Source organism: Arachis ipaensis, chromosome B4, assembly GCF_059453495.1.
Source record: "Arachis ipaensis isolate K30076 ecotype BB chromosome B4, ASM5945349v1, whole genome shotgun sequence".
NCBI lineage: Eukaryota > Viridiplantae > Streptophyta > Magnoliopsida > Fabales > Fabaceae > Arachis > Arachis ipaensis.
Window position 1 is genome coordinate 77,321,728 of NC_142439.1, and position 144,179 is coordinate 77,465,906.

General features: G+C 35.6%; 3 protein-coding genes, 1 non-coding gene and 1 pseudogene across 6 annotated transcripts; 2 read left to right on the top strand and 3 right to left on the bottom strand.

The window, feature by feature from the left end:
- Positions 1-14,916: 14,916 nt before the first annotated feature.
- LOC148568025 (uncharacterized) lies at positions 14,917-64,628 on the top strand (annotated as a pseudogene).
- LOC148568026 (small nucleolar RNA R71) lies at positions 30,184-30,291 on the bottom strand. The gene has a single exon (XR_015881874.1). It is a non-coding gene; the product is annotated as a small nucleolar RNA R71 (small nucleolar RNA).
- A 5,315-nt stretch (positions 64,629-69,943) lies between the features above and the next one.
- Positions 69,944-102,604, top strand: LOC107639378 (1-aminocyclopropane-1-carboxylate oxidase homolog 1). Of its 3 annotated transcripts, XR_015881028.1 has the most exons (4): positions 69,947-70,735; positions 72,244-72,565; positions 102,020-102,406; positions 102,563-102,604. XR_015881028.1 is itself a non-coding variant. In XM_016342851.3 (3 exons), exons 1-3 carry the CDS (start codon positions 70,200-70,202, stop codon positions 74,841-74,843), a joined length of 912 nt encoding a protein of 303 aa, XP_016198337.1. In that variant the 5' UTR covers positions 69,944-70,199; the 3' UTR covers positions 74,844-75,191. The 3 variants fall into 3 exon arrangements, 2 of the variants coding, with proteins under 2 accessions (XP_016198337.1, XP_016198336.1); XM_016342851.3 differs by lacking the exons at positions 102,020-102,406; positions 102,563-102,604 and adding an exon at positions 74,790-75,191 and having other exon boundaries at positions 69,944-70,735; XM_016342850.3 differs by having other exon boundaries at positions 102,020-102,597.
- Positions 102,605-104,186: 1,582 nt separating this feature from the next.
- Positions 104,187-105,915, bottom strand: LOC107611467 (uncharacterized). Its single transcript, XM_088484651.1, has 4 exons — positions 105,760-105,915; positions 105,564-105,656; positions 105,345-105,446; positions 104,187-104,564 (listed from the first exon to the last, which is right to left on the bottom strand). Exons 1-4 carry the CDS (start codon positions 105,913-105,915, stop codon positions 104,187-104,189), a joined length of 729 nt encoding a protein of 242 aa, XP_088340777.1.
- A 4,019-nt stretch (positions 105,916-109,934) lies between these two features.
- Positions 109,935-111,569, bottom strand: LOC107611468 (uncharacterized). The gene is made up of 4 exons (XM_088483170.1): positions 111,360-111,569; positions 111,170-111,271; positions 110,952-111,045; positions 109,935-110,188 (listed from the first exon to the last, which is right to left on the bottom strand). The coding sequence occupies exons 1-4, from the start codon at positions 111,516-111,518 to the stop codon at positions 109,935-109,937; spliced, it is 609 nt and encodes a 202-aa protein (XP_088339296.1). The 5' UTR covers positions 111,519-111,569.
- Positions 111,570-144,179: the final 32,610 nt, after the last annotated feature.

The following is a 144,179-nucleotide window of genomic DNA, read 5'->3' on the forward strand; positions in this document are numbered from 1 at the left end:
AGTTTCTAACAGAGAACTGAAAAGAATCCTGGAACGGACTGTAAGTACCCGTAGAAAGGATTGGGCACGAAGCTTGGATGATGCTCTGTGGGCTTACAGAACAGCATTCAAGACTCCTATAGGGACCTCTCCGTACTAACTTGTGTATGGTAAGGCTTGTCACCTGCCAGTGGAACTGGAACATAAGGCCTACTGGGCAACCAGATTCCTAAACTTTGATGCCAAACTAGCTGGAGAAAAGAGATTGCTCCAGCTGAATGAGCTAGAGGAATTCAGATTCACTGCTTTCAAAAATGCCAAGCTTTATAAAGAGAAATCGAAAAGATGGCATGACAGAAAGCTATCTTCTAGAATCTTTGAACCAGGACAAAAGGTTCTGTTGTTTAACTCTAGGCTCAGGCTATTCCCCGGGAAACTGAAGTCCCGGTGGAGGGGACCATATGTGATTACAAGTGTATCACCATATGGTTATATGGAGCTTCAAGACATTGACTCGGATAGGAAGTTCATTGTTAATGGACAGAGAATCAAACATTATCTTGAAGGCAATGTTGAGCAAGAATGCTCAAGGCTGAGGCTAGATTAAAAAGCTCAACAAGGTCCAGCTAAAGACAATAAAGAAGCGCTTGCTGGGAGGCAACCCAGCCATGGGCATCACTTCCTCTAAGCATTTTGCCCTATTCTTGATTTTATTTGTTTATATAAAGTTCATTGATACTAGGGTAAAAAGTCAATTGCATAAGTTTACAGGGTTACTGAAGGATTCAGCACACAAAACAGAGAAAAAGAGCTCACTGGCAAGAAAACGCCAGTAAGGATAGCTACCTGGGCGTTAAACGCCAGAAAGAAGCATCTTCTGGGCGTTGAACGCCAGAAAGAAGCTCCTTCTGGGCGTTTAACGCCAGATTTACAGCGTCCTGGGCATTCAAAAAAATGCCCAGTGACAAAGGAGTTCCTGGCGTTCAACGCCAGAAAGAAGCAGCAGCTGGGCGTTGAACGCCCAGGAGAAGCAGCAATTGGGCGTTAAACGCCCAAAACATGCAGCGTTTGGGCGTTTAACGCCAGGATGGTGGGGAGGAGGTAAATTCGTTTTTTACTTCATATTTTTCATTTTAATCTTAATTTTCATGTTTCAATTCATGATTTCTTGCATAAACATGTTACAAACCCTAATTTCTAAGAACCCTAATTTCTAAAAACCCTACTTTAAAAATATCAAATGTATCTTAATCCATAAGCACAAATTCTTTTTGTCAAAATTTTCCAAAACAAATCTATCTCTTTTCCTTCTAAAATCTTTTCAACTCATCAATATCTTTTTCAAATCTCCACATTATCTTTTTCAAAATCCAAATCTATCTTTTTCAAATATCTTTCATATCTTTTCAATTTTAAATCACATCTTTTCATATCATATTTTTTTTAAAATCATATCTTCTATCTTATCTTTTTAATATTTTCAAAAATCCCACCCCCTCCCTTTTTAAAACCACATTTGGCCCCTTCCCTCTCATCCACCATTCAACACAAGCTCTCCTTCTCCTCATCTCCTTTCCTTTCTTTTCCTTGAGGACAAGCAAACCTCTAAGTTTGGTGTGTTTATCCGTGATTACTAAACCATACCCACTAAGATCATGGCTCCTAAAGGAAAACAACCCACTCCAAGAGGCAAGAAAGAGAGCATTCCAAAACCACTTTGGAATCAAGGGAGGTTCTTAACCAAAGAACATTCAGACCATTACTACAAAATAATGGGTCTAAGATCAGTGATCCCGAAAGTCAAGTTCGATCTGAAAGAAGATGAATATCCGGAGATCCAAGAGCAGATTCGAAACAGGAACTGGGAAGTCCTAGCTAATCCTGAAATGAAAGTGGGAAGGAATATGGTTCAGGAATTCTACGCTAATCTGTGGCAAACAGACAGGCAGAGAATATCTGGAACTGCCCTCTATGACTATCGAACCTTGGTCAGAGGAAAGATTGTTCACATCCACCCGGACAAAATCAGGGAGATCTTTAGGCTACCTCAGTTGAAAGATGACCCAGACTCCTTCAATAGGAGAATGATGAGAACAAACAAGGGCCTGGATAAGATTCTAGAGGATATATGCATCCCTGGAGCCAGGTGGACCACCAGCAGCAAGGGTGTCCCAAATCAACTCAAGAGAGAAGATCCCAAACCAGTCGCCAGAGGTTGGCTGGACTTCATTGGGCATTCTATATTGCCCACAAGCAACCATTCTGAAGTCACTGTTAAAAGAGCAGTGATGATCCATTGCATTATGTTGGGAAAAGAAGTAGAAGTTCATCAACTGATCCCATCTGAATTTTACATACTTGCTAACAAGAACTCCAAGGATGCCAGATTGGCTTATCCAAGCCTAATCTCTATGCTCTGCAAAGATGCTGGAGTAAGGATGGGAATAATGGAATACATCTCAGTAGAGCAACTAATCACTAAAACCACAATGGAAAAACAACAAATGCAGGATGACCCCATCAAGAAGAGCGCGCAAGAATTCCTCCCGGAAGTCCCTCAATTTGAATATTGGGAACAGCTTGAAGCATCTGTTACCAAGTTGCAAGAATCTATGGACCAAATAAAGGAAGAACAGCAAAATCAAAACAGTATGCTCTGCAAACTGCTCAGGGAACAAGAAGAGCAAGGGCGTGACTTAAAAGAACTGAAGCATCAAAAGTTATCTCTTGTAGGACCAAGCACTCCACAGACTAGAGGAACATCCACATCCCAAACTCAAGGTTGTTGAGCCCTAATCTTAGCCTTAACTCTGTGATAATTGTTCTTATTTGAGTTTTACCTTATTAGTAATAATAGTAATTAGTAGTTATTTTATCTCCAATTAAGCTATAATTTATTTTTCTCATCATCATTAAACATGAATAAAATAGAAGATTTTCTTTAGGATAAGGAGGCAATATTTTTCGAGTTTTTAATACAAGAAATTCTGATTAATTACATGTGGTGGCAATGGTTTCTGCCTTCTGAATAAATGCCTGAACAGAGCATATGTCTTTGGAATTTGATGTTCTTGAATGTTAAATATGTTGGCTCTTGAAAGAATAATGAACATGAGACTTGTTATTGATAATCTGAAAAATCATAAATGTTTATCCGTGATCACTAGACCATACCCACTAAGATCATGGCTCCTAAAGAAAAACAACCCACTCCAAGAGGCAAGAAAGAGAGCATTCCAAAACCACTTTGGAATCAAGGGAGGTTCTTAACCAAAGAACATTCAGACCATTACTACAAAATAATGGGTCTAAGATCAGTGATCCCGGAAGTCAAGTTCGATCTGAAAGAAGATGAATATCCGGAGATCCAAGAGCAGATTCGAAACAGGAACTGGAAAGTCCTAGCTAATCCTGAAACGAAAGTGGGAAGGAATATGGTTCAGGAATTCTACACTAATCTGTGGCAAACAGACAGGCAGAGAATATCTGGAACTGCCCTCTATGACTATCGAACTTTGGTCAGAGGAAAGATTGTTCACATCCACCCTGACAAAATCAGGGAGATCTTTAGGCTACCTCAGCTGAAAGATGACCAAGACTCCTTCAATAGGAGAATGATGAGAACAAACAAGGGCCTGGATAAGATTCTAGAGGATATATGCATCCCTGGAGCCAGGTGGACCACCAGCAGCAAGGGTGTCCCAAATCAACTCAAGAGAGAAGATCTCAAACCAGTCGCCAGAGGTTGGCTGGACTTCATTGGGCGTTCTATATTGCCCACAAGCAACCGTTCTGAAGTCACTGTTAAAAGAGCAGTGATGATCCATTGCATTATGTTGGGAAAAGAAGTAGAAGTTCATCAACTGATCCCATCTGAATTTTACATACTTGCTAACAAGAACTCCAAGGATGCCAGGTTGGCTTATCCAAGCCTAATCTCTATGCTCTGCAAAGATGCTGGAGTAAGGATGGGAATAACGGAATACATCTCAGTGGAGCAACCAATCACTAAAACCACAATGGAAAAACAACAAATGCAGGATGACCCCATCAAGAAGAGGGCGCAAGAATTCCTCCCGGAAGTCCCTCAATTTGAATATTGGGAACAACTTGAAGCATCTGTTACCAAGTTGCAAGAATCTATGGACCAAATAAAGGAAGAACAGCAAAATCAAAACAGTATGCTCTGCAAACTGCTAGGGAACAAGAAGAGCAAGGGCGTGACTTAAAGGAACTGAAGCGTCAGAAGTTATCTCTTGAAGGACCAAGCACTCCACAGACTAGAGGAACATCCACATCCCAAACTCAAGGTTGTTGAGCCCTAATCTTAGCCTTAACTCTGTGATAATTGTTCTTATTTGAGTTTTACCTTATTAGTAATAATAGTAATTAGTAGTTATTTTATCTCCAATTAAGCTATAATTTATTTTTCTCATCATCATTAAACATGACTAAAATAGAAGATTTTCTTTAGGATAAGGAGGCAATATTTTTCGAGTTTTTAATACAAGAAATTCTGATTAATTACATGTGGTGGCAATGCTTTCTGCCTTCTGAATGAATGCCTGAACAAAGCATATATCTTTGGAATTTGATGTTCTTGAATGTTAAATATGTTGGCTCTTGAAAGAATAATGAACATGAGACCTGTTATTAATAATCTAATAAATCATAAAAATGATTCTTGAAGCAAGAAAAAGCAGTGAATACAAAGCTTGCAAAAAAGAAAGCAAGTAAAAAAAGCCAATAACCCTTAAAACCAAAAGGCAAGGGTAATAAAAAGGATGCAAGGCTTCGAGCATCAGTGGATAGGAGGGCCTAAGGGAATCAAATCCTGGTCTAAGCGGCTAAACCAAGCTGTCCCTAACCATGTGCTTGTGGCGTGAAGGTGTCAAGTGAAAACTTGAGACTGAGCGGTTAAAGTCAAGGTCCAAAGCAAAAGGAAGAGTGTGCTTAAGAACCCTGGACACCTCTAATTGGGGACTTTAGCAAAGCTGAGTCACAATCTGAAAAGGTTCACCCAATTATGTGTCTGTGGCATTTATGTATCCGGTGGTAATACTGGAAAACAAAGTGCTTAGGGCCACGACCAAGACTCATAAAAGTAGCTTAGGAGAATCAATAACACTATCTGAATTCTAAGTTCCTATAGATGCCAATCATTCTGAGCTTCAATGGATAAAGTGAGATGCCAAAACTGTTCGGAAGCAAAAAGCTACTAGTCCTACTCATTTAATTAGAATCTGAGCTTCACTCAAAAACTATGGGATATTATTGCTTCTTGACTTATTTGTATTCTATTTTATTTGTCTAGTTGCTTGGGGACAAGCAACAGTTTAAGTTTGGTGTTGTGATGAGCATATATTTTATATGCTTTTTGGGGTTAATTTCATATAGTTTTTAGTATGTTTTAGTTAGTTTTTAGTTTTTTTTCATTAGTTTCTAGGCAAAATTTATATTTCTAGACTTTACTATGAGTTTGTGTGTTTTTTTGTAATTTCAGGTATTTTCTGGCTGAAATTGAGGGAGCTGAGCAAAAATCTGATTCAGGCTGAAAAAGGACTGCTGATGCTGTTAGATCCTGACCTCTCTGCACTCGGAATGGAATTTCTGGAGCTACAGGAGTCCGATTGACGTGCTTCCAATTGCGTTGGAAAGTAGACATCCAGGGCTTTCCAGCAATTTATAATAGTCCATACTCTGCTCAAGGATAGATGACGTAAACTGGCATTCAACGCCATTTCCATGTTGCAGTCTGGCGTCCAGCGCCAGAAACAAGTTACAAGTTGGAGTTCAACGCCAGAAACAGGTTACAACCTGGCGTTGAACGCCCAAAACAGCCCAGGCACGTGAGAGGCTTTAGTCTCAGCCCCAGCACACACCAAGTGGGCCCCAGAAGTGGATTTCTGCACTATCTATCATAGTTTACTCATTTTCTGTAAACCTAGGTTACTAGTTTAGTATTTAAACAACTTTTAGAGATTTATTTTGTATCTCATGACATTTTAGATCTGAACTTTATAATCTCTGACGGCATGAGTCTCTAAACTCCATTGTTGGGGGTGAGGAGCTCTGCTGTGTTTTGATGAATTAATGCAACTATTTCTGTTTTCCATTCAAACATGCGTGTTCCTATATAAGATATTCATTCGCGCTTAATTATAGAAAAGGTGATGATCCATGACACTCATCACCTTCCTCAATCCATGAATATGTGTTTGACAACCACCTCCGTTCTATATCAGATTGAATGAGTACCTCTTAGATTCCTTAATCAGAATCTCCGTGGTATACGCTAGAATCCATTGGCAGCATCCTTGAGAATCTGTAAAGTCTAAACCTTGTCTGTGGTATTCCGAGTAGGATTCTGGGATTGGATGACTGTGACGAGCTTCAAACTCACGAGTGTTGGGCGTAGTGACAGACGTAAAAGGATAGTAAATCCTATTCCGGTATGATCGAGAACCTATAGATGATTAGCCGTGCGGTGACAGCGCACCTGGACCATTTTCACTGAGAGGAAGGATGGTAGCCATTGACAACGGTGATCCACCAACACACAGCTTGACATAGGAGGGACATGCGTGCGTGAAGAAGAAGATAGGGAGAAGGCAGAGATTCAAAAGATAAAGCATCTCTAAAACTCCAACATATTCTCATTTACTGCATAACAAGTAACCTTTAATTCATGCTCTCTTGTTCATTTGCAAGTCAATTGATAACCACAAATTGATATCCTGACTAAGAGTTGCAAGATAACCATAGCTTGCTTCAAACCAACAATCTCCGTGGGATCGACCCTTACTCACGTAAGGTATTACTTGGACGACCCAGTGCACTTGCTGGTTAGTTGTGCGGAATTACATAGTGTGAAGTAATTTTCGTGCACCAATGATTCCTTCTTTCCTGTTCCATATCACTAGCATAATTGGGATCATCCTGTCTTGGATTGATGGATGTCGGTGCTCTCCCATGGAGGGTGGTGATGGGATGAAAAGATCATTATGTTGTTGAAAAGGAAGTGCACTAGAGCTTGAGGGTTGAATATTGGAGGTAGAAGGTTGATTCATGCGGGATATAAGATTTTGGAGTGTAGAGGTGAGACCAATGATGTTAGAGATGAGTGTATTGTTATCCAATGGAGGTTGGGGTGGATCTATGTATGGTTCATTTGGTTCATAGGATGGTTGGTATGGTGATTGTGGGTTAGGGTCATATGGAGGTAAATGGTGTAAAGGGGCTTGTGAGTTTGGTGGTTCAAAGGTATGTTGGGGAGGTGGTTCATAAGCTTATGATGGGGGTCCATCATATCTATCATCTTGGTATGCACCTCGGAATGGTTTTTGACCATAGTGATTTGGTGGATGTTGGTTGTCACGGAAGAGTCCACCATAACTATTGTCTTGGTATGCAGAATGGTCTTTGTCTGTGGTACTGTGGAAGTTGTTGTTGCCGGAAGGGTTGATCAGATCCTCGTGGCTCCTTCCATCTCTGATTGTTTTGACTTTGATGCATGTTCCTGTTATAATTTCCATTCCTTGCAATAGCATTGGAACCAAACTCAAAGCGAGAGGGGTGAGAACTCATAATAGTAAATAAAAATCAAAAACGAAAATAAAAACAAATTTTAAATTAAAAGGTTATTGAGATTTAAATTTTGAATTTTGAAAATTAAATTTTGAAATTTTGAATTTTGAATTTTGAATTTTGAATTTTGAATTTTGAATTTTGAATTTTGAATTTTAAATTTTGAAATTTGAAATTTAAATATTGAATTTTGAAATTTGATTTTTGGAATAAGATAAGATAAGATTTTTGAAAAAGATATGATTTTTTTGAAAAAGATTTGAATTTTAAATTTTTAAATTTGAATTTTGAAAATTGAAATTTAAAATTTTGAAATTTGAAATTTGAAATTTGAGTTTTAAATTTTGAATTTTTGAATTTAATGAGGAAAGAAAAAAACAATAAAATGACACCAAACTTAAAATTTTTAGATCAAAACGAAGAAAACAACTAAGAACAACTTGAAGGTCAAGATGAACATGAAGAACAACTTGAGGATCAAGATGAATACCAAGAACAATTTTTATTTTTTTGAAAAATTTTTAATAACTAAATAAAAACCAATAACCTCTTAATTTATGAAAAAGCAAAAATAAAAATAAATAAACAAGCAAAAAGTAAATATTTACAATAACCAATAATAAGGCACACGTTTGCAATTCTCCGGCAACGGCGCCATTTTGAAGAACTGAAGATTGATGGTTTAGAAGTTATAGTAAACTCTCGTTGCAAGTATAGTTACTAAACCAAGCAATCAACCTTTCTTACAAAAGTTTTGGTTGTCACAAGTAACAAACCCCTTTAAAATTTGATAACCGAGTATTTAAACCTCGGGTCGTCTTCTCAAGGAATTGCAGGGAGGTGTTCTTATTATTGGTTATGAGTCTTGTAAATTGGGGGTTTTGAAAGTAAGGAAGAAGAATGTTAAATAATAAGAAAAATAAAATAGTAATAATAAAATAAACTCTTGGCAAGGTATTAGAACTGGAAGTCCTATCCTTATCAATTGTGATGAGAATTGGATTTTAATCCCACTTTGTTAACCTCTAACTATGAAGGTAAATCAAGTGGATTAATTAGCTTAATCCTCAGGTCCTAGTCAATTCCTATGGAAAGACTAGAGTTATTGGAGCAACTCCCAATTTCAACCACTGCTTTATTTGACATCTCAAGTGTTACCAATTACTTAACCCAAGCCAAAAGGGAGAAAATATCTAAATTAAATTAAAAGCATCAATATAAATAAAGCAAAGCAATCTTAAATCTGAAATACCTCAAATAATATTAATTAAGAAAATCATAACATGAATGTAGCATAAGCCAAATTGAAAAGATAAATAATAATTAAAAGTATATAATAAAAGTAAAAAATAAATAAGAGGAACATTGAACCTGTGATGAAGAAGAAATAATCCTAAATCCTAAAACTAAATCCTAAGAGAGAGGATAGAGCCTCTCTCTCTAAAAACTACATCTAAAACTTAAAACTGTGTGTTGTGAGCTTGTTGTTATGAATGAATAGATTCCCCCACTTTATAGCCTCTAATCTGTGTTTTCTGGGCCGCAAACTGGGTCGAAAACAGCCCAGGAATCGCTGGAGAAGAAATCTGCCACGCTGATTTTCGCCACTGCGACGCGTCCGCGTGGAGCACGCGTTCGCGTCGCCTAGCGTCAGAACAACTATGGCATATTATATATCAAATCGAAGCCCCAGACGTTAGCTTTCCAACACAACTGGAACCGCATCGATTAGACCTCTGTAGCTAAAGTTATAGCCGTTTGAGTGCGAAGAGGTCAGGTTGGACAGCTTAGCAATTTCTCCAACTTCTTGTATTCCTTCCACTTTTGCATGCTTCCTTTCCATCCTCTGAGCCATTCCTGCCCTGTAATCTCTAAAATCACTTAACACACATATCAAGTCATCTAATGGTAATAAGAGAGGATTAAACATAGGGAACTTAAGGTCAAAGAAGCATGTTTTCAATCAAAGCACATAATTAGGAAGGCAAATGTAAAACCATGCAAATAGTATGAATAAGTGGGTAAAGAGTTGATAAAAACCACTCAATTGAGCACAAGATAAACCATAAAATAGTGGTTTATCAAAGTTCAACCACAAAAAAAGCACCAAAGGACGCAGGCGCTGCAGAAAACGTCCTTCCTATTCCATTTCCACAAATTGCAAGGAAGTCCAGGAAGCAGATGGAACTTGACCCCAAAATGGTAGAGATATTCAAAAAGGTTGAGGTAACTGTTCCCCTTTTTTATGTTATTCAGCAGGTACCTAAATACGCAAAATTTCTAAAAGATTTATGCATACATAAAGACAAAATTAATGAATTAGAAACTATTCCTTTAGGTAGCTCTATATCTGCTTTAATGGGAGGTATACCTGAAAAGTGTAGTGATCCAGGTCCATGTATGGTTAATTGTACTATTGGTGGTGTGATATTTTCTGACTGCATGTGTGATTTAGGAGCATGTGTTAGTATAATGCCTTTGTCTATATATGATACTTTGAGGCTCCCTCCCTTAAAAAGGTCGGCAGCTCGTTTTGCGTTAGCAGATAAAAGCATTATTACAGTGGTTGGAGTTGCTGAAGATGTATTAATGAGCATTAAGGGACTCACATTTCCTATTGACTTCTATATTCTGGAAATGCCCCCTAATGACTCAGGACGACCATCATCAATCCTGCTTGGAAGACCATTCCTGAAGACTTCAAAGTTCAAGCTGGACGCATTTTCCGAAACTTATTCCTTTGAAATAGATGGAAGAATAGTGAAACTCAGTTTAAATGGAGCTATGAAACACCCTCCGGATGACCTTTCTATCTCCCAGTGTGACATCATAGATGAAACCGTGGCTGAAGTTCACCAGGAGGAGTTAGAAGAGAAGTACACAGGACAAGGTCCAAGTGTGGGGACACTCTTGGAGGACAATGAGGACAATGAGGGCCCCTCCCTCCACACCTTAAGTATGCTTACCTTGAGGACAAGCAGAGATTTCCAGTTATCATTGCAAGGGAACTCACTTCCCAACAAGAAGAACAGCTACTCAATGTGCTGAGGAAACACAAGAAAGCAATTGGATGGAGCCTGACGGATATAGTAGGCATCAGCCCTCAAGTTTGTGAACACAGAATATTCCTGGAAGAGGGAGAAAAGCTTGTCCGTCAACCTCAGAGAAGACTGAATCTCACCATCTTAGAAGTTATCAAGAAAGAAGTGACCAGGCTACTTGAAGCAGATATCATTTACCCCATCTCGGATAGCGAATGGGTCAGTCCAGTACAAGTGGTGCCCAAGAAGTCTGGAATCACAATAGTAAGAAATGAGCATGGAGAGCTTCTGACAACTAGAGTGCAGAATTCTTGGAGAGTTTGCATTGACTATAAGCGTCTTAACCAAGCCACTCGCAAGGATCATTACCCCTTGCCGTTCATTGATTAGATGCTTGATCGCCTGTCAGGTAAATCCCATTATTGCTTTTTAGATGGTTATACAGGCTATTTTCAAATTCATCTAGCTCCTGAAGATCAGGAAAAGACTACTTTTACATGTCCTTTTGGGACTTATGCTTATAAGAGAATACCCTTTGTGCAATGCACCAGCTACTTTCCAAAGGTGCATGATGAGTCTTTTCTCTGACCTTATTGAGAACTGTATGGAGGTCTTTATGGATGATTTTAGCATTTATGGTGATTCATTTAGCCTTTGCTTGGATAGTTTATCTATAGTATTAGATAGATGTGTCAGTACGAACCTTGTATTGAATTTTGAAAAATGTCACTTTATGGTAAAACAAGGGATTGTACTTAGACATGTTGTATCTAATACTGGCATTTCTGTAGATCCAACAAAGGTGGATGTTATTTCTAGTTTACCTTACCCCTCCTCTGTGAGGGAAGTCCGTTCGTTCCTTGGCCATGCAGGTTTTTACCAGAGATTCATTAAGGACTTCAGTAAGGTAGCACTACCCTTATCCAGACTACTGCAGAAAGATATTGAGTTCGAGTTCAGTGAGGATTGCAAACAAGCGTTTGATAAGCTGAAGACTGCCCTGACTCAAGCTCCAATTGTGAGAGGACCTGACTGGAGCCAGCCATTTGAAATCATGTGCGATGCTTCCAACCATGCAGTAGGAGCAACGCTGGCTCAGCGTGAAGGTAAGGATCCTTTTGTAATTGCTTATGCGTCTAAGACTTTAGACACTGCTCAGTCTAACTACACTACTACTGAGAAAGAGATTCTTGCTATTATTTTTGCTCTAGATAAATTCTGAGCCTATGTACTTGGTACTAAAGTAGTAGTGTACTCAGACCATGCAACTCTAAAGTATTTATTAGCTAAAAAGGAGTCCAAGCCAAGGCTTATACGTTGGATGCTACTACAAGAATCTGATTTAGAAATTAAGGATAGGAGTGGTAACCTGAATCTAGTGGCAGACCACTTGAGTCGCCTTGAGCACATTAAGGATACCGCCACTCCTATAAATGATAATTTCCCATTTGATGACTTACAAGCAGTATCTGAAGTAATCCCTTGGTATACACCTATAGCTAATTATCTAGTTAGCCGCACCTTTCCTCCAAACTTTACTAAGCATCAAAGAGACAAGCTGAAAAGCGAGTCCAAATATTATATATGGGATGACCCCTATCTATGGAGATGTGTCACTGACCAGGTAATTAGACGGTGTATGCCTCAATCAGAATTCCAGTCCATTTTAGAGGCCTGTCACTCATCTGAGAGTGGAGGACATTTTGGCCCTCAAAGAACAGCTAGAAAAATTTTAGACTGTGGATTCTGGGGCCTACTCTTTTTAAAGACGCTGCTGAATTTTGTAAATCTTGTTCCCCATGCCAAAGGTTTGGTAATATATCCAAGAGGGATGAGATGCCTCAACAGACTATGCTTTTTTGTGAAATTTTTTATGTTCGGGGCATTGACTTCATGGGTCCATTCCCAAATTCTAATGGTTATTTTTATATATTGTTAGCTGTAGATTATATTTCTAAGTGGGTAGAAGCAATTCCTACCCGCACTGATGATGCTAACATTGTTGTTTTCTTTGTGAGAAACCACATTATCTGTCGCTTTGGATCACCACGAGCAATCGTGAGCGATCAAGGCACCCATTTCTGTAACAGGAGACTAATAGGATTACTGAAGAAGCATGGGATAGTTCATAAAGTGGCAACAGCCTACCATCCCCAGACTAATGGGCAAGCTGAGGTATCTAACAGAGAGATAAAGAGTATATTGCAGAAGATAGTCAAACCTAATAGAAGAGACTGGAGCACCAGGCTACAAGATGCACTCTGGGCATACAAAACTACATACAAGACACTCATTGGGATGAGTCCCTTCCGCTTAGTTTATGGAAAGGCCTGTCACCTCTCAGTAGAGGTAGAGCACAAAGTCTTTTGGGCAGTAAAGGATGCAATATGGAATTTGAGAAGGCCGGAACTGAGAAAAAGTTGTAACTGCAAGAATTAGAGAGCCTACACCTAGAAGCTTATGAGAGCACAAGACTGTACAAGGAAAAGATGAAGGTTGTGCATGATAAGCACATCAAGAGGAGAGAGTTCCAACCTGGGGACTTTGTCCTCCTTTATAACTCTAGACTTAGACTCATGCCAGGCAAGTTAAGATCAAGATGGGAAGGTCCATATAGAGTGGAGAAGGTTGATCCATACGGAGTTTTCCACTTGAGTCATCCTTCAAGCTCTGAATTAATCAAAGTTAATGGACATCGCTTGAAGCTATATCATGGTGCGAAGATGAAACCCAGGGAGCTAGAGATCTTCCTCTTGGAGGATCCACCCACAGCAGAACACTGAGCTAGTGGAGCGTCCAACTTAAGGACGTTAAAGCAAAGTGCTGGGTGGGAGACAACCCACCATGGTATGATCGTTCCTTTCTTTATTCTTAGTTTTCTTTTTTTCAATAACTCTTCTCTTTATTAGCACATTTAGTTTGCATCTGCGTTTGCATATTTTTATTTAAAAAAAAAAGGGAGAGCACGCAACGCGACAGCGTCGCCAACGCATCCGCGTCGCAGGTGGCTCAGAAAGAATAAGAAATCGAACAGAAAGTCACGCGAGAGTGTGGCTGGAGGCGTGCCTTTGGCATAAATCGCCCCACGCGACCGCATCGCTGAAGCGTCCGCGTCATGTGGGAGAATTGCCTTTCAGGCGTCCGCGTCACCCACGCGGACGCGTGACCTGAAAATCGACGTACAAAAGGGTGCATGGCCGAAAGTTGTGGTAGGTGGTGCTGGATTGGCGCTGGACGCACAGTCCCTACCACGCGAACGCATGCCCCACGCGTCTGCGTCATCCCCCAATGTTGGCCACCCATGCGATCGCGTCAACCACGTGACCGCGTCACCCTGGAATTTGGCAATAATGAGTTTTGAACAGAGAGTTGTGCGAGCGCGAGGCTGCCCTCGCGCCAGTACCAAAAACGAGTCACGCGTCCACGTGACCCACGTGACCGCGTCGACTCTTCTAAGCGCCATCCGCGCGAACACGTACCCCACACGTCCACGTCGCTTGCACCGCACAGCTTAACCTAATCTGCCAAAATATCTTATCTTTCTCTTCCCCAAATCCTACTTTTTTCTTTTCCCTCCTTATTTCTTCCTTCTTCCTTCTTTCTCACTCTCTACCTTTTCTCTTTCTCACCACCATTATCAAGGTTTTTCTTTTCTTCTCCCCTCCTTACTTTTCTATTCTTGTTTTTATGTTATCTTTTTCTTTTCTCTTTCCTTGCATTATCCATGTTTTCTTTTTCTTTATTTTTCTTTTAATTGGTGTTGGAAATTTTTTGGGTCACTATTCTTTCCTATGATTTGCTTGTGAATTATTCAGGAACTTTTTGACAATTATATATTACTTTTTAAAAGGGTTGCTTGCATGTTCAATTTATTAGTTTCATTAGCTTATTTATCATGCATGCTATGTGTTTGTGAAAACGCCCGTATGGCATTGTGCACTATTTTTAGTTTCTTTTATCCTACTACTCTAAATGCTTGCTTTTCACAAAACCTTTTTTTATATTTTATTAATTTAATATAATTATTGTTACAAACAGGTTATTAGTTTGAAAGGCTTGGTAATCTAACATGGACATTGAATGCTTGATCTATGTTATTCATGCCTTTGCCTGCATGCCAATAAACACCTTGCATTTAATTGTCATCATATGCACTGGCTATTTTCCGTTGATTAACTTTTCACATGTAGTCATGACCATGTGTTAACATCATTCATCTTTTAATGGGCATTACTTACCACCTTTCCTGCCCTCTTCCTTGCTCCAAACCTTGACATCTTAACAAACTTTCTCTTTTCTTTCTTTTAGGATGGCCACCAAGAAAGGCAAGGAGAAAGCTACTCCCAAACCACCAGCAAGAAGAGGAACAAAGAGAGCATTAGTGGCAGAACCATCTTCGACTGCAGTTAAGCCCTCAACAAAAAGAATCAAGAGGATTATAAAGGTTTATGAAAAGGAGAAAGCCTTCCCAACAAAGGACACTGCGCGATTTTCTAATCGCTTCTGTGAGCAGATGTTCCCCATCCTGGCAGAAAGGAGTTACAACAACGAATACCTTCTTATCCTCCCAACCCGTATTGCTAGATTTGTTGAGTCGCAAATCGAACAAAGACAATGGAATTTCCTACGGAGATAGCCACGGCAGGTTAATCTTTCTTGGGTAGTCGAGTTCTACTCCAATTTCCACCTGCCAACCCTGTAATCTGTCTATGTCCGTCAGAAGCAAGTCCCCATTACAGAAGAGGCCATCCAACGAGCTTTAGATCTTCCCCCTACTCCAGAAGGACTGGACGCATTTCAAGAAGCCGCACTCAAGCGCCAGATGTACCAATTTGAATGGGACGCTGTTCTCAGAATTATCGCCCTAACTGGCAGCAGATGGATCTACGGATACTATCGTTCCCGTCCTAAGGGAATATTGGCTTCCGCACTTACCTTGGAGGCTCGCGTATGGGCACAGATTATGTCCCATTACGTCTTTCCGAGCACTTACGAGTCCTCCTTCACTGCAGACATGGCCGTTCTACTATGGTGCATCCTTACAGATCAACCTCTAAACCTACCAAGACACATCCGGAATGCTATGGGACACGTACAAATCGTGGGCAACTTACCTTTTCCCGCCTTGGTCTCAGATCTTGTCTCAGCAGCCGGAGTCTCCTACAGAGATGGGGACACCAAAGCCATGCTTCCACGGGATGATCAGTATGTCCCTAACGGGAAATATATCAGACCTCCAGCAGCCACTACAAGCCAGCCTACTGAACTGGCTGAAGACATTCCTCCTTCAACACCACAAGCACCTACAACCAATCAACTGCTCTATCAGATACTTGAAAGGTTGGATCGGCAGGAACACAAAGAAAAGCTAAGAGAGCGCCGTAACAAGTGCCGATTCACATACCTCAAGGAGCTACTTAAGCGAAAATACAGAGACTCAGACACCCCAGACTCCACTTCCTTTACCAGCACAGGGAGCCATGATGGTCCCGACTGTGGAGATACTGCTACCAGCCCACCCTTGTTCCTGACAGATGGCACCGAGGACGGTACAAAGCCTTAAGTGTGGGGAGGTCGGTCAGTATCTGACTTCCAGAGGTAAATTCTCTTCCCTAACACCAATAAAATAGGATATTTAGTTAGTTTTTCTTTTGTAGAATAGGATAGATTGCATGCATGTTCTACTTGATTGAAAAGACAATAAGTTTCTTCTAAGACCCTATTTTTAGAACAAATTTCACTAATTTTAATCAAAACTTTTGTGTTAAATTTGCTTGAAGTTGTATTTGGAACATGGTTTTTGAGCTAAAGAACACACAACCTGTGAGATTTGAGCCTTCATACATGGTTACATTATTTAACCATAATTATTTTATTCTTGTGTGTTTACTTCTCTATGATTGTACTTTATATTTTGTTTCATCCTATATGTCCAATGTTTAATATATTTACATGCTTGCATATGATTGAGGCCATTATTTGTTTAGCTCACTTATCCCAAATAAGCCTACCCTTTCAATTACCTTTGTTAGCCACTTTGAGCCTTTAAATCCCATTTGTTCTGTATTTCACCACATCACTAACCTTAAGCAGAAAAACAATTATATATCCCAATTGAATCTTTGGTTAGCTTAAGATAAAATTGTGTGTCAATTAAGTATGGAAAAATTGTGGGAACAAAAGATAATAAGGGAATGTGTCATGATAATATAATGGGAATTTGGGTGCCTACTCATGTAAAACTATAAAAATTAAAAATCTATGTGCATTGATAAACTATGTTTATATTTATGTTCAAAAAAATCCAAAAAAATATTCAATAATCAAATAAGGGGACAAAATTACCCCAAAATTAAGTTAAGAATTCAAAGATCAATGCATGTATGATAAAATTAAAATAAAAGTCGATACATGAGTAAGGAATGTGAAAAGAAAATTTTGGGTAGCTAAGTGTGAAATTTAAGCTATAAAGAATATATATATGTGTGTTAGGTGAAAGCTTGGGTTAATTAAAGATTCAATATATAAGCTTACTTAGCCATATATGTACCCTTACCCATACCTTGGCCCCATTACAACCTTGAAAAGACCTCATGATGTTTGCATTGGTATATTAATTGTTGTTGATTGGTTAGGTGAAGAACAAAAATTAGAAAGCATGATTAGAGAAGGATAGAGTAATTACCATATACACTAGAGAGATTAGAGCATACATACATCATCAGTGAGGGTTCAATGCTTAAGTTCTATGTTCCCTGCTTTCATGAGCTACCTTCTTGCATTTTTATCTGTTCTTACTATATAAGAATTGAATTAGTGGAATTTGATTTGTGATTGTCTTGAAGAGCTTATTACTTTTGACCCAGTGGACAAGAATCATATAGTTGCATTCACATATATAGGTTGCATTGCATTGCATGAGTTTTACATGTTCCTACTCATTTATTTTATCTCCTTCAACTAAGCATGAAGACATGCTAATGACAAAGTGTGGGGAGGTTGATAAACCACTATTTTATGGTTTATATTGTGTTTAGTTGTGCGGTTTTATCAAATCTTTACCCACTTATTCATGTGATTAGCATGCATTTATAATTCCTTCCTAAAAATACTTCATGGTTGAAAACTTGCTTCCTAAAGACTTTTAATTTTGTATTTTAATTCTCCTTTATTCCATTCGATGCCATGATCTGTGTGTTAAGTGTTTCAGGCTTTATAGGGCATAAATGACTTGGAGATTAGAAAGGAAGCTTGCAAAAATGAAAGGAACACAAGGAATTGAGGAGATGACCAGCGAGAAGTGACGCGGACGCATGGCACACACGACCGCGCGACATAGAGGAAATTGCAGTGACGCAGACGCATGGCTCACGCGATCGCGTGGATTGGAAACTGCACAAGTGACGCGAAAACGTGGACGACGCGCACGCGTGGCAAGGCAAAACGCTGGATGACGTGAACGCCTGGATGACGCGATCGCATGACGTGCGCGATCTACAGAATCTGCAGAATTCGCTGGGGGCGATTTTGGGCCCTGTTTTGACCTAATTTTCGGCCCAGAAAAGCATATTAGAGCCAGGGAACATGCAGAGACCAAAAACAAAACATTCATTCCGCATAATTTTAGTTTTAGATCTGATTTTACTCCTCCTCTAAGTTTTCTCTCTACACATTCATAGTTTTTAGGATTTTGATTTTATTGCTTTTTGGACTGGGATATTGAGAAGAGTTATTACCTCCGTCAAGACTTCGTCATTCTAGTTTGTTTCCTTACCTGTCATTTACTCTTCCATGTCCTTTATTTACTCAGAGTTACTCTTGGATTATTTCTAGAATTTATTTATACAAGAACTATTTTTATTTTTAATTGATCCTTTTGATTATTATTTATCATGTCTTTCAATATTTCCCTTTCTTATTTCATGGATTTTACAATCATAATGAGCGAGTAGTTCCATAACTTGATTGGGAGTTGATTGACAGGAGGACCTTGAGTTGGATGCTCAGGAGTAAAATTATAGTTGGGTTTCGCGTTGGGTCGCCCTCTAATCACTGACACTAGTCCTTCCCAAGGGAGAGAATTAGAACTTGTGAATAGAAATTGACTTCCAACTTGCTTAACTTTCCTTTACCTGGTAAAGGATAACTGAGCAGGCAACCTTTAATTATCAATTTTATCTTGAGAGAACTCCATCAAGGATAGGGCTTCCAACTAATCTACTCCCGGTCAAGGTTTTTATTTAAATTACATAAATTCTCTGATTTAATTTCCTGTTTATCAACTCAAACCATTTTTAGAAAATATCTGATTAATAAAATAGCACATCTTCCTGCAACTCGTTGGGAGACGACCTGGGATTCATACTCCCAGTATTTTAATTTTAATTTTGTGACAACCCCTTCTAAATTGATAAGCGGATTTTCGGTTGGTTAAGAACTGTACTTGCAACGTATCTCTTATAATAATTTCTTAACTCGCCAATTTCCGCCACGTCAGGCCCTCATCTCCATTAATGCTCAAAGCCTTAGATCCTTTTTACCCTTTGCCTTTTAGTTTAAAGGGTTCTTGGCTTTTTCTGCTTTCTTTTTCTATTCCTTTTTTTTTCGCAAGCTTCGTGTTTTTCACTGCTTTTTCTTGCTTCAAGAATCAATTTTATAATTTTTCATATTATTAATAACATTTCTCTTTTTTCATCATTTTTTCAAGAGCCAACAATTTTAACATTCATAAACTTCACTATCAAAAATATGCACTGCTCAAGCATTCATTCAGAAAACAAAAAGTATTGCCACCATATCTAAGTAAATAAGACTACTCTTAAAATTAACTCAATTTCTCATGTGATACATCACTTCTATATTTTTTATTTGAATTCAAGCTCAGTGAGTAATACATGAGACATCTTTTCAGAATTAAAGCAATTAAGAGAAAACTAAACTAGACCGAGGATTCTAACTAATAAAGGCTCATGCAACAAACAAAGCAAAATAGCAGAAAACCGGAACATAATATTGTAAAAGCGGGAAGGAATATAGAATGAAAGGAACTCAACCACCTTAGTTATCCTAGCAGTCATTTTATTCTTCAGGTTGTGCTCCTTCGTGAAGATGATTCGCCTCCCTTTTGGTGCCATAAAAATAAACAAAAAATTCATAAGTGAAGCGTCAACACCAAACTTAAAAGTTTGCTTGTCCTCAAGCAAAGAAGAACTGAAAACAAAAACAAATAGTAAGATGAAAGAAGAATAAAATGATAAAAGAACAAAAGAGAATTAGGATTAAGAGAGAGAGAAAGAAAATTAAAACTGGGCGGCGAACTAGTGTAATTGTTTGGCGCAGGCGACGCGTACGTGTACGGTACGCGTACGCGTGGGTCGCGAAATTTTCTTAATGACGCGTGAGCGTCAGGCACGCGTCCGCGTGTGATAAACCCATATTTTATGATATATTTTGTGCCTAATTTAAGTGATTTATTCAATCCTTCACTCACTTATTCATGTTAATTGTATGGTTTTACTTTCCCTTCCTTATTATGTGATGTATGTGAAAAACATGTTTCCTATGCTTTAAAAGTAATTATTTTAATTACCCTTTATTTCCATTCGATGCCGTGATTCGTGTGTTGAGTAGTTTCAGATCTTCTAAGGCAGGAATGACTTAAAGGATGGAAAGGAAACTTACAAAAATGGAAGGAAAGCATAAAACGGAGTTTTTGGAGAAACTGGCAGTGACGCGATCGCATGGACGACGCGGCCACATGCCAGCGCGAAATGGCAGTGACGCAACCACGTGATAAGGAAAACTCCAGATGACGCGACCGCGTGACCCGCGCGGACGCGTGATAAAGGCCACGCACCAGAAATTATAGAAAATACTCCAAGCGATTTCTGAAGCACTTTTTGGCCCAAATCCAAGTCCAGAAGGCACAGATCAGAGGTTATGAAGTGGGGGAATGCATCCATTCAGGGAGAGTCTCCAATTAGTTACTTTTCATGATTTAGATGTAGTTTTTAGGGAGAGGTTCTCTCCTCTCTCTTTTAGGATTTAGAATTAGGATTTCTTTTGCTTTCAGGATTATCTCTTTTTATCAGGTTCAATATTCCTTTTTACTTATTTTCTCAATTTAATTTATAAATTCTTCTATGTTACAGATTATTCTTTGAATTAATGTTATTTGAGGTATTCCAGTTTATGATTGCTTTCTTTTATTTATATTACTGTTGCTTCCAATCTGAAGATATTTTTATTCAAGTAGATTTACTTTTCCCCTTTTGATCTTGGTTAAGAAATCAGTAACTCAGGAGTTATCAAACTCAACATGATTGATAATTGTTATCTTTGCTAATTGAATTGAACTTCAATAATCCCAATCTTTCCTTAGGGATTAACTAGGATTTGAAGATCAAACTAATTAGTCACTTGACCTTTCTTTGCTTTAAGTAAAGGCTAACTAAGTGGAATTAAGATTCAATCTTCATCATCATTGATAAAGATAACTAGGATAGGACTTCTAATTTCTCATACCTTGCCAAAAGTTTATTTTACAGTTATTTATTTATTTTACCTGCCATTTAAATTACTTGTTCCTCGTCTTCAAAACCCCAATTTACAATCTTCATAACCAATAATAAGAACATACTTCCCTGCAGTTCCTTGAGAAGATGACCCGAGGTTTAAATACTTCGGTTATCAATTTTTAAGGGGTTTGTTACTTGTGACAACCAAAACGTTTGTAAGAAAGGTTGATTGCTTGGTTTAGTAACTATACTTGCAACGAGAGTTTACTATAACTTCTAAACCATTAATCTTCAGTTCTTTCAAAATGGCGCCGTTGCCGGGGAACTACAATCGTGTGTCTTATTACTGGTTATTGTAAATATTTTTCTTTTACTTGTTTATTTGTCTTTATTTTCTCCTTTTATTTCCATTAGCTATTATGAATTCTCACCCCTCTCTCTTTGAGTTTGGTTCTAATATTGTTGAAAGGAGTGAAAGTTATAACAGGAACATGCATCAAGGTCAGAGCAATCAAAGATGGATGGAGCCAAGAGGATCTGATCAACCCTTTAGGCAACAACACCCTCCAAGATATCACGGACAAAGACCATTCTACAATGCATATCAAGCCAATAGACATGGTGGACAATCTTGTAGTTACCAACAAGCCCCACCCTATGCTTATAGGCCATCCTCTCAATATAACTTCGAACCACCCCACTCATAAGCTTCTTTTCACCATTCAGCACCATTTGATCCTCATTTACCCCAATTCCAATCTAATTACTCCCAAACACCACCACTTCCCCATGTACCACGTCCAATTCCATCACCCCGAGAATCAGAGGTTTGCCTCAAGGAAACAGTAGATCAACTTCAAACAACCCTTCATCAACTGGAGCAAGCAGTAAGTCAATTATCTTCTAGAAGTTTGAACATTCAAGGACCTCCCACAGCCCCATGTGGACAATCTAATGAAGAGCGTAGTATAAAGGAGATACTCGAAACTCCAGTGGGCAGAACAGGGCATGACTTCATACTAGAACAAGTAGAGGAAGCTGTCATTGTAAAAGAAGAAGAGTTGGTTGAAGACTTAGGAGAAGCTGAACTTCCATGGAAATCCAGAATTGTGGAAAATTCTGTCAAGGACGTTACAATTAATGCTAAGGAGGATAGTGTACAACTCCCAAAGCAAGTCTTTTATGAAGAACTAAACGGAATAATCCAAGAAGCAAGTTTCCTTGATAATGATAATCTCAAGTCAAGTTCTCCTAGTAATGAACTTGTATCCGCAAGTGAATTCTCTGAGATCGAAGAATCTTCCCCAAGTGAATACGAAGATGATGCGGAGGTAGATTTCTCTCAACCTCCGGTTTATGACTTAAGTGACGAGGAAGACATAGAAGGCTGTGATCAGGACATGGATGCATTTGAAGAAGTCTGCAAGGAAGTAAAGAAATTCACAGAAGAGCACAAGGGAGTAGAACTTACAGAACCACTGGAAACACCTATCCCAAGGCCATTACCACCCAATACAAGCTTCAAGTGGGTATAATCCTTAACCTTTGGCTTTATTTTTCCACTTGAATATAGGTTGCTTGAAACAGATGGCCAGCTTAGAGCTCTCTGCGGCTTTAAGAGTAAGAAGGAAATGGCTCGTACTCAGAGTTGGTGCACAAGGTTCAATAAGGTTCCACGCTTCAACTCGAAGTGCACGGATTGGCATCATGATCAATCAAATGGATCTCAGAAAACGTTTGGTCACCATGGTGAGAATCTACTTTCTAAACTGCACGGATGGAAAAATATAGATCAAGACGGAGGCGGATTTAAAAGCAAAGTTTGGGATCCTGGAGTCTGTTCTGACATTCAGCACACTGGAAGCCTGAGAATCTGTTTGAAGCTGTTCAGAAGCTTTACGTGCCTTGTTTGGGATCCCAGAGGCCACTGGAATTACAAACATTGGTGGAGATTCCTGGATAAGTTCAAGCACAAGCCACCATAACAAAGGACTCCCCAATTGTCCAACTTAAGGACTTTAACTAAAAGTGCTAGGTAGGAGACAACCCACCATGGTATGGTCATTCCTTTTTCAGTTTTATTTCGTGTTATTTATTTCTATTTCCTTTTCAATTGAACCTGAATATTATTCACTCGCATTGCATACTGCATAATTGCATACCTACATAATAATAAAAAAAAGAGAGAAAGGGCGTGCGACGCGACCGCATCACTCATGCGATCGCGTCAGTTGCGAAAAACACTTCCCATGCGTCCGCGTCATTCACGCGGCTGCGTGACCTGGAAATCGGCGTAAGGATCCAACGCCCAGAAAGTTGGGCTGGAATCGTGCGGCTGTTGCGCGTTTCGCACAAAATGACCCACGCGGTCGCGTCCCTGACGTGATCGCGTCACTTGCACAACACCCATTCCATGCGAAAGTGTGAGCGATGCGATCGCGTCGCGAGGATTGCACAACACCCCAAAGGAGACAGAGAGTTGCGCTGAAACGACGCTGGAATTGTGCGTTTAGCACAATTTTCAACGACGCGGTCGCATGCCTCACGCGACGGCGTCATTCATTCTTTTACCCATTCCATGCGATCGCATCACTCACGCGATTGCGTCATCCCCCATTCAACCCTAGCCACGCGACCGCGTGCTCCACGCGATCGCGTGGATTCAAATTTATTAACCCCCTGTGACGCGAACCCTACCCCATCGCCCACCCCCCCCCCAACCCCTTTCTTCTTCCTCTTCTCTGCAACCCTTGCTGCTCCTCCACCACCCGCGCCACCCTACGCCACCACACCACCATCAACCACCCAGACCCCACCGCAACGCCACCCCCTTCTCCTTTCTCCCTCTTTCTTCTTCTTCTCTCCTCTTCTTCCCCCCACCACTACTGCCCCCCTCCGCGACCACCACCCCCACCGTGCCGCCGTCACCGCCGCACCCACCACCCACCCACCCACGCCCCCTTCCCTTCCCCTCCCCCTTAACCCCTACCCCCATTAACCTACCCGAAAACCCCCTACCTCCGAACAACCACTACCGTGCCAACCACCCTCAATCGCTGCGTCAGTCGCCACCACCACCATCCCCCAGCCATCTCTCTGCCCCACTTCCATTCATACGCCTACCAGGTTCCGCCGAACGCCACTCTTCTTTCAATTCATAGCTAATTATATATTTTTTTTGTTTATGCTCATCATTAGGCTAGTTAGATATGCATGTTGTAGTGGATTCTAGGTGGTTAGGTAGCCTAGGATGTGGTTAGTGGATTTAGGCCTGATTAATTGCGCTGTTCATGCTACTTGCTTTATAATTTTTGCAATTCTGCTGTTGCTGTGATATTAGTATTGTTCATATGTTGTTCTTACTGTTCATGCTGCTATTACGAATGTTTTTTCTTGTTCAAACCTAATTGCAGTTTGTTTTATTTTATATGAACTATTCTGTTGCTGTTCATTTTCCGGGAACATCAAATTTTAGCCAGAATGCTGCCCAATTTTCTATAAACTGTTTTATTTCCATTCATGTCTTGGTTTTGACACTTTGAACTCTGCTTTACTCTGCTTCTACCAAACCAATTCATGAATACCAGGGCAAGCTTTCTTATTCTTTTTAATTTCCTGGTTCATAATATGCATTTTTGCTGTTTAGATTCTAATTTTTGCTATTTCTATATCTATCTGAATCATCATCAACCTGATTTCCTTGTTTGGATATGAGTTAATTGTAGCTTCTAATTGTGAATGCTTGTTACTTAGAAAATGATCATGATGCCACTTACTCTGACTTTCTTTTTCCTACCTCACTGATTTCAAACTTCCTTACCTCTTTTTCATTCCTAACCTACTTACTTTTCAAAACATCTCTTCTGGTTTTTCACTATTCTCTTTAACCTTCTGACTAAGGCATGATGATAATTTTTCCTAATTAACATGAATTCTAATACATTTTGGATTGTGAATTTTTCTTCTCGGACTTTTAACTCCTATACAATCCTTAATGCACATTTACTTAACTCATTTTCATCATTCTACTGCTCCTTTGCGATTATGTGCTTCTTTTGTTATTTGCCTACTTGTTTTTCTGTTTTTATTATATCCTTGATTTCTGTTTTTCAGGATGTCTAACACCCAAAAAAAAGGAAAAGGAAAGGCAACAACTGGCAAACGAAAAAGAGGAGAATCCTCTATGTCCATCCTGGACATCATGCATGATGACTCCTGGCGGGAGAAACACTTCACCCCGCAGGAGAAGGCTGACCAGCTACTCCCTGCTACTGATCCCATCAAGTTTGCAAACAAATAATGTGAGTTAAAGTATCCGGTGTTTGCAACCTCCAGGAACGTGTACCTGGAGCGGACTCTGAAAATTCCGGAAGAACTCCAGCAATACACCTCTGATCAGATCAAACAAAGAGGCTGGTTCTTCCTGGAGCGAAACCTGACTGAGGTCATTGCATCTTGGGTAAGAGAGTTTTACTGCAATTACTTCAAAAATTCCCTAGATGCAGTGACCCTAAGAGGGAAGCAGATACTGGTCACTGAAGAGGCCATTGAGGATATTCTGAAGCTTCTGCCTAAATCTAATCAGCCAGATGGTTATCAAAAGGCTGAGGAGGACATGCGCTTCATGAAATTTGACTGGGATGCCGTCAAGGCAAGGATAGCCCTTGACCCGACTGTTCCATGGGTCATGGGTCAGAACACCACCATGCCTAAGGGAATCAAGCGGATTTACTTAAATGATGAGGCTCGGCTATGGCATCAGATCCTGAGCAACTTTGTTATGCCGAGTACCCATGAGACGGAGCTACCTGCCGCTATGATCACCCTCATATGGTGTGTGATGGAGGGTAAGGACCTGTACCTGCCACACTGATGAGCGGATAATTTATACGCTTTTTGGCATTGTTTTTAGTATATTTTTAGTAGGACCTAGTTAATTTTAGGGATGTTTTATTGGTTTTTATGTTAAATTCACATTTTTGGACTTTACTATGAGTTTGTATGTTTTTCTGTGATTTCAGGTATTTTTTGGCTGAAATTGAGGGACTTGAGCAAAAATCAGATTCAGAGGTTGAAGAAGGACTGCTGATGCTGTTGGATTCTGACCTCCCTGCACTCAAAGTGGATTTTCTGGAGCTACAGAACTCAAAATGGCGCGCTTCTAATTGCGTTGGAAATTAGACATCCAGGGCTTTCCAGCAATATATAATAGTCCATACTTTGGCCGAGTTTAGATGACGTAAAAGGGCGTTGAACGCCAGTTCTATGCTGCTGTCTGGAGTTAAACGCCAGAAACACGTCACAAGCCAGAGTTGAATGCCAGAAATACGTTACAAACTAGCGTTCAACTCCAAGAATGACCTCTGCACGTGTAACATTCAAGCTCAGCCCAAGCACACACCAAGTGGGCCCCGGAAGTGAATTTATGCATCAATTACTTACTTCTGTAAACCCTAGTAGCTAGTTTATTATAAATAGGACTTTTTACTACTGTATTAGACATCTTCGAATCATCTGATGATCATATTTTGATCTATAGACCTCCATGGGAGGCTGGCCACTCGGCCATGCTTACCCTGTATTCACTTATGTATTTTTCAACGGTAGAGTTTCTGCACTCCATATATTAAGGTGTGGAGCTCTGCTGTTCCTCAAGGATTAATGCAAAGTACTACTGTTTTTCTATTCAATTCAACTTATTCCGCTTCTAAGATATTCATTCGCACTTCAACCTGAATGTGATGAACGTGACAATCATCATCATTCCCCCACGAACGCGTGCCTGACAACCACTTCCGTTCCACCTTAGCTTGAATGAGTATCTCTTGGATCTCTTAATCAGAATCTTCGTGGTATAAGCTAGATTGATGGCGGCATTCATGAGAGTCCGGAAAGTCTAAACCTTTTCTGTGGTATTCCGAGTAGGACTCTAGGATTGAATAACTGTGACGAACTTCAAACTCGCGAGTACTGGGCGTAGTGACAGACGCAAAAGGAGGGTGAATCCTATTCCAGTATGATCGAGAACCTCAGATGATTAGCCGTGCTGTGACAGAGCATTTGGACCATTTTCACAAGAGGATGGGATGCAGCCATTGACAAGGGTGATGCCTCCAGACGATTAGCCATGCAGTGACAGCGCATCGGACCATTTTCCAGAGAGGATAAAAAGTAGCCATTGACAACGGTGATGTCCTTACATAAAGCCAGCCATGGAAATGAGTAGGATTGATTGGATGAAGACAGCAGAAAAGCAGAGGTTCAGAGGAACGAAAGCATCTCTATGCGCTTATCTGAAATTCTCACCAATGAATTACATAAGTGTTTCTATCCTTATTTTCTATCTATTTATTATTTATGTTCGAAAACTCCATAACTATTTTATATCCGCCTGACTGAGATTTACAAGGTGACCATAGCTTGCTTCATACCAACAATCTCCGTGGGATCGACCCTTACTCATGTAAGGTTTATTACTTGGACGACCCAGTGCACTTGCTGGTTAGTTGTATCGAAGTTGTGAATGAAAAACGATTTAGTAAGACGTGCGTACAGAGTTTCTGGCGCCGTTGCCTGAGATCACAATTTCGTGCACCAAGTTTTTGGCGCCATTGCCGGGGATTGTTCGAGTTTGGACAACTGACGGTTCATCTTGTTGGTCAGATTAGGTAATTTTCTTTTTGTTTTATTTTCAAAAATTTTTCAAAAATCTTTCAGAAATTTTTATTTTGTTTTCGAAAAAAAAATATATATTTTCAAAAAAAAAATTTTTCAAAAATCTTTCAAAAATTCCTCATCTGTTTTCGAAAATTATTCTAAATTTTTAAGAATGAATTCTAGAGTTTCATGAAAAATGTTGGAGCCTGGTTGGCTATAAAGCCATGTCTAATTCTTTTGGATATGGGCTTCCAACCATCAGCATAGAGGCAAGTTAATTGGAATGTCAGCTGTGGCATGTCTGAGTTACATACTAAAGCTTGGCTGGCTATTAAGCCATGCCTAACCCTCAGATTGGAGCTTTAGAATAAGAATACAAGATTCCTAGAATTCATATTAAAAATTTTGGAATCCTTATTTTTCTTTTTTTACACTAATTTTTGAAAAATATAAAATAAAAATACAAAAAAATTAGAAAATTATAAAAATCAAAAATATTTTGTGTTTCTTGTTTGAGTCATGTGTCATGTTATAAGTTTGGTGTCAATTGCATGTTCATCTTGCATTTTTCGAAAAATTCATGCATTCATGGTGTTCTTCATGATCTTCAAGTTGTTCTTGGTAAGTCTTCTTGTTTGATCTTGATGTTTTCTTATTTTGCATCTTTTCTTGTTTTTCATATGCATTCTTGCATCCATAGAGTCTAAGCATCAAAGATTTCTAAGTTTGGTGTCTTGCATGTTTTCTTTGCATATAAAATTTTCAAAAATATGTTCTTGATGTTCATCATGATCTTCAAAGTGTTCTTGGTGTTCATCTTGACATTCATAGCATTCTTGCATGCATTCATTGCTTTGATCTAAAAATTTTCATGCATTGCATCATTCTCATGTTTTTCTTTCTCATCATTAAAAATTCAAAAATCAAAAAAAATATCTTCTCCTTTTTCTTCTCATAAATTCGAAAATTTGAGTTGACTTTTTCAAAACTTTTTAAAATTTAGTTGTTTCTTATGAATCAAATCAAATTTTCAATTTAAAAATCTTATCTTTTTCAAAATCTTTTTCAAAAATTAAATCTTTTTCACTTTTCTTATTTATTTTCAAAAATTTTTAAAATATTTTTCAAAAATCTTTTTCTTATCTTTATCTCCTAATTTTCGAAAATAACATCATCAATTAATATTTTGATTCAAAAATTTCAAGTTTGTTACTTACTTGTTAAGAAAGATTCAAACTTTAAGTTCTAAAATCATATTTTGTGATTTCTTGTGAATCAAGTCATTAATTGTGATTTTAAAAATAAAATTTTTTTCAAAACTAATTTCAATCATATCTTTTCAAAAATATCTTTTTATCTTATCTTTTTCAAAATCATATCTTTTTCAAAAATTTGATTTTAAAATATCTTCTCTAACTTCTTATCTTCTTATCTTTTCAAAATTGATTTTGAAATTTGTTTCAACTAACTAACTAACTTTTTGTTTGTTCCTTATCTTTTTCAAAACTACCTAACTAACCCTCTCTCTCTAATTTTTGAAAATATCTCCCTCTTTTTCAAAAATTCTTTTTAATTAACTAATTATTTTAATTTTATTCCTAATTTTCGAAAATTACTAACCTTTTTCAAAAACTATTTTCGAAAATCACTAACTCTTTTTTTCAAAAATTATTTTCGAAAATCCTCTTCCTCTCTCATCTCCTTCTATTTATTTATTCATCTACTAACACTTCATCTCACCAAAAATCCGAACCCTCTCTCTCTGAGTTCAGATTTCCTATTCTTTTTTTCTTCTACTCACACAGGGACCTCTATACTGTGGTAAAAAGGATCCCTATTATTATTGTTTTTCTGTCCCTCTTTTTCATATGAGCAGGAGCAAGGACAAGAATATTCTTGTTGAAGCAGATCCAGAACCTGAAAGGACTCTGAAGAGAAAACTAAGAGAAGCTAAATTACAACAGACCAGCAAGCACCTTTTAGAAATTTTCGAACAAGAAGAGGAGATGGCAGCCGAAAATAATAATAATGCAAGGAGGATGCTTGGTGACTTTACTGCACCTAATTCCAATTTATATGGAAGAAGCATCTCCATTCCTGCCATTGGAGCAAACAATTTTGAGCTGAAACCTCAATTAGTTTCTCTGATGCAGCAGAACTGCAAGTTTCATGGACTTCCATCTGAAGATCGTTTTCAGTTCTTAACTGAATTCTTGCAGATATGTGATACTGTTAAGACTAATGGAGTAGATCCTGAAGTCTACAGGCTCATGCTTTTCCCTTTTGCTGTGAGAGACAGAGCTAGAATATGGTTGGACTCTCAACCTAAGGATAGCCTGAACTCTTGGGATAAGCTGGTCAAGGCTTTCTTAGCCAAGTTCTTTCCTCCTCAAAAGCTGAGTAAGCTTAGAGTGGATGTTCAGACCTTCAGATAGAAAGAAGGTGAATCCCTCTATGAAGCTTGGGAGAGATACAAAGAACTGACCAAAAAGTGTCCTTCTGACATGCTTTCAGAATGGACCATCCTGGATATATTCTATGATGGTCTGTCTGAATTAGCTAAAATGTCATTGGATACCTCTGCAGGTGGATCCATTCACTTAAAGAAAACACCTGCAGAAGCTCAAGAACTCATTGACATGGTTGCTAATAACCAGTTCATGTACACTTCTGAGAGGAATCCTGTGAGTAATGGGACGCCTATGAAGAAGGGAGTTCTTGAAATTGATACTCTGAATGCCATATTGGCTCAGAATAAAATATTGACTCAGCAAGTCAATATGATTTCTCAGAGTCTGAATGGAATGCAAGCTGTATCCAACAGTACTCAAGAGGCATCTTCTGAAGAAGAAGCTTATGATCTTGAAAACCCTGCAATAGCAGAGGTGAATTACATGGGTGAACCTTATGGAAACACCTATAACCCCTCATGGAGAAATCACCCAAATCTCTCATGGAAGGATCAGCAAAAGCCTCAACAAGGCTTTAATAATGGTGGAAGAAATAGGTTTAACAATAGTAAACCTTTACCATCATCCACTCAGCAACAGACAGAGAACTCTAAACAAAATACCTCTAATTTAGCAAACTTAGTCTCTGATCTATCTAAGGCCACTGTAAGTTTCATGAATGAAACAAGGTCCTCCATTAGAAATTTGGAGGCACAAGTGGGCCAGCTGAGTAAAAGGATCACTGAAATCCCTCCTAGTACTCGCCCAAGCAATACAGAAGAAAATCCAAAAGGAGAGTGCAAGGCTATTGACATAGTCAACACGGCCGAACCTGGAGAGGAAGGGGAGGACGTAAATCCCAGTGAGGAAGACCTCCTGGGACGTCCAGTGATCAATAAGGAGTTTTCCCTTGAGGAACCAAAGGAATCTGTGACTCATCTAGAGACCATAGAGATTCCATTGAACCTCCTTATGCCCTTCATGAGCTCTGACGAGTATTCATCTTCTGAAGAGAATGAGGATGTTACTGAAGAGCAAGTTACCAAGTACCTTGGTGCAATCATGAAGCTGAATGCCAAATTATTTGGTATTGAGACTTGGGAAGATGAACCTCCCTTGTTCACCAATGAACTAAGTGATCTGGATCAACTGACATTGCCTCAGAAGAAACAGGATCCTGAAAAGTTCGTAGTACCTTGTACCATAGGCAACATGATCTTTGAAAAGGCTCTATGTGACCTTGGTTCAGGGATAAACCTCATGCCCCTCTCTGTAATAGAGAAACTGGGAATCTTTGGGGTGCAAGCTACTAAAATCTCATTAGAGATGGCAGACAATTCAAGAAAACAGGCGTATGGACAAGTAGAGGACGTGTTAGTAAAGGTTGAAGGCCTTTACATCCCTACTGATTTCATAGTCCTAGATACTGGGAAGGATGAGGATGAATCCATCATCCTTGGAAGACCCTTCCTAGCCACAGCAAGAGCTGTGATTGATGTTGACAGAGGTGAACTAGTCCTTCAATTGAATGAGGACTCCCTTGTGTTTAAAACTCGAGGTCATCCTTCTGTAAACATGGAGAGGAAGCATAAAAAGCTTCTCTCAAAACAGAGTCAACCAGAGCCCCCACAGTCAAACTCTAAGTTTGGTGTTGGGAAGTCACAACCAAACTCTAAGTTTGGTGTTGAACTCCCATATCCAAACTCTAAGTTTGGTGTTGGGAAGTCTCAACAATGCTCTGAACATCTGTGAGACTCCATGAGAGCCTACTGTCAAGCTATTAACATTAAAGAAGCGCTTGTTGGGAGGCAACCCAATTTTTATTTATCTAATTTTATTGTTCTTTCATGTTTTATTAGGTTCATGATCATGTGGAGTCACAAAATAAATATAAAAATTGAAAACAGAATCAAAAATAGCAGAAGAAAAAATCACACCCTGGAGGAGGATCTCACTGGCGTTTAAACGCCAGTAAGAAGCATCTGGCTGGCGCTCAACGCCAGAACAGAGCATGGTTCTGGCGCTGAATGCCCAAAATGGGCAGCATCTGGACGTTTGAACGCCAGAATTGCACCCTGGAGAAGAGCTGGCGCTGAACGCCCAGAACAAGCATGGTTCTGGCGTTCAACGCCAGAAATGGGCAACAAATGGGTGTTCAACGCCCAGAACAAGCACCAATATGGCGCTGAACGCCCAGAGTTGTGTGCAAGGGCATTTTGCATGCCCAATTTGGTGCAAGGTTGTAAATCCTTGAACACCTCAAGATCTGTGGACCCCACAGGATCACCTCAGGATCTGTGGACCCCGCAGGATCCCCACCTACCTCACCCTCTCTCTCTCCATTCATGGTCATCCCTTCTGTTTTCCATTTACCACTCACATCCATACACCCCACCTACCTTCAAAATTCAAAATCTCTTTCCCACCCAATCCCACCCATATGGCCGAATACACCCCTCCCCCCTCTCCTCCATATTTTCTTCTTCTTCTTTATCTATTCTTTCTTCTCTTGCTCGAGGACGAGCAATATTCTATGTTTGGTGTGGTAAAAGCATAAGCTTTTTGTTTTTCCATTACCATTGATGGCACCCAAAACCGGAGAATCCTCTAGAAAAAGGAAAGGGAAGACAAAAGCTTCCACCTCCGAGTCATGGGAGATGGAAAGATTCATCTCCAAAGCCCATCACTAAGAAAAGGATGGAGCAAGCAAGAGAGCCCATTCATGGATCTCAAGAGACGCATGAAGCTCATCACCATGAGATCCCAGAGATGCCTCAAATGCATCTTCCTCCACAAAACTATTGGGAGCAAATCAACACCTCCCTAGGAGAATTAAGTTCCAACATGGGACAATTAAGGGTGGAACATCAAGAGCACTCCATCATCCTTCATGAAATAAGAGAAGATCAAAAAGCAATGAGGGAGGAGCAACAGAGACAAGGAAGAGACATAGAAGAGCTCAAGGACATCATTGGTTCCTCAAGAAGGAAATGCCACCATCACTAAGGTGGACTCATTCCTTGTTCTTATTTTCTGTTTTTCGTTTTCTTAATGTTAAGTGCTTATCCATGTTTGTGTCTTATTACATGATCATTAGTAGTTAGTAACTATGTCTTAAAGTTATGAATGTCCTATGAATCCATCACCTCTCTTAAATTAAAAATGTTTTAATTCAAAAGAACAAGAAGTACATGAGTTTCGAATTTATCCTTGAACTTAGTTTAATTATATTGATGTGGTGACAATGCTTCTTGTTTTCTGAATGAATGCTTGAACAGTGCATATGTATTTTGAAGTTGTTGTTTAAGAATGTTAAATATGTTGGCTCTTGAAAGAATGATGACAAGGAGACATGTTATTTGATAATCTGAAAAATCATAAAAATGATTCTTGAAGCAAGAAAAAGTAGCAAAGAACAAAGCTTGCAGAAAAAAAAAGAAAAAAAAAATAGCGAAAAAAAAAGAGAGCAAAAGCAAGCAGAAAAAGCCAAAAGCTCTTAAAACCAAAAGGCAAGAGAAAAAAGCCAATAGCCCTTAAAACCAAAGGGCAAGGGTAAATAAAAAGGATCCCAAGGCTTTGAGCATCAGTGGATAGGAGGGCCTAAAGGAATAAAATTCTAGCCTAAGCGGCTAAACCAAGCTGTCCCTAACCATGTTCTTGTGGCGTGAAGGTGTCAAGTGAAAACTTGAGACTGAGCGGTTAAAGTCAAGGTCCAAAGCAAAAAAGGAGTGTGCTTAAGAACCCTGGACACCTCTAATTGGGGACTTTAGCAAAGCTGAGTCACAATCTGAAAAGGTTCACCCAGTTATGTGTATGTGGCATTTATGTATCCGGTGGTAATACTGGAAAACAAAGTGCTTAGGGCCACGGCCAAGACTCATAAAATAGCTGTGTTCAAGAATCATCATACTGAATTAGGAGAATCAATAACACTATCTGAACTCTGAGTTCCTATAGATGCCAATCATTATGAACTTCAATGGATAAAGTGAGATGCCAAAACTATTCAAGAGGCAAAAAGCTACAAGTCCCGCTCATCTGATTGGAGCTATAGTTCATTAATAATTTGGAATTTATAGTATATTCTCTTCTTTTTATCCTATTTGATTCTCAGTTGCTTGGGGACAAGCAACAATTTAAGTTTGGTGTTGTGATGAGCGGATAATTTATACGCTTTTTGGCATTGTTTTTAGTATGTTTTTAGTAGGATCTAGTTACTTTTAGGGATGTTTTTATTGGTTTTTATGTTAAATTCACATTTCTGGACTTTACTATGAGTTTTTATGTTTTTCTGTGATTTCAGGTATTTTCTGGCTAAAATTGAGGGACTTGAGCAAAAATCAGATTCAGAGGTTGAAGAAGGATTGCTGATGCTGTTGGATTCTGACCTCCCTGCACTCAAAGTGGATTTTCTGGAACTACAAAACTCAAAATGGCGCGCTTCCAATCGCGTTGGAAAGTAGACATCCAGGGCTTTCCAGAAATATATAATAGTCCATACTTTGGCCGAGTTTAGATGACGTAAAAGGGCGTTGAACGCCAGTTCTACACTGCTGTCTGGAGTTAAACGCCAGAAACACGTCACAAGCCAAAGTAGAATGCCAGAAATACATTACAAACTGGCGTTCAACTCCAAGAATGACCTCTGAATGTGTAACATTGAAGCTCAGCCCAAGCACACACCAAGTGGGCCCCGGAAGTGGATTTATGCATCAATTACTTACTTCTGTAAACCCTAGTAGCTAGTTTATTATAAATAGGACTTTTTACTACCGTATTAGACATCTTCGGATCATCTGATGATCATATTTTGATCTATAGACCTCCATGGGAGGCTGGCCACTCGGCGATGCTTACCCTGTATTCACTTATGTATTTTTCAACGGTAGAGTTTCTGCACTCCATAGATTAAGGTGTGGAGCTCTGCTGTTCCTCAAGGATTAATGCAAAGTACTACTATTTTTTTTATTCAATTCAACTTATTCCGCTTCTAAGATATTCATTCGCACTTCAACCTGAATGTGATGAATGTGACAATCATCATCATTCCCCCACGAACGCGTGCCTGACAACCACTTCTGTTCCACCTTAGCTTGAATGAGTATTTCTTGGATCTCTTAATCAGAATCTTCGTGGTATAAGCTAGATTAATGGTGGCATTCATCAGAGTCCAAAAAGTCTAAACCTTGTCTGTGGTATTCCGAGTAGGACTCTGGGATTGAATGACTATGACGAACTTCAAACTCGTGAGTGCTGGGCATAGTGACAGACGCAAAAGGAGGGTGAATCCTATTCTAATATGATAGAAAACCTCAGATGATTAGCCGTGCTGTGAAAGAGCATTTGGACCATTTTCACAAGAGGATGGGATGCAGCCATTGACAAGGGTGATGCCTCCAGACGATTAGCCATGCAGTGACAGTGCATCAGACCATTTTCCAGAGAGGATAAAAAGTAGCCATTGACAACGGTGATGTCCTTACATAAAGCCAGCCATGGAAATGAGTAGGATTGATTGGATGAAGACAGCAGGAAAGCAGAGGTTCAGAGGAATGAAAGTATATCTATGCGTTTATCTGAAATTCTCACCAATGAATTACATAAGTGTTTCTATCCTTATTTTCTATCTATTTATTATTTATGTTCGAAAACTCCATAACTATTTTATATCCGCCTGACTGAGATTTACAAGGTGACCATAGCTTGCTTCATACTAACAATCTTCGTGGGATCGACCATTACTCACGTAAGGTTTATTACTTGGACGACCCAGTGCACTTGCTGGTTAGTTGTATCGAAGTTGTGAATGAAAAACGATTTAGTAAGACGTGCGTACAGAGTTTCTGGTGCCTTTGCCTGAGATCACAATTTCGTGCACCACACGCTTCATCCGGTACTACATGACCACGGTCCACGTCCGAGGCACTCTCCCCTTCCCATATCTGATTACACAGCTAGGCCATCGAGCTGACGTGCCTTGGGAGGATGCTGATGAGAAGCCACCTGCTGCAGAATGCAAGAAGATTATCCCAAACAGCAGGAACTTTCTGGCTTTGGGCTTCAGACCTCCATTCCTCACAGCCCCTGGTGAGACAGCCACACCGTCTGCTGGCCCCTCTTCCTCTACAGCTACCCCAGCTACCCCTACTACCACCACTGCACCTCCACCTGCCTCAGAGCTGGTTTATCACCTAGTACACCGCCTGTTTCATCAGCTAGACCAGATGGAGCGCCGCAACCGGCGCCGATATGAGAGATCTGAGCGTCGCAGTAAGCGACGCTATGAGAACCTGAAGCTGATGATCCGTTCTGGCAGCGACATCCTCTCCGAGTCTGACACACCATCAGAGCCATATGAGGAGGAGACAGATGATCACGAGGCGGAGACCCATCCACAGAGAGAGGCTGCGCTGGCAAGCACGGAGCAGGCTGCATCACAGCAGGAGGCCCCGCCTCAGATTCAGGCTGCAGACCCAGAGATCCCTATTCAGTCAGCACCTCCTCTGCAACAGGCAGATCCTCAGACCCCCACCACAGAGACTCCGGCTGCCCATTTTTCCAGTGATGACACCCCTTCACACCCTGCTTAAGTGAGCATCAGGGACGATGCTTCATTTTAAGTGTGGGGAGGTCGCCATCTTTGGCGTATTTTTTTGGTGAACCACTACAGACTCTTTTACTTTATTTTGCTACTTTTCTGTATTTTTCTTTTTATCTTTTATTTTCTCAGTATTTATACATTGCTATTTTCATATATTTTTACTATATTTCTGCATGTTGCACTTTAGTTCATATTTTAGCCATTTAGTTTAGTTGCAATTCTAACTTATTAGTTATAGAAAATATGGATTAATTAGTATAGTTTACCCTTTTTAGCATAAGATAACTTAGTTTAAATTGAAAATATAAAAAGGAAGTAAACTAGAGACTTTAACATAATAAAAACAATCCACACACCTTGTATATAGCATTACATGTTAGTTAGTTAACAATATTTCATCAAGGAGAAACACCAAAACTTTAAAGCCACCTTAAGATTTACATTGAGAATAATGGGAACTCTTAATTTTTACTTGCATGACATATATAACTGATATATGATTTTTGAGTTGGAGAACACACAGCCTGTAAGTTTTGAGCTTAATTGTATGGTTACATTCACACCATAATTTTTATTCCTGTGTGTTCCGCCCTTCTTTTTTATTCTGGTGTTCTTTACTTTGTTTTAATCTATATGTCCGATTATAGAATATAGATACATACCAAGAAAGTGATTGAGGCCATTGTTTGATTCTAGCTCACTTATCCCAAATTAACCTACCTTTTACATCACCCTTGTTAGCCCCCTTGAGCCTTTAAATCCCCTCTTATTCTATAAACCACAATACTAGCCTTTAGCAGAAAAATAAAATAAAAATCCCAAGTTGAATCCTTGGTTAGCTTAAGATAGAAAGTGTGTATTGTTTAAGTGTGGGAAATCTATTGGGAACATGGATGATAAAAACAAAGGGTAGAAAGTTAAAAAGAATAAAATAATTCAAAATAAAAATTTTGGGAAGCATCCTCATGTGAAATCAAAATAATTGAATTACCATGTGCATTAAAAAAAATTTATTTGAATAAAGGGGATACAAAAGAATTCTCCAAATACAAAATAAAGCATGCACATGGGACAAAATTAAAATTAATGCATGAGCATGTAACATCAAAAGTGGGAAAAGTTGGGTGAATAGGTAAAGAAATTCTTGCTTTACAGAGTATGTATGTTAGGTGAGATCTTAGACTAATCAAGGATTCACTTATTAGCTCACTTAGCCTTATACATATACCCTTACCTTTACCTTGGCCCCATTACAACCTTAATTAAAGACCTCATGATTTTTGTATGCCTATATTCTATAATTGTTGATTGGTTAGATGAAGAACAAAGTTATGGAAAGTAAGGATAAAAAGAAGAATAGAGTGATTAACCCAATAAACAGTGAGTGACTAGAGAGTAAACACAAAATTCAGTGAGGATTCAATAGCTCATCAACATATATCTCTGCTTAAATTGCTAATTGTCTTGCAAGTTTGTAAAATATTTTTCTTTCCCATCTCAATTGTAAAAGTGCTTTATCATTATCTAAGGTTTGGCTATGCATATATGATTCCTTGAGAATGTAAATTAATTTAACTACATGTAAGCTTTATATACAAGTGAATAAAATTTAGAATTGCATGATTCATTTAGGTAGTTGCATTTAGAATAGACTGCATTGCATGAGATTCCACCACTTCAACCTTACCATACTCTTTATCTTGGATTTAGCATGAGGATATGCTATTGTTTAAGTGTGGGGAGGTTGATAAACCCATATTTTATGATATATTTTGTGCCTAATTTAAGTGATTTATTCAATCCTTCACTCACTTATTCATGTTAATTGCATGGTTTTACTTTTCCTTCCTTATTATGTGATGTATGTGAATAACATGTTTTCTATGCTTTAAAAGTAATTATTTTAATTACCCTTTATTTCCATTCGATGCCGTGATTCGTGTGTTGAGTAGTTTCAGATCTTCTAAGGCAGGAATGACTTAAAGGATGGAAAGGAAACATACAAAAATGGAAGAAAAGCATAAAATGGAGTTTTTGGAGAAACTGGCAGTGACGCGATCGCATGGACGACACGGCCGCATGCCAGCGCGAAATGGCAGTGACGCGACCGCCTGATTGACGCGGACGCATGACTGAAGCGACCGCGTGATAAGGAAAACTCTAGATGACGCGACCGCGTGACCCACGCGGACGCGTGACAAAGGCCATGCACCAGAAATTACAGAAAATGCTCCCAGCGATTTCTGAAGCCCTTTTTGGCCCAAATCCAAGTCTAGAAGGCACAGATCAGAGGTTATGAAGTGGGGGAATGCATCCATTCAGGGAGAGTCTCCAATTAGTTACTTTTCATGATTTAGATGTAGTTTTTAGGGAGAGGTTCTCTCCTCTCTCTTTTAGGATTTAGAATTAGGATTTCTTTTGCTTTCAGGATTATCTCTTTTTATCAGGTTCAATATTCTTTTTTACTTATTTTCTCAATTTAATTTATGAATTCTTCTATGTTACAGATTATTCTTTGAATTAATGTTACTTGAGGTATTCCAGTTTATGATTGCTTTCTTTTATTTATATTACTGTTGCTTCCAATCTGAAGACATTTTTATTCAAGTAGATTTACTTTTCCCCTTTTAATCTTGGTTAAGAAATCAGTAACTCAGGAGTTATCAAACTCAACATGATTGATAATTGTTATCTTTTCTAATTGAATTGAACTTCAATAATCCCAATCTTTCCTTAGGGATTAACTAAGATTTGAAGATCAAACTAATTAGTCACTTGACCTTTCTTTACTTTAAGTAAAGGCTAACTAAGTGGAATTAAGATTCAGTCTTCATCATCATTGATAAGGATAACTAGGATAAGACTTCTAATTTCTCATACCTTGCCAAAAGTTTATTTTACAGTTATTTATTTATTTTACCTGCCATTTAAATTACTTGTTCCTCATCTTCAAAACCCCAATTTACAATCTTCATAACCAATAATATGAACATTCTTCCCTGCAGTTCCTTGAGAAGACGAACCGAGGTTTAAATACTTCGGTTATCAATTTTTAAGGGGTTTGTTACTTGTGACAACCAAAACGTTTATAAGAAAGGTTGATTGCTTGGTTTAGTAACTATACTTGCAACGAGAGTTTACTATAACTTCTAAACTATCAATCTTCAGTTCTTCAGCGTGCCCTTGGTTTTGTGCGATTCACGCGAAGCCAGCCACGCGCACGCGTAACTCTCCGTTCGCGTGGCTTTGGGACCAATATTTTCATACGACGCGTGCGCGTCCTTCACGCGCACGCGTCAAGGACGTGTACGCGTGAGTAAATTTATGCCTTTAGCACGCTTCCAGCCCCAAGGCAGCACAACTCTCTACCCAAACACTCCTTTACGTCAATTTTGCAGGTCACGTGTACGCGTCGATGAAGCACACGCGTGGAGTGCCAAAATAACGAATGACGCATACGCGTGGGCTTATTTGTGCGAAAGGCATCATTCTTGCGCCACTCCCGTGCAACTCTCTGTTCAAATTTATTTTTCACACACACCCATCTGACGCGTACGCGTCAGCGACGCTTGCGCGTCGTGTGCTTCTTCTTTTTTTTTCTAATTGTCCGGCTCCTATTCTAAGATAGCTGCATGATCAGAAAAATAGTAAAAACTTAGTAAAAATCAAATAAGTAAGAAAAATACTACTTATAAAAATAAAACAAAATAAAGCTAAGAATGAAAAGAAATGATCATGCCATGGTGGGTTGTCTCCCACCTAGCACTTTTAGTTAAAGTCCTTAAGTTGGACATGTGGTGAGCTCCTTATCATGGTGGCTTGTGCTTGTACTGATCTAGGAATCTCCACCAATGTTTGTAAATCCAATGGCCACCGGGATTCCAAACTAGGCGCATAACTCCTTCGAGCACGTTGAAGCAAGTGACAAGGCCCCAAGAGTGTTGATTGTGAGAATGAATTCCAGGGTCTCAAACCTTGCTTTTACACCCGTCTTCTTGTGGATCACCATTGTTCCCACCGGGTGGAAAACAATCTGAATTCTCACAGAGAGATCCAAACAACCTTCTAGACCCATTCAATTGAGCTCTACACCAATCCTTGCACTTCAATTTGGAGCATGCAACCATATTGAACCTTGCTTGACAACTCTTACCACTAACCATCTTCTTCTTACTCTTAATACCACAAAGAGCTCTAAGTTGACCATTCGTCTCCAGTAGCCCATATTCAAGTGGGAAAGTAAAGGTTAAGGATAGGAATTTTACCCTCTTGAATGTTATATTGGATGGTAATGGCCTTGGGAGAGGTCTTGCAAGCTCCACTCCCTTGTGTTCTTCTTTGAATTCTACCACCTCTTTGCAAGCTTCCTCAATTTCAACCTCTTCTTCTTGGTAGCTTTCTTCTAATTCAATCTCTTTCTTATTGCTTACCAAGGGCATGGGAGGTTGTGCATCTTCCTCTTCTTCCATGTGTGAGGATGGAAAGTTCTCTAATTCACTGGAGTATGAACTCTTTTGATTGATTTCCTCACTTTCTTCTATAGGATCTTGTATTATATCTCTTGGAAAGGAATTTGCTTACTCCTCTTCTTGTGGCTTGATAATTGACTGCATATGTTTCTCTATATTTTTGACACTCGTCTTTATATCATGTAAGAATTCTTTCATGAGAAGCTCAAGATCTGATGGTATTTGAGAAGAATAAGGAGGAGGTGATGGTTCTTGATAAGTGCAAAAAGAGGATGGTTCTTGGTATGGATAGGGAGATAGTGACTCTTGATATGGGTAGAAAGATGATGGTTCATGATACGGATAGAGAGGTGGTGGTTCTTGATATGAATATGGAGATGGGGGTTCTTGATAGTTGGAACATGAAGCACTGAAGTTTCTTTGGTTTTGACCTTGTCAACCAAAATTTGGGTAGTTTTCTCATTCATAATGATATGAATCACTACTCGGGTGTGAGTAGTAACCCATATGATCTCTCTCCATTATTTTTCCTTAGCACAAAACACCAAAAAGGATTAAACGCACCATGTGGTAAACAGGAAAGTAAAGAAGAAAGAACATAATTCTAAAAATTAAAATAAGAAAAATTAAAATAAAACTAACTAGGAAACACCAAACTTAATTTCAGAAATTAAAAAAAATATTAATACTAATTTAATTATATATATTTTTTTATTTTTTATTTTTTTTATTTTTTAATTTTTTAATTTTTTAATTTTTTAATTTTTTATTTTTTTTAAAACTAAATAATAAAAGAAAAGAAAAAGAAAACGAAACAGGGGAGGGGTACTAACGAAAAAGAAAGAAAAGTAAAGGAAAAAAAAGACGTAAAGAAAGAAAAAAAGAAATGAAAAATAAAATAAAAACAAATAAAGAAAAAAAAAGGGGGAAAGGAGTTATGAACGAAAAGGAAATAAATAAAAAGAAAAAAAAGATTAAAAATTAATAATATTAAAAAAACAATTTAAGGAAAAATTATCTAATCTAAGCAATCAAACAACGAGTAGTTGTCAATCACAATCAATCCCTGGCAACGGCGTCAAAAACTTGGTGCGGAATTTAGAACCACAAACTAACCGGCAAGTACACCGGGTCGTACCAAGTAATACCTTACGTGAGTAAGAATCGATCCCATGAGGATTGATGGATCAAGCAACAATGATTGATTGATCGATTGGCTTAGTTAGACAAATAGAAAAGAGTGTTTGAATATTCAAAGAGCATTAAACAATCGTGTAGAAATTAAAATAGTAAAGTAAATGGGTTGGGAATAAAATATGGAGAAGCAGTTAAGGTTTCAGAGTTATCTATTTTTCCATATTAACTTTTCTTACTAACTATTTTAATTATGTAGGATTTAATTTATGGCAAACTATATGTGACTAGACCTTAATTCCTTAGACCTTTCTAGTCTCCTCTAAAATTCATTAACTGCCAATTTCTTGGTCAATTAATTCCAATTAGAAGCTACATGATCAAATTCCAGTTTATGTGCCACAAAAATTCTAATTACCCAAAAATAAAAGGATTATATGTCACGTATCCCGTTAAATCCAGATAATTAAAATTTAGGAGAATACGTTTTCAAGCTGTTGTTCAAGTAAAGAGCTTTTCCAAGTTATACAAGAACTCAAATAGAAAGAGGGTCATACTTCCGTTCCACCCAAATTCATAAGATAAAGAGCGAAAACAATTCTTAAATTATAAATCCAGATATGAATTAAAATAGAAAAAGCAATAAAATTAATCCATACAAATAGACAGAGCTCCTAACCTTAACAATGGAGGATTAGTTGCTCATGGTTCAGAGTAGAAAGTTATGGAATACGGAATGTAAATTTTTATAGAATTGGAAGTCTATCGGAACCTCCTAAAGGAAGGATAGTTTCTCCCTTTTATAACTAATCCTAATAAATTTAAAATCTAATTTTTAAAATTAAAATAATATCTTTTCCTAAAATTCGATTTGAATTTAAATCAGAATTAACTAAATAATCCAGTCTTCAATTGATGGGTGGGGACCACTTGTTTTGTCCATTCTACAGCTTCTAATCTGTGTTTTCTAGGCTGGAAACTGGGTCAAAATAGCCCAGAAATTGCCCCCAGTATTTTTCTGCGTTTTCTGCACGTGGCGCATGTCACACGTACACGTCAATCACGCATACGCGTCAATGTTCTTCTTCGCGTGTCAAGCGTACGCGTCGTTGAGCAAATCTTCAAATCACGCGTATGCGTTAGTCATGCGCTGCCATCTTCTTTGATTCTTGTGCTGCAGAAATTCTATCAAATCCCGCCGAATGCTACCTAAAATAAACAAAATTACAAAGACTCAAAGTAGCATCCATATTGGCTAAAAGATAATTAATTCTTTATTAAACTCAACAATTTAGATGCAAATTCACTAGGAAAAGATAGGAAAGATGCTCACGCATCAACGACCGCAGCCATACGACGTTTGATCTGAAGCGGAGGAGATTAATGACCGTGGGCATACGGTGTTGATCACATACAGCCTGCCGTAGAAGAAATCATTCACAAGCAAAGGAGACAGTAATACCAAAGTTAATTCAAAAAATACAAAGCAACTCCAATCCTTAACCATCTTCTTATTACTGATTCCATTTAAATTCACAAAGTATTTTATACACTTTTCATTATTCCTTTTAATGCAATTAAACCTCAATCCACCAACTCATCTATCCACCTGACTAAGACCTGCAAGATAACCATAGCCTGCTTCAAGCCACAATCATCGTGGGATCAACCCTGACTCGCTTAGGTATTACTTGGATGACCCAGTGCACTTGCTGGTACAGCTGTACAAAGTGTGGGGATTCGTGCACAAAAAAGCAATGTCACAATTACAAAAGAAATATGCACTTTAGTCATTCTAATGTGCTTGAAATACTTTAAAGAAAACTTGTTGGTTTAGACAAACAAACAAGTAATAAAGACGCAAGAAAGCATTCAAGCAATTGTGAAATGAATATTGAGTGGACATTGGTTGATGTGTACGGAAACTTAATGAACAAAAGAAACTATGGGAATCACACATCAATCAATGACACACTTTGAAGTTTGTTTGCATTACCCAATTGACATAGAGTGATAGGTGCTATACAACTTAGAAAGAGAGATATAAGGTGAGATTAATCACATAGCAAGCATGGTCCACAAAGCTTAATGGTGCACGAATTGTGAATCACACTTTTCACAACTCGTACCACTAACCAGCAAGTGCACTGGGTCGTCCAAGTAATACCTTACGTGAGTAAGGGTCGAATCCCACGGAGATTGTTGGCTTGAAGCAATCTATGGTTATCTTGCAATTCTTAGTCAGGAAGTCAATTATGTTTATCAGTTGAATTGCGAATAAACAAGAGAGCATGGGTTAAAGATTACTTGTTATGCAGTAATGGGGAATATGTTGGAGTTTTGGAGATGCTTTGTCTTCTGAATCTCTGCTTTCCTCTGTCCTCTGATTCACGCACGCACGTCCTTCTATGGCAAGCTGTCTGTTGGGGCATCACCGTTGTCAATGGTTACATCCCCTCCTCTTGTGAAAATGGTCCAAATGCTCTGTCACAGCACGGCTAATCATCTGAGGTTCCCGATCATGCTGGAATAGGATTCACCCTCCTTTTGCGTCTGTCACTACTCCCAGCACTCGCGAGTTTGAAGCTCGTCACAGTCATTCAATCCCTGAATCCTACTCGGGATACTACAGACAAGGTTTAGACTTTCCGGATTCTCATGAATGCCGCCATCAATCTAGCTTATACCACGGAGATTCTGATTAAGGAATCTAAGAGATATTCATTCAATCTGATGTAGAACGGAGGTGATTGTCAGACACACGTTTGTAGATTGAGAAAGGTGATGAGTGTCACTGATCATCACCTCCTCCATAGTTAGGCGCGAATGGATATCTTAGATAGGAACACGCATGTTTGAATAGAAAACAGAAATACTTGCATTAATTCATTGAGACACAGCAGAGCTCCTCACCCCCAACAATGGAGTTTAGAGACTCATGCCATCAAAGAGTATAAAGTTTAGATCTAAAAATGTCATGAGATACAAAATAAGTCTCTAAAAGTTGTTTAAATACTAAACTAGTAGCCTAGGTTTACAAAAAAAATGAGTAAACTATGATGGGTGGTGCAGAGATCCACTTCTGGGGCCCACTTGGTGTGTGCTGGGGCTGAGACTTAAACAATTCACGTGCATAAGGCTGTTTTGGGCATTCAACGCCAGGTTTGGATCCATTTCTGGCGTTGAACTCCAACTTTTAATCCTTTTCTGGCGCTGGACGCCGGAATTGGGCAGAGAACTGGTGTTGAACGCCAGTTTACGTCGTCTATCCTTGAGCAAAGTATGGACTATTATATATTGCTGGAAAGCCCTGGATGTCTACTTTCCAACGCAATTGAAAGCGCGCCATTTTGAGTTCTGTAGCTCCAGAAAATCCACTTTGAGTGCAGAGAGGTCAGAATCCAACAACATCAGCAGTCCTTTTTCAGCCTGAATCAGATTTTTGCTCAACTCCCTCAATTTCAGCCAGAAAAATACCTGAAATTACAAAAAAGTACACAACTCATAGTAAATTCAGAAATATGAATTTTTCCTAAAAACTAATGGAAATAAACTAAAAACTAACTAGAATATACTAAAAACTCTATGAAATTAACCCCAAAAAGCGTATAAAATATCCGCTCATCACAACACCAAACTTAAACTGTTACTTGTCTTCAAGCAACTAGACAAATAAAATAGAAGACTAATAGGTTGAGAAGCAATAATATCTCAGAGTTTTGACTGAAGCTCAGATTCTAATTAGATGAGCGGGACTAGTAGCTTTTTGCTTCCGAACAGTTTTGGCATCTCACTTTATCCATTGAAGCTCAGAGTGATTGGCATCTATAGGAACTTAAAATTCAGATAGTGTTATTGATTCTCCTATTTCATTATGATGATTCTTGAACACAGCTATTTCATGAGTCTTGGTCGTGGCCCTAAGCACTTTGTTTTCCAGTATTACCACCGGATACATAAATGCCACAGACACATAATTGGGTGAACCTTTTAGATTGTGACTCAGCTTTGCTAAAGTCCCCAATTAGAGGTGTCCAGAGTTCTTAAGCACACTCTTCTTTCTGCTTTGGACCTTGACTTTAACCGCTCAATCTCAAGTTTTCACTTGACACCTTCACGCCACAAGCACATGGTTAGGGACAGCTTGGTTTAGCCGCTTAGACCAGGATTCTATTCCCTTAGGCCCTCCTATCCACTGATGCTTAAAGCCTTGGGATCCTTTTTATTACCCTTGCCTTTTGGTTTTAAGGGTTATTGGCTTTTTTATATTTTTTTTTTGCTGCTTTTTCTTGCTTCAAGAATCATTTTTATGATTTTTCAGATTATCAATAACATGTCTCATGTTCATCATTCTTTCAAGAGCCAACATATTTAACAGTCTTAAACAACAAATTCAAAAGACATATGCACTGTTCAAGCATTCATTCAGAAGACAGAAAGTATTGCCACCACATGTAACTAATTAGAATTTCTCTTATTAAAACTCGAAATTTTATCGCCTCTTATTCAAAAGATCTACTATTTTATTCATGTTTGCTGATGATGAGAAAAATAAACTATGGCTTAATTGGAGATAAAATCAAAATAGATACTAATTACTACTATATGACTCCTAAGGTGAACTTCTATAATGACACTATCACAGAGCTAAAGCAGAAATTGGAATTTAACAACCTTTGTTCTGGGAAGTGGATGTTCCTCTGATCCGTGGGGTGCTTGGTCCTTCAAGAGATAACTTCTGGCGCTTCAATTCCCTTAAGTCGCGCCCTTGCTCCTCTTGTTCTTTAAACATATAGGTAAGAATTTGACTGTGTTCCTTCTGTTCTTTTATTATTTGTTCCATAGCTTCCCGTATCTTGGTAACAGACGTCTAAAGATACTCCCAGTATTCAGATTGAGGGATTTCTGGGAGAAATTCCTGTGTTTTCTTCTTGGTGGGATCATCCTGTGCTTGTTGTTTTTCCATTGATGCTTTGGTGATTGGTTTCTCAACTGAGATATACTCAGTTATTCCCATCCTTACTCCAGCGTCCTTGCAGAGCAGAGAAATCACGCTTGGATAAGCCAACCTGGCTTCTTTAGAATTTTTGTTAGCAATTTTGTAGAGTTCAGCTGAGATTAGCTGATGAACTTCCACTTCTTTTCCCATCATGATGCAATGGATCTTCACTGCTCTTTTAACAGTGACTTCAGAACGGTTACTAGTGGGCAACAGAGAATGCCCAATGAAGTCCAGCCATCCTCTGGAGACTGGTTTGAGATCTTCTCTCTTGAGTTGATTTGGGACACCCATTGTGTTGGTGGTCCACCTGGCTCTGGGGATACATATGTCCTCTAGAATCTTATCCAGGCCCTTGTCTGTTCTCATCATTCTCCTATTGAAGGAGTCTGGATCATCTTTCAGCTGAGGTAGCTTTAAGATCTCTCTGATCTTGTCAGGGATGGTATGAACAATCTTTCCTCTGACCATGGTCCGATATTCATAGAAAGCAGTTCCAGATAGTTTTTGCTTGTCAGTTTGCCACATATTAGCATAGAACTCCTGGACTATATTCCTTCCCACTTTCATCTCAGGATTAGCTAGGACCTCCCAGTTCCTGATTCGAATTTGCTCCTGCATCTCCGGATATTCGTCTTCTTTCAGATCGAATCTAACTTCCGGGATCACTGATCTTAGACCCATTATTTTGTAATAATGGTCTGCATGTTCTTTAGATAAGAACTTCCCTTGGTTCCAAAGTGGTTTTGGAACGCTCTCTTTCTTGCCTCTTGAAGTGGGTTGTTTTCCTTTAGGAGCCATGATCTTAGTGATCGCGGATAAACACACCAAACTTAGAGGTTTGCTTGTCCTCAAGCAAAAGAAAAGAAAGGAGAGGGATAGAAGGAGAGCTAGGTGCAATTGTTGATGGAAGGGGAGGGAGGCCGAACCCAAATTTAAAGGGAGGGAGGGTGGGTTTTCGAAAAAACAGAGATAAAGATATGATAAAAGAGATTGATTTGGAAAAGATAAGATAGAAGATATGATAAGATAGGATGTAGTTTAAAATTGAAAAGATATGAAAGATTTTTGAAAAAGATAGATCTAGATTTTGAAAAAGATATTGATGAGTTGAAAAGATAGATTTGTTTTTTAAAAAGATTTGAAAAGAGTTGGATTGAATTTGCAAAGAGGGTTTGTGCTTATGGATTAAGATATATTTGATATTTTTAAAGTGGGATTTTTAGAAATTAGGGATTTTAGAAATCAGGGTTCTTAACATGTTTATGCAAGAAATCATGAATTGAAGTATGAAAATCAAGATTAGAATGAAAAAAAATATGAAGAAAAATGAATTTGCCTCCTCCCCATCATCCTGGCGTTTGAACGCCCAAACACTGCCTGTTTTGGGCGTTCAACGCCCAAATGCTGTTCTCCTGGGCATTCAACGCCCAGTTGTTGCCCTTTTCTGGCGTTGAACGCCAGATTGCTATCCTTACTGGCGTTCAGCGCCCACTGGCTGCCCCTTTTGGGCGCTGAACACCCAAAATAGGCTCTTACTGGCGTTTTCTTGCCAGTGAGCTCTTTTTCTCTGTTTTGTGTACAGATTCCTTCTGTAACCCTGTGAACTTATGCAATTGATTCTTTACCTTGTTATCAATGAGCTCTATATAAACAAATAAAAATAAAAATAGAAATAGGGAAAAATGCTTAGAGGATTGATGCCCCATGGCTGGGTTGCCTCCCAGCAAGTGCTTCTTTATTGTCTTTAGCTGGACCTTGCTGAGCTTTTAGTCTAGCTTCAGCCTTGAGCATTCTTGCTCAATGTTGCCTTCAAGATAGTGCTTGATTCTCTGTCCATTGACAATGAACCTCTTATCAGAATCAATATCTTGAAGCTCCACATAACCATATGGTGATACACTTGTAATCACGTATGGTCCCCTCCACCGGGATTTCAATTTCCCGGGGAATAGCCTGAGTCTAGAGTTGAATAGCAGAACCTTCTGTCCTGGCTCAAAGATTCTAGATGACAGCTTTCTGTCATGCCACTTTTTTAATTTTTCTTTATAAAGCTTGGCATTTTCGAAAGCTGTGAATCTGAATTCCTCTAGCTCATTTAGCTGGAGCAATCTTTTTTCTTCTGCTAATTTTGCATCAAAGTTTAGGAATCTGGTTGCCCAATAGGCTTTATGTTCCAGTTCCACGGGCAGGTGACATGCCTTACCATACACAAGTTGGTATGGAGAGGTCCCTATAGGGGTCTTGAATGCTGTTCTGTAAGCCCACAGAGCATCATCCAAGCTCTGTGCCCAATCTTTTCTACGGGTACTTACTGTCCGTTCTAGGATTCTCTTTAATTCTTTGTTAGAGACTTCAGCTTGCCCATTAGTTTGTGGATGATATGGAGTAGCCACCTTATGGCAAATTCCATACCGAACCATAGCAGAGTAAAGCTGTTTATTGCAGAAATGAGTGCCCCCATCACTGATTAGTACTCTAGGGACACCAAACCTGCTAAAGATGTGTTTCTGGAGGAACTTCAGCACTGTTTTAGTATCATTGGTGGGTGTGGCAATGGCCTCAACCCATTTTGATACATAGTCAACTGCCACCAGAATATAAGTGTTTGAGTATGATGGTGGGAAAGGTCCCATGAAATCAATTCCCCATACATCAAACAACTTAATTTCCAAGATTCCTTGTTGAGGCATGGCGTAACCATGAGGCAGATTACCAGCTCTTTGGCAACTGTCACAATTACGTACAAACTCTCGGGAATCTCTATAGAGTGTGGGCCAATAGAAGCCACATTGGAGAACCTTGGTGGCTGTTCGCTCACCTCTGAAATGGCCTCCATATTGAGATCCATGGCAATGCCATAGGATCCTCTGTGCTTCTTCTCTAGGAACACACCTACGGATTATTTTGTCTGAACATCTCTTAAATAGATATGGTTCATCCCATAAGTAGTACTTTGCATCAGTAATTAATTTCTTCTTTTGTATCCTGTTGTACTCCTTGGGTATGAACCTTACAGCTTTATAGTTTGCAATATCGGCAAACCATGGTGTTTCCTGAATGGCAAATAAATGCTCATCCGGAAAAGTCTCAGAGATCTCAAGAGAGGGGAGGGGCGTCCCTTCTACTGGCTCTATCCGGGACAGATGATCAGCCACTTGGTTTTCTGTCCCTTTTCTGTCTCTTATTTCTATATCAAACTCTTGCAGAAGCAACACCCATCTGATGAGCCTGGGTTTTGAATCCTGCTTTGTGAGTAGATATTTAAGAGCATCATGGTCAGTATACACAATCACTTTTGATCCTACTAAGTATGATCTGAACTTGTCAATGGCATAAACCACTGCAAGTAATTCTTTTTTTGTGGTTGTGTAATTTTTCTGGGCATCATTCAAAACGCGACTAGCATAATAAATAACGTGCAGAAGCTTGTCATGCCTCTGTCCCAATACTGCACCAATGGCGTGATCACTGGCATCACACATTAGCTCAAATGGTAATGTCCAGTCTGGTGCAGAAATAACTGGTGTTGTGACCAGCTTAGCTTTCAGCGTTTCAAACGCCTGCAGGCACTCTGTGTCAAACACAAATGGCGTGTCAGCAGCTAGCAGATTGCTTAGAGGTTTTGCGATTTTTGAAAAATCCTTTATAAACCTCTTATAGAATCCTGCATGCCCCAGAAAGCTTCTGATTGCCTTAACATTGGCAGGTGGTGGTAATTTTTCAATTACCTCTATTTTTGCTTGATCCACCTCTATTCCCTTGTTTGAGATTTTATGCCCAAGAACAATCCCTTCAGTCACCATGAAGTGACACTTTTCCCAGTTTAAAACTAGGTTGGTCTCTTGGCATCTTTTCAGAACAAGTTTCAGGTGATCAAGACAGGAGCTGAATGAGTCTCCGTATACTGAGAAGTCATCCATGAAGACTTCCAAAAATTTTTCCACCATATCAGAGAAAATAGAGAGCATGCATCTCTGGAAGGTTGCAGGTGCATTACACAGCCCAAATGGCATCCTTCTATAAGCAAACACTCCAGATGGACATGTGAATGCTGTTTTCTCTTGATCCTGAGGATCTACTGCAATCTGGTTATAGCCTGAGTAGCCGTCCAAAAAGCAGTAATAATCATGACCTGCTAGTCTTTCTAGCATCTGGTCTATGAATGGTAAAGGAAAATGATCATTTCTGGTGGCTGTATTGAGCCTTCTGTAGTCAATACACATGCGCCACCCTGTAACTGTTCTTGTAGGAATCAGTTCATTTTTTTCATTATGAATCACTGTCATGCCTCCCTTTTTTGGGACGACTTGGACAGGGCTCACCCAGGGGCTATCAGAAATAGGATAAATAACCCCAGCCTCTAGTAATTTGGTGACCTCTTTTTGCACTACTTCCTTCATGGTTGGATTTAGCCGTCTCTGTGGTTGAACCACTGGTTTAGCATTATCCTCCAATAAGATTTTGTGCATGCATCTAGCTGGGCTTATGCCCTTAAGGTCACCTATGGACCACCCAAGAGCTGTCTTGTGTGTCCTTAGCACTTGAATAAGTGCTTCCTCTTCCTGTGAATTTAAAGCAGAGCTTATGATCATTGGAAAAGTGTCACCTTCTCCCAGAAATGCATATTTCAAGGATGGTGGTAATGGCTTGAGCTCGGGTATAGGAGGTTTTTCTTCTTCCAGAAGAAATTTCAGAGGCTTATCATGTCCTCTGAATCCTCTAAATCAGGCTAAACATCTTTAAAGATGTTTTCCAACTCTGATTCGAGACTCTCAGCCATGTTGATCTCTTCTACCAAAGAGTCAATAAGATCAACTTTCATGCAGTCTTTTGATGTGTCAGGATGCTGCATGGCTTTGACAGCATTCAACTTAAACTCATCATCATTGACTCTCAGGGTTATTTCCCCCTGTTGGACGTCAATGAGGGATCATCCAGTTGCTAGGAAGGGTCTTCCTAGAATGAGAGTAGCACTCTTGTGCTCCTCCATTTCCAGCACAACAAAGTCAGTGGGAAAGGTGAATGGCCCAACTCTGACAATCATGTCTTCAATCACGCCTGATGGGTATTTAGTAGAGCCATCAGCAAGTTGGAGACATATCCGGGTTGGTTTGACTTCTTCAGTTAAGCCAAGCTTTCTGATAGTGGATGCAGGTATTAGGTTGATGCTTGCCCCAAGATCGCATAAAGTTGTCTTGGTGCATTGACCTTCTAATATGCATGGTATCAAAAAACTCCCAGGGTCTTTAAGCTTCTCAGGAAAGCTTTTTAAAATGATTGCACTGCATTCTTCAGTAAGGAGAACTCTTTCTGTTTCTCTCCAATCCTTTTTATGACTCAAGATCTCTTTCATGAACTTGGCATAAGAAGTTATTTGCTCAAGTGCTTCTGCAAATGGAATCTTTATTTCAAGAGTCCTGAGATAATCTGCAAAGCGAGCAAATTGCTTATCCTGCTCCTCTTTCTGGAGTTTTTGAGGATAAGGTATCTTGGCTTTATATTCTTCAACCTTAGTTGCTGTAGGTTTATTGCCTACAGAAGTGGTTGAAGAAGCCTTTTTAGAGGGGTTGCTTTCAGCATTTGTGTGTGTCTGATCCCTCACTGGCAATTGAGTGCCAGAGTTAGAGACTGGAGTGACGTTAGATGCCAACTCCTTGTCTGTTCCTGGCGTCTGAACGCCAGAACTGTGCCCATTTTGGGCGTTCAGCGCCAGATCTTGCCCATTTTGGGCGTTCAACGCCAGATCCTTGCCTATTTCTGGCGTTGAACGCCAGTCCTGCCTTGTTTCTGGCGTTGAACGCCAGTCCTGAGCCTGGTCTGGGCGTTGAGCGCTAGCCTTCCACCAAATTTCTGGCGTTTTAGTTCCAGAATTACTTTTCCCTGGGCTCTTACTGTCCTCAGGTGAATTTTGGGTGGTTTGCTCATTTCTTAGCTTTTTGCTGCCTTGAGGTGGGGTATTTAATGTTTTCCCACTTCTTAGTTGAACTGCTTGGCATTCTTCTGTTATTTGCCTTGACAGCTGCTGCTTTGTTTGCTTAAATTGTTCTTCAATATGTATATTAGCCATCCTTGTCTCTTGTAGTCTATCCTTGAATTCGGCTAACTGCTTTGTTAGAAAATCCAATTGCTGATTGAATTCAGCAGCTTGTTTTGCAGGACTGAGTTCAGCAGTTGCTGTTTTAACCTCTTCTTTCATGGAAGGGTCACTACTTAGATACAGATGCTGATTCCTGGCAATTGTATCAATGAGCTCTTGAGCCTCTTCAATTGTCTTTCTCATGTGGATAGATCCACCAGCTGAGTAATCTAGAGACATCTGAGCTCCTTCAGTAAGCCCATAATAGAAGATGTCTAACTGAACCCACTCTGAAAACATTTCAGAAGGGCATTTTTGTAGCATCTCTCTGTACCTCTCCCAGGCATCATAAAGAGATTCACTATCTCCTTGTTTGAAGCCTTGGATATCCAGCCTTATCTGTGTTATCCGTTTTGGGGGAAAGTATTGATTCAGGAATTTTTCTGTCAGCTGTTTCTATGTCCTTATGCTGGCTTTAGGTTGGTTATTTAACCACCTCTTAGCTTGATCTTTTACAGCAAACGGAAACAGTAATAGTCTATAGACATCCTGATCTATTTCTTTATCATGTACTGTGTCAGCAATCTGTAGAAACTATGCCAGAAACTCTGTAGGTTCTTCCTGTGGAAGACCGGAATACTGGCAACTTTGCTGCACCATGATAATGAGCTGAGGATTCAACTCAAAACTACTGACTCCAATGGAGGGTATGCAGATGCTACTCCTATATGAAGCAGTAGAGGGGTTAGAATATGACCCCAGAGTCCTCCTGGACTGTTCATTTCCGCTTAGGTCCATGATGGAGAAAGGGAGATGATGTAAAATAGAGAAAATATTTTATTTATTTATTTATTTATTTATTTATTTCAAAAATAAAATAAATTAATAAAATAAATAAAAATAGGTGAAGATTTTCGAAAAAATGAAGGGAGAGAAAGTGGTGAGGAAGTTTTGAAAAAGATATGATTTGGAAAAGATTTTAAATTTTGAAAAAAAATCTGAATTTTTAAAAATAATTTTCGAAAATTTGTTTTAAAATTAGAGAGAAAAGATATTTTTGAATTTAGTGAGGAAAGAGAAAAACAATAAAATAGCGCAAGATTTAAAATTTTTAGATCTAATGTTCCTTGTTTTCGGAAAATTTGGAGGGAAAACACCAAGGAACACCAAACTTAAAATTTTAAGATCGAGATACAAGGAAAACTCAAGAACACTTTGAAGACTCACAAGAACACAAGAACATGAAGAAGGAACACCAAACTTAAAATTTTCGAAAATCAAAGGGAAATCAACTAGAAAACACCAAACTTAAAGTTTGGCACAAAATTTAATAGAGAAAATATTATTTTTGAAAAAGATTTTAAAAAGAGTGTACCAAACTGCCACGGACTTAGACCAACGCTCTAGCCAATTGGGCAGTAAATGTAACACTTGTTTTGAAGAAGGATATTTTTAACTAAGAACAATAATAAGAGACTCTAAACCAAAAAGAAAAATTTTCCTAATCTAAGCAACAAAATAAACCGTCAGTTGTTCAAACACGAACAATCCCCAGCAACGGCGCCAAAAACTTGGTGCACGAATTGTGAATCACACTTTTCACAACTCGTACCACTAACCAGCAAGTGCACTGGGTCGTCCAAGTAATACCTTACGTGAGTAAGGGTTGAATCCCACGGAGATTGTTGGCTTGAAGCAATCTATGGTTATCTTGCAATTCTTAGTCAGGAAGTCAATTGTGTTTATCAGTTGAATTGCGAATAAACAAGAGAGCATGGGTTAAAGATTACTTGTTATGCAGTAATGGGGAATATGTTGGAGTTTTGGAGATGCTTTGTCTTCTGAATCTCTGCTTTCCTCTGATTCACGCACGCACGTCCTTCTATGGCAAGCTGTGTGTTGGGGTATCACCGTTGTCAATGGTTACATCCCCTCCTCTTGTGAAAATGGTCCAAATGCTCTGTCACAGCACGGCTAATCATCTGAGGTTCCCGATCATGATGGAATAGGATTCACCCTCCTTTTGCGTCTGTCACTACGCCCAGCACTCGCGAGTTTGAAGCTCGTCACAGTCATTCAATCCCTGAATCCTACTCGGAATACCACAGACAAGGTTTAGACTTTCCAGATTCTCATGAATGCCGCCATCAATCTAGCTTATACCACGGAGATTCTGATTAAGGAATCTAAGAGATATTCATTCAATCTGATGTAGAACGGCGGTGATTGTCAGACACACGTTCGTGGATTGAGAAAGGTGATGAGTGTCACTGATCATCACCTTCTCCATAGTTAGGCGCGAATGGATATCTTAGATAGGAACACGCATGTTTGAATAGAAAACAGAAATACTTGCATTAATTCATTGAGACACAGCAGAGCTCCTCACCCCCAACAATGGAGTTTAGAGACTCATGCCGTCAAAGAGTATAAAGTTCAGATCTAAAAATGTCATGAGATACAAAATAAGTCTCTAAAAGTTGTTTAAATACTAAACTAGTAGCCTAGGTTTACAAAAAAAATGAGTAAACTATGATGGGTGGTGCAGAGATCCACTTCTGGGGCCCACTTGGTGTGTGCTGGGGCTGAGACTTAAACAATTCACGTGCATAAGGCTGTTTTGGGCGTTCAACGCCAGGTTTGGATCCATTTCTGGCGTTGAGCTCCAACTTTTAATCCTTTTCTGGCGCTGGACGCCGGAATTGGGCAGAGAACTGGCATTGAACGCCAGTTTACATCGTCTATCCTTGAGCAAAGTATGGACTATTATATATTGCTGGAAAGCCCTGGATGTCTACTTTCCAACGCAATTGAAAGCGCGCCATTTTGAGTTCTGTAGCTCCAGAAAATCCACTTTGAGTGCAGTGAGGTCAGAATCCAACAGCATCAGCAGTCCTTTTTCAGCCTGAATCAGATTTTTGTTCAGCTCCCTCAATTTCAGCCAGAAAAATATCTGAAATTACAGAAAAGCACACAACTCATAGTAAAGTCCAGAAATATGAATTTTTCCTAAAAACTAATGGAAATAAACAAAAAACTAACTAGAATATACTAAAAACTCTATGAAATTAACCCTAAAAAGCGTATAAAATATCCGCTCATCACTTAAAAAGCTCCAAAAATGTCATTAGGTAAGCTTACAATCCAATTTCATAATTCCCAAAATCTCAATGAATAAACTAGGTGACATAAATAAAGATTGATCATAAACAAGCATCACCTAACAAAAAATGCATCGAATAGAAGTAATTGCCTAATAATTGATAATGAAAACAAATCACATGGTGGCCAAAACATGCAATTTAGAAATCCAAAAGCATTTTGAAGGCAATGTCATAAGTACTTGGTATGCACAAAATTAAGCATGAACAATTCAATACCAAGCAACAAAATATAACCTCAATAAAGAAATCCAACAATGAATGTTAACAACAACGATGCTAAAATAGCATCCTCTCAGTAATCAACAACAATAATCAGCAAACAAGATTAATAATCCAACACTTATCCACTAAAACAGAAAATTAAACTAACTAACTAACTAACTAAAGGAAATAATGGTGGATAGTGGTTGATAGTGGTGGATGGTGGTTGAAAGAAGGAAAGAAGAGAGGAGAAGAGAAAAGAAGAAAAGAAATGGAGAAGAGAGAAGAAAAGAAGAGTGCGTGAAACAGGGCAAGGATGTCACGCGTACGTGGAAGGTCACGCGTACGCGTGAGTAGCAGAAATGGGGGGTGATGCGTATGCGTAGGTCACGCATACGCGTGAGTGGCAGAAATGGGGGTGACGCGTACGCGTAGGTCACACGTACGCGTGAGAAGAAATTGTGCTAGACGCACAATGCCCACACACTACCTGCACAACTCACTGTTAGGACTGTGCGATGGCACAGTCTACTCACGATCCTGGCACGTTCAGTTTTTAACCAGAATAGGGGGTCACGCGTATGCGTGGGTCAGGCATACGCGTGATGAACCCTTTTTTATTTTTAAAGAAGCATAAAATAGAAATAGGACACTCCCACCCACTATTTATATGTCTAACACCAACCAAAATTCAAAAATAACAAAATCCTTATCTTATTGAAGAATTTTTCAAATACTCTACTATGCAATTCAAACAAAATTTCAATTCAAACAAAGAAGAAATTTAAAACAAATAACCTACAACTTAAGGCATAAATCTAACCAAACAAACTAACAACTAAGGCAATATATATAAAAGTGATATAAAAGGTAAGAAAGTACCTAACAGTGGTAACTCAATTCATTCATCAACTATATATACAAGAGAATGGAAAGAGATTACTATGGTGGGGTATTTCTCACCTAGCACTTTTATTTTAAGTCCTTAAGTTGGACATTTGGGAAGCTCTTTGTCATGGTGGCTTGTGCTTATACTCATCCTTGAACTTTCACCAATGCTTGGACTTCCAATAAGCTCCAACATTCCAAATAAATTGCATCAAGCTTTGATGGATTTTCACACAAGCTTTGAGCTCCCAAAATTGATCCACATGATGTATACCGGGATTCCAAATCTTGTTTCTCCACCCGTCCTCAAGTTGATCATCAATATTCCAACCGAGTGACTTAGGCTTGGAATCCTCACTCATGAACCCAAACAACTTCCTAGATCCTTCTAATTTAGCACTACACCATCCCTTGTAATTAGACTTTGAGCTTTCAACCATAATGAACCTACACTACAACATTTTGGATCTTTGGCCACGGTTTTTTTTGTCACGGTAAAAAGCCGTGACCATAGACCCTCTATGGTTACAGTTTTTTACCGTGACAAAAAAAAGCTATGGTCACGGTTTTTTAAAAAAATGTGGCCTAAAAGGGTCTATGACCACGGTTTTGGGAGGTGACCTGAAGGGGTCTATGGTCATAGTTTTTTATAGTGACCAAAAAGGGTCTATAGTAACAGTTTTGAGGGTGACCTAAAGGTGTCTATGGTCATGGTTTTGGGGTGACCTAAAAGAGTCTATGGTCACGGTTTTGGGGAGTGACCTAAAGGGATCTATGGTCACGGTTTTGGAAGTGACATAAAAGGGTGTATGGTCATGGTTTTGGGGGGTGACCCAAAGGGGTCTATGATCATGGTTTTGGAGGTGACCTCAAAGGATCTATGGTCACTATTTTTCGAAAGGATGACCTAAAAAGGTCTATAGTCAAGATTTTGGGAGTGACCTAAAATAGTCTATGGTCACGATTTTGAGGAGCAACCTAAAAGGGTCTATGGTCACGATTTTACGAAAAAGGGTGACCATAGAGTACCTATGGTCACGGTTTTAGGGGTGGCCTATGATCACAGTAATTTTTTTTTAAAAAACCCCTGCCCCCAAACGGTGCCCTTTTGAACCTAATTTCCCCCTCCCCCCCCCCCCAAAAAAAATTTTCCCAATTCCCCCTCCCCTAAATTTCCCTTCGTTCATTTATCCCTTTTTGTTTCATTTGATAAACTCTTATCAAAGAAAAAAAAGAAGAAAACCATCGAGCCCTTACCCGTTTCTTCTTAACATGACCCTCCTTCTTCCTAACCCTATTTTCCAAAACATCCATGGAGCCTAACCCTCTCTCCCAGCCATGCACTCTCCTCCCCTCCCGCACAGCGCCACCCTGACCAGCAACCGTCACTACTCACCAGACTCAGAAACACGTTTTCCTGTGCCAAAACTCCTTGTTTGACTGACGACGGTGACGACTGACGATGGACGAGTGATGACTGATGACTGATAGTGCTTCTCTGGTAAATATAATTGAACTGAACTGAGCATATTAAATGTACCAAGAAAGGTCTTATTCCAGTTTTGACATTTCTTTTTCCTCTTTTATTTTGGTGGTCCAGCATTGACGCTTTGCTGCTTGCGGATTACTAGTTTGACTAACTACTTCTCGGTGATGACTACCGCTTCTCTGCTCGGTCCGGTCATCTTCTTATCTGTTAGCTCCGCCACCTCTTCTATGCTCTCTTCTCCGGTTGTCTTCTTCCTCTCTTCTCATGTAAATAATTAATTATTATAATTAATTAATATTTTAATTAGGGAATAGGGATTTCGATTATAAGAACTTCTTACTAGGAGTGTGGGTCTTGATTTTGATTATTAAAACTTGTGATTAGGGATGTTATTTTTTATTATCAGAACTTCTAAATATTAGGGCTATTAATTATTGTTCTCTGTTGCATTTTTTCTGATTTGTTACTTGTTTTTTTTAATTTATTCATATTAGTAATTTAGTATTATTAGAACATTAGTAACTTATATATTATTTTAGCACCTCCTCGTGAGCTTCATTTGGTAGTCTTTTTACTTGATTTAGTTTGTTTAGCTATTTAGTACTGAAGTTATATTTCATATATCATTTTAGTCCTTGGCCAATATATGATTAGTCAACAGTCATAGAATATGTTTCATTGACTTAACAAAAAATTTACATATCCATTTGTATCAGGTTTATGAGACTTTAGAGCATCAATTGGTTGTGGCTGAAGCAACCCAAAGGTTGAGGCTACCTCTTAACTCCAAGGATGGAGAAGTCCATACTGAGGATATTAGAAAATTAAGTGTAATATCTCGAAGCTCCCTTGATAGTACCAACATCAGCACCACGAACAACTCAAGCACAAGTTGGATTAATTATGCTACTCCAAATAGTTCAGTTACTGGGATTAATTCTTCCATTGCTAATATGGATTCAGTGGAAGCTGCAGTTGGTAGTGTACCTAATTGTTTTCTTGGTATTACACCTACTTATTTGTTAATAGTGTCTACTTAGTGTTAGTGTATATATCACTGTATAAAATTGAGATTGAGACAAGTGTATTCATTCAATTATATTGATATGTTAGATGGTTACTTTAATCACAACTTATCTTAATTATTGATTATCATTTTTTATTTTTAGATTTATTTTGTGATTATCATCATTTTGGGAGGTGATTATGCTTTAAAAAAATAAATCTCATAAAACAAATCGGCTATGGTCACGGTAAAAACCGTCGCCATAGATAAGGCTATGGTCACAGTTTTAAGGTGAGGTGACCATAGATAAGTTATGGTCACAGTAAAAACCATGACTATAGATAAGACTATAGTCACGATTTTAAGGTGGGGTGACTATAGAGGCTATAGTCACGGTGAAAAACTGTGACCATAGATAAGGCTATGGTCACGGTTAGATAAGGCTATGATCACAGTTTTAAGGTGGGGTGACCATAAAAGCTATGGTCACGGTGAAAATCGTGACCATAGATAAGGCTATGGTCACGGATTTAAGTGGGGTGACCATAGAGGCTAACCGTGACCATAGATCAGGCTATGGTCACGGTTTTAAGGTGAGGTGACCATAGAGGCTATGGTCACAGTGAAAATCGTGACCATAAATAAAGCTATGATCACGGTTTTAAGTGGGGTGACCATAGAGGCTATGGTCACGGTAAAAACCGTGACCATAGATTAGGCTATGGTCACAGTTCTAATAAAGGGGTGACCATAGAGCAACCTATGGTCACAATTTTTATGCATGACCATAGATTAACCTATGGTCACGGTAAAAAAATGTGGCCTAAAGTGCCAGAATTTGAACACCACAACCGTGACGATAGAAACTGTGACCATAGGTCTATGGCTACGACAGAATAGGCCACGGTGAAAAATCGTGACCATAGACCTATGGTCACCCTTTTCACTAGCTATGGTCACGATGAAACCGTGACCATATACCTTTTTGTAGTGCTAGAATGGTGTTTCTACCCATTAACCATCTCCCTTTGGCTCTTAAAGCCACAAAGAGCTCTAAGTTGATCATCCGTCTCAAGCAAACCATATTCAAGTGGAATAAGAAAGTTTAGGAATAAGAGATTTACCCAATAATCTTGCAAGCTCCACTCCCTTGTGCTCTTCTTGATTTACCTCCACCTCTTGGCAACCTTCTTCCAATTCAATCTCTTCCTCATTGCTTGCCAAGGGACTTGGAGGTTTGCATATTCCTCTTTGACCTTTACTTCATGTCCAATGAAAGAGGATTCAACAAAATCATTGAGGTGATTAGCTAATGTAGATAGAAACTCATCAACAATTGAATCCATCTCTTGATCAACCTCTTTAATTTTAGAGGGCTCTATAACTTTAGATTCCCATGGACTTTCAACATCTCCTAAGTCTTCAACCACTTCTTCCTCTTCAACAATTACGGCTTCCTCCAATTGTTCCAATACAAAGTCCCATTCTTCATTTTCTACTGGAGTTTTTAATCTTTCTTTCATACTCCACTCTTCATTTGATTCTCCACATGTGACCATGGGAGTGCTTTGAGTATCTAAGCGTTGAGAGACTAAATTAGTTACTACCCCTTGGAGAATAGTATAAAGCTCCCTTTGCTCTTGGAGAATTGAAATGAGAGTTATCCATTGGTGTTTGGGGTGGATAGGAGGGTTCATTGTTTGGGAGAAATGGTTCATAATAGAAAGGTGGTTCCTTGGTAAGGGCATATAGATAGTGTATATGGAGGTGGTTCTTGGAAGTAATTGTGTTGAAATTGTTGTGGTTCTATGTATGGTTCATATGACTCATATGATTGAGGTATACAAGGTTGGCAATATGATGGAGATGGGTTATAGGAAGGTGTTTGGTGGTATGAAGCTTGTGAGTATGGTTGTTGAGGGTTATGTCGAGGACAGGGCCCATAGGCATATGGTGGTTGTGGTTGATAACCACAATGAGGTCCACCATAACCATTGGATTGGTATGTATCATGGAATGGTTCATGCTCATAGTACATTGGAGGGGGTTGTTACCATGGAGGTTGTCCATAAGCTTGAGGTTCCTCCTACCTTTGATTGTCCATCCTTGATGCATATCCTCATTGTAATTTCCATTTCCTACAACATAGTTAGAACCAAACTCATAGCCAAAGTGGTGATAATTCATGGTGACAAGAGAAAATAAAAATGAAAGCTAATAAGAAACAAAGAAAATAAACTTCTGCAACTAGCAAAAACTAGCAAACAAACCAAAAATCAAGCTATTCACAATATTAACATATATACAATAACCAATAACAAGCGCACATATACAATTTCCCGGCAACGGCGCCAAAAACTTGACGTAGGAGAATCGTTGGTTAGGAATTTTCACAAAAATAATCTCGTCGAAGTATAGATCCAAACTAACAATTAACTCTCAATCAAAGTTTAATTTGTTTGTCACAAGTGCAAACCAATAAAAACCAAGAGTATTTAAACCTCGGGTCGTCTCTCAAGGAATCGCAGGAAAGTGTGCATATTATTAGTTATGAGGTATTTTGGAGTGAGACAAGAAATGTAAATGGCAAGAAAATAAGCTAACAACTAAGAAAGGTCTTGCCAAGGAGTGAGAATTGAAATTCCTATTCTCATTATCATCCTCAATTATGATGGTAGTTGTCTTTTCTCTCACTTAGTTATCCTCTAACAATTGAAACAAAGTCAAGTGGGTAAAATTGAATCTAGTCCACAAGTCCTAATCAAAGATTAGCTTTAGTGGAATTCAAGCCAACTAGCAATTCTCAATCACCATCAACAAAAGAATTTGACAATTCAAGAGTTTCCAATTACTCATTCCAAATCAAGAGTACAAAATTCTACTTTAAAATCTAACCAAACATTTTATCAAATATTTGAAAGGCATAAAATGAAAGCATGGTAAAATAACAAGAAATATAAAATCTAACAGCTACCAATGCAAGAAAACAATAATAACAACTCAATTAAACAATAAGAAACATAAAACATAAATTCCATTAAAGGAAATTAAAATCAACAAGAGTGCATAAACATACACTACAAGAAAATGGAACATTTGTAACAAAAATTTTGTATCAAATTAAAAATTGTTACAAAAAACCCTTTTTTTGTATTAATAGTTGCTGATTGTTACAAAAAAAAGTATGTTTTGTAACAACATTACAAGTTGTTACAAAACATCCAGATATTTTGTAACAATACATTTTATTTTGTTACAAATGATGGTAGTTTTTGTAACGCGCCGGTGTTTTGTTACAAAATATTGTAATGTTTTGTAACAAAACATAGAGTAGTTGCAAAAATTCGTAGTATTTTGTAACAAAATAGTTTTTTTGTTTCAAAAAATCAAATGTTTTGTAACAAAATATTTTTTTGTCTGAAAAACTTAAATTAATTTGTAACAAAAAATTAATTTGTCACGAAATTTAATATTGTTTGTAACAAGTTTTATTTTGTGTCACAAAATATGTGTATAATTTATACATTTTTTTTTCAAAATGTTAAAAACTTTAAGAATTAAAAAAAATTGTCTTTATATTTTTTTAAAATAATTTTATTTTGTTTCAAAAATAAAATTTTTTTTTATATAATTCTTTTAAAATATATTGTATAGATTATTTTTTACATATTCATTAATTTTTAAATGATGTAAATATTAATTTATATTCCTTTAGAAAATTAGTACATAATTTATAATAATCAGAATTTTAAGATAACTTAAAACTAATTTGTAAAATTTAAATTTTTTTATTAATTTTTAAATATAAATAACAAAGAGTTAAAAATATTCCAAGAAAATGTAAAAAACTAAATGCAATGTTAAAAAAACCAAGGGCTAATAGCTAGTGAATGTAAAATGGTAAAAAAACCCTAAGGTTCCCCCATTCCCCCACCTCACTCGAAGCCTCACACTCAGTAACTCTCAACCCATGGCGCCGTCAACAAACCCTATCTGCGAGGGAAAAAGGAGCTGCTTGCGGGAGAAAGAGTAACCGGCGTAGCCCCTCGGAGACGTCTCCGGCTGCGTCGTGGTCCTCAAGTCGCTGGTCGAATCTGGTTCGTGGGTGCCACTCCTCACCTCCGTCTCTATCGGCGTGGCCGTCTTGGCTCCGCTGCCTTCCGCCTTCTCTGCCTCTGCGTCTAGCCTCTTCTGTTTCTGCTACCACCGTATCTGTGGTCGTCTTGGTGGGTGAGTCCTCTGCTGGATGTGCACTGTTCCTGCCGAAGCTCTGCTCGTGCCGAATCTCTGATCGTGCGGTCACATCTCCTCCCCGGTGGCCTGCGTCTTCGACGGTGGAACGGCCCCAACCCGTCGCTGAGAACTGAACTTGGATCTGCTTCTGTCATTCTTCAGTCTAGAGGTGATGATTTTTTCTAATATGTAGTTGTTATAAATTAATTTTGTGGACGTAATTCTTGCTGTTTTATTGTAGGTTTAGAAGAGAAAACTTGATGCTAATTATGTAAAAATAAATGATTTAATATGTTGTTCTGTTTGTTCTTTTTCCTTTCTTGAAGGTTGTATACTAAAGTTGGAAAATCTGAGTTACATAATAAAGCAGAAGAAACCTCTATTAGCACTAAAAAGTTTGTCTTCTAGCTTGATAGTGAAATGATGAATTTTTAAAAAAGGGTCTTCTTCTGGTGTTGTGTTGCAGTCTTCAATTTCTTCTGGTTCAGCCGTGTTTCATTGGTCTGTTGGCGGTCTGCTCTGCTCGTCTCCTCTGCTGAAGGTAAGTCCAGCTAAAAGTAGTATTGAACCTTGATTCTGCTGATGTTGTGACTGAAAATATTAGTTTTTATATCTGTTTGACTATATTAGTGTTATTAGCTTATGCTTTCTTTTTATTCTGTTCCAATATTTTTTTTATACTTTTGTGTTTGTGAATTGAGTAAAGTAGGTAACTATTTAATCCTTAGTAACATAGAGATATTGTTTAAATTCTGTTAATAATTTTGTGTATTTTACATTGCATTAATCTAGGATAGTTTATGCTGCTCTGCTCATCCGGCGTTGTCCTTTGCCTCTGCTGGTCTGATTCGATTGTCCTTCTTCTCCTGCTGGTCGGGTCTGGTCCTATTACGTTTCTGCTAAAGGTAACTTCAGTTTATTTGAGTATTGTTAAATATGCTGTTAGTTGATAATCTTAGCTGAAATATTGAACCTTGATTCTGCTGTTATTGTGGTTGAAAATATTGTTAGTTGATTATGCTGATGTTGTTGTGGTTGAAAGTATTGGTGTGTAACATGGTTGATTATTTGATTTTTAGGTTATTTGGAGAGTTGATATGTTTGTTCTATTTTTTGTTTCTGGGTTTTATTATTTTGATTCTATTGTTTGCACTTTTTTTGGTGATTTTGAAAGTGATAGCCGCTGTGATGCTATGTTATGTCATGCCCCGCTTTTTGTACAGGATTGTGAATATACGTTATCCATTTTTTGTATAGGAATGGTGATTGCCTTTAAAGTGGTTAAACTTTATGAATTACATCATATTTGCATTTGCTAAGTTCTTCAATCTTTATTCCACTTGTTTAACTTTTTTGAAAACTATAATATATTTTGAATCAAGTACCAACTTTTATTGATGTGCTTTCCTTTGTGTAATTATATATTAAACGATGTTGCTATTTTTTTATTTCATTTTTCTAATTTTATCTCTGTTAACTTTATTGTAGATTGCGTAACATAATGGCTACACGGAGATTGACAAGGGCTGCTGCATCTGGTTATACACCACGAGCACCTGCCACGGCCCCTGCAGCGCGTGCCCCTGCCCCCGCCCCAGCCCCGGCAGCCCCTGCAGCACCTGTCCCAGCCCCTGCAGCCCCTGTCCCAGCCCCGGCAGCCCCTGCAGCACCTATCCCAGCTCCTGCAGCATCTGTCCCAGCCCCGTTAGCCCCTGCAGCCCCGGCAGACCCTGCCCCAGCCCTGGCAGCCCATGCAGCCCCTGCCCCAGCCCCAGCAGCATCTGTCCCAGCCCCGGCAGACACTACTTCAGCACCACCCACTGCCCCTGTTGATAGGCGTATTGGTAAAAGGGGACCTTCGCGTGGGATTGCAACAAATAGGGTTATCAAAACAAAGACAAATGGGAAATTGGAATTGCCGATCTCTTTGGAGAACTTAGCTCCTAATGGCATCCATGCTGATCTGTTTGCATCTGAAGTGGGTATTGTTACAAGACAAAATGCTCCTTTGGATGTAGAGAAATGGAGAAATGGAGCCAAGTTGGAGATGATGTCAAGCAAAAAATATGCGACATCATTTTGGTAATAGATATTTATATTTTCTGTTATTCAGTTTATTATAGAAGTTATTTCTGCTAACTAACTTTGACAAATCATTTGTAGGAAAAGTTTGATATAGCTGATACGCAAGTAATGCGCAATATGATTTTAGCTAAGGCTAACATATGTTATCGAAGTTGGCGCTCAAGATTGCGTGAGCACTATGAGTTGTATCAAACTGATGAGGAGCGCCTTCAAAATCCACCAAACAATGTTCTACCGGAGACATGGGAGACTTTGGTGTCCTACTTTGGAAGTCCTTCTTTTCAGGTTTAAAATTTTCATTGTGACAACCATTGAGGTTTTTTTTATGTTGTTTTGCTATTTTAGGTCAATGCAAATTATTATAGCTGACCTCCTTTTGTCTTTTGTGAGTTTGGTCTTCTATAGGAAAAAAGTTTAAGAAACAAAGATAATAGAAAGCATCATGTTGTACCCCATATTGTTGGTCGAAGGACATTTCAAGTTGTTAGACGTGATCGGGTAAATAGTCTTAAAGTTTTAATTTGGTCTTCTATTTTTTGCTATGTCATGTTTGCACTTAACTACATGCTATATTTTACACTTCCAAAAAATTTGCAGCGCCATCCTAGAACCGGTGTCGAGCCTGACATTCAAGAATTATGGCAAATTACTCATCAAAAGAGTAATGGAGAATGGGTGAATGAAAAAGCTAAACAAATTGATGTAACATTCTTAAGCTTTTCCTCTTTTTGTTGCATGAAAGTTAAATATTATCTCCATTTTCAAATTACAAATTGGATTGTGTAGGATGACATTAGCACTATGCTTGATGACTCCTATGATTTGGAAAATCCTCTCACTCCAAATGAAGCTTTTCTAATTGTGAGAGGTGACAAAAGTGGTGCAAGTTATGGCATAAAGGCTTCAAAGTCTAAGTTAAGGATTCAAGCACAACTTCAAGAGGCAATGCAAGACCGTGAGGAGCTAACAAAGGAAATAGATGTACTCAAAGAAAAACTTGAAGAGCAACGAACACGCAAGAGGAAGAATTAGCTCAAATGAAAGCTCAATTGGAAGCTCAACAAGCTATTGTCAACTCTCTCATAGCGCGCTTTGACAATGAAACAAACTAGACCCTAAAGGTACTCCTAAAGTTGCTTATGTTTTTAATATATTTTTGTAGATGATTCCCATTTTATATTAGTATACTTTAATTTGTATATGGATCTCTTTATCATATTTTACTTGTGTCATGGTTGAAAAATGACAAATGTCCTATTGATTGCTTTGATAAATTTGGTTGGGTATGGTTGAGACATAAGTTGCATATTGGTTGTGTTTGTTGGAACCGTGAACGGTGGAAATATCCAATTTTTAGGGGAGGTTCTGCCGAATTTTTTATAAACAGTTTGGATAAAACTTAGTGGAAAAATTATAGATAGTGTTATATCTTGTTTCTAACTTTTTGGTTTCGGTTTTTCTTATTTACAGGAGTGCTGAAAGGGTGACCATATGCAACCTTGAGGGCTCAAGAATGTTTTGATGCATAGAGACACTAATCTATGTTAGAACTTTTATGTTTTGGTTGAACTTTTATGTTAGAACTTTTATGTTTTGGTTGAACTAATCCATGTACTCACTAGCTAATGTTATTTTGTTTCAAGACAATTTTAGTTAGAAGGATCTTGTTTGACTTATGTATGTTTTTGCATATTAAATAGATGTAAACTAGCTTATTAAAAGCGTTATTATATTAGTTAATTTAAAAACTAATTTACTAAATTATGCACATAATTTGTAATAAAAATAAAGTTGTTACAAAATAACTTATTCGCTTTCGTAAATGAAGAAAAAAAATGTTACCAAATCATGTTACATTTTGTAACAAATTTTTTTGATAGGAAAAAAATTTACTGTCACGAAAAATACCTTCAAGATCAAAATTTGTTACCAGTTTTGTAACGGCTTCTGGTTTTTTGTATCAGAAAAAATTGTTACAAAATATGGTATTGAATTGTAACAGTTCCATTTTTCGTTACAAAAACTTTTTGTAACGGGACTTACTGCAATGGACCCTTTTTTTGTTACAAAAAATTCTTGTGTCAAAATATCGACGTTTTGTAACAATATTTTTTGTTACAAATACGCCTTTTTCTTGTAGTGATAAAAGTGACCAAATACAAGAAATAATAAGTAAAACTAAGAAAGCAAGGATGTAGTAATAAGAAATTGCAATGAAAACTAAATCAAGACAGGAATTAAACCTAAACCTAAGAGAAATCTAACTCAATCTACCCTAATTCTAGAGAGAAGAGAGAGCTCATCTCTCTAGAATATGACCTAAAGCATGTTTCTAACTAGACCTAATTACTCTCCCCTTATTCGATCTTGAATTTGGCCTCAAATACTTCAGAAATGAGTTGGATTTGGGCCTGGTTGAGTTCAGAAATCGTCTCCAACGTGTTCCTTTAAGTTGTTCACGTGCTGCTTGTGACGCGTACGCATGGGTCACACGTACGCGGGATTGGGCAGATTACCAAAACCTCATTTTTTCATGAATTCTCTACTTTTACATGCTTTTTCTTCATTTCTTTGATCCAATCCTTGTCTCCTAAGCTTGAAATCACTTAACAAACATATCAAGATATCAAATGAAATTAAAGTGGATTAAATTTAGCAATTTAAGAATCTAAAAATCATGTTTTCACTCTTAAATACAATTTAAAAAGAATTTACAAAATCATGTTATTTTAGTGAATAAATATAAAAAAAATTGATAAAATTTATCAAATTCAAGACGAGTAAAAAATTATGATTTATCACACCTCTAAACCCAAATTTACCTTGGTTTCAGATATTACCTCATAATAATTTTTTTCTTAGATTCTTCGTAATATCTAGCACGTCGCGTAGACAATACAACACACGAACATAAAATTAATCAGGTAACAAGTACTTTGCTCTTCTAACTAATGATATCATTTCACGTCCAAATAAAGAATGAAAAATAAATTCTTACCGGAAGATCTTATCCCATTGACAGAACCCGAAGTCGTGCGAAGTTAATGGATTCCCAATAACAAGATCTGGATCCAGCTGGTTCAATTTTATAAAAAAAAATACACGTCATAGGTTTAGATAGTTTATCGTTTTATTCCTAGATTTGAAATAATGTAATCTTCCGAGAAATTTATCTTATATTTATCGTAATGCGTCTATTTTAATTCATCCCTCAAAGCTATTGACTAGCTGAGAAGTGAGGACCATACACTCGCACCCGATTTGGATTATTATAAAAGGATTATTATAAAAGTTTGACTTCGGGGAAACATCCATTTATATAACTAGCCAGAAAATATCACGTTTTTATTATGTCTCAGAAAGTCGTTCCTTTAGTTTCACATTCATATTCAAGTTTCGTTCATCGATGCCGGGAAAAAATTATCCATATTTTCCGCGTGTGAAAATTACCCCATTGGTTCCGTGATTTGATTTTGGTCTTCCCTCTTTTTTAATCAAATAATCCGCTATCTTCGTTGACAATTTGATTTACTCTTCTCTTTATTTTGCTTTCTTCTTCGAGAGAGTCAAGTAGTCACCAAAAGAAAAAAAAAGGCCTGTTTTGCTTGTTTCAGCTTGACATGGATTTGCAAATAACAAAGGAAACAGAGTCATCAGACACTAAAGATTCCACTTATGACAGAGAAGCTGAGATAAAAGAATTTGATGAATCAAAATCAGGAGTTAAAGGTCTGGTGGATTCCGGAGTGAAGAAAGTTCCACGCATGTTCCATTGCGGTGAACGACTATCGGTAGCCGGCGTCGAAAACTCGGCAAGCGACTCAAGATTAAGCGTTCCCATTATAGACCTCAGAGGACCGCACAAAGAAACAGTTACTGAAATTCAAAGCGCATGCCGCGAGTGGGGGTTCTTCCAGGTGATCAACCATGGGATTCCTGTCAGTGTTTTGGATGAGATGATTGATGGAATCCGTAGGTTTCATGAACAAGACACTGATATAAGGAAGCAATTTTACGGCAGAGATACTACGAAGAAAGTTATGTATTACTCCAATACAAGCCTCTACAGGGACAAATTTGCTAATTGGAGAGATACTGTTGGGTTCTCCATGGCTCCTGATATACCTAAAGCGGAAGAATTGCCTGCTGTATGCAGGTAATGACTATAATTGGGTGATATCGTCGTTTTCAGTTTTTGCTTTCATAGTTTATCTAGTTTTGATATAGTGACGGTTAACTATTCAAAATAAAAATTTCAAGTTACCAACACACTTAGATTTTAGCTGAGAATCTGAGATTATTTGTTAAGATGTTAGTGTTTGTTTGAATGTTATTAATTTTTTTTTTTTTTTGGTGATAAGTGTACAAATTTTTAATAATAAAAATTAAATATTAAAAAAATAAAAAATATTTTTTTTAAGAAGTTATAATTTATTTTTTTTAAATTTTAAAAAATATTTTATATATAATAAATAAATAAATAAATAAATATTTTTATATTATATTCAAACATAATTGATAAATAAAAAAAATTGTAAAAGATATTCAAATATAAAATTATTTTTATTTTTTTAAAAAATATTTTAAAAAAAAGATAATTCAAATTTTTTTTTCAAAAGTCAAACAAGTCTTAATATAGTAGAACTGAGAATTTATCAAATTAAACTGAAATAAAATGAAATGATTTAAAGTATAAATTCATCAAATCCTTTACTTTTGATAGAATTTGATTTGTTAAAAATTTAAAAAGTTATTTTTACCCCTTACGTATTATTACTATAAAAGAGAAGATTTAAAAAAGAGAATGAGTGGAGGACTGGAGCTGGTCTAGCAAAAGTCTAACGTACTGTAATTTGTGGTAATAAAAAACTATGTAATAAAAAGGATAACAATAAAAATTAAGTTATTATATCTAGTTTTAAATTAAATTAATTTAAATCTTATATAATTAATTTTAAATAAAATAATTGGTTTCCAATATAATTTATTTTAAATTAAATTCTAAAGATACTTTATTCCGAATACGCTCTATAGGTTTTACTACATTTATTAAAAAAAACTTCAAAAATTTTTATTTAAGATATTTATTACCGAAACTCATATTTATTGTATTAAAAGTAACAAAAATTTTATTCGGAGAAACTTTAATTGATGTTTATTAGAAGTACGATTTTACATATATTAATCACCGGGCATAACGTATAGGTTACTGGTATATACAAAGAATTCTTGTGTAACATATTATACTAAGCAAGCAACAAGAACTACCTTTATTCCCTCTATCAAAAAATAATTCTCTTCTTTGGAATACATCTGAATATAAAAAGGACAGCTATTTGTAGACAGGCATAAAAATTATTGTGAAATGATTGCACGGAAAGATTTCAATAATTAAAAGAATAAAATACAAGATCAGAACAAACTATTCTCACAAAATTAAAAAAAGGATAAAGTCTGGTTTTTCATTTAATATTTAAAGATAAAATTGATATAAATTAAAATTAAGAATATTTATAAATTTTTTCAAAAATATTAGAGGCAAAAGGTAGATTTAATCTTAAAAGAATCGTACACAATGCTATTCATGACTGTGATATTTAATAATAATTACTTTTTTTATACTAAACAAATTATTAAAAAGTTGTTAAATTTGAGGTCTTGCAGAGACATTTTGTTGGAATATTCAAAGAGAATAAAAGCATTGGGGTCTACAATTTTTGAGTTATTGTCGGAGGCTCTTGGCCTTAAGCAAACTTACCTGAAAGAATTGGGTTGCTCTAAGGGAATTTTTATTCAAGGTCATTACTATCCAGCATGCCCCGAACCTGAACTTACTTTGGGCACTACTAAGCACACGGATGCTTCCTTCCTCACTATACTCCTTCAAGACCAACTTGGAGGCCTTCAAGTTCTTCATGAGAATCAATGGTTGAATGTTCCTCCTGTGCATGGAGCTCTTGTTATAAACGTAGGAGATTTCCTGCAAGTGAGTATTTTCGCATTATCATCATCATCTATTGTCATTATTACTATTACTAATTATTATTGTTATTGTGATTGTTATTTTAGCTGTGATTTCAAGTGACTGTTGTTTTGTTATTTTAATAACTAAATAAACCAATTACAAAATATGTAAGAGTAGAAACAAGTTAGGCTAGATTCAGGCTTCATTCTTGATATGTCAAGTATGCAATAAAATTTGTTGGTTTGCAACTTACTAGAGATTATTTATTAAGTACTAAATTTGGTTTGTTGACAAAACTGACCTAGCTAAAAATCTATTAAAAGGTCTGATGATTTAACGAAAAATTAAAAAATATATATAAAATAAATAAATAATCAATTAAAATAAAAATATTAAATATATTTTAAAAACTGTATATGTAATTAAAAAAACAAATAGTCTAATGGATAAAAGTCTTTAAATAAAATAAATTATATAAGTTTAAATTCTTACTATTATATTTTTTAATATAAAATTGTAAGAAAATTATGTATGATATATTTTAACAGGTCTAAACTAATCTGACAGGTTAAATAAGTTATTTCATAAGTCTGAGCATGACCTATTAAAATATTTAGATTTTTAAAATAGGATGAGTCTAGAGTTATTTTTTTTAAGTTAGGTCAGTCCAGATAAAACACAATTCAGTCTATAAACCATTAGCAGGGCACCTGGCCTTCTTTAAGCCCTACAACTATGGTCGATCATCACATGACTTTGCATGACCATGTGACAGCCTAAACTGTACTATTTTAGTTCAAAAAGGTATATTGCATAATCAATAGTGAATACAAAATTCTAAATCTTAGTTGTATATTAAATTTTAACTTTTAAACTTTGAATTCTAGTCGTATAAAAATAATATGTTAAACTAAAATATTAATTAATATTAATAAAAGGTGTTTGACTAGTCATTTTTCTAATTTAAATATGAAGGATGTTAGAGAGACAATAGAATATATTGTTTTTAACAAATAATTTGTCAACAATATTTAAAATTATAAGTTAAAAATATGTTATTAGATTGTTAGACTAATAATTATAATAATAGTTAATAATTAAAAATAATAAATTATACTAATTCTTGACCTTTTCTCTTTAAATATTACATAAATTGTAATGTAAACATACACAAAGACTTGTTTATAAATCATGCATATCGATCATTTATATAAAGTTCCAATTGAGTCAAAAGAATTTATTACAGTCGATGATGGAGTTGTCAAAAATACAAATTTGCTTCTGTCTTCTTTAAATAATTCTACTCTAATTTTTTAAATGTTTTAGAAAGCATCTAATAAAAAAAAATTGCTTATCATATTAATATGAATTTACTTAACTTATGCCTTAAGAGCATATGTTAAGAATATAATGATAAAAAAATTTAAAGTTTTTAATGTATTCAATACATTAAAAATGTTAAAAAAGTTTATTTTTTTTTAATAATTTTAGTCAAATATTTATTTTTATAGTGTTTTTAAAATGTATCATTAGGACATAAATTAACAAATTCCATATAATAATAGTTTACAAATAGTTAAAGTACAATACCCAAGTTTTAAAACCTTAAAAAGATATGTCAATCCCACACTTTTTGAAATTGTGGTCATCTGTGAAACTAAAAACTAATTTCGTATAATGAAAAGAAAATTGAGAAGCTATAAATTTGTGAATTAGAAGATTGATAACTTTATTGGAACAGCGGGAGAAACATTTCTAGCCTGGAAAAAAGACCTTAGTCTCGAAGTTATTGCAGCTGAAAATTATTATATGGCTAAAGATAAAAGACATATCTAATAACTCTTTATGGAGATTGATGAGTGTTCACTTAAGCTATTCAGGTAATGAAAAGGCTTAAACAATTCGAAGTGATTTCATCAATTATTCAATAACTATCCGAAAATGTCATTGTTTTTGGAGACTTTAATGCCATTGTGAATCAACAAGAGAAGATAGTAGGAGGACTTAAATCATGGGTTGTGATGTCTGATTTTACTATTTTTATTGATGAAAATAGATTAATGAACTTTGGTATGGTAGGGAGACTATTCACATAGTCAAATAAAAGAAAGGGTTCGAAACATATTGCTAAGAGATTGGACAGAATGCTCACTTTATGGGGCTAGTTGAATATCTATCCTACTATTTCAGTGATTAGATTTTTAGAAAATAAGTCTGATCATGTGTCACTCCTCTTGGATACTAGTCCTCAAATGGAGATGTCCAAGAGAAGATTCAAATTCCAAAAGCATTGGTGTAGAATGAAAGAAATAAAGAATATTATCACTGCTCTCCAGGGTTCAAGGTTTGAAGGTTCAACAATGTTTACTCTTGCGTAGAAAATGAAGATGTGTCATCATCAATTAGTTCTTTGGCAATAGTCATCTAAATTCAATTCTAAAAAGGAGATTGAGAACCTCCTTAATAGGATTGAGGCAGCAAAATTTATTATTTTTAGCAAATAATTTGTCACCAATATTTAACTTTACGGGCTAAAAGTATGTTATTAGATTGTTAGACTAAAAAAATTGTAATAATAACTAAAAGTACTGATTAAAAATAATAAATTATGCTAATCTTTGAGATTTTTTCCTTAAATATCACACAAATTATAATGTAAGCATACACAGAGACTTGTTTATAAGTTATGCATATCATTGATAATTTGTGTGAAGTTCGAATTGAGTCAAAAGAATTTATTATACGTCGATGGAGTTGTCAAAAACACAAAATTGCTTCTCTCTTCTTTAAATAACTCTACTCTAGTTTTGTAAATGTTTTAGAAAACATCTAATACGAAAACAAAATATAAATTACGTATTATATTAATATGAATTTACTTAACTTATGCCTTAAGAGCATATGTTAAGAATATAATAATAAAAAAACTTTGAAGTTTGCAATGTATTCTATATATTAAAAATGTAAATAAAGTTAATTTTTTAATAACTTTTCGTCAAATATTTTTTTTTATAGTACTTTTAAAATGTATTCTTAGGACATAAATTAGCAAATTCTATATAATAATAGTTTACAAATAGTTAAAATACAATACCCAAGTTTAAAAACTTTAAAGAGATATGTCAATCTTATTCTCCTGAAATTGTGTTCATCTGTGAAACTAAAAACTAATCTCGCATAGTGAAAAGAAAATTGAGAAGCTGTAAATTTGTGAATTGGAAGATTAATAACCTGATTGGGACAGCGGGAGAAATGCTTCTAGCCTGAAAGAAGACCTTAATCTCGAAGTTATTGCAGCTGAAAATTATTATATCGCTATAAAGGTAAACGACGCATCTAGTAACTCTTTATAGGGATTGATGGTATTTATTTAAGCTGTTCGGATAATGAAAGGCTTAAACAATTCGAAGAGATTTCAGGAATTATTTAACATCTACCCAAAAATGTCATTATTTTCAGAGACTTTAATGCCATTGTGAATCAACAAGAAAAGATGGGAGGAGAACTTAAATCATGGGCTGTGATGTCTGATTTTACTAATTTTATTGATGAAAATGGATTAATGGACTTCGGCATGGTAGGTAGACCATTCATATGGTCATATAAAAGAAGGGGCGGGTTCAAAGCATATTGACGAGAGATTGGATAGAATGCTCGCTTTAGAGGGATAGTTGAATATCTATCCTACTACTTCATTGATTAAATTTTTGGAAAATGAGTCTGAGCATGTGCCAATCCTCTTGGATACTAGTCCTCAAATAGAGAAGTCCACGAAAAAATTCAAGTTCCAAAAGCATTTGTGTAAAATAGAGGAAATAAGGAATATTATCACTGCTTCCTGGGGTTCAAGGTTTGAGGGTTCAACAATGTTTATTCTTTCATAGAAAATGAAGATGGGTCATCATCAATTAGTTCTTTGGCAATAGTCATCCAAATTCAATTCTAAAAATGAGATTGAGAACCTCCTCAATAGGATTGAGGCTCTCAAAGAATCAGGCATTAATGGCAGAGACCAACTAAATGAGTCGGAAAAGGAACTTAAAGTAGCTTATTCCAGAGAAGAGAGCTATTGAAAAGACAAATCAAGAGTAAAAAGGTTAAAGGAGGGTGACAAAAACATTAAATTCTTCCATCAACCCTACCAATTACGGACTTGGAAAAATAAAATCTGAAAATTGAAAAAGAATTATGGAAGTTATACCACCACTCATGGCGAGATTGCTATGGTTGTTAAGGACACTACAAGAAAACGTTGAGTACTGTCAGATTTACCGGCAGAATAATGAAAATAATCCGCCGGTAAATTGATTACCATCGAATTTTGCATTAGATTGTATTTGATGGTATAAACCTCTCCGGTAAATGTTTATCGGCGGATTATTTTTTCGGCGGTAACTTCCGGCGAAATTACTAGCAGAATACGAGGTTTAAGTAACGGCCATCTGATGCCGATGACCATCAAAATTTTTTCGACGGTAGATGTGGCTCCAAACGTTGAAACTTTGTGCTTGATTACTATTGGATTTATCCCTCGAAAAATCCAATGGTAGCTCTAATTTTTTTTATTTTTTTAAGAAAACCTTGAAACATCGTTATCGTCAAAAATTTCTGATGGTGAATCTGACTGAAACGACAATTTTTTTGTAATTTTATTTTTCAATCTATAATGGATCCTAAAAATTAATAATTTATAGTCAATTCCTGGTAATAAAAGTATAAATTAGTAATTTATCTGAAAAAAGTGATTTATACATGGTCTAAAAGATCAAACATACAGTATAAAAATATGAATGAAATAAAGAAATACATAAGATAGAACTAAGGCTAGCGCTAGCATGCGTTGTAATTATATGATCTGACTAAAATAAGGTTTAAGTATAGAACAAGCTAGTTAAACTATATTTAGGATAACCTTATTTAGATTCATCATCTTCTTCCTCTGGCTCATCATCCTCCTTTTCTGAGGTAATTTTCCAATCATCGAACTCATCTTTTTCTTCTTTGTCTCCATCGACCCCCTCTTCTTCTTAAAGATCATCGTCCTCTAGTGGTAGTGTGTCGTCATCTACCTGGCCAATGATGTCATCATCCATAACAGCCGACCTAAGGGTGATCGGACCACCGATGTAAACCACCATTTTTGAAGGAGTTAGGTCATAAACATGGTAAGGTTGTTGACCCTCTACCCCATCATACTCGATGCGACCTCTTGGCTTAGTTTTAACCACAATATCCCAACTAGACCTGCATGATCCCGGATAAAGCAAATAGTATACCTGTCGTGCATTTTGAGGTAGAATAATAGTGCTTATATTTTCTGGTTACATTTACTTCAGTGATATTGTAGTCCTTATGCGTTCGTGTTTTCCATCGTGAACTTTGATCATACCATTCACATTTAAATACGCACACCTTGTACGCAGTGCAACAAAAAAACTCTAATTAAATTATATTGTGTAACACACCATACCAATAAGCATGACCAATGCCTGGATCCCACAAACCCAGACTCCTGTATTATCTATTTTCTCTCCCACCGATTGTAAAGAATGCAACTGATATCCATTAACACTGTATATTAGGTAGCTTGTGCCCTTATTCATTGGGTTTCAACTAAGTGTAACTAGTTTCTAATCTGTTGTGTCAGATAGAGAGACACTAATGTATTCTCAGAACCAATGCGAAAAATTGTTCATTGATGTATCAAGATTTGTTTTCTAGAATAACCTATGATACAATATGATAAATAACAAAGTTTCAGTGTACTGAAGTTTTGGTTAGATGAGGAAGTTATTATCTTACTAATTGTAATATTTACGAAGACTTAAAAAACTCACCTTAGATAGGGTGAATTCTGGTCACAGTTAAGCAACACATGCAGATGCATGATACAAGAATTTATACCGGTTCGAAATTTCACAAAATATTTCCGTTGTTAGTATAGTCCAAACCGATAGTCAATTCTCAAATCAAATTTAGATAGTGGTTTTGTCACGAGTACAAACCCCAATAAAAATTAACCAAAGTATTTAGACTCCGGGTCCTCTCACAAGTAATTGTAATGAAGTGGTCAATTATTGGCTATAAAAGAACAAGGGGTTTGATTGGTAAAAGGGGTAAGAATTTAAATGGGCAAGAAAAGTAAGTCAAACAAGCAATTAAAGAGAGCAATTAATAAAGAGAGAGACATTCATGACAAGGGTTAAGATCATAGGCTTTCCATCCTAGTCACTAATAACGATGATTAACAAGAATTTATCCTATTTCGTCATCTCCAACGTTGAAAGAAGGTGTAAGTTATCTTCCATGAGAGAAAGTCAAACAAGACTAGCTAATCTCAATCCAAATGTCCTAATCAACTCACTAAGTGAATTAGCAAAAGATTTGAGTTAATGGAAATAATACTAGCTAACAACTCTAGATCACCGACATGAGTCGGGTATTCATGACTCAAGATTACCTAATTACTCTTTCCAAGCCAAGAATGCTCAAAATCTACTCTAACATCCAACCAAGCATTTTGTCAAACACTTGGAAGGTATAAAAGGAAAGCATAATAAATGTGCAAGAATAATAAATCTACCAACTACCAATTGCAAGAAAACTAAATTCACAACTCAAATCAACAATAAAAGAACATCAAACATCCAATTGCATTAAAGTAGATTCAAATCCAACATGAACATTCCTAAACATAAAAGATGGTATAGAAAGAAAATTAACATCACAACTAAGAGAATGAAAGTGTAGAAGCAAGAAATTGTAAAGGAAACAAGATGAAAACATGAAATTGAACCTAGATCTAAGAGAGATTAACCTAACCTAACCTAATTCTAGAGAGAAGAGGGAGCTTCTCTCTCTATAAACTACACTACATGATGCTAAGCTACCAACAATTGCTCCCCCTTTGCTCAATCTTCAATTCTACATCAAATACCCTCAGAAACGAGCTGGATTTGGGCCTAGGCAGCTCAAAAATTGCCCCCAGTGATTTCACTTTATGTGGGTCACGTGCCGAACGTAACGCGTGCGCGTGCTTGACGCGTGCACGTCGCTGGCAAAAGCTCTACTCATGCGTACGCGTGCGCGTGGCTTGCAAATCCTCAAGTGAACTTTGAACTTTGAGGGCATTTTTGTGCCCCCAGTGATTTCACTTTTTCACACATTCATGCATTCTATTTTTGGTTACCACTCATATGCATTGATTTTTATTGAACTTTGAACTTTAGGGCATTTTTGTCCCCTTTTTATTGCTTTTCTTTCTTTTCTTTTTCTTTTTCTTTTTTTTATATATTTTTTCCTCAATAAACAAAAGTACCAATACATATGGTATTACATTTGATTAACACATGAGTATGTACCCAATTTCCATGATTTTCAACAATGATACAAAAATACACTTTTATCTCTATCCAATGTTCCCAACTCTCCCAAAATTAAATAATGAACACTCTCACTAGTCTAAGCTAATCAAAGATCCACACAAAAGACATTTATTATTTTTCATTTAGGTTTGTGATGTGCTACGATTAAGAACAAATGGGTTAAGCATAGGCTCAAAATTGGCTAACAATGGAAGATGAAAGGTAGGCTATTTGGGTAAGTGAGCTATTTGAAACAATGGCCTCAATCATATAAGTGCGTGTATACACAAAATAATGGAAATAAAGAATCAAACAAATTAAGGATTACAATCATAGAAAGAGAATAATGCACACAAGAATGAAAGTAAGTGGTTATATGATGTAATCACACAATTAGGCTCAAGTCTCACATGCTTGTGTTCTTAGCTCAAAAATCATGTTCCACAATATGTAGTTCAAGCAAGTTCTAAATTTTTTTTCCAATCAATTGGGGTGCCCTATAGATAAAAATCCTTGGAGAATCTCATTATTTGACTAAGCTTATTGTGTATATGTATGCAAAATAAGAGAATGCAACTGAAAATCCTAAAAGACCTAAAAATGAAATGCAAAAGTGTTGGGATTAGAAACTTGTCACCCAAAAGCGCCGAATGGTCGGACGACCTCCCCACACTTAAAAGTTTGCACCGTCCTCGGTGCACTAAAAATGAGCAAGGGGGTACGGCGACTTTCCGAGTTGCCACTTTCAGTTGGTGGGTCAACTGATTGCTGCGTGTTCTTCCTCCCGCTTCTGTTTTTGCTTATAATGACTCCTCCATAAAAAATAGAAAGGAGAATAGTAAGAAAAGTAAATGCAAAAGCAAGGAAGCATAAATTGTTGGAATTAGGTAAATCACTAGAATGAAGTGAGTGACCCAATGTGTGACATTAATGAACCGAGTGTGTGGGTTCTAAGATGCATGCGGTTTAGAACACACACACTAGCATAAAAAGAACTATGTCACAATTACACCAAAAAGGAACATGCACTTCACTCACCCTAGTGTGCTTGAGATGCTCTAAACTTGCAGTTAAGACAACCAAACAAGCAATAAAGAAGCATGAAAGCATTCAAGCCAAAGACATAAGGATGCATATAATCAAGAAGCACAATGCATTAAGATAAATGCACATCATCCATCGAGAGATTGCCTAATTCAAAGAAAAGGGTTCAAATCATATGGTGGCCAAATCATGCAATTCAAAAAGGTTTAAAAACTTGAAGGCAAAATCATATGTACTTGGCGTTCACAAAATTAGGCATTAGGAGCTCAAGACCAAGTAATTATTATAACCTCAACAATAGAGTCCAACAATGAAGATTAACAACAATGATGTTATACTAACATTGCATCAATAATCAGCAGCAAAAGATGGTAAACAAGATGAATATTCCAACACTTATAATAAAAAAGAGAAGATGAAATGAAAACCAAACTAACTAAACTATCAATTAACTAACTAAAAGAAATGGTTATAAATGGTGTTTGGAAGCGTTAGATGATAGAAAGAGAAGGGAAAGAGAGGAGAAGAAGAAAGTAGAAGGAAAGAAATGGAAAGAAGAGAATAAAAGAAGATGATTGAGAAAAGATGCCCACGCGTACGCATCTGTCATGCGTGCGCGTGGAGTGGTGAAATGGGAGCGACGCGTACGCGCGAGTCACGCGTGCGCGTCGATGGGTTATTTTGAGAGCGATGCATATGCATCCTGTACGCGTACACGTGGGTAGCCTTGCGCGAAAGGCACAAAATGCGCACAGTGCAGGCACAACTCTCGGGAAAATGGCTTGGAGGTGAGAAATTTGCATCCACGCGTACGCGTGCGCGTGGATGGTTGAAAATGCTTGATTCACGCGTATGCGTCATGCACGCGTGCGCGTGAGTTGGTGCCCTGTTGTTCAAAATTTTTCAGGTTTTTGCACCAAATCAAGCTTTCCAAACCTCCAAACAACTACCAAAACACCATAAAACCTTATTCAACATATTAAACTACCAACTAAACTCAACAAACCAATAAAAACATGAAATTAAGCTAATATTACCAATATTTACAAAAGGAAAAATGATACCATGGTGGGGTGTCTCCCACCTAGCACTTTTGATTATTGTCCTTAAGTTAGACATTTAGTGGGGGTCCTTGCTATGGTGGTTTATGCTTGAATTTATCCTTGAATCCCCACCAATGTTTGCATCTCCAATGTCCACCGGGATCCCAAATTAGGCGCATAAAGCCTTCAAATAAGCTTAAGTAAACGACAAAGCCCCAAGAGTTTTGATTGTTGAAATGGATTCTGGGGTCCCAAACCTTGTTCTTGCACCCATCTTTCCATTGACTACCATAGTTAAATTTGGGTGACAAGGCTTGTGAATTCTCAATTGAGCATCCAAACATTCTCCTAGGCCATTGCAATTTGGTTCTACACCAACCATTGCTATTCAACTTCGAGCATGTAACCATCATGAACTTAGAGGGATGTCTCCAACCACTACACAACTCTCTCCTACTCTCAACTCCACAAAGGGCTCTAAGTTGACTATCATTTTCAAGCAAACCATATTCAAGTGAGAAGGTAAAGCTTAGGGATAAGAATTTTACCCACTTGAATGTTGTGTAGGATGGTGGTGACTTAGGAAGGGGACCTCCCACACTTAGCCAATGCGAGATCCATTCCCTTGTGGTCTTCCTTTGCAACTTCCACCTCTTTGCAAGCTTCTTTAAATTCAATTCCTTGCTCACCAACTTCTTCTATACACCCTTCATTGCTCAAACCATGTGTCGGAGGTTGTGCATGGTCCTCCTTGTCATCAATTTCATAACACAATGAGGTAGGTTCATCAATTTCAAAAGACACATTAGTTGGTGTGAAATCATCTTTAATGATGGAGCTTGCTTCTTGCTCAACCTCTTCCTCTTGGTACCTTCCTTATAATTCAATCTTTTCTTCATTGCTTACCAAGGGTATGGGAGGTGAGGTATCTTCTTCCTTAATCTCTATGTCAAGCCCAACAGGGCAGGATTCAATTGTACATAAGAATTCATCAATGATTGAATCTATCTCTTGATCAACCTCTTCAAAGTTTTCCACCATGATAGGCCTTGGAGGTTGTACACCCTCCTTAATATCAATATCAAGCTTCTTGGAAGAGGGCTCTATGATTCTATACTCCCATGGACTTCCAACATCTCCTAGATCTTCAACCACTTCTTCCGACTCAATTATCTCAACTTTCTCCCCTTGTAACAATTCTTGCTTCAACTCATCTTCTCCACCTTGAAGCTCCAAACTCACTCCCTCACTATGCTCCTTAATTGCTTCTCCACATTTGTCAATGGGAGTACTTGGAATGCATGAGCTTAGGTGGGAGGCTATGTGGTTAATGGCTTCACTCACAGTAGCTAACTTGGCTTCTAGCTCCTTAAACTCCTTTTCCATCCCCTCTTGTTGCCTTTGGATATGAGAGTCAAGATCTCTTAGTTCTAGCGTGAGGGCTTCATTGGGGGGCGGTGGTGGAAGAGAGGGTTCATTATTTGAGGGAAAGGATTCATAATTGGAAGGTAGTTCATCTTGGGAAGGGTATGGAGATGGTGCATATTGAGGTGGTTCTTGGGAGTAATTGTGTTGGAATTATTGTGGTTCCATGTATGGTTCATATGGCTCAAAGGTGGTTGGTATGATGGATAATGATTAGGGTCATATGGAGGTGTTTGGTGGTAAGGAGCTTGCGAGTAAAGTGGTTCAAAATCATGTTGAAGGAAGGGATCATATGTCTGTGGTGGTTGTGGTTGACAATCACAATAAGGGTCATCACATACATTAAATTAGTATGCATTAGGATTATGATTATACCCATAAGAATCTGGAGAGTAGTTATGTTGGGGTGACGCTTGAACGGCTTGATAAGAATAAAATGCTTTTTGGTCCTTGCACATCTCCGTGAGGAGAGTAGTCATATCCTCAAGCACTCTTGTCAAACTTGGTTTGGAAGGAGGTTGTTGCCAAGAAGATTGTTCATAAGCTTGGGTCTCCTCCCTCCTTTGATTTCCAAATCCTTGATGCACATCCTCATTGAAGCTTCCATTTCCTACAACATAGTTTAAACCAAACGCATAGCCAAAGGGGTGAGAATTCATGGTGAAAGAGAAAATAAAAACAAAAGCTAACAAGAAATAAATAAGATAAAGTCCTACAACTAGAAAAAACCAACAAACAAACCAAAAATCAAGCTATTCACAATATATACAATAGCCAATAACATAGCACCATTGCAATTCTCCGACAATGACGCCATAAATTTGATACAAGAATTTACACCAGTTCGGAATTCCACAAAATATTTCCGTTGTTAGTATAGTCCAAACCGATAGTCAATCTTCGAGTCAAATTTAGTTTTCGTTTTCTCACGAGTACAAACCCCAACGAAAATTAACCGAAGTATTTAGACTCCGGGTTATCTCACAAGAATTATAATGAAGTGGTCAATTATTGGCTATGAAGGGACAAGGGGTTTGATTGGTAAAAGGGGCAAGAATTTAAATGGGCAAGAAAAGTAAGTCAAACAAGCAATTAAAGAGAGCAATTAATAAAGAGAGAGACATTCATGGTAAGGGTTGAGATCATAGGCTTTCCATCCTAGTCACTAATAACGATGATTAACAAGAATTTATCCTATTTCGTCATCTCCAACGTTGGAAGAAGGTGTAAGTTATCTTCCATGAGAGAAACTCAAACAAGACTAGCTAATATCAATCCAAATGTCCTAATCAACTCACTAAGTGAATTAGCAAGAGATTAGAGTTAATGAAAATAATACTAGCTAACAACTCTAGATCACCAACATGAGTTGGGTATTCATGACTCAAGATTACCTAATTACTCTTTCCAAGCCAAAAATGCTCAAAATCTACTCTAACATCCAACCAAGCATTTTGTCAAACACTTGGAATGTATAAAAGGAAAGCATAATAAATGTGCAAGAATAATAAATCTACCAACTACCAATTGCAAGAAAACTAAATTCACAACTCAAATCAACAATAAAAGAACATCAAACATCCAATTGCATTAAAGTAGATTCAAATCTAACATGAGCATTCCTAAACATAAAAGAGGGTATAAAAATAAAATTAACATCACAACTAAGAGAATGAAAGTGTAGAAGCAAGAAATTGTAAAGGAAACAAGATGAAAACATGAAATTGAACCTAGATCTAAGAGAGATTAACCTAACCTAACCTAATTCTAGAGAGAAGATGGAGCTTCTCTCTCTAGAAACTACACTACATGATGCTAAGCTACCAACAATTGCTCCTCCTTTGCTCAATCTTCAATTCTGCATCAAATACCCTCAGAAACGAGCTGGATTTGGGCCTAGGCAGCTCAGAAATCGCCCCCAGCGATTTCACTTTAAGTGGGTCACGTGCCGAACATCACGAGTGCGCGTGCTTGACGCGTGCACGTCGCTAGCAAAACCTCTACTCACGCGTGACGATCTGATTTCTATCGGTAAAGAATTTTCACAAATATTATCGCGTTGTAAGTATAGTTTCTAAACCAACAGAGAATCCTTTCGTACAAAAGTTTTGGTTGTCACTTAAGCAAACCCAATAAAATTTATAACCGAAGTATTTAAACCTCGGGTCGTATCTCAAGGACTTGCAAGGAAGTACGATTTATTATTGGTTATGGAAAACAATATTTTTGGGTTTTTGAAAAAGGTTTGAATGAGAAAAAATAGATTGCAGGAATTAATAAATCAATAGCTAATAAAACTCTTGGCACGGTATGAAAATTAGAAGTCCTATCCTAGTTATCCTTATCAATGGTGATGAGAATTATATTTTGCTCCCCACTAAGTCAACCTCTAACTATGAAGGTAAGTCAAGTGGATAAATCAATTTAACACCTAAAGTCCTAGTCAACTCCTAAGGAAAGATTAGAGTTATAGGAATTTAAATCAATCAGCAAAGATAACAATTATCAATCATGATGAGTTTGACAACTCAAGAGTTACCAATTAATCAACCAAAGCCAACAGGAAAAAATCTAAATTATTTAGATAAATAAAGGAAAGCAATCATAATTCTGAAATACCTCAAATTGCATTAATAAAAGAAAATCAATCCAAACATAAAGAGTTCATAAAATAAATTGAGAAAATAAATAAAAGGAATATTAAACCTGGAAATTGAGAAGAAGAAATCCTAATTCCTTTAAGAGGAATCGTAATCCTAAGAGAGAGGAGAGAACCTCTCTCTCTCTAAAAACTACATCTAAATCTAAAATTTTGAATTGTGAATGTATGATAAGTTGTCCTTTTTTTCTCCACTCTCTGGCTTATATTCTGTGTTTCTGGATTCAGAATTGGCCCGAAAAAGGGTACAGAAATCGCTGGGGGCGTTTTCTGCAGATTCTGGTACGTGGCGTCTGTCACACGTTCGCGTCATCTGGGAGTTTTCCTTGTCATGCGTACGCGTCGGTCACGCGTACGCATCATTTGCGTTCTGCTCAAGGCACGCGTCCGCGTCAGTCACGTGTGTGCGTCGATGCCTTTTCGCGCTAGGCACGTGGCCGCGTCGTCCATGCGTTCGCGTCGCTGCCTTTTCTTCAAAACTCCATTTTTGTGCTTTCCTTCCATTTTTGTATGTTTCCTTTCTGTCCTCTAAGCCATTCATGCCCTATGAAACCTGAAAATACTTAACACACAAATCACGGCATCGAATGGTAATAAAGGATAATTAAAAATTAATATTTTTAAAGCATAAGAAAATATGTTTTCATATATATCATAAAGTAAGGAAGAAAAAGTAAAACCATGCAATTTACATGAATAAGTGGGTGAAGGATTGAGTAAATCACTTAAATTGAGCACAAAATACATCATAAAATATGGTTTTATCAACGCGTACGCGTGCATGGCGCGTGCGCGTGGCCCTCAATTCTCCAAATGCTCATTTCTTCATGGCTTCTCCACTTTGCATTCTTTCCTCTTCATTTCTTCCATCCAATACTTGCCTTATGAACCTAAAATCACTCAACAAACACATCAAGGCATCGAATGGAATTAAAGTGAATTAAAATCACCAATTTAAGGGCCTAAAAAGTATATTTTTACAATTAAGCACAAATTAAGGGAGAATTACAAAACCATGCTATTTCATTGAATAAATGTGAGAAAAGGTGATAAAATCCCCCAAAATAAGCACAAGATAAACCACAAAATTGGGGTTTATCAACGTATGGCATCAATTTTCTTTTTCTCTAACCAATATTCACTACCTGCACCCATTGTAACTCCTTCTAGAATAAATATTGGATAGATTGTTCTATTTGACGAGGATTCTCCCCTCTCATCATTTTTTCCCACCCTTATTCTACGTGATTCAACATGAGGCTCAAAATAGAAAGATAAAAATACGGATATTTCTTTAGCTAGGAATGCTTCACAGATGCTTCCTTCGATCCGAGCTTCATTTTTTATGGTGCAATTGAAGGATCCAATTATCCTCTTAAAATGGTACATCCAGTTAAATTGGACCGGCCCACATAATCTTGCTTCGTAAGGCAGGTGGACTGTTAAGTGTTCCATAACATCAGAAAACCTTGGAGGGAATATCCTCTCTAACTTACAAAGTATGATGGAAATGTACTTCTCCATGACTATGAGATTATTAACATTAAGTTTTGTAGTACATAACTCCCTAAAGAACTCACTTATTTTTGTGAAGAGTTTCTAGATGTTGATAGGAAGTTCTCTGAATGTGACAAGAAGCAATGACTCCATAAAGACATGACAATCATGACTCTTCAACGTAGCAAACCTATCCTGTGAGACATTTGCACACCTACCCAAGTTAGAGGCATAACCATAAAAAAACCTCAATCCTCTAATCCACCTACAAACATTTTGTCTCTGGTCCTTTGTTAAAGTGAACATCGCCTTTGGTTTAACCCACCTTCCGTTCTCAAGTCTCTTTAAGTTCAGATATAGCCGCCTGCAAATGTCCACCAAGTCCAACCTTGCCTTATTGTTATCTTTTGTTCGCTCATCGTCCATTATGGTGTACATGATATTACCAGACACGTATTTTTCAATGTGCATCAGTCATGAAAATGACGAACCAAGTTGTCTTTCTAATAAGGCAACTCCCAAAATATACTTTGATTTGTCCAATTATGCTCCCTGTCATATCCTAGTGGTCTCAACCCTGTCCCATTATCAACAATCCTTGTGATTCTACTAACACGATGCCAAACTTGCAAACCATTCAACCTCACCAGTGCGTCTTCTTATTTAGTTTTATTCTTCCTAAATGAGTCTTTGTTGTGCCGAAAAGGATGATCAATATTGAGGAACCTTCGATGACAACCAAACCATGAATTTTTACCCCCATTCGTCAGCCAAAATGCCTTTGTATCCTACATACAAATGGGACACGACACTCTTCCGTGAGTGGACCAACCTGATAACATCCTATATGCAGGAAAGTCGTTAATGGTCCATATCAACGCAACATGCAGTTCGAAGTTTGTCCTCATTAAAATATCATATATTTCTATACCATCAATCCACAACTCCATTAACTCATCTACCAAGGGTTACAAGAAGACATCTATTTTGGCCTTTGGGTTGCTTGGACCAAGTATGATATAAGTTAGGAACATGTATGGATCCTTCATGCACATATCGGGAGATAGGTTATAAGGAGTCACCACAATAGGCCAACAAGTGTAAGCATTACCAAAATTAGAGTTCGGTGCAAACCCATCAGAGCACAAAGTTAATCTGACATTTCTAAGGTCATTCGCAAATGTAGGGTGGACCCGATCAAAATGCTTCTAAGCATCCCCATATGATAGGTGCATCATAAAACGGTCATCTCTCTTGTTGTTACTATGCCAGGTCATGTAAGGGGCTGGACTCATCAATACATGCAATTATTTTTGCCTAGGAATTAGGGACAAGTAGTACATCCGTTTGTGTGGAACTCTCTTGGCATGTTATTTACCAATCTGTTCTCTCTCGACTTGAAACCTCGGTGCATCACAAAAGCTGCAAGCAATTATATCCACGTCCCCCTTGTAATACAACATATAACATTCAAACAACAATCGATTTTCACCGAATTTAGACCTAACTTCAAAACTAACTTCTTTGCTTTATAGTGGCTTTGGTGGATAGAAGTAGTCCCGCCAAGTACTAATTCGTTGCAAAAGGTGTCCCAGTTATCAAAGGATTCTTTGTATGATTTGACTCGGACTTAATACTCATAATTCTAACACATGCAGACAATTTTGAATAAACGCACACCTCAAACAAAGGTTTTGCAATAGATTCTAATAGATGATAAAATCTCTTTGCATCTAGGTTAGGCTCTTCTTCAGCATCTTCTATATCGAACACACCAGTCACATCAAGTACCATCTCGATGTATCTCTCTTGGTTCCCTCCCAATTCATTTCTTCCATGTTTAGTTCTCTAACCACCCGAACTCTCGTTGATCAACCCTCAGACCTATTGGAATTCAAGGCAGACTGATTAATTCCCTACTCATCCATCTTTCCATGTTCCATCCACATCCACTAGCCATCCTTGAACCCATTATAGTAGAGATAAAGTGTTATATCTGAATGCCCTAACCACTTAGTCAGTCGATACTTATAGCAAGATACCTAGATACTCTTTGAGACTTAAACGGTTCTATGTTGAAGATATATGCAACAAACTCATCAACCCTCTTAAAGAACTCAAGTTTAAACCCCCTGGTCCATTGTTATCCCTACCGTACATCCACAATGATGGATGGGAATTATTTTTCAACAAAAACCCTAAAATTCAACCAACAACATAACTTATTAAATTTTTTAGAAAATTTGGCAGAGTTTCCACTATAATTAGAATCTCCTACCAAAACCAATTATCATTTTCTCACAAACCAAAATAGAACAAAGACGCATGCAATAAAATATCAAATCCTAGTTGTTCTAGTTCTCAACCTCTTATAACTCCACAATTTTTTAGCAAAGAAATGTTTCGAGAAGGCGCCACTACACAACCTTCTCTCACTTCAGTCCTAAAACTTTATCCTAGGAAAAGCAAGTCTGACATAAAACTTAAACAATTCAGTATATTTAAAAATAGAAAACTAACCTAGAATATACTGCACAGACTAATAAATAAGCTAACTCCAATTGATCTTAAAGAAAATAGCACTATTCTAATAAAAAGAACAACTTATTACATTCACAAGGTAAAACTATATCAAAAACTAATTTGCAAGGAATAAATAAAACTCGACATTGAAATTAGCTAAAACCTAATTTTAATTTCTCCAAATTAACAACAGGCATAAGAAAAATAACTGATATAAATTAAATGCAATTGAAAGAAACTGATTCACTAAACTCAAATAAAATCTTCGATTAGCTCAAGCACTCTTAATACTCAAATAAAATCTTTCAACAACTTAAACACTCTTAATTTTACTCTTCCATAACCTACACTAACATTATATAATTTCTAGTTATACTAAATTAACATAACAAATTCTAATCATCCACTTTATTAAACAAAATTAATCAATAATTTTATTGAAAACCCCTAACAATACCTTAAACTCACAAAGAAAAAATTTTAAAAAAAATAAAATAACTATAGAATTCTCAACTTTGATGGTGGCTGGAAGATGGTGGTGACAGGAGGTAGCAGTGACGGCGACAAAGTGAGAACCTCTAATGAGAATGGACACCAATAGCGGCAACGACGGCGACAGCTCCAGCAGCAGTAATGACAATGCGCAGCAGTGGCAACAGCAGTAGCTCCAGGTGATGGCAATGGCAGCAACTTCAATGGAGTAGCGGAGATGAGAGAGAGGACAGGAGAAGAGAGAGAGTTCGGAAAAGTGAGGAAGAAGTGCGTTATAATTTTAACCCAATTTTATTGGCGGATTTACTGACCGATTGATTTGCCGATAAGGTAATTTGTAGTTACCTAAACAATGCGTTTCACTTAAATCCGCTACTGTCGGAAAAAATTTCGTCTTACAATTTGATGGAAAAATTGGCACAAATAAAATAAAAATTTACGCCACTAAATACCTTCGGATTTAGTGATGGAATATCGAATCTAATGATATTTTTTCAAGGAGCGAATTTTCACTCATAACTGCTAGTGGATCCGACGCTAAATCCGTCGGTAACGTCCGATGCTAAATTCAACAGTACTCAGCGTTGTTCTTGTAATGGGAATATTTTAAGATGTTTACTTTCACTAACAATGCTGATCCAGCCACTCTTTTTAATGATTTTGATGCTAAAGTTACCCCTGCCATGAATCGTAAGTCGCTCCATGATGAGTGCTAAGTACTGGTTTAGAAAAATTACAAGTTTAAAAGCTCAAGTTTTGTTGTAGCTTTAAACTGGAATTTAACACTCTGAAAGTTTAGTTCAAAGATGTCACAAAGATTTAAAATAATAACAAGAGTTTAGTTCTAGGTTGTTCTCGCTAAGAATCATAATAGAGTACTCAATCATTGGCTATAGAAAAAATGGGATTTGATCGAAAATGGTGATAATTTAAATAGCAAGAAATTAAAAGAGCAAGAAATGTAAATGTCAAGAAAATTTAAACTAAGAGTAATTAAGGTTATTCACTAGTAGAAGAAAGTAAATTCAAATGTTCAAAAAATCTTGGCAATGGTTGAGGGTTAAGGATCACTATCCTTGTTACTAACCACAACATAATAATTACAACGAGCGAACCCAATTTGTCAACCTCTACAAATTGAAAAAAGTCAATTAGACTTAATTAATCATAATCTACAAGTCCTAACTAACTTACTAATTGAATTAGTAAAAGATTAGCATTAGCAGAAATAAGATTAATTAATATCTCTAAATTATTAATCAACTTGGATATTAGTAACTCCAGATCACCCAAGTTTTCAATCCAAGCCAAGAAAGAGAAAATCTATTCCATAACTAATGTAAATATTTTATCAAATAAAGTGTGCATAAAAATAAAGCATCATAAATTATAAGAATAATAAAAAGTACAACTACTCAATTCAAAAAAGCAACAATAACATCCTAAATAAGCAAGAATATAGCATAAAATATCAAATTCATTAAAGAGAATTGAAAATTTAACAAGGATTCAAGGACTTAAAATTACAAAATTAAAGAACTAACAAGAAATTGTAAGACATTAGAGTAGCAAAACAAGAAATTATAAACTAAGAACTACAATTAAACAGACTAAAATCTAAAAACAAGAGAGAAATTCATAAGAAACCTTTGAATTCTAGAGAGAAGTTGGAGCTTCTCTACCTAGAATTCAAGATCCTAAACCCTAAAAAAAAAAGAAAAATGAATGTGTATGTTATAATATGTCCTCCTCTTCCATATCTTGGCTTCCAAATATTATCTCAAATAGCTGCTATGAGCCCTTGGGAAGCCCAAAACCTAAATACATGTGTTTCATTAATCAAGGCACGCGATCCTACCTCACGCACGTGAGATTTTCATTCATGCGAGAAAATATCGTTTGCACAAGATTCTCATTTAGGTGAGAAAGTTCCGCTCAAGCAGGAATCTCATTTAAGTGAGATAATCCCGTTTAAGCAAGCTGCCAATCAGCTTCTCTTCCAAATTGCTTTTCGAATTTGCTTCTTCGCTCCATTCCCTGTCATCCTTTGAGATCGTTGATGTACCTTAACGCTAAAACACTTAAAGAAACTTCATCATGGCATCAAATGACATAAAAAGAGATTAAGAAATTAACAATTAGAATAACAGAAAGTATGTTTTCTACCACAACTTTATCAGAAGCAAGATTCAAAAAACTCAGTTAATTAAGCCAAAATTGTGTAAGTTAGTTGATAAACACCATACTTTTTAACACAATTTAGAATGATAAAATGGAGTTTATTACTATGTTTGGTCTCATTAGAGGATGTTAAGAGAGCATTTTTTAGTGTTCATTGCCAGAGTGCCCCAGGTGATGACGGATTCACTTCTAAATTTTTTCAATTCTATTGAGATATTATGGTGGTTGATGTCTTTAAAGCAATCCGAAGTTTTTTTGTTAGTGGCCGAATATTAAAAGGCTTCAATCACACTCATATTTGTCTAATTCTAAAGATCCCAGATGCAAAGGTAATGGACCAACACCTATTAGCCTATCTTCTATTGTCTACAAATTTATTTCTAAAGTGACTTTATGAAAGGCTAGCCAATCTCTGACAATATTCTTATAGTCCATGAATGCATGCACTATTTGAAGATAAAGAAGAGGGGTTTGTGAATGAGATAACTTTGAAGCTTAATATGAGCAAAGCATATCATAGAATTAAGTGGCAATTCCTATAATTTATTCTAGAAAAGTTTGGTTTTGATTCAAGGTGGATTCGCTGGATATAAAAGGTGGTGACAACTGTTTCTTACTCTTTGTTATTGAAGAACAACCTTAATTTCAAAAACATTTTCACATGTACGAAAAAAATTTAGTTATTGATTAAAATTATCTAAGTCTTAGATGCTAAACTTTTTATAATTTAGATTTCACTTTCTTCTTTTTGTTGTTATTTAATGATCATGAAGCTTATTTTATAATTGTCATTCATCAAAATTACATACATAAAATATTTGAGTTCATGCATACATATATTTGCAATAACATACACCTTTTGTAAAGCACCATAGCAATCGCCTAACATATATTTATCTTCAATCCATCAATATTTTTAGTCCAATTTATATGCAGTGTTTTTAAAAACAAAAATTGAAGAACTGATTTCTAAAAGAAAAACAGATGAAAAGGAAATAACTTACCGCATATCATTGCAACTTCTTCTTCTTTATCTGGTATAGCATCTCCTTTTACCCACAAGATTGCATTCTGTACCATCGATTCAGTTTAACATTTTCTCTGGTCTATCGATCTGTGTATCATAAAAAGATAAAAAATTCTAAGCATTGATTGAACTAAGAAGCTTAAAGGTAACGATTACACATAAGTGCAAATTGTACGATACATTGTTGAAGGTGCATTCATGAAATATGCATGTTTTATTTTTTATTTTTTATTTACCATTACACTGTTACACCTTATAAACAATAATGCACTTATTCTTTTATTGGGGGTATTTTCATTGGATTTGCTGATGTGAGGTTTGATCCATTGCAACAATATTTCTTGTGTATTGGTTAGTTGTCATATATTTAAGGGATTTTTTATTTAAATAAATAAAAGTATAAACTATCAATTTGCACTTATGTGTAATGGCGTTACTTTTTGAAAATAATTCTCATAAAAATAACATAAAAATAACCCTCACTTTTGTTAACGACAAAATTCCTTACTAAAATTTAAAAATATTACAGAAATGTTCAATCATTAAAACAGTGTTCACTAACAGAACAGACTGATATGGTATATAGAGATGTACAAATAGCATCTATCATATTTACATCTCGTTTCATCTGATTCTCTTTTACATCTTCACTCTCTATAACATCTTCTCTTGCTTTCCACCACCTTCATTTAATTTCTCCCTCTCATCAATCCACCAAAGTCTCCATTGCCACTGCCGTCGCTGCCGCCACCACCACCACTACCACCACCGCTGCCATATCATTTCACCTTTCATCATATCCACTAAAATTTTCAATATTTTAGATTTTAAAAATTTTCAATTTCATTCCCATTAACTCCAATTTCATTACTGCTTATCCTACTCTAGATCAATCCACCAACAATGCATATAGGAAGCCTTGAATGAGAGCAGATACAAAGCGAGAGATAAAGGGAAAGCCCTATGACATAATCCTCGTCCACAATCTCCTCACTGACACCCCTGTAGCCGCACTACCCACGGTTGGAGACCTCCGGTGGCCATTGTTCACATAACGATGACCACACATAGACTACCTTGACCAGCTTGCGCTCTTCTCTAGCTTTCAACCTTTTCTTTCATTTCAACAATGCTTAGATGTGCGTCGCACTACCGATGGACAACATTGAGACACTTGACACCCGTATCCTTTGTAGCTTCTATCAAAAGCTTCTCAAAAACTACAACTCTTGGTGCTCCTACCTTTTGGATCTCCAACTATTGCCACGGTGACTACACAGACTTTGAGCATTGCTTTCTGGTGAGAACCCTATCTTTGTGGCTATTGTTGCGTGTAGCTAGAACAGGAGAAGAGAGGAGATGGTAACTATGGAGAGAAGAGGAGCATAAAGGAGAAAAGAGGAGAGGGTAGCTACTACGAGTAAGAGGAGAGGGCAGTGCTCATGGTGGGTGATCATGTTGGTGCTGGGATTGTGATAGTGTTGGATTTAGTATAGAAAAAGGGGTGGTATGAGAAGTTGGTGCAAGAAATTAGGGATGTTACAGTTTTTAATTTGGGTTTAAGGTAAAACAATGTCACGTCATCAATTACAAATGCCATATTTGTCTTCTATTTGCCACCTCTGGTATTTTCGTTAACAAAAAAGGTTTTTCCTATGATTGAGTATTGTAGTAGCATTTTTATTTTTATCCTTAACAAAAATGAGGGTTAATTTATCAGCGTTCTGATAATTTAGAGGCAGAATTGATAGTTAATCCTAAATAAAATATTATATTTACTAAAATATATAATGTGTAGATAAATTACAATTTTACATACACACACATCTTGGGTACACAACCTAATAAACCAATAAAAACACAATTTAGGTACTGTGTACCTGAGATAAGGAGCAACTGAAAAAAAAGTAGATCGACTACACTCAGGATATGGTACAACTACATAGTTGTACATATCCAGGATGTTGAGTACCCAGATAAGGCCAGAAAGTAATTTTGCCCAGTATACCCGAGATATGGTTAGTTTTGGTAGTTTATCCCAATGGAATTAAAAGAAACAGTGAGAAAAGAATCATATTTGAGTGTAATTCACATGTGATATTACACACTTGCCATCTTGATTTTCTAGATGTGCTAAAAAATGTCATCTTGAGCAACATGGGGACAATAGGTTCTAAGGAGGTTGTGAGAGTTGCATATAGATTCCTATCAGCTCTACCGAATAGAGAGTTTCTTAACAAGATAATTTGGGTCAAAGCTAATCAGCATGTGAGCATAATGTTTGACATACATGTTTGGATAACGTCATAACATGTGATAGAGTGGTATGCTGCGATTCATGACCTAGGTGGTAGTTGTGGCTCATCCACTTTGATCCCACAGGTAGTCTCGGTGATGGCAACACCGATCACTTTGCCAAACCTCATGATCATGTTGAAGAAGACAAGAGTGAATTTGATTTAGATTACGTTGCTAAAACCGGGTCTCTAACAAGAGTGATTCTTCTAGGAGAGTTATTGTAGCCTCATATGTGGGGAAGTGTATGTATATTCCCATGGTGGTAGAATTGCTGCTACGCGACAGGAGGCATATATGGCTTGAGTCTATAAGGTCCTGTCAGCGAAGTGTGTGTGGGGACCCAAGATGTGGATGGCTGACCTGCCTTATGAATCAACTGGTCACTCCTACCATGATACCGATCTGCCAGAACGTCCATGACATCCCCAGGTGCATGCATAAGGTCATATAACTCGTCGAATGATACCCATTATGGTGTGTTCAGGTCAAAATTAGCATGATCCCATTATGACATGTCCCAATGCTGTTGCACTGCTGTTGAGGAGGAATTATACTGTTGTGCCCCTGAGGTGGACTCTGGCATGAACTCTATCGCAATGTCCGCCAAATGACCAGCAAAGAAGCCAGACGATGGCATATCCTGCTGTGTTGTCATTGGAGGATCCTCAAGGATATCCTCCTAGTATGCATACTCAACCTCCTTTCATCTGACAATTGACCATCCGTAGGTGCACGCCTCCCTCGCTGATTCCGAACCTTCCGAATTGGTCTCTAAATATCATATCTGACTTGCCTCCTTGCCTGTTGCTTGCAATCTGAAATATCCCGTGGAAGGTCTAAGACATTTTCTCTCAAAGCAGTCGGGAGGATGTTTGCAGGCAGGGCCGCAACTCTCGAATCAGCCAAGACACCCTCCCTAGATAGAAACCTAACTCGACATTCTCCCTACCATCATTTTAAGTACTCCTATGTGGGTTGAGGATTATGGACATCGTCAATGATCACCATGTGCTACTACTGGCCACGGGCTCTCTGATGATGGAGATTTATGCCAGATTAGAATTTTTCAATAGAAATTAAGTATTTCGTTGTAAGCATAGTCCAAACTGGTAATAGATCCTCACATCAAAGTTTAAAATAAAGAATTGTCACAATCCAAATCAAATAAACGGGAGTTTTAAGTCCCGGATCGTTTTTTCTAGGAATTGAAATGAAGTGTATAATTATTGGCTATAAGGAAATGGAGAATGATAGCAAGAGACAAGAAATGTAAATAGTAAGAAATTAAAGAAACAAATAATGACTAAATATCAAAAGCAATTAAACTCAAGGCAATTAATCAAGAGAAAGAAAAATTCAAATGCTAGAAACTTCTTGGCAAAGATTGAGAGTTAAGGTTACCTATCCTAGCCATTGACTACAAACATATGATGATTATGAAGAGTTAATCCTACTTTGTCAACCCTAACATCGAGGATAAGTCAAATACGCATAATTGATCTCAATCCAAAAATTCTAGCCTACTCACTAATTAGCTTAGTGAAAGACTAGCGTTAGTGGAAACCAAATCAACTAACTACACTAATATATCAATCAAGAATGGACATCAATGACTCAAGGTCACCTAGATCTTCAATTCCAAGCCAAGAGTATGAAAAACTACACTAAAACTAACCCAAACATTTTATCAAACACTTGGTGTGCATAAAAATAAAAGCATATTAAATTGCAATAATAATAAAATCTAAAGCTACGAAATGCAAGAATATAATAATAACAACTCAATTAAATAACAATAAACAAAGAAACATCAAATTGCATTAATAGAAATCCAAATTCAACAATAGTGCATGAACATAAAAATGACGAAATAAAGAAAATAACAAGTAAAACTAAGAGAGCAAAGATGTAATGACAAGAAATTGCAAAGAAAACTAAATTAAAGCAAGTATCAAAACATAAATCTTAGAAAAATTTAACTAATCTACCGTAAATTTTAGAGAGAAGAGAGAGCTTCTCTCTCTAAAAATTACCTAAAATATGTTCTAAACTAAACCTAATTGCTCTCCCTTTGTTCTCTCTTGAATTAGACTTGAAATAGTTTCAGAAACGAGTTGGATTGGACTTTGGAAGCCAAAACTCGCTGCCAGCGTTTTGCATTTAATAAAGTCACGTGCCAGGACTTGTGCGTACTCACAGGTGTGTACGTACACACACTTGTTGATTTTCTTCTCGTGCGTACGCACGCTCACTCTTCCAAACGTTCATACGCACACATCACTGTGCATACGCACACTTGCTGAAAAGCTCCAAACTCTATTTCTTCATGAATTCTCCACTTTTGCATGCTTTGTCCTCACTTCTTCAATCCATAATTGCCTTACAAGCATGAAATCACTCAACAAATACATCAAGACATCGAATGGGAATAAAGTGAATAAAATTTAGCAATTATAAGGCCTAAAAAGCATATTTTTACTTTCAAATACAATTTAGTAAAAAATCATAAAACTATGCTATTTCAATGAATAAATGTGAGAAAAGTCAATAAAATCCACTCAATTAAAGCAAATAAACACCATAAAATGTGGATTCATCACTCTCCACAAGTCATACCACTCGCGGTGCACCTAAGGCCACCATGTATTGATATTGCCGCCCCGAGCCATCTTGAACAGAAACTTGTCCACATTGACCGGGTCCTTTAACTGGTGCTGTTGACTCGCAAGCTGTCTCTTGACCTGTCCATATAATGATACTCTAGAGGCTATCTCTCTATATGACCATTGGCACTACAGCTTTCCATGTACGAATCTCCCTAGCACTTATAATCTAGTCAAGATGCATGTGATGTTGCTGGGAATTATTGTAAGATGTCCATCGGAACTGAAAAAACATATAACCATCTAATCAGCCATGGAAGAGCCATATCTGTAAGACATTAGAAAGCTAAGCGAATCGTACCTCATCAAGTCTGAAAGCATCCAACCTGTGTCACAATCGTAGTTAAATATTAGATAGAGCCCTCTATTTTATGAATATAATCATATAATCATATAACAACATTAGTTAGAAGAGAACATTAAAAATTGTTAGGATAACAACATTAATTAAGTATTCGGCAAAAAGAAAAAACTTCATCTAAATTTAAAAAATTAATTAATCATCTTCTAATGTTCTCCTCTAACTAATTAAATAAGTATTTTATGAATATAATCATATAAGAACATTAATTAGTAATATCCTAATATAATTAAGTATTCAATAAAAAAAAACTTCATCAAATCTAAAAAAAAATAATTAATTATCTTTTAACGTTCTCTTTTAACTAATAGTCTTCTAGCTAATAAAATAATTTAATTAAAAAAAACTCTATTTTATGGATACAATCATATAACAATATTAATTAGTAATATCCTAATATAATTAAGGATATGGTAAAAAAACAAACTTCATCTAAATTTAAAAAATTAATTAATTATCTTCTAATGTTCTTTACTAACTAATTAAATCCAACGACCATAACACATTCACTAATTAATTAAATTAAAATAATCTAAAATATTAATATTCTAACACGTCTTCTAACTACTTAAATCGAATTATTCTAAAAAATCAACTAATTATTTAAATTAAGTTAATGTAAAATGTCATTATTTTAACATATTTTTTAACTAATTAAGTCAAAATATCTTAACATATCAATCAAAACTAAACAGATCAAAATATCAAAATATGTCATTATTAAGAAATTAATTACTTGACATAAGATAAGAGAGAGACAAACCAACCTTAAAATATAATGTCCTGACTACGTATCACATTGTATTTTGTTGGTTGATGTTCCCAGAGTGCACATGTGTATTGTCGACCTATAATAGTACTTCAAAGAAGTTTAAAAAAAGTTTACCCCAAACTTTCAAAATTTGTAACAGTTCTAAATGAACATTGATTCCGTATGTATCTCAGATATTAAGATTCGAAAACTAATACGACCATATTTTAAGTAGATTGATCATTGGTAGCTAAAGAATAATTATAATATAAAAATATTATATAAAAATTTTTATTTTTTAATAAGTAAGTGACATATATTTTTTTATTATTTATTTTTTTTATCATCTATCATTTTGCTGCATATTTGGAGTTATTAATGTTTTTTTCAAAATCAATTTCAGTTCCTCTCAAATCAAATTCCTAACATCTCTCAATTACATTATTATCCATTAAATGCAATAATTCTCTGCAAAAATTATAGAAGTTAAATTAAAAATTTTTAACAAGTTTTACTATACAATTTATATTTTATATATAGACTATTAAAAATAAAATATAAAATATAAACAAAAATTTAAAAATAATTTTTTAAAAATAATTATTAACTCATCATATTAAAATCAATAAATAAGCATTAATATGAATATTAAATAAAAATATTAAAATAATTAAAATTATGATCTACTAGTACATATATGAGATAATTTGAAAAATATAATAAAACATATAGTTTAAAATTCGATAATATTAATTATAAAAATTTATTAATTATAGACATCATAAGTATGAAATTATGAATATTATGAGTACAAATTATGGATGTTATTAATATAAAATTATGGATGTTATGTGTATGAATTTATGGATGTTATGAGTAAATTTATTAATTGAATAAATTAATTTAAGAATTTGACATTTTTTAAATTTAATTATGATCAAATTTAGAAACATTTGTGTTAACTTTATAGTTACTTATGCAATAACTAAAAAATAATACGTGTATAAATGTAATATCTAATAAACATGAATTTAATTTTTAGATGTTAGTTGTATGTAATTATGGATGTTATGTATATGAATGTATGAATATTATGTGTATGAACATAGTAGTACAATATAATTATAAATACACATAAAAACACAAAAAAAGAAAAAAATTCAGTTTATTACCATACCTCATCATACTAGTGTGATTTTTTATATTCTCAAAAATTGATTAACTGACAACAACTTCGTCGAATGAGTCCATCTGTTGTTCAAATTTTTCATCAGCACCTTCTATCATAGGTACCATATTAAGGTCGAATTCAATTGTCATACTATTTGTAATGATAAAGATGACTTCTTATAAAATTTCTTGGCCTATACTAAATTTCTAATTGTGCTTGCAATGGTATTAGAGTTGTGAATTTTGAATGAAAATAATTGAATTAACAGAAATAAAACTATATTAGGACCGCTTTTAGATTTTGTATCTCCATTGAATGATGATAAACGACTTAACAAAAAAAAAATCAATTACAATTAACTCATTTAATATAAATTATTATTACCGTTCTTTATAATTATTATTAGTTTTTATTGTATTCTTAAATATAAAACTTAAATCATAAAAAAAATATTAAATATTGATTACAAGAATGGTTAATAATAAAGAATATAATATTATAATTAATATCATTAATAAATGAGGTTAATAAGAATATAATAAATGAATTGATAAGAGATTGAAATAAAAAATAAAAATATTATTAAATTATATAAATAAAATAAATTATAAAAAATTTTGACTAATTATAGCTAAAAACTTTTTGTTATTAAACTTTTTTCTTTAAATGCACATATTTCATTTTCGCATTTATTACTTGTCCGATCCCGGATATACCGGGAATTTGTAATATCTTTCTTGTTACTTATTTTGGTGATTGAATATTGAAGGTGTTTTTTTAGTTTTTCGGGTCTCGGTACCTTGGAAGTAACACATGGCTTAAAAAAATCAAATTTTTTATGCGTTATACATTTTAAAAAATAAAATATTTTAATTATTTAAATAAAAGAATCCTATATTTAAGCCATTCTTATAAAAAAATAAACCTCAGATATTCACTGTAAATATTTAATCAACTTCCCTTACTACATTTGCAGTTGATAACAAATGATTGTTTCGTCAGTGTTTATCACCGGGTCTTGTCGAATCATAGAGGGCCAAGAGTTTCAATAGCTAGCTTCTTTTCAAATTGGCAGGAGTGGGACCAAGTTGAAGGCAAATCCAAGACTTATGGCCCAATAAAGGAATTGTTATCCCCAGAAAACCCCCCGGTCTATAAGGAAACTACCATCAAAGATTTAATGGCGCACCATTTTGCTAAGGGGCTTGATGGGAACTCTACTTTGCAGCATTTCAAGTTGTGAAACGAATGTATATTTTGGCCCCAAAACAATAAACCACAGCCTAAAGGGAAACTACTATAAAAGATTGGGTGGCACACTATTATTACTATTGCTTTTTACATATGTTAGAAAAAATTTTAAGTGTACCAAAAATATTGGTGTTTCACTTGTTTTAATCGTTGATTTTAATTAATATATATTATATATATTTTTTATAATTCAGATAAACGGTTAAAATAATTAGAACACTGATGTTTTCAGTACACTTAAAATTCTTCCTATATGTTATAGCTTTAGAAAGTTTTTAAATGTATCCGAAACACAAATATTTATAATAATATATAAAGGGAATAGGAAAGTTTGATGTTCAATTTTCGCTTCTCCATCTTAACCCTATTAAGAATAAGTAACTAATATATCTTTCTATTTTGAAAAAGGTCAAAAAAAGTAAATTACCAATTAAGTTTTTTTTCATTCATATTATGGTTACTTTTTTATTTCATGCATAACTTCTAAATACTTCGTCTTCTTTCTTATTCCATTCTCTTCCTTAAGGTTTTTGTCTAATTTTATTAATTTTAATCTCTCTGTAACTTTTTTCATTTATTAAATTAATTATGTATTACTTTTTTTTTGTTTCTAAAAAAATTACAAAAAAAATGACTCATAATTAACCATGCCAAAAATTCCTCCATTTTTAAGATAATTATAAAAAAAAGTGCTTATAACCTTTTAAATATTTGTGGTAGTATGAAAGATGTTTATTTATACTGGATTAAGACACAATAAAAAAAAGATTGAGAGTAGATGGAGTATATATTTTTTTCATCCATATGGTTTACATAGAAAATTAAGAATGAAGCGATTTTTAAGGAAAAAAATGTATACTTTAGAAGGGATGAAGACAAAGAAAAAAAAAATAATTTTAATTTATATGGTTTAGTATTCATTACGTACGTGATGTACTGTACGCTGACTTGCAATTCGGTCTCAACTTTTAACAAACATAAACAGAGAATTCATTATATGCATACATGCATTTTTTAAAAAATGATATTATAAAATAATAAATTAAATTTTTTTTATAATATTATTTAATTGATATATATCTAACTTCTTTTTTTCTCATTTTTTTATTATTTTAACTCTTAGAATTTACAATTATTTTGTATTCTTTCGTATTCTTCCGTAATTACACTACAACACAGGCGGGGCTTAGAGGCGCTTTTTTATCCTTTTAGCGGCGGTTTTAAACCGCCGCAAAATAGATTTCCGGCGGCTATGGTGACCGCCCTGGTTATGAGCGCTGGGACTGAGTTCAGCGGCGGTTTCCAGCAACCGCTGGTATAACCGCTGCTAAATACGTACTTCGCGGCATCTGTTAAAAAACCGCCGCAAAATAAACGTTCTACGATTCTCTACTTTATTTATCAGCGGTTTAAAAACCGCCGCGAATCAATTCAGTTTCCTCTAAATCAATGTATTTTGCGGCTTTCGTACAACCGCCGCAGTATAGGTCCGGTTTGTCTCCATGTTTATAGGCGGTTGCGAACCGCCGCAATCCACCATACAAGTGCCATATATTTTTAGTCTTTCTGGCGTTTTAAAAACCGCCGCCAAGTTAAGGAAAAAATTAAAAAAAAAAACGCAGAATTTGGGTTTTTATTTATGAAATCACGTAAAATTTTCTTAAATATTATAATAAATTTGGTTCCTTGGATCTCTAATTATTTTAGGAGTGACTGTATTGACGGATAGAATCTAAACTTGTGACAAAACCAGAAAAATATCCAAAAACCAAAATGTATTTATCAAAATATCAACAAAATAGATCTCTTGCTAAGAGTTACCTAGTCTACTTCAAAAAAAGTATGCATCCATCCAAAACAATTTAAATCCTAAACTACTATTTTCTACTGCATCATTCCACTGAACACATCTCTGCAGCAATCTCTGGTGGCAGCTCCTCACCCTGTCGTTGAAAAAGATAAATCAAAGCACTCTCCATTACCTTTATCATTTTCTTGTCTGCTGCTGCTTCATCTTCCATCGCCTTCCTTTTCAACTTCTCGGCTTCCAGTTCTGTCTGTAGTTCATTCAGCTTCCTTTGCGTCTCCTCTTCTAGGACTCTGTTTACTGATGGTTGCAAATTTGTACCAAAGAGTTGACTGGGAGTCGGTCCAATACCCATTCCACGCACTCTACCCGGTTTCTCTCTTCCGAAAACCTGAGCAAGGGAATCATTTTGAGACAAGACTCTAGAAGTTTCATCTTGTTGCTCAATCTCCAGAAGTCTTTCCTACAGACATAAAACAACAATATAGATCCGATTCATGTACATTCAACTTAACTAAAACTTAAATTGAGTTTATATTTGAGGCATACGATAAGCATAAGCATGCATAGGGATATACATCTGAAGTGAGAGCAGAGAATAATTTTGAATGGATTGGATTCCAGTTCTGTCACAAAATCAATTTGAGGAACCACAAGACACCCAAGTACGCTATAGATTTCATTATTCAGATCTCCCTGGATTCCAAGACTTATACTGTTCTTTCTCTATTACTAAACTTGGATTCCAACCTTCTACTGTTCTCTCTCTATTACTAAACTTATGCATATTACACGCTCTCAGAATATCGCTCATTTAAGTAAATGTATAAATACATAAATAAATAAATAAAATGGGCAGAGAAATAATTCAATACTAGTTACAGCATGTAATTTTGATAATTTCTCCTAATTATGTGTTACATATATATTTTGAAACAAATAATTAGAGCTGTTAAAACATCATTATTCATAACACACTTATCAAAAGTTCTGCCCAAATAAAGAACCTTTTTTGAAAATTCAGATATTTTGTAAATTAATTGAATCTTTCAAATGTATCAAGTGTACTTCATGATGTATAAGCGTTGGACCCAAAAGCTTATTTGTAAACATCGAATGAAAAGAAACCCACAACCTATTTTCAGCTCAGCACACAAGGAATAGGCAACTAAGAAGCAGCAATGAACTATGGATGCATTAGAAATCATAAATGTAATGACTAAACATACTAAGTTGTACTTACACCAATTTCTCTCACCTCATCATTAATATAAGAGCCATCCCTTCTTTTGTGAACCTTGACCCACAACTCTCCTCTACTGACTATCCTTCCTTCTTGTTCTGACTGAAATAACAAAGTTTAATCCATCACCGAAGACCACGCAATCAGGGAGAATAAAAAATTAAACGGGGATTATGCAGAGCAGTACAATACTGAACAGTGAATAAAAAAGTACACTACCTCTTCTTCCCTCCGTCGAGCCAGGCTTTTTGAACCGCCAGTATGGGTATACAGCTGTTTTTTTCGATTTAATGCATTTTTCCTGCACTTCTCCTATTGGTCCATAAGAGATAAATGGGGATTAGAAACTGTTTTAAAAAAGACACAATGCAAAGGTGATTGTACTATGTTATACCAATATAAATACTATTTTTACCTTCGTCTCAGGTTTAGCGCGATAATCAAGGTACCATCTCCAGTGATCTCGATCAATTCCTGGTGGATGGTTCTCGATATTTTCTTCAGTCGACAGTGTTGGCTCGTAGTAATCATCATACAATCTCAGCCTTGTATCTTTCCAGGACTTCCCCATACTTTTCAAAATATTGTTTTTATAACCCCGTCACTATCTTCATCAAACTCAAAGATTTGCTGCATAAATGACACGATTTGTTAAAAATATTTGTTGTAACACTCCCTGGTCAAGGAGCAGGTAAAGGTAGCCATCCATTACAAAAACATCTTTTAGCAATAAAGAATAAATCGAAGAAGCTGCACCAACCGACCAGAACCCAAAAAAATGGAGTAAAAGATGTTTATTGACTCATATATAATATTGATTAAAAAAACGCACAAAGGGATTGAAAATTGTATAATGTCATTAACAGAAATCCACAAGCTAACAAATTAAAAAGGAAAAATTCCAACTCATATCTTAAGAGTACACAGAAGTTTGTGAATAAAATCGGTATATTCATGAACCACTTTATATCCAAACACTTTGTGTTATATTTAAGTTACTTTTAATTTAAGAATAAATTACTATTCCTAAAATAATCAATTCTAATCATGAATAAGCAGATGTAACTTAGATCGGATATAAACTCTTACCTTAACACATTCGAAATAAACTTTTTCTTTAGTGGTAACGTGACGCCAACTTTCCTCGCAGATAGGAAATTTACCGTAGTCAGATCCAAGCATACCGAGAACGCCACTCAACAGGCCAGCTTCGTCTCCAACTGCCTGCTTTTCATTGTTGAACCTAAGCACGATCCTTCTACCATTGGGCCGTTCCATAGCCTCCATCACACTCAGTTTAGCCGGCTTGATTGTGCCATTGGAATCTACAAGCCAATTATAAACCTTTATATATGTCTCCATTGTAGACCGTTTGCACGAAGAAAATTAAATAACACATACTATAGCGCAAATTGAAGATGGTAAATCAAAAAGAAAGTTACCGATGGTCTTAACAGTCCAATACTCTGTTGTCTTCCGTCCTTTGCGACTCTGAGCTTTAGAAGCAACAAAGCTGTCGTCAACTTCTTGATCAATAGAATCCATTTCTTGAGCATTGGCGTCCAAGTTTAAGTGTCCCGGCTCCGAGTTTTGACTGCTATAAGTGCGCGTCTGTGGAGCAGGCCTTGGTTCACTGCGCGGTGGACGGAACGGGCGTACGGTTGTATGAACACTACCACAGCTTGCTTGGGGAATTTCAGAGCCATCTTGGTGGAGAGCCGAAGTCGGAGACGGAACCGAAGCCGGTGCCTTTTGAGACTGCTGGCATGCTAGTCCTGATTTATCCTTTTTGGTAAATCGGCCTTTCCTAGCCATCTTATATACATAATAACATGATGCAGGCCAAAAATCGAAACATTAACTCCAGCAACATATAATGCGGGTAAATTTTGTTTATATATACTATAACCCACAAAATTAACTTGTATACAACGCTATGAGTTACTCAGCACAAGACATGGTTATAAGCTCAGATACTCTACTTGTTTTTTATAAGCGAGATTCATAATTACAGGAGCAAATTTAGAACCTTAAGGCCAAAAAGAAGTTATAACACCAAATGAAACCAAAATAAACAAATGAAGTAACGTGTTCTCAGGGGGGAAGGTACAAGACATAACACGCCTACTGTGCAGACCAAGTAACTATGTATATACCACGATATGCTTAAATCAAATGCACATGGAATGATCACAGCCATTGGTGCTTCGCGAGTGCTGTATATCTTTATGTAATAATGAAGAACCTTTTTTTTCGCATTTTTCCTTATGAAGTTATGATAATTTCATTACTATAAGAAATTAAGTTTCGTTAGTTTAATAATTAGTTCATTAATTTATCTTAAAAAATGTTAGATACCGATTTTAATTTTGTGTATATAAAAACTGGTTAAAAAACAAAATTTCGAACTATAGCGGTGTGTTCTTAATCTCCCAAATCCCTACCCTTCATCTTTTCTTTTCAGTTAGATTAAACTCCCAAGCATACCCTAAGAGAATATTAACACAGGAAAGAAAAGCCATCACAGTATCAACACATAGATGGAATAATGATATGAAAAATTCCTAAACTGTAGCACTACTCATGAAAATATCAGCAATGTAAAAGGGGTTAAGATTTAAAATACACTCATGAGAATCAAATTCATTCAATGCCTCCCAGAACACCTAATGCAATCACATTAGAACATCACAAATGGCCATTGGAAGAAACAGGGGTGGTTACCAGAACAAAGAGGGCGGGCCTAACAGCCTTTCCAAACCCACGACTACGAAAATAATAGGGAGAGCGACGTTACCTGCAGGTTCTGGAAGCTGAAAAAACAAGGATACAGAAGAGCAGTTCTCCTCGACGACAACAAATACAGGCCAGATCAGGGAGCTATGGTTGCGCGGGTTATGAAGTGTTTGAGAAGTGAGTAGAAGTGGTAGGGCGCAGGAGATGAGGATTTTGAAATTAGGTTGAAATAGGTCCAAAACTTGTTTCCCCAAGTTACTATTGCCTAAATAAAACGAAACTGAGACGCGGGAGTGATAAAAGTGGGAGAAAACTGATATATATAAAAATTCAATGGTACATAAATTTATAACTTATTCTTTAATTTTACAAAAACAATAATAATAATAATAATAATAATAATAATAATAATAATAATAATAATAATAATAATAATAAGTGGCAGATCCTAAAATCTTATAAAGAGGGGACCGAAATGATAAAATTGGAAGTATCATATTAAAATTCAAAGTTAAAAAAAATGTTGCTTTTAATAATATTATTTTAAACTAAATTTAATTTTAAAGGAATCATTTCTATCAGTTTTTTAAAAAAAAAATTCTAATTTTTATCCAAATTATAAAAGATACAAGTCATATAACGTAAATAATATAACTTTGTTTCTCCATTACGTTTAATATATGTATTTAAGATAAATTAAAAAATATAAAATAGATGATAAATTTATATTAATAAATAATTCACTTAATATATTTTGATTTTAATATTATAAAAAATAAACTTTAATCTAATATATTATGTATATAATTTCTTACATTCATTTAGAAATTATTATAAAAACTAAAGTATCTTTATATAATAATAAATAGAAGAATTACAAAAAAAAAAATTGATAGAACAGTAGCAAATAAATTTAAAACTCATGAAATGGGATTTGAACCCATGCTTTTTGGAGTATAAATTGTCTTCATTTTAACCATTGAATTAGAAGCTATATTATAAAAATTTACTAAACATTATATTGATAATCTTTTATGTTTTTATTAGCAGGCCATTGACCACTATCACATTCTCATTCATTTTAAGAGTTATCAATATATTACTTGATCAGTCAATGTGTCATTGAATAGTGTTTTAGTGGAAACAATTGATTATCAACTTGGAGAACCAGTTCTATCATAATTGGAATTGATGGGGGAACATGCTAGAATGGTCATGACTATAGCATCACATCTAATAGTGAAGAAGTGTTTCTAAAAATATACAAACATTATATTAAATTTGGCATAGCATAGGTTTTTTTTTTTTTTTTTTTTCGTAATTGAGGATGGCATCTTAGCGTATATTATTTAATTTGATTAATGGATATGAATAAAGCTGTTCTAGTTTTGCTATGTGATCAGAGGTTTATTATATTTATATATATAAGCCCTTCAAAAGACTTTGCAGTCCCTTTGGGAAAATATATAAAATCAAAATGACAAATGACTCTAAAGAAGGCTTAAATATAAAAATCAGATGACAGTAATCATGAATTCAGCATATTGCATATGGCCTAATATAGGAATGAATTATCCACTAAACTTCTACCTAAGAAAAACAAAAAAACACAGTAAATTAAAACCACTACCAGTGATGGATGTATTAGTCTAGATAAATCAACTATAGTTCATTCATAATAATATAACTGGCATTAATAATAAGAAGCTAGTAGACTAGTGGCTTTCTATGTAGCATAATAACAATCCAAGGTAATACAGAAAATAGTTATAAAGTCAAGATAAAGTTCAACCACCACGTCCTGGCTACCCTGTACAACCTAGACCGCAATTCTTCAGACTAACCAACATATTCTCAAGGGTTCAAGTATCTAGTAGCCCACACAGCCAAGTGCCATGCATTCCTCTTCTCAGGAGACATTCCACTATAAGGATCTTCATTCTCTTCTGGCGTCAAATTCAGATCATATGATAGAGTGGAAGCCTTGGGTCCATCAGCATCCTCGCCATCAGATCTATCGGAAGGGACAACATCCTCTCCATCCAATGAATCTGGAACCACCTCCCCCGGTGCTTCAGACTCCTTCTGAATATTCTCACGAGACATTCCTGATAGTTGCAAGGTAGCCAAGCAAGCCCGGATTAAGAGATTAAGTGTGTGAATTGCGTGATAAAAAATCTTAACATCTAAGTCAATTGCTTCTTTAGTCAGCCAACAATGGGATAACTAGTTAGTGAAGACACAAGAGTATTGATAGGAAGAAAATAAGACACAACTAATAAGCAAAAAGAACGTGTTAACCCAATTTTCAAATTGATCCGGAAAAAGATCAAACCAGACAAATCAGAACAGGATGTTCTGCACAGATTGGAACTGAGGTAAAACACAATAATATGAGTAACAGCTAATGTACTGCTATGAATTATTTGCCATTTTGGGTTTATGACAAGGGTCAATGCCACTATTATCTCAGGTGAGTTCCTTAGGGTGTATCTATTGGTTGAAATCATGAAAAGGAAGGGAAGACAGTGAGGGGACTAGGAGAGTGAAATTAAGCAGAATTTATTCATGAAACCATTCATTTTCTCCCTTTCCTTCCCTTCCAACATCTTAACTCTCAGAGGAACACTTAGGAAGTTATTTATTTCAAATAAGACCAACATGTGATAAAATTTTCGTATGCAACCTAACTAGGCCGTAAAATATTATGGTTTACATCAAATTAGTTATCATGAATGTATATATATATATATATAAGTCTGAATTCATATATGTGTTAATATTTATTTTAAGTGATTGAAATAGTTAAACTCATAGTGGATTAAACATATTCAGATCATATAAATATCTTAAAGGCCGAGTCTTTCTTACTGTCCCATAGTCGATCAAGGCCATGTACTATGAGGTTGAATTCCTCCCGTGCCGCAATTTCCAGTTCAACAACAAGGGAGTTTTCATGCCGTGACTGCAAACATACACAAGTGATTCTAATTTATCACAGCAACAAAATTGAAATTAGAATTGAATTAAGTAGTTCGAGAACTTTCATGTACGCTATTTAAATACTTTTGTAAATCATGAACATTTACCTTCACCTCGTCGAGTATTTCCTGTGAGCACCACGTATCCGTACTTGTTATAAACTGAAACCCAAATTTTGCCCGGTACATACGGTCCCATTGATTCAATTCCTAAAATGTAAGCATAATCAACTGAATTGGATTTCATACACGAACATGAAAAAGAAATCGGTTAGAAAGTGGGCAGCAACATTCAAACCTTCATCATTGAACCCGGCGCATGACCAATGGCTTGAGTGAGGTGTCTGCGACCAGAAAAGGCATCCAGCCATGATTGTATACTGGACTCATTGAACCACAACTTCCTTGCAAATGATGTTGCGTCATCCAGGGAATAGAATGGGGACGCCTCTATCATCTTCTCTCCGAAACAGCGGCTGCTGCAAATGAGATAGAAGTCTCGGCACTCCAATTTTCCTGATAGGCCAAAGACATAGAACCATTAGAAGAAGGACACCAAAAAAATGTGAGTGTAAGAAGACTTGAAGATAAGTTATAAAAAAATCGACAATAAGTCGATATATTCGTCCCTTCTTTAGTATATTAAAATATGAGCTACATGATTGATGGACATCTAGTGTTTTAGGAATCGGCGGCCTCATCACAATCTTCAACCCCGTCATTAGTGGATTCCTCTAAATCGCCGTCTCTTGTCAGCCGCAGGCCTTCGACATCAAACTCAGGCATCGTAGTCATACAAGCCTGGGGGTGAAGGTCGACCTCACAATGTTCAAAATCCTCGCCCATGTCAAACAAATCTCGTGGCTTTACATGGAATACTACACTCCATCCGTTGTCCACCTCATCCTCCACGTAGAACACAAGACGTGCCTCAGATGCCAGGATGTACGGCTCATCGTCTTCTCGATCACCGGTGTGAATCGAAGTGGCAAAATTGACGTAGGTGTGGCCCAACACGTCGTGTCGGATGCCTCTGCCTGACGTGGTGTCTGCCCAAAGACACTTGAACAACACAACAGTGAATTGACCACTGTAATTCAGTTCGATGATGTCCAATAATCTCCCGTAGTACGAGACACCGCCAACAGCAACATTGGCATCCCGTTTACTTGCATAACTTCTAGTGTCTGAAGTGACATAGACACCGCTATTCTGTGTTTTCATTCCTTCCTCCCTCGACATGGTTCTGAATTTAAATCCATTGACGTTGTAGGCCTGATAGCGTCTGGCCTGATCAAGGGGACCGCATGCAAGCCACTGCAACTCGTTCGAATGACTGGTGCTTCCAAATGGGACCTGGCATTGAACCATTAGAGCCAAGTAATCATCAAAGGGTATAGAGTATTGACCACACGATCCTGAAGGAGAGAAAGTTGTTGAGGATCTATGGATTTACTGCATATTAGTCGGAAAAAGGTTGATAACTCAGCCAGGACGACGGCCACTGTGGTGGGCAATACATGTTTTGACGCAATTGGCAATAGATGTTCCATCAGAATGTGGCAGTCATGACTCTTCAACCCGTGTAACTTGCGATGTTTTAAATCAATGCAGCGAGAGATGTTGCTAGAGTACCCGTCAGGAAAGACCACATTCTTGATAATCCTAAGAAAGACATCCTTCTGTGGATTGGACATGGTAAAGACTGCAGCGGGATACTTTCCACCTTCAAGTGGCCACATATCTTGCCTGATTCCCATCAATTGGAGATCTTTTCGAGCTTTTAGGTGGTCTTTGGATCTACCGCTCTCGTTCAACATGGTGTAAACAATATTGTCGCATACATTCTTCTCTATGTGCATCACGTCAAGGTTGTGACGTAATTCGTTGTTCTCCCAGTAGGGCAGATCAAAGAATATACTCCTCTTTTTCCAGGGAGACTCATCTTGCATCACGGTTTGCTGTCCGCGCCTTCTTTTGCCGCCCACCGCTTGCACCTTGCCCTGTGAGACGGGCACACCTTCCAATTGTCTCAGGACATCCCTGCCAATCAATTTGGTAGGTGGGGATCTATCCTCTACCTTACCATCAAATCTACTCAGGTCCTGTCTATACCTGTGATCGCAATGCAGGAAGCGACGATGATCCATATAACACCATTTCTGACTGAAGGTGAGTCGCTTAGTCTCGGCGTCCAAATTGCACGTGGGGCAAGCTCTCCCGCCGTACGTATTCCAGCCAGATAAATTGCCCAAGCCAGGAAAATCACTGATAGTCCACATCAACGCAGCACGCATCTTGAATGTTTTTTTCTCACTGGCGTCGTAGGTATCAACACCGGCCCACAACTGCTTGAACTCATCGATCAGGGGCTGTAGGTACACGTCTATGTCATTGCCAGGCATTTTAGGACCGGGAATAATCATAGAGAGAATAAAGTTGGTTTGTTTCATGCAAATCCATGGGGGTAAGTTGTATGGAATAAGAATCACTGGCCATATTGAGTACTTTGAACTGAGGTTTCCATAAGGATTGAAGCCATCACTGGCCAGGGCTAAGCGAACACTGCGCGGATCACATGAAAAGTCAGTATATCTCATGTCAAATGCTTTCCAACCCTCGCCGTCTCTGGGATGTCTCAGGAAACCGTCAGAGTTGGTTCCTCTCTTGTGCCACAACATGTCTACTGATGTCTTGCTAGACATGAATAATCGCTGCAACCGTGGAATCAGAGGAAAGTAGCGGAGAATCTTCGCCGGCAGAGGTTTCCCATTCTTCTTGACAACGGCATTGATCTTTACTATGGAACTCTTCCGGGTCTTTTGTTTCCACCTGGATGCTTTACAATGTTTGCATCTAGACAGGTCTTGATCGGAGCCCCGATATAGCATGCAGTCATTTGGACATGCATCTATCTTCTTATACTCAATACCGAGCTTTCTTATGATCCTCTTGGCATCGTGCAACGTCTTTGGAATCGCTGCATGCTCAAAGGCATCCCCCAGTAGCTCTAGAATCAAACTGAAAGCCTTGTCACTCACTCCGCACATGCACTTGATATGGTAGAGCCTCACCAAGAAAGACAGTTTCGAGAATCTTGAGCATCCCGGATACAATTCCTGCTCGCCATCCTCCAGCAAGTCGTGAAAGGCACGAGTCTCGCGGCTAGGTTCGTCAGATATGTACGGCAACCCCTCCGTAACGTCTTCGACGTGACCCCTCATCGAGTCTTCATCGTCACTCTGCAGTCCCGGCAAGTTGAATGCATCGTGGACCATGTCACGAATTTGATCGCCTGAATTTACAGTTGGTTCTAATTCTTCCCTACCGCTACGTCTCTCGTCTACTATCCTCTCACCGTGATGTAACCAGAAGGTATAGTTAGGGGGAAAGGGTTTCATTAGAAGATGATCGTAGGCGTCCTCTCTAGTTTGAAAAAATCGGAACCCACACAAAGGGCATGGACAATGTATCATCCCATCGGATGATGAATTGGCAAATGCGAAGTCAAGGAATCTATTCAGACCATCCCTATACTCTACACTACCTCGTGACTTTGTAATCCAGCTCTTGTCAATGTCTAAATAAATGAAATAGCACAGATAACTAAATGAATAGTAAAAAATTACATTAAACTAAAAAAGAGGAAAAAGATGGGGTGCGTGTCAAGAAGACCAGTAACAGTTTATCGCAATTAAGATGGGAGAGTACCATATGTAATAGACTAGACAATATATTGCTTTCAAAACTATGTAGCAAGCGACGGAATAACTCAAAATGAAAATAGCATTAAAATTACTTGCATCCCAGATAACATGTAGCTCACGAAAAGTATTGGGGAGGAGGCTTACTCATTGCAAAATTCTGTGCTTTCTTAAAAGAATACTTCTATAAAGAATTGCTGGTTCCAAGCCCAAAAAATAAAAAGATAAAGAAAAGGGTCCTTAAAAATTGAAAAAGAAAACAGGAAAAACTGTTAAAATTAAAAAAATAATCAAAAAATATAACTAAACAATCATAATGTACAGAGAATAAAATCTTCAAAATATCTTGAAAAATGGAAAACATAACAGGAATGATAGACAGATTTAAAAGACAACAAAAAAAATATAAAAAAACAATTATAACAGATGTAGTAGCTTAGAATCTTAAAATTGTAGATATGTTATCTTAGATATGCTTCTAAGAAAAATACCAGGTGAACTACGACGAACTCCTTTCTAAAAAAATTACAATTGCGTCGATATATTACTTTTCATATATTCAAATTTAAAATGAAAATTTGTTACCATCTCCAATTAGTCTCAATTTTTCATGAACATAGATATACCTAAAATCTAATTTAACAGCATCTATATCCTACCCATGATAGAAAATATATAATCCAAAGATGTCTACGTCAAGTATATAAAGATTTCTTTGATTAGATATTTTGAGTATTAGGAAAATAACTCATACAGCACAAGATTGATGAGAGAGGCCGTAAGCATCACAATTCAAATCATACTCCCAGTGTCCAGCATGAAAGAATTCGCTAATAATATACAACCTCCGAATTAAAAAAATGAAATTATAGTGGAGCAAGAATAATGACACAAATTAAAGAGGAAAAAGCCAAAAACACATAGCTTAAAATACCAGATTCAGTAAAAGACGACAAATAGTTGGTTCAGTGAAAAAAAAAATTATTAAACCCCACAATGTTACAAGACTCCCAGAGTGTAGCTTATAACACTTTGATAGTACTGATAAAAGGCAAACGTTGTGGTGTTGAGAGGTTGCCAATGCTGGGTATTGCTTATAACACATTCAAAATATTATCATATGCATCATGCCCAGTTCCTTCATATTATTTTCCTTTTCCTAACTAGGAGATTGATCAATTAAAATACTCACATAGGCAAGAGATGAATAGAAGAATGTTAATAAATCAAAATTGTCATACATAACCTTGATTAGATTGTCCTCTAAAAGCTTCTCTGCTGCAAGTAACTTTGCAATCCTTAACACCTGCGAAAACAGACACACACTTGGGTTACGACGTTGCTTCCTGCACCAGAATCTTCTTCGTGGAAGAGCCTATGTGCAATCTCACCTTCAAATCAATCTGCATTGGAAGAGCACAATTTCAGAGAGATTGAAAATATTACCATTTTATTTACCTTAAAAGAATGAGGGTTTATATAATGTGTTTTGTTTTCTTCCTTTTTGAGTTTTCGTATGTGAATTTCAGGAAAATAGCTCTTCAGAGTTTAGCACTAGCTTCAGAGGTGATAATGAAAGGGGGTATGGTAATGTATTAAGAATTAATGTCACTTCTTTAGTTATATACATGACCATGATTTCCGTTATCTCCAATTATGCCACTTTAAAGATAGATGAGATTAATTACAATAGAGCTTCTAGATGAGAGATAGATGACATTTCTCTACATTTATTCTTGAACAAAATAGATAAATCCCAAGAGCAGAGACATTGAGACATCAAAATCAAATCCAAAAGAGACTGGAAGAACAGATAGATGTATTTATCATTTATACAATTCAGATAATAGTACAGTTGGTATTTTTATGCATTTATTTTTGGTTCTTTTATCAAACCTTGAAATAAAAATATTATAATTTGGCATAGTTTAACTGAACAAATTGAAAAATAAAAAATGAAACATGCTTCATAACCAATAGGTACAGAAGAAATTGCATATGAGAATAGAGGCTCAAGGAAAGTATTTGCATGATGTGTTAGAGAAAGCTCAGAGGACACTTTCCATGAAAGGTTCAGGCAGTGACCTAGAACCATCTTTTTACTCAATTGACCGAATTCAACTTTGTCTTGTCCAGTTTCATGGAAAACATGAACAACAAAGATAGCAAACAAAGTCTTAATAAAACTATTGTAGTCTTAATTTCATATAGGATACTAGCATCTAAAGTCTAAAGTAGTATTTATTTATTATGTTTATCTAAATTGAGATACTGAATCTTATTATTTAAAATTTAATTAAACTAATCCAATTTAGTTGATGTTTTATGAAAGAAATAAGATGATTATAACAAAGTCTTTGATTTTTCTTCCATGATTCAAATCCAAAACTTGAAAAATCAATAGATCAAAGTGACTACCAATTGGATGATGAACGTGTGCTCCTTAAACTGTTCTACATCGAAATGGCCTAAGTCAACCTAGATTAATTAAACTTTACTATTATTTAATTAATTTAATGACAGTTAAATAAAAAGAAAAAAAAAAAGAATCTACTCGCATCGAGATCCTAATCTGTGAACATTGAGGTATAATCTAACAAGGTAACATCTTACAATTCCTAGCACATAATCAGAATTTTTCTTTCCATATGATGAAGCAAGAGTTAAATTGAAAATAAATACTATTTTTGTGAACAGATGATTAAAGATTCGGTCCTTTATGTTGGAAATTCTTCAACAAGAATCACATGACATATGCTCATCTTCACAAGTTAATTAGTGTTTTTTCTGGGAAGTTGTAGCTAACAAATAAAATGTGTAACTCTTCTAAATCATGAGTATGGTTCAACATCCCCAACTCTTCTAAATCATGATGTTAATTACAAAGATGTATGGATTGAATTGGCTTAATGTAGATCCCAAAAAATATTCTGTCAACAGTGAATAGTTGTTATTGATAGTAGTTTCGTGAGAGAGATCACGTTTGATGTAAAGGAATTATAAAATATTTTACACAAGATACATGATTTTCACTGAAATGGCATTTTTTAAATTTTAAAGTATTTACAAAAAGCTCACTTAGCCAAACATCTCAACATTATATTCACAACCGAAGATGCACCATGTTCATAGACATGAGTTATGCTTTTTCTCTAATAATGTCAACAACATTAATTCCAAAGCCAAAATCTTTGACACCAAATATTCCCTCAATTCTCCAAAATACTCTAACATAGTCTCAAAACAGAGAAATCCCAATAGCAGCAGGCATTGAGACATCAAATTGAAGTCCAAAGAATTTTGAAGAACAGCTAGATGTACTTATCACGTATAAGATTCAGATAATAGTATACTTGGTATTTTTATCAAACCTTGAAAAAAAATGGTACAATTTGGCATAGTTTAACAGAAAAAATTAAAAAATAAAACTAAAACATGCTTCATAACCAATAGGTACAGGAGAAATTTCAGATGAGAATAGATGCTCAAGGAAAGTATTTGCAAGCTGTGGTAGAGAAAGCTCAGAGGTCACTTTCCATGGAAGGTTCAGGCAAAAATCTAGAAGCATCAAGAGCTCAATTGTAGGAATTCAACTCTAATTTGTCCAATTTCAAGGAAAACATGAACAACAAAGGTAACAAACATGGAAGGTTCAATTTAGTTTGACTTAACCAGCAAAAGAAGCTATGATCTTGTATCTGCAAGTGGTGGTGGATATGAAATTGAATCCAAATTCCTGTCATAAAGGCTATGATCATTTTGAACTATCATATGTTTTTTTTCTCTTTTATATTGTTTAACTAAAGTTACATATTAGGAATAAAGTTTATCTGATTCACTGCACAATATCTTTAATGATCTTAACGTCATGATAAAATCTTCATGAAAAACGAAACATTTATATTTATGATTCTACATGAGAGATAGATTAGATTAATTAAAACCAATCAAGTCTCATCACTTGAGACAGGAACAAAATAACAGACTGCAATTCATTCTTGCTAATCAACACACCCGTTTCAAGTAGTTAAGGTATGACAGAAACAGGATGGCGAACTAACCAGGGAACGGGAGAGGCTGCGATAGCTCAGGATGGCGCACAGTGGAGGGTGGCTCAACAATTTCGTGCACGGCGGGCAGAGTACCCACGATCGGCAGCACCTTCGCGGTGGAGCAGCGACGGCAGCAGAGTTCGCGTGCTACCAAGAACTCTAAGCGGGTTCTGCTTAATCTGGGGAAGAATGAATTAGACTTTATAGGAGAAATTAAAAAGGGGGAAAAGGAGAAATTGTTAACAAATCCTTCACAACTTTGTTTTGGAATAGCAGCAATGAGTGTGCTTCGCGGGCTACCGAGTACTCTTCGCGGGTTTTCTGCAAATTTGGGGGGAACCAACTCAGGTTTATAAGAAAAAAAGAGGGCAAAACAAAATTGATTTTAGATTGGATCCTCACCTGGCGGCGTTTTTGATGGAGTCGCCGCTGATGATCAGGCAAGCGAAGGAGTTCTGCTTCCCCAGCATGTTTTGCGGCGGCGAGGTGTGTGGCCTCCAGATCTTCGCCGCTATTTACCGTGCCTGGCATAGTCCTGGCGGCGTTTTTGATGGAGTCGCCGCTGATGATTGTGGCACGCGAAGGAGTTCTGCTTTCCCCAGCAAACTTTGCGGCGGCGAGATGTGTGGCCTCCAAATTTTTGCCGGTATTTACCGTGCCTAGCGTAGTGTTACTATCCTGATATTTATACTTATCTTTACATAATATTTTATATACATATTGATTCACATAAGATTTTTGAATTTTTTTTAGTTATTTTTAAAGTGTTATTCACTTTTAAGTGTAACTAAAATTAATAATTTAATATAATTTGATAAATTATTTTATTTTATTAATTAAAAGTATGATGTGATTGTTATTATTTTTTCATTCAACTAATTATAATAATACAAAAGTTTTTATTTTTTGAAATTTTAAAAAATATGAATGCAATGATCTTTGAATTACATGGCTTAGGATTTAAAGATGATTTTTTAAATGCATATTGAGTGAAACTAAAAAAAATATTGTAAAAATATTGCATAAATAATAAAAAATATATTGATCATATACATGCGAATTTAAATAGCCAAAATAAAATAAAATAAGTAACAAAAAAAAGATATAAAATTTTACCTTTTATTTTGTGGAACAAAAATAATATATAATAATATAATAAACTGTAATGCTTTGATATAAAAAAAAACATAAAATTTTTAAGATAAAATAAAAAGATGTGATATTTTATGCATTAGATAATTTAAAAAATACTTATTACAAAGGAAGTTAAAAATATTCTGACAAAAAAATTATTTAATAAAATTAAGAGAGAGAGGATGTTTTTTTAACTAATAAAAAGAATAACCACCATCAACCTATTAATTTTGTTAAATAATTTTAAATATTTTTTTATCTATGTATACATATATATTAATTATACATAAACATATTTAAATCACATATATTAATCATTTTTTTGTTATAATTATTTCCTTATATATGTATGATTAATTTTTATTCTACAATCGTGCAAATATTTTTTATTTTTAATATCCATGTATATTTTCCAATTCCCCCTTCAATACGCATGATTAACAATTTTTTTTAAATAATGATGTTTTTAATTTTTTTTATTTCACGTATCTTTATATATTAGCAAAAAAAAGCAAAATCACGTATTGTGACTCTTTTTCTTTTACTACGCTTTAATCTTAATTAATCAATCTTGTGTCCACATAATATAATTAAACTTTTAATCACTCTAATCTATTGATGAATTACAGTTCTCTTAATAATTGCATTACTAATCTGAAATACAAAAAAAGAAAAAGAAAAAAAAGTGATACATATATCCAGGAAAAAAATAAACTTAAAAGTCGAAAAAAAAAATTTATATTAAAAATTTAAAAATAACATATCCAAGAAGAATAGTCATAATATATAAATTGAGGTAACAATTTAAATTTCTCTAAAACTAATTTAATTAAATACCAATATTAGAACTAAATTATTTAAATAATATTTAATTTATTCTAGTCCTTAGACACGTATAGATTAGACTATTAGAGTCATTCTCGTAACGATAACCAATTGAAACAACATCATAAGTTTGAACATTTAGAATTCATGCAAATTCAGACCATCCCCTTGTTAAATAAGCTTCATCATCCGCTATCCATGTAATGCGACATGGTATAGAATTGTCATACCGAGAAACTAAACTGACCTTTATTCCCTTCAAGAAATTGAATAGCCGCTAGGTTTCTCATAGTAAGTGAGGAAAATTGCTACCCAATAACGTGACTTTTCAAGGGAGGAGGGGAAGGTAGAATTATGAGGGTAGGTGAGGGAGTTGAATCACTGAATGGTTAGGTTAGAGAGTGTTTGCTTTGTTTGTGATTGGGCTTAGGTGGGTTAGCAAATTTTTGAGGTAAATAGAGTCTAATTGGACTGTGTCCCATATAAAAAAAAAAGAGCTGTATAGATATATGTTTTGCAATATTTATTTACGTTAATTTGTATTTTTTCATAGGCTACAGTTACTTTTAAAATATCTATTTAATACATCATATGTTAATATTAATAATATTTTTTAAAAAGATATTTTTAAAAATAATTATAACATAATTACAAATATAATATAATAAATATGTCAAATAAAAGGTTAAATCAATATGCTTTACCAATGTCCTTGTTGAATTTTGTAAATTGGATAGTAAGTATCTATTCCTTTGCTTGCTGATCATGTAGATAATTCAGTAGTTGAGTTGTAAATTGATCCCACAGTGTGCATCTAATTTTTTCCTCATTTCTAAATAAAAGCGAAAATTAAGAGAAATAAGTAATAAGATATAATAATAAAAAAAGATTTTGCATATGAATAGATAATTGTTACAAAATGAATTCTAATGGTGAAATTTTAAATCTTCACATACTACAAATTATGGAGATCAACCACAATGTAATGGCCACTTTTTTCTACTTTTGACCATGATATAAGTTCTCTTTTTTCGGTCAAGAGTCCAATAACATCTAATTAAAAAAAATGAATTAAAAGCATGAAATTAAAGACAAATAAATGAATAACACAATATAATAATAATACAAATTAACTACGTACCAAATAAGTTAGCTTTTTCATTTGTTTGTCTCAATATATCAGCATGATCGAGAAAAGTGAAATGATTGTCAGGAATGTTACGATCATCGATCGTATTTACTATACGTGACTCCTTCTTAAAAGTTATTCTACACACATGTGTAGTCGGAAGATAAATTCCGCTTGATTCTTCAATCAGAAAATTTGAGAAGACATAAACTTTCCCCTCGATCAGATCATACTCAAACATCTTTGCCAAATAATTCTCAATTGAACAATGGATTTTATCACACTGTAAAACAAATTTAAAATGAAGACTATTAGCACTTATAACTCTATTACATCGCACTGTCGTTGATTCGTCCAAGGGTTTACTTATCAAATAAATTTAAAATATAAAAAAAAATCTATAAACTGGACCTAGCATCACTTAAAGAAATCATGGAGGATAATCAACCTACCTTATCATCCATGAGAACCATTTCTAGGTAAGCTGTCTTACTCTTGTCGAATTTGGATGGGACTTTCCATAACCTTATAATCCTTACCTTTATTTTCCAAACATTTTCATTACATAATTTATTATAGGTATTAGGTAATACTGTTGATAGAATCATAGCTTGTAGCCATTACGTATGAAAAATAATAAAGAGAAAAAGAACTATGAATGAGGTACGAATTTTCTAGATAATAAATAATTGTAACAATTGACTATTACGACTTATATATATATACACACACTAATTACACACAGTATGCATTTTTAATGGAGATACTTGCCAAAATTTTTAGGAAAGAGATAAAAGAGGAGATATATAAATATGTATAATATTATTACTATATATGCAGCAGGTTTAAATTGCTATAATTATAGAGACTTACTATAATTATATCAAATTTAATTATGACTGTAAATAAATAAAATAGATAACAATCAACACTATTTTTTTTCTTTTTATATTCAAAATTGACTGTAATTATAAAAAATAAAATTACTAATGATTAAAAATTTGAGTGAAAAATAAAATTCCATAATAAAAATTCAATTTGTTAACTAATTAATTTTATGTCTATATAATATTATTATTATTTATTATTATTATATACTGATTAAAATTGTGAATATATACTGATAAAATTATTACATATGAATGAGAATTAAAACTCTACCAATTATATCAATTATATTAATTCAAAATTATTATTATTATTATTATTATTATTTTATTATTATTGAATAATGATAATAATTCACGTGATAATAACTTTTACCTATAAAATATCTAAAATTAAATAATATTCAAGTATAATTAGGTGACAATTATAATTTAAATTATTGTATATGAAGTCACGTGAATTATTATTATAATTGATATAATTGATATATACTCTCAATCTTATCGATTATATCAATTTAACTATATCAATCATATTCAAATTATTAGTCAATAATTTTAATGGAAATTCTTACTATAATTAGATTATTCTTATATTATTATCTTGTATTAATCGTTATAATTAATTCAATAGAGATATTTATTCAGTATATATGTTATCTACATTAATTATATGCTAATATTTTTAAAAAAGAGTTAAAAAAAAGATATATAAATATATATAGACTGTATTATAAAAAAAATAAAGTCTATATATAGGAGTAACGAAAAACTCAAGTAATTATTTATTGGTTTTTATAGTTTCTATTACGCTTTATGAAAATTGAGCGATCTAAAAAGTAAATATTGAGGTGACATGCATGCGTATATTAATATAGAAAGAATATATATTCAGAAGCATTTCTCTATTATATCACTTATTTACTCACAGCCTTAAAATCTTCAAGAATATACAATTGTATTATTATTCAAGCCACAAATTCATCCTATATTTTCATTAAATATTTAGATTAATACTTATTATTATTATTATTATTATTATTATTATTATTATTATTATTATTATTATTATTATTATTATTATTATTATTATTATTATTATTATTGGATAATGAATAAGAATTAGAATTATATCAATATTTTTAAAATTAATATAATTAAATGACTAAAAATATTTAAAATTAATGTGCGTTATTAATATCATAAGATTTGATCATTTTATGATTAGAATCAAATATTCTTATCATGATTACCACGATCGGTGCCATTATTATTATTATTATTATTATTATTATTATTATTATTATTATTATTATTATTATTATTATTATTATTATAAAAGTATTTTTAATTGATAATTGATAAGTAGTTTAATAATGTATTAAATATTGATTTGATATAATTATAATGAAGATATGTTCCTAAATTAGTATAATTATGTATTATTCATTAAATATTAACTATAATATAATTATAATAAATATATTTTTATAAAATAATTTAGAATAGAGAAAAGCGCATTCATTTTGGAGGGAAAACGGAGTCACGAGGGATCGACACCTCACCTTTATTAGTTAGAGAAAAACCCAGTTTTAGTATATTAAGTAGATAGATGTCATCCTTATAGTACGATTGTATTATTTCAAAACATACAAAATAAAATAATAAATTATAATTTAATTAATGTGCATAATAAAACAAACGTGAAACTTATATAATAGTAGTCAAATATTGTAAACCCCGCTAAAATCGGTAAATAATTAGTTAATAAATTAAATTTTAATTAGGAAAGCTAAAAATGTAAAACCAATATCAAAATAGGATAGAGCTCATCGAAACGAGAATTTTGATACTATTTTCAAAAATTTGGCCCAAAATCGGATCGAAAGGGCCGAACCGGTTGAACTGGGGCCCAAACCGGGCCCGTAGGTCCAACCGGACCCAAATATTAAAACAAAACAGCAGCTCTTCTTCTTCCCCATTGCATGCAGCGGACACAAACAGAATTGGGGAAGGGAGGAGGAACTCTCAACCCTCACAACCTTTGATCCACCATAACTCCTCCGTCCGGGCTCCGATCGCCGCACCGTTTGCGGCCACGCGTCCAGCGCGTCGAGTTCTACATTTCTATCGGAACAATTTCACTAGTAAGCCTCATATTAGGTTCAGAATCTCTATCCCTCTTTCTTTGATAAACTTGAAAACCTATGGTGAATCTTGTCTAATTTTTGTGTTCTATGTTCAAGTTAGCTTTTAGAAGTTGTGGGCTCAAACTATTGAGCATATGGGTATGGTAAGAGTAACCTAAACCCTAGCTCAATCTTGTATTTGTAATAGAAAACTGAATTAGAACATATATATATATGTATTAGGTGAAGATTAAGTGGGTGTTTATGCATTGGATTTGAATTGGGATTACTTGGAGGTTTGTTGGTGACCAAGGCTTGTGTTGGAGCTGTTTGATTGAGCTTGGAGGGGCTGTAATTTTGTGTTGTGAGGCTGCCTTGGGTGAATTAAGTGATCAGCCAAGGTATGGTTTAAGTTTCGCATATTTAATATTTATAGTATTGTGAAAACTTAGGTTAGAGGAACCATAGGATAAGTTGAATTGGTTGTTGTATTTAATGATTAGCCTTGTAATGTTGTTGGATTAAATTTGTTGGTGAATATGTATTGGAATTATGAGGTGTGGAAGTTATTAATGGTATGCTCTTGTATTTATTTATGATGGATTATGGTTGGTGTTTGTTAATAAAGATTTGTTATATGAGTTGATGAATTAATGTATGAAGAGTTAATAAATGTGTTAATGGAATAAGGTGTGTGAAGAGTTGATAGTTGCATTAATAGAATGGTTTATGTAAAGGGTTGCTCATATATGTTAAGGCAAAGTTGTGGATATGGCTCATTGGATTGATTCATGGTAGCTTGAATGGTTGTTAATGAATTGAGATTGGTTATGTTAGCAATATGTAGGTTTTAAAGGTAAGATTTAGAAATGTGGTGAAGATGGGGTTTGGAAGTGTTTTGGAGAAAATGATTTTGGGTGAACTTTGAAGGTCCATACTTTTCACCTCAAATTTTGGATTGAATTGTGGTTTGCTGCAAATAAAAGATGATTTTAAGAGCTTTTGATTGATATTAATTTCGTGGACAATGGAATTTTGTGGAGAAAGTTATGGACATTGCAAGTTTAGTGTTTAAATCTGAGTTCAGGGTGACCAAACAGGTTTGCTGCACGCTTTCTGGGCATTCTGCCCATTTTTTTTGAAAAATGTCCACCCACGCGTACGCGTGGCTCACGCATACGCGTGGCGAGGAATTTTGGCGACGCATGTGCGAGAGGCATGTGTACACGTGTGTGCATATTCACACGTACGCACGACTCACGCGTACACGTGACTTGATGTACGCTCCACACGTGTGCGTGGCCTACGTGTACGCATGGATGTTGCCTGCTGCAAAAATCGATTTTGGCTATTTTTAAACCAATTTTCCACTTCTAAACCTCCATTTTCTTCCCTTTAAGGCTTAAAGTAAGGTACTAACACCAGTAGCTAGTTGAAGCTAGGAAAATAAGGTAACTTGAGGGTGAAGTAAGAGGTAAAATAAGGAGTTTTATAAGAAGATGAGAATGTTAAAGGAAGTTTAATGCCATGGCTTGATAAATGATTATGTATTAATTATAAATGTGAAATGACTTATGAATAATGATATCTGAGATACGAGTTTCTCTAGGTAAAAGCCGTGGCTCGCCATCACGTGTTCCAGGTTGATTCTCGATACTCTGTTGACCCTACCTCGTAAGGGTGACCAGGCACGTATAAATTCCCGGGTATGGATAGCCCCCATTGAGTGATTATATGATGAATGAATATGAACTCTATGCATAGACTCTTGGGGATGCGTGACGGGGGACAGTCTAAGGTTTTCGGACTTGTCGGGTTGGCTGGATAACCGACAGATGGGCCCCATCAGCCATAGGACAGACATACATCATATGCATTTGTTTGTTTTAATTGCTATGCATTTCCTGGGTTTGCCTAATTGATATATATCACCTGCTACCTGTTATACTTGCTATGTACTATCTGCTCATTACTTGTGCGTGAACTTGTTTGGTTGCTTGTTCCTGTTGCATTATGAATGATGGAGGAATGGAGGAAATGGAGAAACGGTTTGGTGTTAGATTAGGATTGAACTTGAGTAAATTAGGTAGATTTAGAATACCTACCCCTATTGATGGCTTCTGTTTAGTACTTAAGTTGAATAACTGAATAACGGAGTTCTAGGATTGCCTATGGCATTCTCAGGACCGTATCTATTATACGCGTGGCACTTTTACCATGCTGAGAACCTCCGGTTCTCATTCCATATTGTATTGTTGTTTTTCAGATGCAGGTCAAGAGGCTCCTCGCTAGGCGTCTGGATCCTGGGAAGCGAAGTAGTCCTTGGGCGTATTTTGGCTTTCTATTTGTATATATGTACATATATATTTAGCTACTCTCCAAGTGACTTGTGTATGCTGCTCCTATTAGAGGTTAAGAGAGAGATATGAGTTTACTTTGGTATTTTGGTGTATTTTGGGGACACTTATGTATATATATGTATATATGTATCCTCCGGCCAGCCTTAGCTTCGCAGGCTGTGTCAGGGGCTAGTTATGATGTTTCCTTGGCTTTCCTTTCTTCTTCTGCTTATTTTTATCATGTTCCTATTAGGTTTCTTAGCGCGCGCAAGTAATCCTTTCCGTTGAGTATTGCGCTTTTAATTTTCGCAATTTTTTTGTTTACCATTTTGTTTCAAGGCTCCTAGTATATTATCTTCTTCTCTATTATGTATTTACTTTGCTGTTTAGAGGTCCGTAACACCACACTACCTCTGTTCTACGACTTAAGCATAAAACTCTGTGTAGTAGGGTGTTACATTATGATATCAGAGCAGTTCATTCCTACAAAGCCTGAGGATGGACTGGATATGCTATTGTGCATTCTCTATGTATGTGTCTATGTGCTATTAGGATATCTAACTGATATGTGTAGCATACATATTCGTGAGCATGCATTTGGGACTCTTAAGCACTAAACTTGAGATATTGAGATTGATCACCTTAATATCAATTGTTTGGTGTGAATAGGGACCAAATGTCGACTCGCGAATCTGAGCGAGGTAACTGGAAGGAGAATCCTAGGACCGAACCAATGCGAGGACCCCGAGATAGAAGCTTGGGTAATTGGTACGAGCAACACAGGTCAATACTATAGGTCCATGACCCTTACTGATTTCCTCAAGAGTGGTCCATCCCAGTTTAACGGAAATGCCAATGCGCTAGGGGCTGATTGGTGGTTTCGAGATGTGGAGAGATTCTTATACACTCAGCACATACCGGAAGTACAGTCGGTTGAAATAGTGACTTACATGTTGGAGGGAGATGCTCAGGAATGGTGGCAGGATTTATATCACACCTTGCAGATGGAGTTAACAGATATCCCTTGGAGTAGATTCAAGACGGAATTCTACGGAAAATATTTCTTACATGCTATTCGCATTGCAAAAGAATTGGAGTTAATGCAACTGAAGCAAGAAGATATATCGGTTGCTGACTATACCCGTGAATTCAACAACTTGTGTCATCTCTCAAGAGTTTGTCAAGGAAATCCAGCCGACTATGAGGCGTGGAAGTGTGTTCAGTATGAGAAAGGGCTTAGAAGAGACATCTTCAACTGCGTGAGTCCGCAAAGGTTAATGGATTTCCCTGAATTGGTTATGAAAAGTCAATTCGCAGAATGTTACTCCATGAAGTCAGCAATGTTACAGGAAGGCTATGGAGAGACTACTCTAGATGAGCCGCACAGAGCCGGACTAGGCGTTTGTTACAAGTGCTGGAAGCCGGGGCATATAGCTCGAGACTGTCCACACAAGAAACGCCGAGATGCAGACGAATCTGATCTTCAGACCCGAGGTAACCATAAGCTAGCAGCCGAGTTTTAACTACCTTGTGTATCCTTAATATATGTATGATCCAATTGTGAAGCACGACAAGTTTTGATGATCGTGGAATCCGAGCCGTTGATTAGTCGAAGCCTACTAGTTGTTGAGATGGAGCGATACTTAGCTAACTTAGATGAGTGGTTAGGTTCTTGGAAGATAAGAATCAGAATGACGAAGTGGAAGCCGGGTGAATTATACATAAGGAATTGGAACCGTTGAGAGCTATGCGGAGTTACCATTTGAAATCTAGTGACGTTAAGATTTCAAGGAAAAGGAATAGAGCGAGTTCAACCCTTAGTTGTTGATTGATCGAAAGACAAGTCGAGGTGGGACCGAATTCCTATACGAGAGAGTTTCCAAGACCGTTCTTAAAGATGTACCAGAATTTCCACCTTAGAGTGAGCGTGAGTTTGCCATAGACGTAGTGTCAAAAATCGGAGCAGTGTTGATTGCACCACAAGTGAAGACATTATTAGAATCAGTAGAGTTCAAGACCGAGTTAAAGAGAGTACTGGAAGAGAGGATCGTTCAACTAAGTGTTTTTTTGCGAGGGCGTGCCAACTAGTCTTCACGGCTTAATCTAACCTTTCTCTTATAGCCTACATTGAAAGTCCTATCTTGAACCTTCTTCTGTAAAAGCCCAACTTATTGTTCTTCTGATCTTGTTCCATACTCGTACAAAGCTTGTCTCTTTTGAATTCAGCCTGAACTCATCCTAATATAATCATATAACTTTTGAATCCTGGTGATCTGTGGTGCGTGAAATTGCTCCCTTGTGGAAACTTGCATTCCTTTAAAGCCAACTAGAACCTATTCAATTCGACAAGTCTTATTCTTTCTATTCAAGCTTGATCCGAACTTCTTCCCTGAGATGCAACTAAGTTTCTCTTCTTGTGCATTCCATTAGTTCTGTACAACTCCGATTAACTGTATGTAAGACTTTCTTTTGAATCCTTGTGAACGCCATTTGTGCTACTCGTTCGTTCCTTTGAACATAACTTTTCTTTGAAAAATAAACTCGTATTGGATTTTGGCGTCACGCATAACTCTTAGATGCAATTATTAGAGTGTTAATCCTTTAAAGCAAGACTTTGGAACATGAAAGTAAACCAGCGACATTATGAGGGAATTCAAAACCTTAATCCTCACCGATCATATCGCTCGTGACTAAATAGATGCAATGAGGTGCACCATGTGAATGAAATACCAAGATACACTGGAAGCCTTTAAACCATGGAAAGAAGATTGATCTTTATACCAATGCTTGTATCAGTTAAACCTAATGGACCATTTAAGAAATTACTACCATGCATTATTGGGGGACATAAGAAGCGTGCTGATGCAACATCATGAGGTTGTAGTAGACGCCCTAAGCAAGAAGTTTATAAGGGATTCTTGGACGTTAATTTCAAAGGAGGAAATATTAGATGAGTTGAAGTTCTAAGTTAGAGAATGAGAGTGTAGAGTGAAAATGTCAGACTAAGTCCATTACCAGTTTACAAGATGGTATCGACAAGATGCGAGACGCATAGCGAGACAATAAAGAGCCGCTAAAGATATCAAAGTTCGGTAAACAAAAGAGAATTAAAAAGAGATTTATATGCCTAACGCAAATGCCGAAATAGAGATCGTAGGGTTAAGGGCTTAGGGAGTGCAATAATAGTGATAAGGAGCTACTAAAAGTATTAAAACCTGCTGAATCAAGAAGATACCGAGAAGGAGTTATGTGTCTAAATCGGAAGTTGAGACGAGAAATTATTGTCTGAAACTTACGAGAAAGGATTTTCGAAGTTACCGTGAAGCTGCCAAGACGTACCATGAATCAAAGAAGATGTTTTTGGGTTATCAGAAATAAAGAATAAAGTGGCAATGCATGTAATGGCGTGTTAAAGCATGAGAAAGTAAAGGAGGACCACCAGAAACTATTCGGAATGCTGCAACCATTGAAGATTCTACGTCGGAAGTAAGAAAGAGTAATTATCGGTTTCGTATTAGATTATCGAGGACTAGAGGAGAAGATGGAGCTTCACAGAGTGCTAAATACTACCGTATTGATAAAAACTAGAGCATCAAATACCTTAGTTCCTGAATTTAATAGCCGAGGCAGCAGAGAAGAGTTACACAAATTCAAGTTAACAATCTTACTATGAAAAACCGACAAAAGGATTACATGAACCAAGGAAGTCCTGAACTTGAGATGGTTACTTTAACAAGCTGAAATCAGTGAGTGATTCAAGATGAAGGTATTGAAACTAAAGTGTTTTGGGACCTAGAATAATGGCAAGGACGGACTTGTCGAATTCTGAAGAGAATTAGACCAGTGGCTGACAAACCCCATTTGTAGGGTTTATCTTGTATTGATTTTTGGGGATTTTATCACTTTTTACCCATATTTATTCAAGAAATAGCATGGTTTTGTATATTCTCCTTTAATTGTGCTTGAATGTGAAAACATGCTTTTTAGGACTCAAAATAGCTAAATTTAATTCACCTTGATTCTATTAGATGCCTTGATATGTTTGTTAAGTGATTTAAGGTTTAGGAGGCAAAGATTGGATCAAGGGAATGAAGAAAGAAAGCATGAAAAGTTGGAGAACTCATGAAGAAATGGAAGAACCGGAAAGCTGTCAAGCCGACCTCTTTGCACTTAATCGGCCATAACTTGAGCTACAGAGGTCCAAATGATGCGGTTCTAGTTAGGTTGGAAAGCTAACATCCGGGGCTTCGAAACGATATAAGATTTGCTATGGTTGAACCATGTATGGTGGCACGCACGCGCAAAGTACGCGCACGCGCTGTTGCTGCCACCTAGTTCACTTAAAGCAAAACGTGGCCAGCGAATTCTAAAGCCTTGTGGGCCCAATCCAACTCATTTCTGATGCTATTTAAGCCAAGGATTGAAGGGGGAATGGGGGGACTTTTCAGACTTTTCATACTTTAGATGTTAGTTACCATTAGTTTAGTTGAGCTTAGTTTAGTAGTTAGAGTTAGTTTCTAGAGAGAGAAGCTCTCACTTCTCTCTAGAATTAGGATTATGTTTAGTTCTTAGATCTAGGTTTTAATCTTTGCTTTCTTCTACTTCTACCTTTCAATTCTTTGTTGTTACATTGCAATTTCCTTTATGTTGTTCTTATGTTTTGTTGTAGATCTACTTTTGCTCCTTCTATTTTCTTTCAATTCAATTAGAGGTAATTCATAATAATTGTGTTCCTTTTGATTGTTGTTGTTAATTCATTGCCATAATTGTTGTTAGATTCTATTTTTTTGTTATCAATTTACTTTGCTTTTCTTTTATGCCTTCCAAGTGTTTGATGAAATGCTTGGTTGGATTTTAGTATAGATTTTGTTCCTCTTGGCTATGGTAGAGTGATTAGTGACGCTTGAGTTATCTAATGTCTTTGTTGATTGATAATTAGAAGTTGCTAATTGATTTAGATACCACTAAAGCTAGTCTTTCCCTTGGGAGTTGGCTAGGACTTGTGGAATCAAGTTGATTCATCCACTTGACTTTCCTCCATTATTAGAGGTTAACTAAGTGGTAGCAATGGACAATTGTGGTCACAATCGAGGAGGATAACTAGGATAGGACTTCTAATTCTCACAACCTTGCCAAGTGCTTTTTAGTTGTTAGTTTATTTTCATTGTCATTTACATTTCATGTCTCTTACCCCAAAACCCCAAAATACAATCCATAACCAATAACAAGACACTTCATTGTAATTCCTAGGGAGAACGACCCGAGGTTTGAATACTTCGGTTATTAATTTTAGGGGTTTGTTACTTGTGACAAACAATCTTTTGTATGAAAGGATTATTGTTTGGTTTAGGAACTATACTTGCAACGAGAATTCATTTGTGAAATTCTAAACCATCAAAAATCCAATCATCAGTGGCATATCAGATAACTCTATCCTATATCTTCCAAACTGGTACCATGTAACACATCTCAACTTCAGGAGTACACTTCTAATATCAATCACGTATTAGAACTTGAATCAGTGCAACTGAGGAAGGATCTCACGCTTCGAGTAACCTCGGCAAGGATATATAATAAGATACCATGGCCAAACAGCTAGGCAGAGTAGAAGTTATGTACTAGAGGATGTAAAAAGTAAAACTGGAAGTGGGAAACGTACTTAAGAACTCAAATCGGACAGGTGCAAGGACTAACCACACTTCTTCTCAGATAGCTGAGTTTGAATTTTGAGGGCAAATTTCCTAATTAGGTGGGAAGGATGTAAACCCCGCTAAAATTGGTAAATAATTAGTCAATAAATTGAATTTTAATTAGGAAAGCTAAAAATGCAAAACCAATATCAAAATAGGATAGAGCTCGTCGAAATGAGAATTTTGATACCAATTTCAAAAATTTAGCCCAAAATCGGACCGAAAGGGCCGAACCGGTTAAACCGGAGCCCAAACTGGGCCCGTAGGTCCAACCGAACCCAAATATTAAAACAAAACAGCAGCTCTTCTTCTTCCCCATTGCATGCAGCGGACACAAACAGAATTGGGGAAGGGAGGAGGAGCTCTCAACCCTCACAAGTCACAACCTTTGATCCACCATAACTCCTCCGTCCGGGCTCCGATTGCCGTACCGTTTGCGGCCACACGTCCAGTGCGTCGAGCTCTACCTTCCTATCTGAACAATTTCACTAGTAAGCCTCCTATTAGGTTCAGAATCTCTATCCCTCTTTCTTTGGTAAACTTGAAAACCTATGGTGAATCTTGTCCAATTTTTGTGTTCTAGGTTCAAGTTAGCTTCCAGAACTTGTGAGCTCAAGCTATTGAGCATATGGGTATGGAAAGAGCTACCTAAACCCTAGCTCAATCTTGTATTTGTAATAGAAAACTGAATTGGAACATATATATATGTATTAGGTGAAGGTTAAGTGGCTGTTTATGCATTGGATTTGAATTGGGATTACTTGGAGGTTTGTTGGTGACCAAGACTTGTTTTGGATCTGTTTGATTGAGCTTGGAGGGGCTGTAATTTTGTGTTGTGAGGCTGCCTTGCGTGAATTAAGTGATCGGCAAAGGTATGGTTTAAGTTTTGCACGTTTAATATTTATGGTGTTGTGAAAACTTAGGTTAGAGGAACCATATGATAAGTTGAATTGGTTGTTGTATTTAATGATTAGCCTTGTAATGTTGTTGGAATAGATTTGTTGGTGGATATGTATTGGAATTATGAGGTGTGGAAGTTATTAATGGTATGCTCTTTTATTTATTTATGATGGATTATGGTTGGTGTTTGTTAATAAAGATTTGTTATATGAGTTGATGAATTAATGTATGAAGAGTTAATAGATGTGTTAATGGAATAAGGTGTGTGAAGAGTTGATAATTGCATTAATGGAATGGTTTATGTAAAGGGTTGCTCATATATGTATATATGATATACGTTAATGCAAAGTTGTGGATATGGCTCATTGGATTGGTTAATGGTAGCTTAAATGGTTGTTGAAGAGTTGAGATTGGTTATGTTAGCAATATGTAAGTTTTAAAGGTAAGGATTTATGAATGTGGTGAAGATGGGGTTTGGAAGTGTTTTGGAAAAATGATTTTGAGTGAAATTTGAAGGTCCATAATTTTCTCCTCAAATTTTGGATTGAATTGTGGTTTGTTGCAAATAAAAGATGGTTTTAAGAGCTTTTGATTGATATTAATTTCGTGGACAACGGAATTTTGTGAAGAAAGTTATGGACATTGCAAGTTTAGTGTTTAAATCTGAGTTCAGGGTGACCAAACAGGTTTGCTGCACGCTTTCTGGGCATTCTGCCCATTTTTTTCTGAAAACGGCCACCCACGCGTACATGTGGCGGGAAATTTTGGCGACGTTTGCGCGAGAGGCAGGTGTACACATGACTTGATGTACGCTCCACGCGTGCGCGTGGCCTACGCGTACGCGTGGATGCTGCCTGCTGCAAAAACCGGTTTTGGTTGTTTTTAAACCAATTTTTCACTTCTAAACCTCCGTTTTCTTCCTTTTAAGGCTTAAAGTATGGTACTAAGACCAATAGCTATTTGAAACTAGGAAAATAAGGTAACTTGAGGGTGAAGTAAGAGGTAAAATAAGGAATTTTATAAGAAGATGAGAATGTTAAAGGAAGCTTAATGCCATGGCTTGATAAATGATGATGTATTGATTATAAATGTGAAATGGCTTATGAATAATGATATCTGAGATACGAGTTTCCCTAGGTAAAAGTCGTGGCTCGCCACCACATGTTCTAGGTTGATTCTCGATACTCTGTTGACCATACATCGTAAGGATGACCGGGCACGTATAAATTCCCGGATATGGATAGCCCCCATTGAGTGACTATATGATGAATGAATATGAACTCTATGCATAGACTCTGATGCACGACGGGGGATGGTCTAAGGTTTTCGGACTTGTCGGGTTGGCTGGATAACCGACAGATGGGCTCCATCAGCCATAGGACAGGCATACATCATATGCATTTGTTTGTTTTGATTGCTATGCATTTCCTGGGTTTGTCTAATTGATATATATCACCTGCTACCTGTTATACTTGCTATTTGTACTATCTGCTCATTACTTGTGCATGAATTTGTTTGGTTGCTTGTTCCTGTTGCATTATGAATGATGGAAAAATGGAGGAAATGGAGAAACGGTTTGGTGTTAGATTAGGATTGAACTTGAGTAAGTTAGGTAGATTTAGAATACCTACCCCTGTTGATGGCTTCTGTTTAGTACTTAAGTTGAATAACTAAATAACAGAGTTCTAGGATTGCCTATGGCATTCTCAGGACTGTATCTATTATACACGTGGCACTTTTAATATGCTGAGAACCTCCGGTTCTCATTCCATATTGTATTGTTGTTTTTCAGATGCAGGTCGAGAGGCTTCTCGCTAGGCGTCTGGATCCTGGGAAGCGAAGTAGTCCTTGGGCGTATTTTGGTTTTCTATTTGTATATATGTACATATGTATTTAGCTACTCTCCAAGTGACTTGTGTATGCTGCTCCTCTTAGAGGTTAAGGGAGAGATATGAGTTTACTTTGGTATTTTGGTATATTTTGGGATACTTATGTATATATATATATATATATATATATATATATATATATATCCTCCGGCCAGCCTTAACTTCGCAGGCTGAGTCAGGAGCTAGTTATGATGTTTCCTTGGCTTTCCTTTCTTCTTTTGCTTATTTTTATCATGTTCCTATTAGGTTTCTTAGCGCGCAAGTAATCCTTTTCGTTGAGCGTTGCGCTTTTAATTTTCGCGATTTTTTTGTTTACCATTTTGTTTCAAGGCTCCTAGTATATTATCTTCTTCTCTATTATGTATTTATTTTGCTGTTTAAAGGTCCGTAACACCACACTACCTCTGTTCTATGACTTAAGTAAAACTCTGTGTATTAAGGTGTTACAAATATAAAAAGTAATAACAACCTTCTGTTCTAAGGTATTATATTAAATTGTAAGTTAAATTTATAATTATTAGTTAAAAACTTACAATAATATACTATTTTTATTATATTAGTTAAAATTAATATATTTTGATATTTTCTTAGGATTACTAACATTAAATTTTAATAATTTGAACAAAATTTTTTAATGCTTTATCTCTTAAATTTTTTATTAATAGAACAATAAAATTACTTAACACGTACGTCAATAAAAAAACTATTATTTTTATACATTTAGATATTCAAAAGAGACAAAAACGAATTCTTTTAATAACACTTTAACAACTCATAAAAGTTAACATAATGGATAGTTATAGATCAAAGTGATAGATCAGATTGAAAATTATGATAATAGTACTTGGTGATAATTAATTACAATCGGGTGAAAAAAAGGTGGGAGGAGAAAAAGAAGAGAAAAAGAAGAACAAGGTAATATAACAATTGCAACGAGACAATGACAGATATGTGTATAGAGAATAATAGTAAGAGAAATAATAGTGTGTGATACGATGAAGGAATATAATAAAAGTATAAATTAATAATTTGAAAAAATAATAAAATTAAAAATAATTTAATAAATTGAATATAAAATTTAGAATTATTCATGAAAATAAAGAATGTTTTGAATATAATGTTTTATCTTTGCTTCATAATTCAAATGACATAGCCTCTCATCTTCACCTAAAGATTTTGAATTCGAGTCTCAATCCTAACTATTGGGAAAAAAATAAACTTATATAATGTTTATAAATAATTACTTTATAAATGTTTATCTTCCGACCCCACCTAGTGGGACAAGGCTTTGTATAAATGTTTATCTTGATTTTGATACACATAATAATGATATAATAATTTTTTTAATCTTTTATTAAATTTAAATTTACAAATTTTATATGTTGTAAAATTTAAATAACTTATAAGTTTTTATATTTTTGTAGATATTATTTATTTTAAATTTTTAAATTACTTTATCAAATTTATAATTTCAAAAATAAAAATATAAAAGTTAATCTTTTAAAGACAATAAAAAGGCGGCTGAACAGGCATTGAGCCGCTAGTGTGTGTGTGTGTATATATATATATATAGGGGATATATATAGTGAGAATGGGTTGTATATTTGAGAATGTGAGAATATAATTATTATCGTTGGATTAAATTTAATGGCCAAGATTAAACCTTCTTTAAAAGCTAAAATTAAAATTACTATTCCCTCTCACATCTTCTTCTCTTCTCCTCTTCTTTTGGATACTAAAAATCAAATTCCTAATTTTTGAATGTCTCCTTATGCTGCGTTATTTCCTTCTCTACTAGTCTCGTCACTATCATCACTCCTCCTTGTGCTCATTACTGTCGTCGTTGCTATAACTTTCTATGTTTTTATTGCAGCTCCATTGAGTTGTTAGTTGCGGCTTCTCTTGCCCAGCTTGTCTTAGAGGCATAAGGCATAGATTCTTCCGGGATTCATTCTGTAATGGTGGTCATTGCAGAGCCATGTCGTCTTCGACACCTCCTTTAGTTTCAGCCATTTCCGTAACACACGCAAGATGTAACAACCTGAATTTTTATGCCAGCACTTAAACCGATCGAACATAAACTTATCACAAATATTAATATATCACAATAATTCAACATAAATTCAATCAAATTCAATCAACAATCAATCACAACATCAATTCACTTATCCAATACAAATTTAACTGGTGAGAAATTACTAAAATTTTACCTCTGTACGAAATCAAGATAACAAAAACTCCAAATTTTTATGCCAACACGATGTTTTTCGAAAAATATTAATTCCAACAATTAATTTTATTTCGATGAGTCAATTCCGAGTTTGAAAATAAAATAAATGATAATATAATTTATTAATTTTATTATTTTAAATTATATAAAGTTTCTAGTTGCATGATAATTAAGGAAGAAGATACAATTTTTTTTGTTGGAAGAAACTAGAAATTTTGTTTGTATAACATAGAAATTGTTTTAAAATATGTAGATTTTTTAGTTAAATATCAAAGAAGAAAAATAAAACAGAAAATTTAAGTGAAAAACACAATTCTTAACTATGCGAATAAATAAATTTTTTCTTTTTCCTTTCTTCTCCTTCTAATTTTTGTTTAATTTCTTTATCTTCCTCCTCTATTTTTTGTTTCTTTCAAAATGTTTAATTATCTTTTTCTTCATGTTTTGCTATTGACACAAAATAATTTATGTATCTTCTTCTATTTATTTTTAAAAATAAAAAATTTCAATCAACAACAAAAAATTGTACAAAAACATAATAAGAAATAACAGATAAAAAACACTAATTTTTTGTTGAAATCAAGAAAAAAATTGTTGAAAAACATAAATTATATATGAAAGGACTTAGCTGGACTTAGTTATTAACACTTGGTCACCTAATATTTCTGATAATTTTAATATTTTGATTTAATAATTTATATTTACATCTAAATATTAAAGTTGGGACGCTGGTTATCACTTGTAGATTAATGTTGGTAGCATAAGAATTGTTTTAATATAAAATTAGACCCTACAAGAACTAATTTTACCAGCTACCTTAACGCGGGTGAATCGGGTGTTGGAAATTTTTGAAGAATAATACCATCGGCTTCAAGCGATCAGGAAAAATAAAATAATAATAACGAAGTTTTGTCCGTCAGTAAATTAAGGCATGTAAAAAAATAAATAATTAATTAATTTAACCATACCGATAGCTAGGGACGGATTCATTCAATAGACAATGGAGGCAAGTGTCCGCAGTAAGATTTATAAAGTTCTGAATAGTTCTTAATAATACTGTTAATTTAACTCTATTACATCATTAATTTTGATCCTACTATGGTAAATTATTATGATAAATAATTTATTAGATTTTTTTTTACTAATACTAGCGGCTCAACAGGCACTATTGTGCATATTCAACCGCTTTTTTATTGTCTTTAAAAGATTCTTTTTTATATTTTTATTTTTAAAATTATAAATTTGATAAAGTAATTTAAAAATTTAAAATAAATAATATTTAAAAATAAATATAAAAATTTATAAATTATTTAAATTTTAGAACATATAAAATTTGTAAATTTAAATTAAATAAAAGATTAAAAAATTTATTATATCATTATTATCTGTAAGAAAATCAAGATAAACATTTATACAACAATAACAAAGCCTTGTCCCACTAGGTGGGATCGGAAGATAAACATTTATAAAGTAATTATTTATAAACATTATATAAGTTTATTTATTTATTTTTTCAACAGTTAGGCTTGTGACTCGAATCCGAAACCTTTAGGTGAGGATGAGAGACTATGTCATTTGAACTATAAAGCAAAGATAAAACATTATATTCAAAACATTCTTTATTTTCATGAATAATTCTAAATTTTATATTTAATTTATTAAATTATCTTTAATTTTATTATTTTTTTCAAATTAGTAATTTATACTTTTATTATATTCATTCATCGTATCACATATTATTATTTCTCTTACTATTATTCTCTATACACATATCTGTCATTGTCTCATCGCAACTGTTATATTACCTTGTTCTCCTTTCTCTTTTTTTTTCTCCTCCCACCTTTTCTTCACCTGATTGTAATTAATTATTACCAAGTACTATTATCATTATTTTCAATCTGATCTATCACTTTGATCTATCACCATCCATTATGTTAACTTTTATGAGTTGTTAAAGTGTTATTAAAAGAATTCGTTTTTGTCTCTTTTGAATATCTAAATGTATAAAAATAATAGTTTTTTATTGATGTACGTGTTAAGTAATTTTATTGTTCTATTAATAAAAAATTTAAAACATAAAGCATTAAAAAATTTTGTTCAAATTATTAAAATTTAATGTTAGTAATCCTAAAAAATAATATCAAAATATATTAATTTTAACTAATATAATAAAAATAATATATTATTGTAAGTTTTTAACTAATACTTATAAATTTAACTTACAATTTAATATAATACCTTAAAACAGAAGGTTGTTATTACTTTTCATATTTGACTACTATTATATAAGTTTCACGTTTGTTTTATTGTGCACATTAATTAAATTATAATTTATTATTTCATTTTGTATGTTTTGAAATAATACGATTGTACTATAAGGATGACATCTACTTATCTATCTATTTAATATACTAAAACTGGATTTTTTCCCAACTAATAAAGGTGAGGTGTTGATCCCTCGTGACTCCGTTTTTCTTCCAAAATGAATGCACTTTTCTCTATTCTAAATTATTTTATAAAAAATATCTTTATTATAATTATATTATAATTAATATTTAATGAATAATACATAATTATACTAATTTAGGAACATATCTTCATTATAATTATATCAAATAAATATTTAATGCATTATTAAACTACTTATCAATTATCAATTAAAAATACTTTTAATAATAATAATAATAATAATAATAATAATAATAATAATAATAATAATAATAATAATAATAATAATAATAATAATAATAATAATAATAATGGCACCGATCGTGGTAATCATGATAAGAATATTTGATTCTAATCATAAAATGATCAAATCTTATGATATTAATAACGCACATTAATTTTAAATATTTTTAGTCATTTTAATTATATTAATTTTAAAAATATTGATATAATTCTAATTCTTATTCATTATCCAATAATAATAATAATAATAACTCGAAAAATCCGTGTATTAATCTAAACATTTAATTAAAATAAAGGATGAATTTGTGGCTTAAATAATAATACAATTGTATATTCTTGAATATTTTAAGGCTGTGAGTAAATAAGTGATATAATAGACAAATGCTTCTAAATATATATTCTTTCTATATCAATATACGCATGCATGTCACCTCAATATTTACTTTTTAGATCGCTCAATTTTCATTAAGCGTAATAGAAACCATAAAAACCAATAAATAATTACTTGAGTTTTTTGTTATTCCTATATATAGGCTTTATTTTTTTTATAATACAGTCTATATATATTTATATTTGTTTTTTATATAGCAATAATATTATTATATATATTTATATATCTTTTTTTTTAACTCTTTCTTAAAAATATTGGCATATAATTAATGTAGATAACATATATACTAAATAAATATATATCTCTATTGAATTAATTATGACGATTAATACAAGATAATAACATAAGAATAACCTAATTATAGCAATAATTTCCATTAAAATTGTTGACTAATAATTTGAATATAATTGATATAGTTAAATTGATATAATCATAAGATTGAGAGTATAGATCTATTATATCAATTATAATAATAATTCAGGTGACTTCATATGCAATAATTTGAATTATAATTGTCACCTAATTATACTTGAATATTATTTAATTTTAGATGTTTTATAGGTAAAAGTTATTATCACGTGAATTATTATCATATTCAATAATAATAATAATAACAAGTGTAATAACCCGTGCCATGCACGTGATAAAATTGAAATTATAATTTTAAATTATTCTATTAAAATTAATTTAAATTATAATAATTTAATTAATAAATAAATAATATGATGTGCGTTGTTCGTGTTTTTTAAATATAGTATTAAATGTATTAACTCGAATGTAGCTATTAAGTGTATAAAAATTATGTTTAAATTATGAATTCTCTAAATGAAATTATCCCGTTTAAATTATTTAAATTATGATTTCAATCATAAATTACAATTATGATTTAAAAAAATTTCTTTGATATAATATCACATTTTTTTCCATTTTATTATTAATATATTAATATTGCAAGTCTAAATTACAGTATTTTACTGAATCTTGACTAAAAAAGAAAATAGTTACGTGTTTCTATCATTTAATTTATTTAATACATCATGTGCTAACACTAACGGTTTTTTTTAAAAAAATATATTGATAAAAATAGATATAATATAATTACAAATATAACAAATAAATAAAATATATAAATAAATGTGAAACCAATATGAGAATAATAAAAAAAGGAATCAATTGGAACATAAAAACGTGACTAAATTGGTCCTAGTTACTCTTCGGGACGGAGTGGAAGAAGGAAGAGGGGGGGAGATTCTCGAACGAAGAAAAGGATCCAATGACTTGGAAGGAATTCCCGGCGGACCATATGAGAATTTAGAAATCCGTTACTTATGTAATAAAGTTGATCCCCTACCCTAAGGTTTTGAGCAGTGGTGTAGTATCAGATCCCATAGATAGCAAGTCTTTTCTTTCTTATGAAAAATAAAAAAAGTCTTTCTCAAAGATTCTATGGATCTCGAAAGATATGAAAGATCTCCTCCCAAGCCGTACATACGACTTTCATCAAATACGGCTTTCCACAGAAATCTAACTTCCGTTGCTATAGCTAGCCATATATCTAGTATCCAGATTAGATACATGTCTCTTCCTTTTATAGCAGTCCTATTTATTCGGTACAGAGCATGTCGTAGTCAATTTTTCAATGACTTTGTTAAATTTTATAATTAGAGAAAAAATTATGTATTTAGTTGTTTGGTGATCACATAGATGATCAAGTAATTGGATTGTAAATTGATCTCATATTGTACATCTTATTTTTTTCTCATTTTTGAATGAAAGCGAGAATTAAGAGAGTAAGTAGTAAAATGTAACACACTAACTATCAAAGCTCACGCTTCCGGCTGTGCCACTCTGATAGCTCGGACATTATGACGACTCTTATACTATTTAAAACTAAAATATGAGATTGTTTAAAAACGACTAAAAAGAGCAGGAACAGGGCTTGCTTGTAATGGTGGGCAAGGGATGCAGATATGTCATAAAGATGAAGCTTTCAGGCGGGGCTGTGAAACTCAATCTCCATCATCAAAGACAAGGAAATCAACTTCACTAGATGGTGAGCTACTTGATTCTTTCTTTCACCCTACTGCTTAGTCTTCCCTAGGGAACAATGCTTTAGGGGTCTCCAAAATTGTTTGGACATTATACGTTTGCACTTTTTATAACTTGGGGGGTTTCTTCCAAAGCGAGTTAGGTCTACTTCAAATAGGGGCCAAGTCTTGCCTAAGCTCTTTAACCTGTTCCTCAAGGATAGGAAAGATAGATAGATTCAATTAGATTACACTCCTATCAATGCAAAAAACCGCAATACCGCTCCCAAAATACTTTTACTATGAAACGTACATCCATACATACAATACAACTTACAAAAACTTATAAAGAGTAGTACATATATATATATATATATATATATATATATATATATATATATATATATATATATATATATTACAAGTATTAACCAATACAATTCCTATCCCTCTTACAGAATATATCAAGACAAAGGCGAGGGTACAATAAATATTAATCTAAAGCAATACAGAGCATTTCAACAACTAAATAAACTCTTCGTGACTTCTGCGCCCATATCCTGAAAGGGAAAAAATGTAAAGGGGCGGGGTGAGAACATCATCCACGAAAGGGTTCTCAGTAGAGGGTTTTTGGAAATTACTGTAATAGGATACGTGAAGATAAACTGTACCAGTGATTAATAACCGTCTTATGCCTCTTTTCAAAAATAACGGTTTACAATAAAAGTAAAGTCAAAAATCTTTTCTGAAAGAGGAACCGTTCAATTCTCAAAAACTCAAAAGTCTTTCAAAAAGGTTTATCTATGCTGAACCATAATAGTCTTTCATATTTTTCCAAACCAGAAACACAAAACCGAAACCAATCATCGGTCCATCTCATCTCAACCACGGCCCTAGGCCCAAACACTCCAACCAACAACCAATCACCACAGTCCAACAGAGTCTTAGTAGCAAACACAAATAGGAAGATTCAAGCACAAACAAACAGTTATTGCAAGTAGAACAATTAGCAGTTAATCATAAGTAGTCACAAAGGCAAACCAAGTACAATATGTACACCCAAACAATGTCACATAGATGCATATGATGCATGCCTGTCCT

Coding starts and splice junctions, on each gene's coding strand:
- LOC107611467 (XM_088484651.1), bottom strand. CDS start 105,915: ATGGGGAAGTCCTGGAAAGATACAAGGCTGAGATTGTATGATGATTAC. Junction 105,447..105,563: donor CTCGACGGAGGGAAGAAGAG/GTAGTGTACTTT, acceptor TTGTTATTTCAG/TCAGAACAAGAAGGAAGGAT. Junction 104,565..105,344: donor ATGAGGTGAGAGAAATTGGT/GTAAGTACAACT, acceptor TTATGTCTGTAG/GAAAGACTTCTGGAGATTGA.
- LOC107611468 (XM_088483170.1), bottom strand. CDS start 111,518: ATGATAGAGGCGTCCCCATTCTATTCCCTGGATGACGCAACATCATTT. Junction 111,046..111,169: donor AAATACTCGACGAGGTGAAG/GTAAATGTTCAT, acceptor GTATGTTTGCAG/TCACGGCATGAAAACTCCCT. Junction 110,189..110,951: donor CCTTGATCGACTATGGGACA/GTAAGAAAGACT, acceptor TGCAACTATCAG/GAATGTCTCGTGAGAATATT.
- LOC107639378 (XM_016342850.3), top strand. CDS start 70,200: ATGGATTTGCAAATAACAAAGGAAACAGAGTCATCAGACACTAAAGAT. Junction 70,736..72,243: donor GAATTGCCTGCTGTATGCAG/GTAATGACTATA, acceptor GAGGTCTTGCAG/AGACATTTTGTTGGAATATT. Junction 72,566..102,019: donor ACGTAGGAGATTTCCTGCAA/GTGAGTATTTTC, acceptor CTACATTTGCAG/TTGATAACAAATGATTGTTT.